This window comes from Cydia amplana, chromosome 1, assembly GCF_948474715.1.
Source record: "Cydia amplana chromosome 1, ilCydAmpl1.1, whole genome shotgun sequence".
NCBI classification, from domain to species: Eukaryota; Metazoa; Arthropoda; class Insecta; order Lepidoptera; family Tortricidae; genus Cydia; species Cydia amplana.
Window position 1 is genome coordinate 20,694,227 of NC_086069.1, and position 137,718 is coordinate 20,831,944.

Here is a 137,718-nt window from a genome sequence, read left to right on the forward strand (position 1 = left end):
TGTAGCATTATTTTACTTAATGAAGCATTTTATTAATATACCTACTTAAAATTAGGTTTGCAAAACGGTGGAATACAATGTTTTAATATTTTGTCCATAGGACCAAGTCCAGAGATGTGAAAAATACTTTATAAAAAGTATTTAAATACAAAATACAAATACTTCCTTGTTATACTATTTCAAATACAAAATACAAAATAGTTTTTGAATTTGTATTTAAAATACAAAATACTAAATAGGTATTTTCAAAATACTTTTTAAAAATACAAATACTTTGCGATAAAAGGTACTCTGAATAGTGAATACCTAGTCTGAATTAAAAAGTATTATTACTCAGAATATCCGAATTGAAAAGACTCTCTTTATTCTTTGAAAACAGTGTGTCAATCAGTCCTCTATCTAAAGTGCAAATTTCTAGTTGTTTGCTCATATTAACCGGAAGGATGGATGGATGATGGTTTATAACGGACAATTTTTAAAAGCATTAATTTAGATTTGTAATGTTTTACAGCTGGTATAATGCCTCTCGTTAGTGTGATAAAAACGTCTCGTTTGTGTTTCATCAGGGCAGAAAAGTTTGTTTTCCTCTCGTACCTTGAAACCCTCGTAACACTCAAGATTCCACTTTTTTAACCACTCGCTACGCTTGTGATCATGTGCGACGTTACTAAACAGATTCAACAGTTCCGTGTTAAAAGAATGAGTTGCCAGGATTGTAAGATCAGAAGAGATTGTAACTCCTAAGTACCTACATTACCTACTATAAAGTATTTTGTATTTTGAAAATAGAAAATAGGTCCCAAAAACTATTTCAAATAAAATACAAAATAGTTTTCTCCAAAAGGTATTTTGCATTTTGTATTTGCATTTTAAATACAAGTATTTCAAATAAGTCACATCTCTGACCAAGTCACGCTTGACCAGTTTTTATTATTTATAAGGACATAGGATATTTTATCCGGAAATTATCCCTTAAGCTAGAAGAGGAGAAAAATGTTTTATTAAAGTGGGTTATGGAAGTATTTCTAGGCCAGCGAAGTTTTTTTAAATTTTTTGTCAGATGTGGAGGTAACCTACGGATACTCCGGCCCGGTATCCGGTAGCATGCCCGACTTGGCTGTACTGGAGGTTTTCCTCCTGCGGTCAGAAGCTAAAAAAATAGTTTTGCTATAAATTTGATAATATAATAGCCAATCGTTTTCACAATTAAATAATCAATTTTATTTAAATATTAAAGTTGAAAACACTGCCATCTTCCGGGAACACATAAAACCTCCGTACCGGAAGCCATGGCCATGCCAAGCTAAGCTCCTTGTTACTCGTCCTCTCACTCTTTCTATCGCGGTAAAGAGGCGCCAGTTGCAGTGCTTCTCTTAAAAGATAGATGGCTCTAATCGGGTTTTTCTTTTTTTTGTTACAACTTCAGGAATTATTATACGTTATATATTATATTATATATTATATAATAATTATTACGATACGATACAGTAGGTAAATTCAGTACTATTGTTAAAATACAGCTTTACATGTTTACAATTTACAATGTAATATAATAATATATAAATGTGTATAATAGAGGGTCGGTCAATCGGTCATACATCAGAGTTGAATTTTAACCTCGTCAGACTCTCGGTGTCATTGTGTTGTACGTACGAGGGGTATTCAAAATATTCTCGGTATGAGAATGAAAACAAACAAGTACGAAAAGTTTGATATTTTTATTTTTCAATATACTCCCCCCCTATGTTCATACACTTAAAAGATCGATCAATTATTTTTTTTAATCCCTCGTAAAAATATTTTTTATCTTTCGTGTAAAAATGCTCCTCCACTGCCGCCTTCAATGCTTCATCGTCAGAAAATTTATTTCCACGCAGATCCTTTTTAAGATTGGGGAGCAAAAAGAAGTCGCTGGGGGCTAAGTCCGGACTATACGGTGGGTGAGTAACAGTTTTAAACCCACATTCAACAATAGCTGCCTTGGCAATATGAGCAGTATGGACGGGGGCGTTGTCATGCAGAAGCAGAATACCTTTGGTTAACTTTCCTCGCCTCTTTTCTTTAATTGCATCCTTTAATTGACGTAGAATGTTAGCGTAGTACTGTCCTGTGATATTTACACCTTTTTCTTTATAATCGATTAGTAATACTCCTTCACAATCCCAAAATATCGTGGCCATGACCTTGCCAGCTGAAGGGATGACCTTGAACTTCTTGGGATGAGCTGAACCCTTAATGTGCCACTGCATGGACTCTTGTTTACTCTCTGGGTCATAATGATGAACCGAGGTTTCATCTCCAGTAACTATTCTTTGCAGCACCTCATCAGGATTTTCACCGCACAGGTCAATAAAATCGGACCAAAAGCTACACGCATGTCTTTTTGAAGCCGAGTCAGCATTCGCGGAACCCATCTTGCACTTACTTTTGACATATTAAGATGGTCATGTATAATATCATGTACGGTACCAATAGAGAGATTGGTTACTTGTGCTATAGATTTTACCTTCACTCGACCATCTTCCAATATAAGTTTTTCCACTATATCAATATTTTCTTGTGAAGTAGCTACTACAGGCCGGCCAGGTCTAGGGTCATCTTCAATACTCTCCCTTCCGCGTTTAAACTCGCTTGACCACTTTTGAATGGTAGATAAAAAAGGAGCAGACTCACGGTAAACACAATCCATTTCCTCTTTTATGGTTTTTTGATTTTTACCCTGTTTTGTCAAGAATTTTATCACGCATCGATGTTCTAATTTAGTTAACATTGTCAATTCGCACAGGATGTTCATGTTTGTTCAGCAATTGCAGAAAAACAAAAGACTATCTCGGTTCGAATTATACTTTTTTTTAATGTCAATGAATAAACCTTAGCGGCCAGTAACGAAAGAAATTTTAGAAGAGGTCGTAAGATATCAATACCGAGAATATTTTGAACGCCCCTCGTACGTATACTTGGTCAACCAGATCTTGACAGAAGAAAAAGGCGGCAAATTTGAAAAATGTAGGCGCGAAGGGATATCGTCCCATAGAAAATTTGAATTGAGAGAGATGAAGGCGCGCTTTTTTTACTGACAAGATTTGGATGACCAGCTATATTTAAATTTGTTTTTTTTTTTTACTGGATAGTAGAAGGTTTTTAATTCAAAAACAGAATAATTCTGGAACTCAAGAGGTTAATGCGGGACAGCCTACGATAAATCTGGCAAAGGCGATTTCTGTCAAGTCAGGAAAAAATATTTAAACTGATGAGTGCTTAGACGATTGTCAGTTACCTATCTACCGTCTAAAGGTATGATTTTTTTAAATTCTCAAATACCATGAAACTGCCATTTAAGTTTACGATCCTCAAGTAATTGATTTTAACATTATAAATATTATAATACGACTACAGCTCGTTAGTGATAGATACAATATATAGTGATACAGAATAAAATAAAAATTAAAAAACTAGCTTGATGGCTCACCGAACCATCCTTTTCTTTCGGAATCTTAATTTTGCCCCCTTGGATCTCGATGTCACCATGTGTGAGTGTGAGATCTATCGTTAATTTGTTACAGATATTCTTTACTGATAGGTAAATCTTATACCTTTAAACGAGCAATTCTTGTTTATTTATTTATATATATATTTCGGGAATCTCAGAAACGGCTCTAACGATTTCGATGAAATTTGCTATATTGGGGTTTTTCGGGGCGAAAAATAGATCTAGCTAGCTCTTATCTCTGAGATAACGCTCATTTTTGAAATTTTATATATTTTCCGAGTAAAGCCTCGGTCTCCCAGATATTACTTATTATGAAACATCAGTAATAGAAAACAAATAAGTAATATAGTTACTACTCACCTCAAAACCTACGACACTATTTCCTTTTGTAATCTCACTCATAACCTGCCTTAAGGTCTCAGCTCTTGGGACATTAATATGAAAAGTTAACCGCTCAATGCCTAAACAATATCGCGTACTCTATCTTACTCAAGTCACCGTTGCATTTGCAAGAAAGGGATGTCAGGTCAATTTAAAATTCGGTGGTAATGTCTCAGGGGCAATGCACCCCATAACTGGTTGGGAGAGGACGAAAGTACGAATTTTTTGCAATAAGTGCATTACGTGATGATTGCAACTGCAGGCTTTTCGTAACTAATTCCTTAGATATACACTTTAAAATCTCTATCAATATATTTAATTAAACAAATGCAGTATAATTGTATAGGACATTTAGGTAAAATAAGCCAACTACAATCTCTACCTAAGATTGATTTACAAAGACAAACGAACGATAGGGACAGCTAGGTTTTTCCTCCTGAAAAATTCGTTCCTCTGAGCTTTCTCTTTTACTTAGGCATGGACAGGAGTTAGTAGAAATTGCAAATATGTAAATAATGTAAACAAATCCAATTTACCTTCCATTATTTCGTAATGTCGCACTTTTCATCATGAGATCGGGTTGATACAGTTTATATAATTCTTAAATATTTTATTTATAAAGGATATATAATTAAATCATAGTTGTCCTTTACTCTATTTAAAAGTTAATATTGTTAAATCTATCCTTTGTGAGGTGAAAATAAATATATTTTATTATTATGATTACTTATTATAGCTTTCTATTTAATTCAACTAGCCAAAAAGGGTGATTGCTAAGGTGGCCAGAGGGGCTACCGCGAAAACCGAATTTCGCAAATTGCGGGGATCTTTCTCTTTTACTCCAATGAAAGCGTAATTAGAGTGACAGAGAAAAATGCTCGCAATTGACGAACTTCGATTTTCGCGGTTATAGCCATGAACCGGGCATCTGCCCAAACTATTAATTTCTTCTGTTCGTTAATTTCTTACGTTTATGATAAAATATTTAAACGCCATCATATATTGTCTCAAAACAACTAGAAAATCTATATGAACAACCTCGGGTCATGTAATTATCTCATATCAAGTTAATCTTTTCATAATGTTTTTCTATTGACAAAGATCATTACCGGGCCTCAAGCGCGGGTCGCGTGGGCAACATTATCAAAACCAGGTTTAGATCATTGTAAGTAGCAGGGCTTTCTCCAGCAACTACAATTACAATAATACATATTACCGAATACTTTCAATGTTGACCGGAATCACATCTCCTGACTTTCTCCCGTTTTCATTATCAAGGTACTATGGGTGGTCAATTTCGTAACGCTGGGCTGAGCCCGTTGGCGTAACACTGTGTGGGCACAAACTGGATAAATGTATTCCACAGACCAAAGTGCTGTCAAACTAAACATCAATGAGACGATGGTCTCACTGGTTTATTTCGTAATACAAAGTGGAATGGCCGACCGAAGATGACTAATCATAAAGTTCTTTAACACTGGACACCGTTAGAAAACCTGCATGTTATTTTGATTTCCCAATCCAGTATAGATGCGAAACCACAAGTAAGGTTAGGTATTCAAACGTCACATAAGCGACGACGCAATGTGTACCTACATCGGTACCTAATTATACCGGCAGATTTTTTTTAAATTTAAAGAGAGCATCAACTTAATGAATACATTATTAGTAATTAAAACGTGTTTGTCCAAAAGCCTTCCTTAATTATGTAATATTTCCTAAGAGCTACGGAAGTTCGCCATTCAACATTCAATAAAATGAAATGAAAATCTTAATTAAAATTTAATAAATGTAGGTTCAATTACGCCACTAAATAGAGCGTACTGATTGGGTTAATTGCGGAAAAAATTGAAACTGTTCTTTCAATTTTCATCTGAAAATATACCCAACACATAATTATTATAATTTGAAATTAGCACGAAGTTTGGTTCCTCGACGCCGGCGCAGCGCAGGCGTCCCTGTCCCGCGCGGCGCTTGAACTCACCAGGCGGGGTGACATTGAGGACGTGACTACGTGCTCTCGTTTTAAATGACGTTTTGACACTTGCAAACTGTGATAAATTAATGCATTTTCAGTATGGTGCAATAAGACTAAAACTAGAAGCTTGATGAGGGATTTAGTATCTATCGACTCGCCCAAAAAACTGACAGTGATTTGAAAGATATGTCTCCTAATGAAAACTTTAGGTTGGAATTGGAAGTCTACATACGATAACGTAGGTAGATTAAGTGTTGGGAAAGATAATGGGATAATGAGCCTTAAGTGTCCTGTTATTATACGAATACCTACATTAAGATTAGTGCTCCCTATTTTTGTAGTTTCGAAGTCAACTAGGAACTCTGTCTATACATCCATCTGTCCGTCCGCGGCTTTGCGTCGTGATCGTTAGTGTAGATGTCGCAGGGAAATGATCAAATCAGAGATTTGAACAAATCTCTAAGGGATATGATCAAATCACGCAGGATGTTAAAATGGCGAATCCATATCATCATTTCCCTAGAAAAATTCAGTCATTTGACCAAATCACTGACTCTGTTTAGTGAAAAGACAAAATCGGCCAATAAACCCGAAACGCTTTTTCATTTCACTAGATTTGATTAGGAATTTGACAAAATCCCTAACCACGACAGTAAGTTGACGAAACGAACTTAAAAAGTCAACTAGTTTTATCATTTCGCTAAACAGGTTTAGTGAAATGATAAAGTCTCAACTGGAAGATGGTAGGTATGTATATGGTGATTTGATTAAATCTCTAAACGGTTTAGTGAAATGACGAAAGCAAGTACAGAATACAGTTTACTCTCTACAGTTAAGTTTGATCAAATCTCTGACTAGATTACTTAAGTGAAATGGTTAAATAAAATGTCAATAGTACTGTAGGTATCAAAGTTAATCGAATACGAGAATAGGTTGTAAACTGAAACATAATAATTAATTATTAAGAGGGATTGTCTTTTTAATTATTATAATTATACCATACTTTTTTACTACAATAGACCATGGTATGGTGGTGCTTTGGTGGTGGTGGTGGTATGGTAGTTACCTTCTGATGGTAAAGTTGCCAGTTTTGACGGTAATGAAAAACGAAGCTACAAGTGCGTAAACGTAATTTTAATTGAGTACTTTCCTCTACTCCAAATTAATTATTTCACACCGTGCACGAAATAAAGCACCAGATAATTATCAGAAAAGCATAGACAGCAGTTATTTTAAACATCATTTCTATTTAATAAATCGGATTGAAATGTAATAAAGTATGTGAGTTGACCGTGACGTCACTATACAGGTTTTCATATAAATTCCATATTAGGAAATCGTTTTGACTGTTCCAAAAAAGTAGCTGATTTGACTGGTAGGAAAGTAGCCAATTATTTGTTAAAACATGTGTAGAGTGGCATCTTGAGTTACACATGACATTATTTTTTTACAGGCACATCTATTGGTTTTGCATTGTACTTTGGACTTTTCACAGGAACACTTCTTGAACCCCTGACCTCCAAATACAGATAACTTAGCTGCAATTTCACGTAGACTGCACTTTGTAGAGGGAACTGCTGCAGTAAATGACGTTGTGGTTGGCTGAAGTGCGTTTCTAGGCAGCCAGTCTTTTATGATGCCGACAGATGTACCGATTTGGTACAGATTATTTTTAATATTTAAAACAATCCCCGGTACATTACTTCCATCTAATGGACCTCTGTCTACCTTAGGGACGTCCACCAACACGCTTGATTTGATTAGCAACTCTTTGAATTTGTGCAGAGAAGTCTCTTTCATTTTTTCAGCCGATATTTTCAAAAATCAGTCTAGTCAGAGATTTCATCAAATCGCTTAACTGTAGAGAGAGAGAAACTGTTTTTTTCTGTACTTGTTTTCGTCATTTCACTAAACCGTTCAGAGATTTAATCAAATCACCATATACCATCTTCCAGTTGAGACTTTATCATTTCACTAAACCTGTTTAGCGAAATGATAAAACTAGTTGACTTTTTAAGTTCGTTTCGTCAACTTACTGTCGTGGTTAGGGATTTCGTCAAATTCCTAAACAAATCTAGTGAAATGAAAAAGCGTTTCGCGTTTATTGGCCGATTTTGTCTTTTCACTAAACAGAGTCAGTGATTTGGTCAAATGACTGAATTTTTCTAGGCAAATGATGATATGGATTCGCCATTTTAACATCCTGCGTGATTTGATCATATCCCTTAGAGATATGTTCAAATCTCTGTTTTGATCATTTCCTTGCGACATAGATAAATCAATCATGCCGACAAAGTTGTAAAACAAAAAAATAGTTATTTTCGATACAAGTGCGAAAAAGAGGAAATTCGAAACGAGTGGCGATAAATTAAAACACGACCGAAGGGAGTGTTTTAAATCGACACGAGTCGCGAATTACCTATTCGCACGTGTATCGAACAACGTTTTACAGTACATATGGCACTTTAAAGTTTCGACATACGCACGAAAAGTGCTATTTTACGCACTAGTGCGGAAAAGTAGCCCCATATGTACTGTAAATGTTTTTTCGGGGAGATTGGGGACATTGGGGCACAGTTAATATTTTTATTTTGTAAGAGGTGTTTTCTTATCTTAGCCTAGAGTAGGTACCTATCTAACTAAATAAAAAAAAATGCTGTAAGGAAGCTTAGCGCCCTTCTCTCTCCTTCTTTGCACTCTCCCTACCTCCCCTACACGTAAAGTGGGGATAAATGTTTTTTTTAGCCCGAACCCTATAGTAAGGGTTGGATAGATCTTTCAAAACGTATAGGGGTCTTTAACAACTATTTCTTGATAAAGTGAATATTTTCAAAATTAACTGCTCTGAAAAAAAATGTTTCAACCATGGGTCCAAAAAATCGTAAGTGTGAAACTTAAGTTTTTTTTTATTTTATTCATAAGGTTTTGTTCGATTGTGTCTTTAAGGTTGTGGTAGTGTGTGATATTTTATTTATTATTCTGTAGCTGTATTAAGTTTTTTAGTTATGTTTTTTTTTGTTTTGAACATGTCTGCCTATGAAGCCAATGGTCCCGGGATCCAAATCCCGGTAATAGTATTTATTTGTTTGATGAACACGGATATGTATTTGTTTCTGAGTCGTAGGTACGTAATTATAAATATAAATAAAATGTATACTTTGGGGCTTAGTCCATTTTGTGTAGACCACTTGTATTATTGCTATTTAATTTGAAGTGAGCGTCTTTCAAACTTTATCTTAAAGATGCTGAAACTATTTCTAAAGTACCTAACTGAACTTAAATCAAACATTATTTAATACAAAATTAAAATCTATCAAACGAGTTTCCAAACAATTGTGTAGATACGTACCGGTAAACCTACCGCAAGGATCAAGTATGTTCATGTAGGTGCGTGCATTAAACGCGATGCACTTGCATACAGCATATGGATGCACCGACTTTAATTTTTTTTTCGCCGGTTTTCGGGTGTCCTTGAATTTCAAGATTAGATTACGTCGTGCATTGCCCAAACCTGTAGCAGGGCACTCAATGTTGGTACCTATAGGTATGAACAAGTGCATTGGAACTCGACTTGCATCTTTCGGTTTATGCACATACCTACTTATCTTTATATGTAGGTAGGTGTGTATATCAGATTACACGAGAAATCTTATTTTAGAACTAAACTCAGCGGTAATTTTAGCCTTGTTAACTTACGGAAACCAAGTTTTTCATTTTGATTTTATTATGGGGTTATTCCATTAACGCGACAATTTCGTAATTTTAAAAAAGCTCCTATTAATTTAAAGGTATTGATAATCTGAAAACTTGACTTGTCACCATATTTATCTGACCCCCCGTTGCGTTGCCGTTTACTCCGCCTGCTAGAGGTAGGTACCTACCTATATGTTTTTTATTCCATGTGTACCTTAAATAAATCATGTCATATAATATAATTTTTATTATTGCAATTTTACGGAATTACTTCATAGTATTTTCTAAAGCCGTGGTATTTATGAACAACACTTTCAAATAACGTTAATCAATATCTCCAATTAAAACTAGGTACTTTTGTAGAAATTTGTATTTGTTTGTATTTATTTTTATAAACGAAAAGCAGTTTCTTGTGAGTTTCAAATCCTTAACGAAAATTAATATGCGACTAATTATTCAATTGCATTCAATTGCAAATACGCGTTAATTCAATTTGAAGTTACTAACATGGAATTCTAAATCTGTTATTTTAATTTCTTGTAGCAACTAAAACATACTATTTTAAGTACATAACTGGGTAATTTACATGAAATATCAAAAATGTTGGTTTTTAGTGTCATCCATCATATACGAAGTATTATAATTTAAGCGTCTATTTTACCTCTCTTATCGAGTATATCGAACTACCTTTGTACTTGATTCCTGACCAACTGTGAAACCTTTTTACATTTACTAAGTACATCATTGGCATTAAACATTTATTTAAAAAGTAAACTTATTGTGCCACTTACTGTGACAACGTTCTAAATATGTTGGGTCACAAATCAGTTTGTTCGATACAATCGATATAATAAATTAGATATAAAACGAGTCTGCAATCACATAACCGTGCGTCACAGCCGACCGCCGACAATACAAATAACATTAGGCTAGGTCAAGACACCTAACTCGACCCAGTAGATACCGACAACGCAAAAACGATCACAATAAAGCCAAAAACTCCGCACGACTTAGGGCAATGCACTTTTTGGTGTCGGTCAAAGAAGATCGCCGAATGCGTCTGGTCCCAATCTCTGTGAGCTGCATTACAATTTTTAATATGCTCAAGCAGTCCGATTTGAAACTTACCGTGCCAGGAATACGACGTATTTTCGTTGCTGATTGCAATTAGAAAATACTTTTTGGATTTAATTGAACGTGTACCTGCATAAAACCCCGAAATGCGAGTTAAGTACTCGCATGACTGGATTAATTTTCCGATTTGCAAATTTTTGACGCAATGACACAGTGGATACTTAACAAGGTTTATTTACATCTTGGAAGATACATGCTGATTATGAAAAAACAATGAAGCAAACGAACATGTGACTCGGTTTAACACAACCTTAGTGACACAGGTCAAGATTGTGTTGGAATCGGCATCGCATACAATTGACTCGGACTCGCGGCGGATCGCGCACAATTGATTTGAAATTCAGCGTGAATTTTATTACCTAATCAGAAAGCAATTGGCCCAGGCAAATTAAGAAGAAAGGGGACAACCGCCTCGAAATCGGTTTTCCATACAAAATATTTTTACACAATTTGATGTATTTTAATCATAACTATGCTCGATCGTTTGATTTTTTTTTCGATTTTTTAATTACTATATAACTTATAAGAGTTAGGAGCGAACAAGTGGTTTCATACAAATTTTAAAAGCTAACTTTTATAATAAAGTAAACATCGAAAAAAAATCAAACGGTCGGGCATTGCTATGATTAAACTTAATCAAATTGTGTAAAAATATCTTCCATAATGTCAATATCCAGGGAGGAAAATGAGGACTACGTTTGTATGGAGAATCGATCGTCCCCGTAGTCCTCTTAAGCCGAAAAAGGGGCCAATCTCGGAACAAGAGATAATAAGCTGGAAACTCGTATGTTAACACCTATTATAGTCTTCAAAGGGTTGCCTTAAAAGTAGTTAAAAGTCACAGAGAATCTCGTGTGCGCGTCGGAAGTTATTCAAGGTCAAAGTTTACAGGAAACTGTTTATCGCGAATTTCAAGGTTTCTATAGCTCGAATGATATTTACTTCTAGGTAAAAAAAGTAGAGCATAGCAGCCTCCTACGTGTGATGGCCAGCAGGCTGGACTGTCCGTTCCAGCACCACTGGATGAAGTTACATGTCCGGTGACAGCGGGCAATCTAGACTGCGCAGATAACATTATTTTTATTGTTTTGTTTTGTTATTTTGTTACTAACCAATGTTATTTAATGTATTCAGTATAATGTCCTGAACATAAATATATGAGATGACGAGCGCGAAAGTGGTGGTAGTTGTTACTACTATTTTGTTACTGGAAACGTATTTTTACCCGACTAGCGACTGCATCAGAAGGAGGGTAAGGGTAATCTAATCGAGCGTGGGTATGGATATATATATGTCCATTTATTCGGCACGCCCTACAAACTGCTGGACGGATTTGACACATGAGGTGTGGTTGGATTTTTCAGAATAGGGATGATGACACATGTTGAATTTTATAACAAAATCTAGTAAAATAAATAGCAAACTAGCAATTTATCACAATAATGTGGATATTAAAATAAAATATGAAAATGTTACAAAAATACAGGACCTGAAAGTTTCAAAATTAAGTTTTTTTAACTTCCAAAAACGATAAAAGTAAGGGTACCATTCGATTCCTTACATTTTATCCAAAAAATATTGTATAGCAACTATATACATAAACGCAATATTTCACCGACAAAAACGCAATTTTCTTGTTTTGTCCATACGACAAGATGGGTTCTCAGAGACCTTGACGTCACGTTCATTTTCGCGAGTGAAGTGCGACTGTCGGCCTTTGACTACAATTTCTGACTTTTGTGTTACTTTAATGCAATGGGTCCCATATAGACATTTGATCCTAAAAACAAACCCGATCGATTGATACCATAAATGAAAATTAGTCATGTAGCCTATACATTTTGTAAATAGCAACCGCAAATGTTTGTTTTTTCCTACGATAGCAATATGAGAACCAAATGAAAGCTAGTGAAAAGATCATTGGAAAAATATATGTACCTACAGTTGCTACAAACGGTCATCATCATTGGCAACAGCATCTTTGCAGATGATTGTTGTAGCGTCTAAGGAGGTATTTTGAGGACCTCCAGCCAGCAGTCTACATCGACTGCGATGGCTGTATAAATAAACCAATGGCCGATCGGCATTTCTTACCGCATCGATCACATATACGTATGTCTTGACTCCTGGGGTGAACCAGCAGCTCTGCGAAGTCGTTTCTGCTTAAGTTGGTCCAACCATACCTCGTCGTGCTTTACCATGCCTTCCCGCAGATTACGACGCCACTCCGGTTTCATCTCCGCGCGTTTCTCCCACAGTTAGATGGAATATTGAAGTATTTCATGTTGCGGTTACAGGAATCCTTGAAACGGAGTTTAGGCCGACCAACCGGTCTCTTCGCTTCTGCAATCTGTCCGAGCATGGCTACTATGAACAAGAACATGCCCAATCTATGGAGTCGTCTCTGTTTCAGCATAGCCGTTATGCTGTTGCAATTGGTTTTTGAAAGAACAGGTTCGTTGGTTACAAACGGTACGTCTACCCTATGAAAGTGACTATAATTTTTGCTGTTTGTTTAGTGTAAGCTATAAACAGACAACATCATTTCGGCTGCTCGTAGCTGTCTTCTAATGTAGTAACTACTACTATATCAGATCATTGATTTTACATGATAAGCGTCCCGTTTTGTTTACGTAACGTGACCTGTAAAATAGCTTATTGTGCAACGTGCTATTGTACGAAGCTAAAAAAACGTATGAACGTTAAAAGTAATGTTCTTGAGACGTTTTGGCTTAGAAAGAAATATGGTTCGTTTTAGCTTCAGGAGACCACGTTGGCGCCATTGTGACGCGATGGAAACGAAGATGAAGGTCATTGATTTACTATTTCGCTAACAAAAGAACGAAGGCACAAACGAGCACGATGTAGATCGAAGACTGTGATAATTGTATGTCCTTTGACAATGAAGCTCGGCAAAATTTCCTAGCTACAAATCGTAATGGAGGAAAATTATTGTTACACCGGGAGTTTCATAGTCACAGCTATATAAATTAACATGGAATAGGTAGGTACAGTTTCTATCATATTCTAAGGTAACAATACTCGTATTTTTAGGGCCAAAAACACCACACACAGAGTACCCTTATAGGCTTATTGGTAGATCATGAAACTTATGTTTCGTGATATAATTTGCTGTAAGTACAGATGTAAGTAGTGCATAATTGTTTTCCATCGTATTTTCTCGTCATGCTACTTCAGTCAACCTTAGTACTTTTTGACAAGACACGTTCGTGCGTTTTCGTGAAAATACTATGGAAAATAATTATGCACTACTTATGTCTATGTCTGTAGAATGGTTGATTTGCTATTTTTATTTATTTATTTTTATTTATTTATTGAGGAGATAACACAGAAAATTTTGACATTTAATTTAACATTCTCATTCATCTTTTTCTTTTTTCGTTATTATTTGTTGCTTTTTGACGATCATGTAAATTGACATAGCTTAACAATTTATAATGTTTATATATTGCTTATATATTGAAATGAATAAATCTAAATCTGTTGGCACGTACGGAACAAGTATATAACCTGGAGAGAATAAGATATTATGATCCTTTTAATTACAATTAGTGGACACTAGCCTGCGTTTATTCATTCAAATAAAATAAAAAAATGAGATGATTAATGCAAACGGCTCCTGGGCTAACAAAATGTGTTGTACCTACCAATAGATGCAGATAACAACAAAAAAAATTTACATATTGTTACCGATGAGGAAATTGTTTAACAAAAGGTACGTTTTAGAACAGATCTACATAGATTCGTTCTAAAATGTGAAAATAGACCCCTGGGCTGGGCTGAACAGTCTCGAATCAGGTTCCCACAAATTTAATGTTTCAATAAAGATGTGTCTTTTTTTTCTATTCTTAATGTCTTTTGTGTGTCATGAATAACATTGACTAGCCAAGTAGTTACAATTTATAAATGTCGAAACAAGTGTATATTTTTACCGATACTAATTTTTTTTAAACTAAATTAAATGAAACCAAATGGCATTGTGTTGTAGAAATATGAAATTTATTTGATATTTAACTTTTATTATTGTTAGTGCATATCACTTGCACCCATACATACCTCGATATCAAAGCAATATGATATAAAAACCGGCCAAGTGCGAGTCGGACTCGCGCATGGAGGGTTCCGCACCATCAACAAAAAATAGAGCAAAACAAGCAAAAAAAGGTCACCCATCCAAGTACTGACTCCGCCCGACGTTGCTTAACTTCGATCAAAAATCACGTTTGTTGTATGGGAGCCCCACTGAAATCTTTATTTTATTCTGCTTTTAGTATTTGTTGTTATAGCGGCAACAGAAATACATCATCTGTGAAAATTTGAACTGTCTAGCTAACACGGTTCGTGAGATACAGCCTGGTGACAGACGGACGGACGGACGGACGGACGGACGGACAGCGGAGTCTTAGTAATAGGGTCCCGTTTTTACCCTTTGGGTACGGAACCCTAAAAACTAATCTATAGTCCGTCTCTGCCTAAACAGCTTCATGCATGAATTTTTTGGAAGATGTCAATCTTTTCTACTTCCCGTGAGATTCAATTGTTTCTATATGTCTAATATTACTGCTAGAGTCTGTGCGGAAAGAGAAGAGTCGTAGAATGTATGGGGCCCAATACATTCCACGACTCTTCTCTTTCCGCACAGAGTCTATTACGTAAGTATCGTATCTATATTTATTTATGTATAAAGAATCTGTTCAGTGTCTATATTTATTTATTTAAACTATTTTGCACAAAATACAAAAATAATGTACAAATACCTGACTTAATGCCTAATGGCATTCTCTACTAGTAAAAATGGTGTGTTTACTTTTCGGGATTTCGCACTTTCAGATAAATTTCGTGTTGTTGAACGTGTTTATTGAACAAACATTATTTTAAAAAATTCATGCATGTAGCTAATTCCCAAAATACATTGACTGATTTATTTTTTAATAAATAAATAAATAAATAAAAAACACTGAAAACACTGTTTCGGGCGCGACTTGAACTCGGGGCTCCGGGACACCAGTTCGCCGTTCTACAAGCTCTCGTAGCTTCCGAGTCCTATCCGTTGATAGCGAATATAGCTTTCAAATGCGTCTCTTACCACAACATAAGCCCTGTAGAGCTTACGCCGGAATGTTTAGGTCGATTTGTGTATGATTGTCCCATAATGTTTTTTTATTTAAATACTGACTTAATTGGTGTCGAGCCACCATACAATTGTCATAATGATAAAAACTGTCTCAAAAACTTAAAGATACGCTTGCAATTGTGAATGGCTCTTATACACCACACATAACAACCGTACGTTAAATAAGAAAATCCGTTATTACACGAATATTGAACTTAATTGGACGAAAATACGATTTACAATTGAATGAACTTTGTTATGCGTGGTGAGGCAGTATAGTCAACCACATGGGTACATATATTAAATTCGTCGTTAGACATAATTTTCAGTTTCTGCATATTGGTAGTGGTGGATTCAGCTGTATTATCTTTGTTTTCCACTTCTCTCTATATCAAAAATTGGCCTTACATGTTTTGCACTCAGCCATGCTCTTTTGCGCCACAATATAGTACTCTTAATTGCACACTTCAATAAAAGAAAACAATATAAATCACGATCCAAATTTAAAAGTACATGTAAACAATGGACGATCTTATCGCATTTCTCCGTTTAGTTATTGATAACCAAATACATTTTTTGATGTAAGTACATACTTTGAGTAACCTATTTGAACCTAAGCTTGGCAGTGTACATTATTATGCACGTTACCCTTTTTTTGAATCTACGCAACAAGTTAACAGCCGAATCTATCTAATACCTTTAAACGAGCAATTCTTGTTTATTTATATATATACATATTTCGAGGATCTCGGAAACGGCTGTAACGATTTCGATGAAATTTGCTATATGGGGGTTTTCGGGGGCGAAAAATCGATCTAGCTAGGTCTTATCTCTGGGAAAACGCGCATTTTCGAGTTTTTATATGTTTTCCGAGCGAAGCTCGGTCACCCAGATATTATTATTTTATGACACATATCTTTTGTCTCGTTACTTTACTCGATTGGTCGAAAATTGATTTTTATTACTGGCAACACTGATTTTGAATGTAGCACGCAAAATAGGGCCGCAAAGCTGCGTTTACGCATTGTAAGGGAAAATTGGTATCCTTTTAGATTTGGGTCTATCTATTTATTATTGTTAATTTGTTACATACTTACCAAGTGAATATAATTATATTCCATACAATAAAGTATTTTTATTACTTGTTACAAATGGTTGCTATAGATATCATTAACTCGTTTTATTTTATGTAGGTATCTACAATGCACACCGCCAGCTTCTGTAATAACAACATGCTTTTAAAATGTAGGTACCTTTAAAGAAACATTACAGTGAACCGTAAGGTGTGATATGTATCTTTAATAAAGATTAATTGTCAGGTTGAGGTTCCATCAGGATCACCGTGTTACAAAACGATTTTAGGACAAATTACGATGTTCTATTTATCAAAAGTAATTTACTATATAGCTTTTTTGTTAATAACATCCATAATTAATTTTCCTCTACAATTTAAATGTACTGTAAAAAAATCGGGTCGTCAAGTGCTTACAAAAACAAATCAGCTACAGGCTTCTTAATACTAACAAATGATATAATCGGCAACAGGATTTGTCACACTAAATTAACCTAGGACAAGTACCCACCCCGGGCCATGGTATAATAATATACTCCGCCTGGTACTCTGTTCCGAGATTCGCGAAAGACCTAACTGACACAGGCCTACGTCATCATGCTGTTTACAGGCTCTCAAACTTTAAAATGTGGGAGAATTTTAACCAACGGTGAAAATTAATTTAACGGCATTAATTTTAAGTTATTCATGCAGAAAGATAGTAAAATAAAACAAATCTAATGTATTAAATTAAACTTTATTTATCTATACAAGACAAACGTTTGAAAAATGAATTCACAGTTAATCAATAAAGGGTGACTTTAAGCAATTTTCGTTTTAATTTCTTCTAGAGTTGATTACTAACGATTTTTTTATTTAAGTTTTTAGTCTTATTATTATTACCAAGCTTACGACGTGAAAAGTTTGGAAAACACTGCGACTGCTGACACTGAGCGAGATGGAAATAACATTTAACACGCGTTCGACAAGAATGACGATCAGGGACAAAATGGCGGATTGTCAAATGTGACAGCGCTATTCTGTGTTGCCAGTAGTGTAAACAGAATTACCCGAACGTCTGAAATTTATTTCGTGAATCGGAAGATATTGCTAACGAATAATTAAAAATGACGTGTTATTGTAAAATTTAAGATAAAATACATATAAATGAAAATTATAAAATTATAAAGAAATATTTTAACTTATTAACCATAGATATAATGTACCCATGTAACATGTTATGTTGAAATAAAGTGGCAATGTTATTGTGACTTAGGCCTGTGTCACTCTGGGAAGAGAAGACCATGTTTTATTAGACCATGCCCCGGGCTGTAGCCGGCCCAAAATGTCCCCATGACACTGGAAGCGTTGCGTTGCCCCGTTGAATTGCCAAGAGAAAAAATAAGCCAGTCAAATCAAAACCACTCGCACTGTATTAGAAATGTAGCGATTTACCGGAATTGCGCTAGTCAAAAATGAGCAGGAGTTTTCGAAAGGCCAGAAGTCACACACAATATGTAAAAAAAAGCTTAATAAAAAGTACCTGTTGCAGGGGAAGGAGCACTGGAGCTGCAGAGTAGGATGATAAGGGTCAATTTCACCAAACGAGCATTTTTGTCTAATTCCCATGGAATTTTGAAATACCAACATTACACAAAAAAAAATATGCTGATAATTTGATAAAAAATATAATAAACATTAATTTTCTTATGGGGTAAAAATATTCATAAAACTATAAAAGTTATTTCAATTTAAAATTTTGGTCAGGGCACGGGAATTAGTGTGTCCATGGGAATTAGATTTTACTAGCACGGAAATTAGAACATGGCACAGGAATTGTTTTCTTAGCTTATTTTGGTAGTTAAAACTATTATTTATGTATATTTTAATCTACAATAATATACTTCAACCATACTGAAGCGGCATCGAACATATTTATCTACTTTAATTTTAGTTTCGGACGACAAATCTACGAAAGTATGATACACTAAAAACTACGTATTTGACTAATAGTTTCCTTGATTTTAATGGCAACTAATCTCTCTTTCTTAGTAAAATATATATATTTCAAAACAATACTTTGAGTAGTTGCGTAAACATGTCCGCCTTACATACAAAACTATTCATTAAAAAGTGTCATTATGTATCTGCATGTAGATAGGTACAAGGTGTATGATCTGCTTTATGGCCGTATAGGAAATGATACTAAGAAATAAATAGGGGCACAAAGAGAAGAAGTTATTGTGTAAGTTAATCTGAAGAAATCGAATATGCTGCCTTCATAAATTCATAACACAAACAATTGTTTAACCACATATGAGGTAAGGTGGGGTAAGACTATCACCGGGGTAAGACTATCACAGACAGACAGACATGACGAATCCATAAGGGTTCCGTTTTTTGCCATTTGGCTACGGAACCCTAATAAGGTATCTAATAGTATTACGGTTTTAATACCCCCCTGGCATTGTCTAAAATAACCGACTTGGTTTCACATTACATCTCAAAACTTTTTTTGTAGTAGTAGAACTGTGTTGCGAGACTTGCATCTTTTTACATGTAATGTTTTTGATAGGATCCCATCTCTTTTTGTAGGCTGTCCTTCTTTTCAGGTAATCATACCCATACCATACTGATACTATGTATACACATATCATAACTATATACATCTTTATTCATACTCACATCGTACATCGTAGTGTACCTTTACTTTCCCTACTAATTGTAAGAACTAAAAGGTAAATTTGTTATCGCATATATTTCTATAGGATTACAAACTTATTTATGCAGTTATTAGATCTTTAGAACGTGACTAATATTGCAGTATTATTAGATTTTTATTGGCTTAAAAAGCTTAAACCTAATTACGTTTCAAATTTGGAACTTGTGGGTATGCTAGAAGTACCTTAGAATAATGATGATTGTGAGTGATTGTGTCAGTGACAAAACTAAGGGATTTTAAAGTGCATTAATTCTTAGATTACATGTTCAAATTAAATGTTATTAGGGCGGCACTGCCGTGTCCCCAGATCCTTTGTCCTTCCCCGGGCCTCAAACTATCTCCATGTCAAATATCATCAACATGATATTGGTTCAGCGGTTTAAGCGTGACGAGATAACAGACAGACAGACAGAAATACTTTCGCATTTATAATATAGTAAGAATAGGATATATTTAATTTTTCTTGTATTAGAAAAGCTAATTTATAACAACTAATCTATTAAACGAGCAATTCTTGTATATATTTCGGGGATCTCGGAAACGGCTCTAACGATTTCGATGAAATTTTATCATATATGAGGGTTTTCTGGGGTGAAAAATCTATCTAGGTAGGTGTTATCTCTGGAAAAACGCGCATTTTTGAGTTTTTAGGTAGGTAGGTACCTATATGTTTTCCAAGCAAAGCTAGGTCTCCCAGATATTTAAACTTTATACGGCATACGCTGTCAGCTGTCAAATGTACAAAAACAAAACATTGCAAATGTGATTCATTTTGTTTCATGTAACCTTAGGTACAGGTATTATAATATGTAATAATTCCAGAAATAGTTTTATGTTTATATAATATTTTAATGTTATAATATGATCAATGAATAAGGTAAGGTGGGGCAAGACTAACAGTACAAGGATTCCATACAAGTGATAGTCTTACCCCGGTGTCGTCTTACCCCACCTTGCCTTACGTATTAAAATTGCCCGGGTTATTCGGGTCGATCCTGTATGTAAGTACAATGTACTTATACTAAAAAACTATTCACAGATTTTTGTGCATTCTTTAAGATTTCCTTAAATGTAAAATAGAAAGATATACGTCGTATTATTATTACATATAATATATATTCAATGCCAATATATATAAGTAATAATAATATGACGTAAACATTGCCAATTAACTTACAGTGCCCCCAATAAAAGTTTTGTTGACAATATATGTAATACTTTCTAATTCCCGTGCCACTTAATCAGCTGTTTTAGGTAAATTTGTTATGGGAATTAGGGCACGGAAATTAGAATTCGTAATAAAAAATTCGCCAAAAATTTAAATCGTGTTTGACCAAACTGTTATGTTATCGCTTACATAAAGATACATAAAGGGCTCCTAAATATGACAATTGCTATTGAAAAGCTATGTGGAAAATAAAATTTATAAGGGGCATCGAAATTAGAAAAAAATTGTCGCCCACCCGGATTCCGAAATACTTACGCGATTTGCTCGAACACGCCGCGGCTTGACTTACATCCGCTTGCTTTGAGAGACAGCCGAATACTGCCAGTACAGGTGAGGCGGGACACGAGGCGGTTCAAATACAAACGTCGGCTGTCAGAGCCCTTTGAGTTTTGCCGACGAAATTTTACTCGCGCGCTCGGACAAAATTTAAACATCGATCACGAGTTATTTACCACAATGAAGTTAATAGTATATGTGCTCAGTGATAGTAAATATCATCTAGTTTAAGTATTTGACACTAAATTAGTGATACTAATGTAGAATTTTTCGTAGGATTTTTCATTATGCTCAAAAGTAGATTCCGGACAGGGCACGGGAGTAGTAATTTGAGCCTTTAGGTGTTTTTATGTGTACTCTAAAAACCAACTAATCAGTGAATTCATATGGAACTCGGTGTGAAAGTGTGACTTCTTTATGTAAAAAAAAATTGGTAAGTATTGTCTGATGCTAACCCGCGATTTTCATCACGGACAGAAAAAAAATCGTGTTCAGAAATTGACCCATAAACCTGAAAATGGCAATGATATATGGTGGTGTTGGGGCATTTTTATTTGCTTGTTCAGACAGGCTTACTGTTTGTCTTGTAGTTGGGGACACACTGAAAATGAAGTGGCGATGGTGATGGTGACATGCTGGTCATAGATAGCAGTGGTCGCTGGGCTGGTTTTGGAACATCGTTATGTTCGAAACTATCTGTTGGTACATGATCGCTGTCTAATTGAGACAACTGCTGCTGTATATTTCTGATCTAGGCCCGGGTTGAGGTACCTACAAGAGCAACCAGACTGCGAGCTCTATTTTGTTGCTGTAGCCTTATCTGTAATATCTGTGACACTTGAATAATGAAAAAAAAAACGATATTAAAATACTTTTAATAAATAGAACATCGTAATTTATTCTAAATCGTTTTGATTTCTTAGTGAATATTCTAGCAATGTATCTTTATAGATACATAACTCACCTTTATAATACTTATAATACTAAGTAACTTAAAAACTTTATAACTTACTTTACAACTTAAAAACTTTACTTTAACTTTTTACTTTATAACTTAAAAATTACAATTCTCTGTGGAATAAATGAAAGCTCTAATAAATAAATAAAATAAAATAAATCACCTTACAGTGAACCTGGCAGTGTCTCTCCTAGGATACATACCTACCTACCTAATTTTATGTTAACTTGGGAATCCTTGGCAGAGCGCATTTAAAAATACTAAGATTTTTTGTTATTTTTGTATCCTGGTTAAGTTAACCCTTAATATCCACTTTTTGAAGAAAAAACACTAAAAACTAATAATTATATAAGTAACACTAAATTTGAAAAAAATATATATTTCTACTTATTTTAAGTATGTCTTATTAAATTGTACAACGGGACTTAATCGCGTATCTAAGTTTTAAGATTTACCTCCAACGTTTCGAGGACGGCGTTGTCCCCGTCTTAGAGAAGACGTGGTCTTCTTAGATTCGCGATTAAGTCCCGTTGTACAATTTAATAATGTGTAAAAATCGTGAAAGTTTAAATCAGTATTTTATGTCTGTATTTTACAAGCTTTTATTTAACTTGCCCTGTTAGTACGTATGTATGTTAGTTTGTTAGTGGTGGGTCAAATCTTGGAAGCTAAATTTGACCCGCTTCCCGATTTCCTGATTGAGCTGAAATTTTGCATGCCTATATATGTAAATCGGATGACAATGCAATATTATGATGATGGAGACCGGAGGTGGCCATGGGATCTCTGTGATAAAACGACGCAAACTAATTATGTTTGGGGTTGTTAGAATTGTCTCGGTGAGTTTTATTTGCTTGAGGAAAGAAAAGTACAGTCAGCGATAAAAGCTTGTACCATAATGTTTTTTTTCCCAAAAACATTTTTTTAGTAAGTACTTACCTATGTTTTAACTTGCAATTTTGGCATATAAGTAGGTTTGTATATTGTATTAATTTAACAGTGTAACGCATGTATTTAAACAAGCATTTAAGATGCTGTTATGTGAGTAGGTATTGTGACTTTGGGCCCGATTCGGATTTTGAAATAAACATCTGCTAGATATCTTTTAGACATCGCCAAGATACGATAACGATATGTTTAAGATCTAACCTATCAAATTTGACATTTGCGCGATTCTGGAGATACTCTTGAACGATTTCCACAAGATATGACTTAGAGATCCAATTCACATCTAATAGATATCTATCTCTGTCTAACGTAAAAGTGACATTGGTTGCCCGAATCGCGCTGCAAAAGAGAACTAGTTGAAATCTAAACTATAACGTATCTAGAATGGATCTAGTACGTGTCGTCTCTTGTGAATATCTTGAAGTTCGAATACGGCAGTACGATTGTTTGAAATCTTTTAAGTTAAATTAAAATCACTTATATCGGCTCAGATATGTTATATGTAACATATATGTACTTGTAAAAGACTGCTGAACTGAAAATTTACTTTGGGCTCGTTGCTAATATTCGAGTGTGCTCAGGCCATAAAAAGGTCAACTACGGGGTTCTTTGAATAAAAGATTTCCTTTGGCAGAATTAATCTTTGTGTTCCTAAAATGTATTTTTAAAAAAGTAGAGCCACAGTGATTTTTGATGCAGGCTTGGGGGTTTAAGCGTCGGCGACGTCTGATATTAATAATTGTTTAGGTTCTAATTGTATGTCAAAGTTTAGTATCATTTTCAAAATCAAAGATGTAGACGTAGATTTCATCTAAATCGGTTCAGCGATTATTGATTCCCCATACAATCCTACACCTTCCTTTTTCGGGAAAAAAACTATCCTATGTTCTTCCCCGGGATTCAAATTATTTCTATTATAAATTTTATCTAAATCGGTTTAAGCGTGAAGAGGATTTGACAAAAGTATTTTTTTCATATTTTATGTGTTTTTACTTCGGAATGGTGTCCTAGCCAGTGCTAGAGCTGGTGGCCTAGCGGTAAGAGCGTGCGACTTGCATTCCGGAGGTCGCGGGTTCAAACCCCGGCGCGCACCAATGAATTTTTCGGAAGTTATGTACGAAATATCATTCGATATCTACCAGTTGCTTTTCGGTGTAGGAAAACATCGTGAAGAAACCGGGCCGGACCGGGAAAGTTTAAATCAGTGTTAAACATATACGGGTGGATTTTTAAACGGAAGTTGGGGCAGCTACGAGATTCCATGCTGCTAAAAATGGTATTTATCAATTGAAAATTAATCTTTCAAACCTTTGAAATTGGAATTGTAGAGATTAAGGAGGTGAAAATGGGACTGAACGTTTTTAACAACCTCTACGCGGGCGGAGGCCAATACTTCATAATTAGGATACATTATATGTACCTATCTCATCATACCTTAAACTTTTAAAAAAATCTAAAAAACTGGCACGTGTCCTTAGAGCGTCTGTAGTTCATAATTGTAGAGTTTGCGCGGAAAGAGAAGAGTCGTGGTATGTATGGGGCCCAATACATTCCACGACTCTTCTCTTTCCAAACAGACTCTAATCATACAGCCTAAAGGTATGATACCACTGAAAAAAAATACTAATAACCACATATGGATATGATTCTGATAGCTTATGTGTATGAGTAGTTATGAGTTAGCTATCAATATCTTATTATCTACGTTCTATCGTAGCTTTCTTGGAACAAATTGTGGTACCACGTATTAAGTACAACGTAACGTGGTATATTAGCACCTTTGTTATGTTACAGAGAAAGAGAAGTAGGTACCTACACCTGATGGAAACAAGAAAGATCACGTTTCTATAGAATCAACCTACAAAACCTCACATGCGTACCTACTGATAAGAGCGAACGCACTCTTGCGGATTTCGTAGGAGTGGATGAGGGCATCGAGTAACATAGCACTATATAAATACATACGCCGCGCCTCCGCTGAGACTCTCGCCGAAACCGCACCAAGCACGGTCGGCCTGCGCTGCGCACGCGACTCCCAGCCCGACTACGCAAATAAATACACGAAAAAATGAATAACGCCGAACTGTACACGAAAAACAACGCGTTACAGAAGAAGGATACATTAGATTGCCTCGAAGAATATGCAGCGAAAATTAAATGGAAAAAATACGGTGCCAAAATCATTGACATAGGTTGCGGGGATGGAAGTACTACTACCGAAATACTGAAGCCTTTTCTTCCTGAAGACGTCGACGCGATAGTTGGTGGAGATTTGAGTGAGAAGATGGTGAACTATGCGAACGAACACTACGGGGGCGAGCGGACGGTGTTCATCCCGCTGGACATCGAGGGTCGGCTGCCGGCCGAGCTGGGCGGCCGCTTCGACCACGCCTTCTCCTTCTTCACGCTGCACTGGATTAAGAGGCAAAAGTAAGTCCTTAGAATATTGACTGTGCCAAACAATTTTTTTTTTAATGAATTACAATTAGTACCAATTCAATCTTTTGGAACTGACGACTTATTTTATTTGGTAACGGAACCAATTCAATACTTATTTTAGTTATTTTAGAGGATTTATGCGACTCATTATCGGCGGCACGTCCATTACAGGGGTGTTTATAAGAAATGGCGAATAAATAGTGACGTAATAAAACACTAGTCATTCATAGCTCAAATGATACCATTTCTAAATTATGTTTTTAAAATTATTAAATTTAAATTGTAATTTTATTAATTTCTTGACCCATGTAACCTATCTAGCATGTACCACATGATAACTCTTATTTATGTCGCTCTTGAAAATATTACACAAATCAATCAAGTGCATTATTAAATATGTAGTGAGTACTAAATGACGATTTATATCTCTACCTACATAAGTAGAGTACTTTTAAAATGTCTGCCTGTATTTAATCTTTTAAACCACGGAACTGATTTTGATTGCCGTGTCATCAATAAATAAATAAATATAAATATTAGGGGACATCTAACACAGATCAACCTAGCCCCAAACTAAGCAAAACCTGTAGGTTCTATAGGTGCTAGGCGGTGAAATAGGTACGTACTTATATAGATAAATACAAAACAATACAACACACATAAAAAAAACAAATGATCATAAGTCTAAACCTATATGAATACTTACCTACTTATATACACATAGAAAACAACCATAACTCAGGAACAAATAGGGTTCGCAGGCAGGGTCACTACCCACTAGGCCAGACAGGGTCGTCAAATAATCAATAAATAAGCATAAGCATAAATTCAGGAGCAATAAGGTACAAATGTACGTTTAGGTTTAATTAGTGTAAATTGGTTGAAATATGACGATGATTATTAGTATCTACATTGCACCCGTTCGAAGCCGGGGCGGGTCGCTAGTTGCAGATTTACAGAATACCTTCTAAATAGATAGACTATATTTTTTATTATTAACAAGCTTTTATTAGGTCGACCTGTATGTAACTATGTAATGGAATCTTGCAAGTTAAATTTGATCCATTTCCCGGTTTCCGATTGAGCTGAAATTTTGCATACACTTGTAAGTCGGGTGACAATGCAATATTATGGTACCATCGAGCTGATCTGATGATGGAGACAGGAGGTGGCCATAGGAACTCAGTATTCAGTATTCAGTATTCAGTATATTTATTGCATCTTCATGTTGTTTTTTACAAGGGGTTAAGGTATTTCATTTCTGGATCAAACATGAACCCTGTTAGGGCATAGCAATCTTATAACTATATCTTATATCTAATAATTTACATGATACTACTATTCTTGAATAAAATAAAATAAAAATTAACATATAACATTAAAATTTGGTGAAAATAATATTAACTTGATTAAAAGTTTAATAAGTAATTACAAAAATGTATAAATATAAAAGTCTAATTGTGAAATATGCGTCAAAATATTGACTCTGTGATGAAACAACGCAACCTAATTGTGTTAGGGGTTTTTAGAATTGTCTCGATGAGTATTAGTTGTCTGTCGTAAGAAAAGTACAGTCTGCGATAAAAGCTTGTAGCAAAAATATTTTTTTGCCAAAAACTTATATTTTATATAAATATTTAATTACTCTATCTATAATCTAATGAATCAGGTCTGTTCAGGGTGGCGTTCAGCAACATATACCGCCTGCTGGACGAGGGTGGCAGCTGCGTGCTGCTGTTCCTGGGCCACATGCCCATATACGACGTGTTCCGCTTGCTGGCGCGCCGCGAACAGTGGAGCGCCTACTTGAACAACGTCGACAGTTTCACCTCGCCCTATCACGATTCTCAGGTATTTTTAACGAGTTCGTATTACATTTTATACTGAAAATACGAAAAATGTAGAACTGTATCGTGAATTGTATAATTCGGAAAGTTCAAATAACTTAAACAACGAGATTTCCCGCTGCAGTAGGTTTGTGTGAACTGTCATCATATATTTTCAGATATAACTTTCATAAGACGTTAATTAATGTAAATCCAATTAAACAACAATAACATCAGATTTAAGAAAAATTATCTTTCAAGTCCAATCATGAAAATTATTCTCAACTCACGCAAAAACTATCCGAATAAAGGTCAGGCCATACCGCTTGCGTGTGCAGCGCGTGTGCCTCGAGGTAAAGGTAAGCGTCCACAGGCCTGCCTCGCACGCGTCGGACGCATCGCATTAAAGGGATTTTGGTATTCCTTGTATAAAAAAGTCACACAAGTGCGTCCACTGATCCGCGCCGTACCGTACGGATCGCTCATGGGCAATGCCGACACCGATGCTCCGAGAGGCAACTTTTGCGATGCGTGCCGATGACATCATACGGAATGCCGATTTTCAGGGTACAATTTATATACCTACTAAGTACCCCCTTTACCCTTTACGCTTCACGTCAGGCAAGATGGCGCTTTGTAACACTAGGTAGGTACTCTATTTAATTCAAGTAGCGATGAACTACCATTTTCAGTTCTCTCGCGATATTTGGTAAATCAAGAGTTAACTCACAGTTAGAGGCGAACTACTAGTGTAATTTCAAATTTGTATTATGATATAAATAGATCTAACTCTATTAACTGCAGAAATAACAAAACCGGGCGACTGAGCGCGGCGCAAGCGCACAGTATGCCTACGCAAAAGCGCGTTGCGTCCGCTGCATCAGCTGCGACCTACGATGTACGAGTACGATGTGGTTGAAAAGGGTCTGTGGACGCAGTTGTATATATGTTTCTATACAATCCAAGTGAGGTGTGACTTGGTGACCTTGGTGTTAGGTTTTACACGTGTACACGTGACCTGATTTAGATAAAATGCGATTTTGTAAGTTCAAGAGCTTAAAGTAGTCATAGAAAATATATTTTATTTTGATTGTTTTAATATTTCAGGATCCAGAAAACGAAGTCAAAACGCTTATGACGCGAATCGGCTTCAAAAACGTCGAAGTTAGACACCAGGACAAATTCTTCACGTTCAACAGCCTGGATAATTGTAAAAGTACGTATATAAATGGAGTTTTTCCAAGTCTTTTTTTTATGTTGTTAACGTAGTATTTTATCATTTGTAAATTTTTGAGGTTAGGTGAAAATATTCGTTATGATTGAATATTTTTGTGTACGTAAACTGGTAGTAAACTGTAGGGTGTAGTTAGGTTTTTGTGCAAAAGTAACAAAGATACCAACACCATTCGAAACTAATCACTCTTAAAGAAATAAATCTTCCAAATTTTCAGCCGTGGATTTAAAAATATGAAGAAACTCGCGAAAATGTGGCTTCTTATTTCCAAGGAAAACTGTTACATACAGGTATATACACTATTATGTAAACAATTGAGACGTTTTGAGTTCTTTTGAAAATACGTTAGTGCCCCGTTATAATCCATTTTCCTTCTTATGTAGCGGTCGGAAAATTATGGAACTCTGGTCCGACATGTACTTGGCTGGTTTTGAGTATGGCATTTTATACCAATCGGTTCATATCCTTCGCCATGTTTTTATACCCTTAAAACATTGTGGAATGATGTAACAAGCTTACATTTTAGTGCTGTTTGGTCTGGACTCTGAGTAGAAAATAGAGTAGGTACCAAAATGGTGGCTCTGCTCTTTTAGGCCCGAATTGAATAATAAACCAATACGTCGTTTAGTATATTATTGGTCCATAACGAGAGGTCACCAAACCCTTGAAATGAATTTCTCTTCCGTGAACACTTGTAGTAAAGATAAACAGGAAGGATTAGAATTGGATAGGCTCTAAGTGATTTAGCATGTAATGTTACTTTGTGAATGTCGCGAACCAATTTAATGTTTCTGATTTCTTATTTGAATGACTGGTTAAGGAGATCGAGATTCGCCCAGATTTCTTTAAGGAGCCTTGAAGACATGGTAAATAAGTTGAGTGCTACTGCACTGCTTTGGGGATAGAAGTGGGACTGCAGTGGGATGAAATTGGTATATTTGTCTATTGCAGAAGCCGTGAAGGCCGTGACGCCGTTCAACATCCCCGAGGAGCAGTGGCCGGAGTACCTGAGTGACTACCTGCAGGTCGTTCGCGACATGCGAATGATGGACGTCAACAACAACCAACACGAGTCCATCAAGTGCCACTACAAGGTCATCGTAGCCATGGGTACTAAATGATCGCTGCGAAACTACCTACTTCTGCGCATTGCCGTAGGCTAGTTGACTGACGACACAAATCGGCACATTAAAAATATCATGAGTACTTCACCAAGCATATTTTCAGAGGATGTAAATTTTTTAAATGTTTAAGTGATGATTGGTGCTCGTAAATGAAATGTTAGGCGTGTTTAACTAAGGTCAACTTACGTAATAGGACGTTCCTTGAAGTACAAATGTAACAGTATTAGGTACAGTATTAGGTACAATTAATATTCACGAGCTCATGAATAAATGTATGTAATTTAAACCAAGGTATAGGTAGTAACTAGGCGGGGTACCTAGGGTATGAAAGTATGTATGAGGAAGACAATATTAAGGACTTTAAACCAATGTCAGCTGGAAGTACACGTATACAGTGTGTTCTTCTAACTACCCCCTGTTGCATTACCGTAATACCAAGTAAAGGTACTTAGACGTCCATCACAATCCACAGGGCCGCATCGCACGCATCGGACGATTCACACGCCACGGATTTTAGTATTCTTTCAAAAGCACACATGTTCGTCCACTGATCCGCAGTGCTCGCTGCCCAGTGCGCAGTGCAGTGTTAAGTATTGATAGTCATCATTTCCTATGATTTTGCGATTAAAACATAAGAGCATGCGTGTTCGGTTTGTGACGTTATTTTTACCAACTCGGTATTAAAATGGACAATTATGCCTTTTACACTGTTAGGCCATTTTCATATTTTGGTGTACCGTAAAATGGTATACAAACAGCAACTCTTAACTGTCCATCAGTGGACCTTATGCCTTTTGTAATAAGGTTTACGAACTGTCAGTTAACAGTGTGGGCTACGTTAATGAATCATTTTTATTATTAATTATTATTTATTACACAAATACATGACTTATTTAACATTTAATTAACTATAAGATTAATTTATTTTAATTTTAAGAATTGATTGTTAATTGTTATATTTTTTTATCTAAAGATACCTACTATTATGCATTTGGATAAATTGGATTAAGAATTGATATATACCTACATTTAGATAATAAATACATGTAAAAAAAATCACAACATTGTTTTTAACATACCTAATACAGTCATAGATAGTAATAAACAAGGCAGGACAGTTCAAAAAGAGCGTAATCGGTAATTGTTATGCTGTGGCGAGATCCACGAGGTGGACCTAGGGTTTGCATGATGGATCCGAAATGTATGGGAATATCCGCGGATCCGGATCCAGATCCGGATAATTTCATACATTTCGGATCCGGATTGCAAACCCTAGGTGGACCGAACAAATAAATGCCACAATAAAATGTGTAAAGGCGCCAGGCTCTCGAATGCAAGAGAAAAATAAAACTACAACGTACGTTGTAAAAACTAAATTTTGTAGAATATGAGCACAGAAAGGGCTTAGGTATTTCCGTTGAGCAATAAATACACAGAGAAGAGGTTAAAAGCTAAAAGAATTAACTAAGTCTCAGAATGGAAAGTTCAACGATATGTTATAAACATAATCCTTCCGTTTTGGTACCTCAGTGTAGACCTCTCCAGCGCGTACAGTCCCAGTATTGTATTTTTTGGTACAGTCCCTATAAGCAAAGAGAACGAATTAAAGCAGGCGGTCTAGCATGAATTGCATTCTCGCGCGCGACTCCATACATCTGGCGCGACTTCAAGTATGGAGTCGCGCGCGAGAACGCAACTCATGCTAGACCGTCTGGTCAAGCAATTCTTGTCAGTAAAAAAGGCGCGAAATTCAAATTTTCTATGGGACGATATCCCTTCGCACCTACATTTTTCAAATTTGCCGCCTTTTTCTACTGACAAGATCTGCTTGACCATCTATATCCAGTTCTATATCATACTTACTTAAAGCGGCAATTACACTGCGTCGTTCACCTAATGCGGTCGCCGAATTCATTTTAAACTACTTAGGCCAACAAACGTCGTCTTCACATTAGTCTGTCCGCCTACTACGGCGACCGCATGACTCTTGAATGGATTCGTTCAACGAACGTCGTCTTTACACTAGTCTGTCCGCCTAATGCGGTGGCAGAATGCGGCGGCCACTGACCATCCAGCCTCTAGACATAGCATAGTCGCGCTACCCCCTCTGCCACACATACGGTAGCGTTACTCCATCTTCGAGTCACGCCTACACCGCTTACTTCAGTCGGCGGACCGGGCTCGGTCTAGAAACTTCGGTAGCTCGAAGAAGTTTTTGCTATCAAAAATGCATTATTGTTGTGTCAAATTGTGTGGCAAGAACACTAAAAACTCTGGTGTACAAAAAATGGCATTTCATTTCACAGGTAAGCCGATTTTTTAGAGAAATGGATAAAAAATATTTTAATTTAAGCGTCTCATCAAATTTGACAGCGCTTGAAACTCGATGACGTCTTTTAAGAAAGTCTCTTTCTATCGCGCTGCATCCGTATACATCCTTTCTTGTCTTTTATTACGTGACATTCCTAAGCCCAAACTAGTGATGTCCATATCCATAGAATGTGATTGTTTACTATTGACAAGGTAATTCAATTCAAATCGCATAGGTATTTGCGAAAAATTCACTATAAAACAAATAAATAATATGAGAATTACACTTACGGTCAGGTACCAATTTTCCCTTGAACATAAACGATATTGTCAATTCAGCACTACATAGGTACTCGTATTACTTTTAGCGATTATAAAAACATTGCAAATTTAAATTAATCACAAGACCAATTTTATACAAAAACACACGGTTGCTATTTAAAATGCATTATTTTGATGCCATTTTTGTTGAGAATAGTGCGCGTCGGTTTAACTTTTTAATTTTTGCTTTTTTTCTGTGTACGACTGCCAACATGGCAATGATACTTGAACATTCGGCCAAATAATTTAAACTTCATTTAGTTAGATTGTGTTAAATAACATTTCATTTACATAATAACAAATAAATATTTGATTTAAACCATGTAATAACTCTTAATAGAATTATACAGGGTGTTTTTAATGGGTGGGTATACCTACTATAGTAGGATAGGTGGATTTTCTTTTTGGCTCAGTGAGGGCAGCTACCAGATCCCGTACTGCTACGAGAAAACGGTCTTAAGAGACCTTCCCTCGATTTCAAATTAATGAAGATTGGCATTTACAGATTTTGGAAAGAACATACAGGATACGAGAAAAAGGTCATTTTTGACAAACTTTTTTTTTATGCCAATCGATCCCATTCCTATTGAGGATCAAAAGCTTGTATGGAAGCAAAAAAAAATTTCCGGCTAGAAAAGCCACAAATCGAGGAAAACTTTTCCCATAATATTTGGCCAATCAGTCCTGTCCTGTTACATTTAAGACCCATAATACTGTATGAAGACATTGCTGTACGAATGATGGGCGAGGTAGAAAATTGTGAATAAAATTTCACATTTTCTCCATAGTAAATGTATGGAAAAAGTTTTTATTAATTTGTGGCTTTTTAGTACATTACCGTAAGTCGACCCCTAGGAAACTATTGATACTGGATAGGAATGGAATCGATTGGCATACAAAAGTAGCATGTGAAAAATAAAAGTTTTCATTTTCATTCAAATATTATGGGAAAAGTTTTCCTCGATTTGTGGCTTTTCTAGCCGGAATTTTTTTTGCTTCCATACAAGCTTTTGATCCTCAATAGGAATGGGATCTAATTTGAAATCGAGGGAAGGTCTCCTAAGACCGTTTTCTCGTAGCAGTACGGGATCTGGTAGCTGCCCTCACTGAGCCAAAAAGAAAATCCACCCTGTATATAAAGCCGCAACCCGACTGATTAATTGACATAATTGCTCTCCCAGAAGGGGGTTCCTGGGGTATTTGACTTTGATACGGTCGTATAGAGGGGGTGGTTTGGTGACTTCCAGAAAAATCCGACTTTTGGTCTACCGGATTATCCGACTTTTGGTCACTAAACGGTGACAGATACGTGGGAGATGCTCGACCAAATGTCATAGAGAGACGCTGACAGTTTCTGAAGCCGCCATTATTTTTTCAAAATGGCGGATTCAAAATGGCGATCATTTTTCAAAATGCTCCCAGCGCGCTAAAATTTTGGTCACGAAAACTCGGGGTCACCTAGCTGTATTCCTATGGATTTTTTTTTAATAAAACCAATATGGCGGTAAAAATGGCCACTTATTTTTTATGAAAAGCTTCAAAGGTGAGAGATAGGTGGGGGGTGCTCGACCAAATGCCATAGAGGGCCCGAGACAACACAAATTGCATTTAAAAAGTTTCAAAATGTACTAACTAACATAAGAACACCTTGTAATACCATGGTTGCAATAAAGAATTATGATTATGATTATGATATGATTTTTTTTTTCAAGTTGGTCTGAGCGCGTTGAGATTTGGCATGCGGCGAGCTTGGGGGCCCAAGATTAGTATGTGAATTATTTTGTATTAACACTCAAAATGGCGGCGGACACGGGCAAAGGAAAATTTCCAAGTAGGTTAAGCGAACCCGAAGAGCGAATATCAGGCTGCGAGGCCGAAGGCTGACCCGCCGAAGGCCCGAAACCTTCACCCCGACTTCCAAGCGTGCAACCCTCAGTAATTTAAAGCGAGGCCGAAGGGCGAGCTGCGTGAATGAAGTGCTTCCAAGCAGGGATGTTGCGAATATCCGCATCCGCATCTCGTCTCGTCTCGCGCTTCTCTAAATCCCATAAGACGCCTTTTTACCAATAGCTTATTTTTAAATTAATTATATAAAGCAGATACACCTGCTAACGAAACCACAACGTTATGGGTTAATGTTTTCGAACGAACGAATCAACATAGCATTCAAAACATGCTTGCATATTATTACTGTTATTACATTATTGACCGTGATTGACAATGTTATTATTCAACGTGTCACATCACTAGCGCCCGGCAGATATTTCTGTCTGACGCCCACGTGTGTTTGAACGGACCAATCACGGCACGGGACTCGCTCACCTCGTCCCCCGCACCCCTGTATTTTTGGCAGCATCGGTTTCATGAAAGAATTGGCCTAAGTTGAGTCTAGAGGCTGGATGGTCAGTGGCGGCGGCTGAACTACAAAGTCATCCATCAGATCTCTGAGAGCTGTCGCGATGTCAAAGCTTGTGCTTAGGAAAGCTAGTTTATTAGTTTGCTTAATAATACAGGAAATATTAATAAAATCTTCACATAAAAATAATCATGAGAAACTGCTACCGACAGACACCCGAATTTTATTTATATAATAATATAAGCATGCACGTCTGACGTTTGTTATTTGTGACAACTTCAAATATAAGTGGCCAATGCCAACGATATAATGAGTACATTTGCATAGAGGTTTCACTTTATCAAATGATCTGCGGTCGCCGCTGTCGGTGACCTAATAAGGCGGACAGATGTCGTATTTACACTGCTTCGGTCACCTTATAAGCGTTGGCAGCTGTCGATCGCCGAATGCAACCGACTAACGTGTTCTTTACAATTTTGCGGTCGCCGCATGCTGCATGTAACGACGAAGTGTACTTAATTGCCGCTTTACTCTTTGAGACGGCAATCCTACCATCTATATGGGCATGAAATAGTTTTGAACCCGGTTCTGACATTTTAATTTCACAACCAATTGTCATTTTGACATAAATACTTAGTATAAATGACAGTTCTGAAATAAGTTACGGAAATTAGATATTTTAAAGTAAATTAAAATGAAAAAGGGAAAGGTAAGTATATGTACTAAATACTTATGTGAAATATACGCCACTATTTCTAAGTTTACAGCGAAATATATACTTTACCATATAACCATGTCAACTGTTACAGGGTTCACAAGTTACTCTCAAATCCAAGTCACATTCTTCCGAAATTCAAGGAAAAAAACAAGAAATCGTGCTGCCGCCGCTGGATGAACTAAAAGTTCGCATTAGAAACCTTCGACTTACGAGCCTCGACCGCGTACCTCACTGCGTCACAGTTACGTTTTTTGACCAGATTCTGATCAGCGAGTCGATTATGCCGATAGGAGCAAGAGATCCTGAAGTGGAGGATCTGTTCAATAGTCTAGATATTAGTGGTAACATGAGCTTTGACCCTTCAGACTACGCGAAAATGTGTCTATTTGCCGATAACCCATTAATTGGTACGTCCAGTGAGTTGTCACTATCTTGTGTTTATTTCGGGTTCCGTACCCAAAGGGTAAAAACGGGACCCTATTACTAAGACTCCGTTGTCCGTCCGTCCGTCCGTCCGTCCGTCTGTCACCAGGCTGTATCTCACGAACCGTGATAGCTAGACAGTTGAAATTTTCACAGATGATGTATTTCTGTTGCCGCTATAACAACAAATACTAAAAACAGAATAAAATTAAGATTTAAGTGGGGCTCCCATACAACAAACGTGATTTTTGACCAAAGTTAAGCAACGTCGGGCGGGGTCAGTACTTGGATTTTTGCTTGTTTTGCTCTATTTTTTTTTTGATGGTGCGGAACCCTCCGTGCGCGAGTCCGACTCGCACTTCGCCGGTTTTTTTAGGGGACATCTTACACAGAATAGATCAACCTAGCCCCGAACTAAGCAAAGCTTGTACTATGGGTGCCAGGCGACGATATACATACCTACTTATACATATAGATAATACACCCATGACTCGGGAGCAAATATTTGTGTTCATCACACAAATAAATGCCCTTACCGGGATTCGAACCCAGGACCATCGTTTTCACAGGCAGGGTCACAGCCACTAGGCCAGACCGGTCGTCTTATGTTATGTCTAATGAGACCGGTACATACGAGCAGCGGAGAAGACCCTGTCTTGCTTAGTTTGCCCTAGTGTAGTTTATTTCACACATCGTGGCTAGGTATGGCTGGGCTATGGGTCACCAATGACCAATATTATTTTAATATAAGTAGGTACAAGCTAATCTACGTGTTAGTTATATATTGTATCAAAATTACAGTTGTGCCATTCATTATACCCAAGCCGTGTGAACCGTTCATAAATTCTACTGATTTGTTTTATGTATATGTAACTTGTTAAGCTTATTCCCACCGGCTCCTGTCTATTATTCCAGTTAAAATTCAGATCGCTGATCAATCGAAACGTGTGCCATGTCCAAGTTGCTGCAACATAGATATCCTACCGCTGTTTCAAGGTAAGTTTCATCAGAATATGTTGCCAATAATCGATTGTAGACGACATTCGTAGCAAACTCCTGGCTACGAATGTCCGATACCTATTCGATGTAGGTAGTGATACTAAACCTCTCCCATTATCTTTTTTAAGCTACATTTTAAGCCAAGTTTTTAAAGCTTACTTCCCTATAAGCTCATCTTGCTTTTTTTAGGGTTCCGTACCTCAAAACGAAAAAACGGAGTCCTTATAGGATCACTTTGTTGTCCGTCCGTCCGTCGCCGTCTGTCTGTCTGTCAGGACCCTTTATCTCGGGAACTAGTGAAGGTATCGAGTTGAAATTAAAACCATATACACTCAGGTCTACAGTCCCTTGAAGCTGCGAAAAAATCAAACTACTAAGTTAAGGCAAAAAAGATACGTCGGTTTATGCCGCAAAAAACGTTTATTACTCTAGGTCCATGCAAAAAACGTATATTTCGACACTCTCAATGGAATCAAAATTTATAGGGTACTTCTCCTTGACCTAGAGCTATTAAATTTGGGAAGTAATATTCGTATTACATTACAAGTACCTACAGGGAAAAATCTGAAAACTATAAATTTGTAAAAAATATAAATTTGTACGGAACCCTCGATGAGCGAGTCCGACTCGCTCTTGTCCGGTTTTTCTAAAGAGAGAGACCGATCATCGTTTTGTATGAAATTATCAGGTGACACTTGCATGCGAATTTCAAAACGCATGGAGCCAATGATCGAGCCGACTGTTCTGCAGCTGAAGAGCTGGGATAACTTACCCTTGATCAGTATAGAGCTCGAAATGGTCCGAAACCCTGAAAACAAGCTCCACCACGAGATCCTGGACGCTGCCAACGTTTTGAAAATGACAGTCGTCGCTGCTTATAATCTTATTAATACACATCATACATCGTTCGAGTATGTTGCTGCCTCTAAAATACGATTAAGTAATGAATCCGTAAGTAACTAGTCAATGTCCTGTACACCTATCAATTCCTCCTCGAGACCTTTCTACAGTTATTTACCGAATTATTGTTCCTTTTCTCATCAAGAAGAGTTCCTATCGTACCCTTCCGACTGCATCATTAGATCAGCTCCACGTTGGCATATTATAAAAATGTAATCAAAATTACTGAAATATACTAGACTATATATCTATTCAATCAAACACCGGGAAGTGGATCAAATCAAAATACTCTAGATCCAGGATACAAATACATATATATATCAATTAAGATAAGTGAAAGCTAATAGCAACTAATGTATAGACTAGTGGCTCTGTGAGCAATGGCGGATTTTAAATAACTTCCAAAAACAGTCCGATAAAAACCAACTATATAATTATCGAACCTGCTCACAAAATATTACGAGAATCGATTAAGAAATGCTAGCTATAGATCATACGTAACATACGAAACACACGAAATACGAAAGCATTTTGACCCCCTAGTTGTAACGGAGACCTTCGCTTCGCTCGGTAAATAAGATATACATATTACAATAATATCAAAAAGACACTGGTATATTATTAGAATGTGGTTAATGAGTAGGTGATTGGACGTTTACAAAAACAATACCTACCCCGTTTTTACCTTTACGAAATCTATTTATGTTACCTAGGTCCTATATACTTCTTTCGCTTTGATCTCGGACTGTCTAGAACACAAAATGACTAGTGTAATATTTTGCCTATATCTCTTTTAGTCTACATCGCAAACGGTCTAGAACACAAAATGACCACATATAGGTAGGTTAGGTTCGTTAGGTATCTTCAAATGGCCGAAGGCCAAACCGCACAGAAATAGGAGCTCCGTCGACATCGCTAACGTAAAGATAAACCGACGAAATGTAGGTAAATAAAGGTCTAAATAATTGTAGTCATTTTGTGTTCTAGACCGTTTGCGATGTAGACTAAAAGGGATATAGGCAAAATATTACACTAGTCATTTTGTGTTCTAGACAGTCCGAGACCAACCCCTTCTTTCTAGTTCTTCGAAACTCTTTCGAATTTGTCGAGACATAAGGGTCCCCGGCAAGCTCGGTTCCCCTTATTACAAACTTAATTACGCTTTCATTGTAAAACGAGTAGCTAATTTGCTCTGAAACTTTTTACTTATAATAGGGTAGGTAGGTACCTCAAGAGGTTTCTCGAGACGAGTTAGAGCATTGTTCACCCGCCTTGCATTCACTTCAATTAGAAGGATTGCCGGTCACTTACAAAGACATTCGCGAAGCGACGTCAAAAGATTCCGTGCTTAAAACCGTAGTTAAATATGTGAATGATGGCTGGCCACGTAAAATTGTATGCAAGAATATCTTACCTTACTTCTTATGTAAAACAGATCTGGAGTTAATCGATGGTTGTTTACTTAGAGGGCATCGAGTAGTAATACCCGCTAAGTACAGAAATGATATTTTAAAAGAACTCCACCGGTCTCACCAAGGCATCGTTAAAACCAAGAGCGTTGCTCGTTCTCGGTTATGGTGGCCTGGCGTCGACCGCGACATCGAGCAGGCAGTAGGCGCTTGCCGCGTGTGCGTGGCGCTGCGACCTGCGCCGCCGCGCGCCGTACCTAAACCCTGGCCGCGACCCGCGGGACCGTGGACTAGGATACATATTGACTACATGACGGTCGCACAATCAACCTATTTAGTAGTCATTGACGCTTATAGCAAATGGCTAGAGTGTATTGATATGTCGAGTGGTACAACTACCAAACACTTGCTTATAAAATTAAACGAGTTGTGTTCTAGGTTCGGCCTCCCTGAAACGATTGTGTCCGATAATGACGTCAAAATAGCCTCTCAAGAATTTATTGATTGCTGTAAATTTAATGGTATCTCGTATCTTACTTCGCCAATTTATCATCCGTGCAGCAACGGACAAGCGGAGAATAGCGTTAAAACATGTAAAAAAATGATCAATGCTATCTTAGATACTCAAACGTGTAAACATAAAATTAATGAAAAGCTTCAAGAATATCTGTTTGAGTATCGAAATACCGTACATTGCTCGACCGGCGCGTCCCCTGCGCGGTTGATGATGGGCCGTGACTTACGTTGTAGGTTAGACTTGTTACATCCACCGTGTAAAAAACAATCTGATGACTTAGAGAAAATTATACAAACTAGTGATGGTTCTAGGATATTTGCTGTGGATGATTTTGTATGGTGTCGCTCATATGTTAATAGGAAACCCGTGTGGCATAAGGGTAAAATATTAGAGAAGATAGGTAACCGGATGTATTTAGTTAAATTAGATATAAATAATTTAGTTTGTAAACGACATGTTGACCAGTTGAGGCGTTACGTTAGTAGCCCAGATGTAAACCTCGAGCGCGAGGTAGCAAATTCGTCACCCGTCTCTTCTACGCCATTCCAATTGATAGACGATGACCCCGCGGACGAGTGGCAAGACGCGACGGATGGGGAAGCGCAGGTAGATGTAGGAGAGCTGCCGCAACAGCTCGTGGAGAGGGAAGTGCCGCTGGCAGAGGTCGGAGAGCCCACACCTACAGTGACGGTGGAAGCAACAGAATTGTCACCACCGGCAGTTGAGGTCGAAGGCTTAGGGGATCGTGTCCTGAGACCCCGGAAGGTTGTAAATTATAAGGTTTAATGTTTGTTTCTGTTTGTTGTTATTTATGTATAACTTAGGAGCAGTATATTGATTTTAGTTAATAATGTTTATTTATGTCTTCCGGTTCTTCAGCTAAGGGTGGAGGAGCTGGTATGTATCCTCCCGCCTTGGTTGTCTATGATGTTCGATCACGTTGACAATGTCTTGTGTTAGAAAATATCTTCTTTTGTCCTGACTAGAATCTAGAGTTTTATTCATGTTTATTTTGAGGATTATTTCCATACTTTTCAATAAGGTATATCTATATGTCAGTAATTTATGTAGCTTCAGATACCATACTTAAAAAAATACAAAACTTGTTTTTGCTCTATTTCGTTTGTTTTATAAACTGGAGCTATATAAACTAATTAAGACCTAGATATACCTCATGTCATTGTACGTGCAAAGTTTCATTACAATCCAACACGTAGTTTTAAAATTAGGTCGAAACTCCGTTTGTATGAGAAGGTGAAATTCCGCCGAGCTTGCCGGGGACTAATAAGTGTCCTTAATGCTATAAACGTAATATGTAACATCGTATGACAGGTACACCACGATAGTATTTAATAGTGTTTTATTCATTATTAATGTTGTCCCTATCACACAATGTTAACAGCCATAAATGGTTACTCGTTACCTTAATGGGATACACTATTCATTATAAGAGAAGTACAAGATTTTTTATACTACCTATAAAACAATTCCAGGCTTCGGGTATCGGAACGTTCAAGAGCACTCCATATCCGAAAAGATTTTCAATTAACAGTTTTTACCCCAAATGGGAAAGCATTTCGTACGAAGATTCTTTTAGGAAATGTGATGAAAAAATATGTTCCAGCCTGGATGATGTGCAGAACAATGAAAACATTAATTTAAATTATTACTTGAATCAGGAGAACCAAAGTAGTAAGTAATACATTGAGATCACTGTCTCCACTCGTTTTCCTCAGTACTGATATGTAGGTATGTAGGTAACACCTTAAATTGTTATAACTTCCTTCCAGATGCCGTGGTTTGGGCTTCATTCCACCGTAGCCTGGTGTTGGCAGGTGAGGTGCGTCTCCTCAATGACCACCTGCGCCAGTACCAGTGGCCGGTGGAATTTCACATGACCAACGAGGAGGGCGGTTTCCGCTTCATGGGCTTTCTGGATTTATCCAAACTCCTATACCCTGGAGGTATTTCAAACTACAAACGTATTTTTAAACTGCATCATTTTAATGCGTATTTTAAGCTGATAAGTACCTACACAACGTGCTCATGAGGAACGCGAAAGATGTTAACAGTATATTCATGATCATATTTAAAAACTAAACGGAGCGGTATGGAATGTCAGAGAGGAAAATGGGGACTGCGTTTGAATAGAGAAGCGGTTGTCCCCTGTTGTCCTCTTTTTTTTAACTTTTACCTTTATACTTAGTAGCGGAGCGGAGCGGCTATCAAAATAGACCTGGTTCCAAATTTAATTTTTTGTGATTTTGACTGTGACTTACGGACAGACGAAAATGACGACACTGTGCCTAAGGGTTCCCTTTTTGTCATTTTGGCTAAGTAACTGGCTTGGCTAAGTAAATGGGCTAAATTTTAATCACAACTTGGCACTTTTCATGAATACAGATTTCATAATATTTTAATATGTTGTTAATGTCTTACATTATTATGATTGTTTTTTCTGGTTATTGCAAGAGACCACCGTACGCCTGGCGGTTCCTCTACTATGGTTAAACAGCTTTGTGATGTTGGCAAAATGCGGTTGCGAACCGTTCTTGAACTCCAACGAAAGGACACCACGCTCTACGGCGGGCTCCGCGAATCAAGCAATCAAGTTAGTATGAACTATTTACAATTAAAATACTTAATAGAATATTTCGCTTGCTTGGGACTCGAACTGCTAACAAAAAAATTACTTGCTCTCTTGTTCACTTATATGACACTGCTTTTACAGAGGCACGCAAAGGTTTTTTTTTTACGTAGCGAGACAATTCTTAAACAAATATTCCTAAAATTCATCGAAGACATTATCATAATTTAGATGTTACCTAAATTACAACATCTAAAATTGTTCTATGAATCACAGTAGTTCATACTTACATTTAGTTTTAATTGATAAGAATCGAATACTTTCTAGCATAGTAATATAAATATTTTATGTGAAGATATTAAACCAAGTGTTTTCCCTAAATCACATTTACTAGAACACTGCAGATTCACCTCTTTGATAAATTATGTATTTTAATTATACCAGAGAAACAGCGGCGACTTCTGGAAGTGCGGTTACGGATGATACAATACCGCAGCTGCTGCCGACGGGAGCCGATGATTGCCCCGCGTTCATGATCGTCGAGGTGACGCTGGCCAGGCCCTTGTTCAAGGCGATTATACCGCCCTTCATTCCTGAGTGAGCACAATCTTTCTGCACATAATCCCTGTTATTATATTGATAAATGTTATTTGCTACAAGCACCTATTTTACAAGATTGAGAAAGTAACCTGGGTAAATATACCTACAGCTTTTTAACGCAGGTTTATTTATCATCATTCATCATCATTAACATGATCCTCAATATCAAATATTGTGTACGCTTAGATCTAATTAACCTTTTATGTACTCGTAAATGTTCCACTTTTATGAAAGTTGAGGAGTAATTAAAGACCCTAAGGGCTATTTTCACCAAGCACTATTAGCGGACTGATCAACGTCACCTAACAGTGAACTGCAAAATATCCCTTACAATAAAATTTTGAGAACGCTTTAACGGTGACAAACAGTTTGGTACAACCAACCCTAAAACTTGCTTTTCTAACCTCGAATATGTGCTACCACAAAGATATTATTATAACTTTTTTAGGGATATCATTTAAGAAACAGAAGGGAACAATGTTCTTGTATCCTACAAGCTGATAATGATAATACAAAAACTTTCACTTAAGGTCAAAAATCGACAAGATGCTCGGTGAGAAGGCAGACACGATGCCTACATGTATCGGCCGCGGGCAGCAGAACAAGCAGTGGCGCGACACTGTAACCAGCGGTGCTGAAGTTCTGCGCGGGCTACCTCACTTCGGTATGCTAGGAACATTAGTCGATTCACCCAAGCTATGTACTTTAAAATATTTAAATGACGATCACACATGTAAGATTATGTTCCATAGTTCTCTCACAAATAATATACTAATGATATAGCCAATTTGTAATTTATTTCTAGGAATAACAGAATTCTGCTCTTTCAACCGCCAGCTAAGTAAAACGCGCACGCGTATCGAGTTGTCCACCTCATTCTGGCAGGAAGCGGCCATCTACGTCAACAACAACTTCGTCGTGCAGGATTTCGTGTACTCTGACAACACTTTTGAAGTACGTGTTCTGAAAGTTCAACCTGTGCTGAACGCAACGTTTCCGATATTATTCATTTCTTCGTCTGGCTATTTTGTAACGAGCTTTAAATGTGGATTTCCATAAATAGAAGGGTCCTTATGTTTCAAGTGCAATAAAGAAGTTTCCAAATTCCAATAGAAATTCTGATAAAAAAAGTCCTTATTGCAGATGAAGCATGAGGACCCTTATCTAATGGAAAGGCACAAATATCTGAATCAGACTACTATATATCTACTGTTTAATTGAGCCGTCGTCAAGAAGATATTATGGTCAGCTACGGACTTGTTAAAGGCTTGACTGCATGAAGCTGATTTGTATTATGTTAAGCAAGTAAAAAAGTACCTATTAGGTATATAAACTAGGTTTAAGTTATACTCCCAAAATTTATAATTGTACTAAATATAAAGTCACCGCGCAACTTCTTTATACCAGCCGCCTGAGATAAGTGGTAATTAGACCTATAGAACTGTATACCGAAGATCCCTGCTTCAATGATGCGATTTGTGTACTATTACTGTCTATTACTGTTATTGGGCAGGAGATGGTAATGATGGCGCACTCATGCCTAGTACGCGAGGCCTCCAAGGCTCTGGTTGCCAGCGAGTCAGAGCAGGACCACACTCTGCGGGCCGCGAGGCACGCCCGCCAGCTGCAAGACATCCCACATGCCATAGAGCTGTATTTGCAAGTATGAATTATGTACATTTAATAGGTACAATCCTATAAATCATTGGGAAATCAGTTTTCAAGGAAACAAGAGAATTTTAAGAATTAGGAATACCGGTGATTCCAATCCTTGGAATGAAATGGAATCCCCAGGAGTGATCGTAGATTTTTTTTCAATGATGACTCATCAAATTCGACGACGTCTTACTTATTACCTTCATTGTTTATGTAATCATTATGACAATGTCTTCCTTAATGATAGTTGGTGACCGAGAATCAAAACAATGCGAACAGCTGGCGGGAACTGGCCACTTGCATGATGGATGAGGACATTGACCTCGCCAGAGTGTGCATCAATGAGGCGTTGCTACTGAACCCTCGGCACCCGCTAACGTAAGACATTAGAAATATCTGCTTTTATCCGTCTTCTCGGGTAGATGTATATAAAATATAAATTGGCTATATTTGCAGGCTACTCTCGAAAGGTTCCATGTTGCACCAAGAGGATCCGGAATCAGCAGAGTTGTTTTTCACGGCAATTTTAGCATTATATCCATTCTGGACTTCCGGTTGGGTCATAGCGCAGGCTTTCTATGTCGAGCGCCAGGAGTTCCTCATGGCCGATAAAATCCAGTATTTTGTGAAAGAGTAAGCATTATGTATTTTTCACCATACCAGCTGGTATAAGGTTCTCATGACTGTTCAAAAACTGATGAGAAAGTTGCATTGTATCCACATGTTGGGCAAAGTAATCAATGAAAATTTTGAATGATAAATATTTAATAACATTCATTTCAATTTGCTTTGATTTTGTTTGATATTTTACAGTTAGCATTTTCCTTGCGCTGGTGTGGTGATTTTTTTTTGTTTCACTCGGTGGCAAAATTTGTTTAACCCTCGCAAAGCTAAAGATTAAAATTTTCGAACAAAGAATAAATAGAGAGAATATAATAGAATCTTTCACTTGCTCTGGAGTCTGGTATCAATCTGGTAGCTCGAGAGGTTAAACAACAACTTTGCCCCCTTGTAAAACAATAGTTATTTAACCGTTTGTAATTTTCCTACATCATGAACGTGACTAAGCTTCTACTTTTCTTTTTAAGAAAGTTTATTATTTTAATTTTTAGTTTATTAGACCATTGGTATTTTATGCACTGAACATTTACTTTATCTTATTTGTTCAATTGAAGGACTCGAACTGAAAACCTGGCAGTGGACCTAGCACCTGAGCGAGGCTGGGAGAAGGAACTTGGCGACTGGTGGTATTCCACACCTCTTCTGCCTGCCACGAATCAATTCCTAGAGGCCGCTGATCTCTTATTGAGATTACGTACAATGCCGGTATTTATATGTGTCAATTTCATATGGAAATATGTATGGACTGAATCTTTCTCCGAGAGACAATTTTTAGTTAAATTATTCTTTCTTTGAACAGTCAGCAGCAATAGTTGCTAAGCGGGCGGGGTGTACAAAATGATCTTGACGCGACTTTATTGTTAAGAGAACATAACCGCGTCATGGTAATTTTGAACACCTCGCCCGCTTAACAACTTCCTCTGCTGACTGTATTTATCTGCAACAGCTGGCAGAAGTATGCTTGGCACGAGCGCTGTCAAGTCAGGGCGTGACGCCGGCGTACTCGCACCTCGTGACGCTGGCCTGCCGACTGCGCGGTGACATCGACAACGCGCTCTGTCTTCTCAAAGAAGGATTTGATTCTTTTGGAGAGGTTAATCTTCAGTTCACTCTGTTGTTGTAGATTCTGGAGCCACAGGGAGTGTAAGTTATTGTTTGTCCAACCGTTTGGCATAGTTATATTTTTGTATATATATTATAGTAGGTACGTTAAGGCGTACAAAAACCTAAATCAGTTCCTTCTAGAAAAAAATAGTGGAAGAAGATTACGCGGCGCCGACCAAAACACTGAATAAATTATATATGATACTTATTTATGATATTTATTTACAGGTTAACTATTTGCACAGTTTACAAGCGGAATGCTTGAAAAAAAAGAAAAATCACAACGCAGCTTTTACATCTTTCGAGAAAGCTGGCAACTGTGTAAACTCATACAGGTTGGTACACAAATTCATTAACAATTATCCCCAAAAAAAACAGTTTTGGACCTACAATTTTAATGATATTGCATACCTATGCAAAGGTATGTACAGATAAGTATCTGTAATCTGTTTTAGATTTATGCCTGTAATCTCTCTAATACCTAATCATCCGTCAATAAGTATCTACTATGCTTGCAGTATACTGAGCGCACTACCGGGCCGAGAGCCGCAGCGAGCACGCAGCGTGCTCGTGGACCTGCTGCGCCGGCAACCCAGCGCCTACGCCTGGATGGCCCTCGCCGACGACTGGCTCATGGTATAAAAACAAGCATTAGGTATAACCTGTCCTCCGTTTCTTGAGTGTGCGACCGGGCCACGAGTTGCAGGGTTTTCGGCGATCCGAAGGACGAGTTATAACTCGTTCTGAAATACAGTTTAAACAGTCGGCTGCAGATCTAATTAAATGTTGGATCCCGGAGTTATTTCCCAACTTTATGTCAAATCACGTCGATAGGTACGTCACAGACTTTAATTGTTGATCCATTTACGGTTCAAGCTAAATTGGTTATCAATACTAAAGGTATGAAATGTCCAATGATCCTTAATGGCTCAAGAATGAAAGTCCGTGACTGTACTAACTAAGGGCACGATATGTTACAGCGCCAAGTTGCGGCTGGGAAACTCGGCGGCGCCGGCGACGCGGACGCCGAGGTAGCTATGTCGGCGTGCGCGGCGGCCTGCGCCGAGCAGGCGCTGCGGTGGGACCGCCGCTGTGCCCGCGCCTGGGCGCTGCTCGCACAGCTCGCCAAGCCCAAGGCTCGTCGAGCCCACTGCAAGGCTATGGCTACTTCTGTGAGTGCCAATGATAACACACTTACACCAACAACGCGACCACGTTGTTTCTAGCGCAGATTCCCAGCTGTCCAAACCCAGCTGCAGTGTCATGGACACTTCTTTGATTGCGAGTAAAGTACCCCTCTCTTAGGTAGTAGCAATTCTCGTGGATAGACTATTTTGTGCTGACTTTTAGTACATTTTTGTCTATTTGCTCTCTACCTGACTGTCTGGGACGCCGCACTAGCGGGCATGGGGTATAATATGTATGTAGTTGGTAATCTGGCTGTTGACATCTGTTAAATAATATGAAGGTGCATTGTCGAAGCGGGTACTTGGGAAAATCAGCACGCGCTTCACATGTTCGTTTCATGACTTTCATGAGTTATACGGATTAAAATTAACAAAACAAAACATTGTTGTTTCTTACCACAGTTTGGCTACAAATGGAGTGACGAGAACTGTGAGTTGTCCGGAGCCCAGCAGTCCCTGTGCCACCTGCTCGGCTCGGCGCTCCAGGAGTGTCGCTGCAACCTCTGCGAGACCACCGACAAACCTGACTGCGCTCATTTAGAATGTGAATGTGTTAAATCTGTACTTCTTTAACACTGTTAATTTAGATTGTACTTAATGTTTCTGAACATTTATAATAAAGTATTCCGTGCATGCTTTATGTTTTAACAATTTTGTTACATCTTGTTTCCCGAGTAGCGCTATGGAATATAATTTACTCCTTGAAATAAAATTTGACAGTTGAATATTAACCACGACACACGTTGATACAATGGCGTGTTATATACCTTGCACCAACCCACTAACCCGGGGTTAACCGATTAAACCGTTAACCCAATGTCAAATTGTACTGGTAGCCATGATAACTCCAGGTTTAACCGGTTAACCCCGGGTTAGTAAATGGTGCAAGTGTAGGCGCAGGCGTAGCGTTCAAAGAGTTAAGAACCGCTGTTCTACCTATAATAACTTTTATAATTTACAGACATACAAATATGTTTAATGTCGCAATTCACAACATTCAATGTTGGTATTTTAGTGCAGCAACGCAAAACTGCGGAACACCTCGATAGCCAGCAGCAAGGCGGTATTTGTTTTTATTTATACTTTCCACCTAATATGTAATATGTTATGGTATTGTATTGAGCAGTACACATTGTCATAGACCTGGGATGACTGCATACCTATTGTCAGCTAGCGTATTTAAAGAGACTGTGTAACGTACGTTCATCATTCGATAAACGATTGCTTGCCTACACTGCTAATAAATTATATAGAACCACGGCGTGGGCTCCAACACAGTAACATTTGGTTACCACAGAAAAAAGACACAGTTGTCAAAGGAAAATGTACGAGTAAGTTGAAGATCACTTTCAGCCACCGTAAAATTCTTCAACGGGCACTATATATAATATTTTCCTTGTTGTAGCTACGTAATCGCCGCTGCGATCATGCGCTGGATGATGCGCTTGCAGCTAATTATTGAAAAATACATGAAGGACGTTCCACCCCGGCAACAAATCGAGTTTGCGCCTTCGCCCTACTAAACCACTACGTGCATTCATTGTCATTAGGTACATTGTAAATTTACCACTTCTAATATGCATATACATAGGTATACCTACATATAATTAATGCATCGGTTCCTAGTCTAACGAGTAAGAGTAAACAGTTTTTAGAGGTAATAAATAGAGTTGGTAAGTTCAGTCAAGTGTGAAAATTAGAGACCGGACAATCCTTACCTCGATAAAGCCTTCAATGCCCTTTAAGATGGCTAATCCAGAAAAAAACTTACCATTTCGAAGTACTAGCCCATTCACTTGACTATCCCTGACCAAAAACTTACCAAACAATAAAGCTAGCCCTTTATAAGGGCTACCCTAATAATTTAGCGCTTTTTATAAAACTTTCCCTTATTATTTAGCCAACTTTTGTAAGTGGCCAGTATGGAAATCTTTTACAATCAACAAAAGTAGGCGATCGTTCGCTATCGGATGCAAAGTAATGGGTGCTTTGCTTTATGAACAAGGTAAATTAGCACGCTTATATGCTAAAAGCGTATCCTTTTATAACTTGCTTGTATTGGTGAGCGGAAGATAGCTCTTATCAAAACCCATACTAAACCCTTTATAAGCGATAACGGACCGGTCCCTGGTAAAAGTATGGGTGCACTATAACTTAAAAATATGTCCCGCACCTCTTATGTCGGATATACCTAAGTACTATTATTTTTGAATAAGTTTTTGAACCAATATTTTTACACTTGACTTGCATTTTTTAATATGACGTATGGCACTAAAAGCGTTATTCAAATGATAATTATTTTGAAAGTCATGATGATACCGTGAATGATAGAGTCGAAATAAAATAATATGAGTAAGAAACATTGTTTTTTTATGAACCCCCTTACCAATGACAATGACTTCCTCGGAACTTACATATCTACCTACGAACTAAAAATACTTATATAAGCGTATATATAAGTAGATAAGTTAATTAATGCAGGTTGTCTGGAAGAGATAGCTATTAAGCGATAAGCCAGTTGTTACCTATCTTCTATTTAATTGTCTTTATTTGATTCTGTACATCCATTGTTAACTGTGTGAGGTACTGTATTGTATTGTATTATATTATTACAGTGGAACCTCGGCCTCGCTAACTCGAACCTCTATAAGACGAAATCCTCGTTAACATCCAATAAAATGCCATTCCCTTCCCTTCAAAGCCCAAACAAAACCTTCATAACTCGAAATATTTAAAAACCTCATTAAGAAGTAACCAACAAATTTATGGCGTTTCCCTTGAGAAGTTGAGATTCGTGTTATCGATGTTCCACGGTATATGCTTGTGATAACCAGGCTTAGGACTTTTTGTAGCATACCGTCGTTTTAAAATCCTTGGAGCCGCCATATGTGAAATTTTCGAAGTCAAAGTCAAAAAGTATGATGTCATATTAAATATAATGATTTATACATACTGTCACATCGTTACTGAGTTAATTTTAATCGAACGTAATTAATTTTATCATAAACCTATATAATAATACTAATTACTGATCACGTGTGATGCTACAATATTATTTATCTAGTTATACATCCTCTTTAATTAATATATAACATTATACTATTTATATTTTAAAAGTCATGCATTTAAGGGTTAAGAGTTGTAACTTCAATATTTTATTAAATGTAAACAGTAAAATTGTACACAGCGTATACTATAGAGAACTTATTCATTATTTAGGAGTTGTTGCAACTAAGACGATATTTTCTTGGTTCGGAACTTCCTTTAGGTTTTCATTTACATGCTTAGTGATCCATAGCATGACGTATACCATCCCAGCCGCAATCACGTATCTGCAATAGAATAGGCATGTATAAGTAATAATAATCATTTATTAATTTCGCCCAGTACATTTAGCGCGTCCCAAGAAACTGGCAAGGCGCCATTCATTTTATTACGTAAGGCGATTGGAGGGCGACCATGTCTTATTAGGGTTCCGTACCTCAAAAGGAAAAAACGGAACCCTAATAGGATCACTCGTGTGTCTGTCTGTCTGTCTGTCCGTCCGTCTGTCACATCCTATTTTCTCCGAAACTACTGGACCAATTAAGTTGAAATTTGGCACACATATGTAAGTTTGTGACCCAAAGATGGATTTGTAACGTAAATAAATGAATTTTAAATATGGAGGCCATTTTTGGGGGGTAAATGAGAAAATTAAAAATTTAGTTTTTCAAACTATATCGTGTTACATATCAAATGAAAGAGCTCATTATAAGAATCTCAAATATATTTTTTTTTATAATTTTAGGATAAATAATTTAGCAGTTATTCAAGAAAATAGGCAAAAAATTGCCATCCCCCCCCCCTTATCTCCGAAACTACTGGTTCTAAAATTTAAAAAAAAATACACAAAATAGTTCTTTACCTATAGATGACAGGAAAACCTATTACAAATGTGCAGTCAAGCGTGAGTCGGACTTAATGGACGGAACCCTTGGAACGCGAGTCCGACTCGCACTTGGCCGGTTTTTTTTCTTACAGGGGGGTGGGAGCCCGTCTTGATAGTTCTAACGCAAGATCACAAAAATGCCCAAGTTGCGAGTAAGATTGTACTTTGAAAAAGCGCGTGCATCCGCGCGAGTGCCGATAAAGAAAAACTTTAAAATGAAATCAAAGTTGATTATTAGGTAGATACCAAAAAAAAATGTTCAATACCTCTGCGGGTACAAATTCTTATTAACGTTCCTAAAATTGTTTCTTTGACAATCAAAATGAAACCAAACCCAATATGTATTAATTTTTTCTTTACATTCTTACGTAATCAACAATCAACACAACAATCAACAATCAATCAACCTGACACCTGACGATCAATCTCACACCTGAGGATGCCGAAGACCGGGCAGGTCATGTTTTACGAAGGCCAAACAACCACATATATCCAAGCAAGGGCTGACTTGGAAAGTTCCCGGAAAAAGGGGGCCAGGTCGCCCACGTACCACCTGGAGGCGCACAGTGGAAAAGGAGGCTGCACCAGTCGGCCTCGGCTGGGCGGAGCTGGAGGAGGCCGCGCTGGACCGCGAAAATGGAAATCCCTTCTGAGAGCCCTATGTCCCTGATGAGGGAAACAGGATACCATCATCAATAAATATTAAATATAATTAATTTGGTTTTGATTTTGTTTGATATTTTACAGTTAATATTTTCTTCGGGTGGGTGTAGTGAAAAATGTTGTGTTTCACTTGGGGGCAAATTGTATTTAACCCTCGTGCTTTGAAACCCTGGCAACGCTCAAGATTCCATTTTTCGAACCACTCGCTACGCTCGTGGTTCAATTTTGGAATCTTTCGCTTGCTCGGGTATCAAGGAGGTCACCCACCATCCTGACACTCAAGGTTATCTCGTGAGCCAAGTTGCTGGATGTTTCCTTCTCGGCTTTCACGAGATTCTCATCATGAGGGATGATAACGACAACGAGCATAGCTGAACATTAATTAATTACACAGGAATTTACACAAATGAGCAAATGGTCTTGATTCTAATTGTAAGTAGATAAAACATAAAATTCACAGAAAAAACAATAAATAAAAGTGGAATTGCTTTTTTAGAAATGATCATCATGAAGTAATTTATTTAATTGTATGGCAATCAGATTACAACTTTGAGGTTGTAATTATTATTAAATAATTATTTAATGTACATGCACTTACTGGTACATTGCTATTCCTTTAACTATAGGCCCGTCGAACGTTATTGTCAATAATTCGGTGTAAAATGTGTGTAGGTAACTGTTTGTGATTGCTTTTGTAGGCTTTCTAACAATAAAGATGAAATCACAACGTAATGAAAACAAATACAACTCTAGTAAACGCTGTAAAGGGTTCTGTTACGGAGTAGAATAACTCGTCGTAATTAATGACATATTATTCTTAAATAGTTATTTGTGCTGTAAGTGGGCAAGGAAAGCATTTTTAAGCTTTTAAGGAGAGCTTTTCCAACTGCCCGTGTTGGGAATTGCCTTTTCGCGTATGTACCTATATAATTACACAAACCGCTAGTTATACCGTTTCACAGCGTATCATGCAAGGAAATAAAAAAGATGTACCTACTTACCATGATTACCAGTTCAAAAATAATAATCACTACGCTGCGTCTGTCTGTATGTTCCATTAAACTCAAAAACTACTGAACGGATTTTCACCTATGAATAGAGTGATTTTTGAGGAAGGTTTGGGTGTATAATTTATTGTTAAGGTTCTACACGTGCGAAGCCATCCGGGGCGGGTCGCTCGTACCTATTATCTATAACTAATCTGTACCGTAAAAGTACATACAGATAGAAAGTGTATTTGTAACTACTTTTAAGTTATTTCACTTAGTTATGTTAAAGGGCAAAGTTTTATACTTTTACGATATGTTATGTGTATGTACAGTCAGTTGCACAGAAAAGGAGTACCTTTTCCCTGCATATAAATATGTGTATGCAAAGCTAAAATACTACCTATTGCTGACTGTGTATTAGCTACTAACGTCTGCATGGCTTTAAAGTCTGAATTCCCTATCGCTGGTAGTCTGAATGTTTCTTTTGGTATAATCCATAGATGATGATGCAGAACCGTGTATGTTTACGATTTCGGTTTTCCTGATTTTTAAGTAACCCTAAAATGCGTTAATGGCACTGAGAACAATTAACAATCAATTACGCGCGGTTAAGTAACAAAGCTATCCTTATTATGGGTAAATAGGTAGTAACGTCGTCGTGTAAACAATGAATGTGTTTCAATGATTAAACATAATATCTAAAAAATTCGTTCATACCTACCTAAAATTGTAGGTTCAGTTTATTTTTTCTTTTGTCTTTTAATAATTAAAAAAAATGCCTACGACTAACCAGTTTTATAATTGCTGGTGCCTGCTTTCCTTTTGTGACAGATTAGTGTTATTACTACTTAAGTTATTACATATTATATCTAGGTAAGGTACATGTACAGTCGCGTCTAAAATGATCGATACGGACAATAAGTGCCAAAAGTATGCACTACCTTAAATTATTATTACGCTGCACAAACTTCTTCAATGATAATTTTAACTTGTAGTACGCGCTTTATCATGTAGCCTGTTCCATGAATGTTACAGAGAGGCAAAGCCAAAATTAAAAATATGTATCTGATTTATGAACTTAACTCCTACGTTGAACGGTTCCCGCGCTGTCAGCTGTCAAATGTCATTGTGTTTATTCATGTTAGCCTAGACCATTAGGGCCTAATAAAATATAACTTTTTTACAGAAAATAATAGTAAATATATATTAAATATGTGAAAAAATTAAATATTAGTGTACGACAGTCCGACCAATTACAAAATTGGAAGAAAATACAAGAAGATTGAAGAAGAAAATGCTACTTTCGCGACCAAGGTCAAAGGCGGCGTCGTTTCGTGGATAGCATGACTATCCACCCGGACTTGTTGCATACCAAAATAAGAATCTAGCAGGCCATGGACGTAGGTACCTACTTTTTATTTTAGGTATGCATCATCATCTCCATCTCCGCCAGCGGCGTAGAGAAAAAAGCGATTTTCGCGTGGCGTTTAAAAGCAATCTGTGCCGTCCTCGCTCGCCAGCGACCGAATGTTAATTCATATCTAAAATTCCGAAAGTGAAATAAACGCAAAGTAAGAAATACAGTGGACCAATATCAAGTGCTTATTTGTTCATGATTTTCGACGTTTGTGCTACCTCTATTCTAGCTAGGTGTATATCTGTCCGCTAACTGCACATGGTGACTGAGCTGTGCACTGCATTCTGGAGCACTATTCTAGGTGCATCTGTCTGCTAACTGCACACGGTGGTTGTGCTGTGCACTGTGCAATCTGGAGCACTATTCTAGGTGCATCTGTCTGCTAACTGCACACGGTGGTTGTGCTGTGCACTGTGCAATCTGGAGCACTATTCTAGGTGCATCTGTCTGCTAACTGCACACGGTGGTTGTGCTGTGCACTGTGCATCCTGGGCCACTATTATAGGTGTGTTTGTCTGCTAACTGCACATGGTGACTGAGCTGTGCACTGCATTCTGGAGCACTATTCTAGGTGCATCTGTCTGCTAACTGCACACGGTGGTTGTGCTGTGCACTGTGCAATCTGGAGCACTATTCTAGGTGCATCTGTCTGCTAACCGCACACGGTGGTTGTGCTGTGCACTGTGCATTCTGGAGCACTATTCTAGGTGCATCTGTCTGCTAACTGCACACGGTGGTTGTGCTGTGCACTGTGCATTCTGGGCCACTATTATAGGTGTGTCTGTCTGCTAACTGCACATGGTGACTGAGCTGTGCACTGCATTCTGGAGCACTATTCTAGGTGCATCTGTTTGCAAAATGGCTATACTAAGCTTTTTGGAGTACTAACCTAGGTATCTCTGATGATATTTGGACTTGGCAATCTTTCACATACTAATACTAGGTGCATTCAATGCCAGTATCTTTGGGACATTGTGGTGTTGTCACTTATTCCTTACTAACAGCACTGAGATATGGCTCATATCCTACCTGCCAATGGCAAGTCTTGCTAGAACTGGGTTTTGTGGCCCCATGAGTTAATCAATGTGGTATGCAAAATTAGGCCGTCTCTTGATATGTACTCATCTTCAAGTAGGTGAGTTGTTTGTTTTCAGATGTATAATTAAGAACATTACAAAACCAGTATGACCCAAACAAGATTATGCAAAAATAATCTGCGCTGTAAAATTTTATTGGTGCTTTGAAGATGAGCCCAGCGACTTGAACTGCGGCTGGTGAGATGCTTGTCGGTGAGGAACAAGGCTAAGTATTTGTTTGCTAACTGTGATGATTTAGCTCGCAATCAATTTTGTGCTGCAACCGGCTGTCGCTTTTAAGTGACTTGACTTTCTTTTGTGTGATTATTATCACTGAGAATCTTCGCTAAAGCAGCGGTCCTGTAAATACTAAAGCACAATAAATGGCATTAGAGATTACTTTACAACATGCTGTCGACAAGTGATATTATAAGAAAATCTAGCAGATAAACTAATGGCTTACGGCCTGGTACTTCTACTTCAAGGGCTCAATTATCAATCATATTTTCCAATGTATGTTTTGCTGTTACTTGTATTTGTTTTATATAATAAAGTATTCATTTAACATCACAACATACAAAACCCCTGGTCAAAAGCAGCGATAAGGAGGCGGAGCAACATTTTCCTCTCTGCAGTCACAATGTGGTCGCACTCAAGTGACATTACAACAGCCTGTGTTCATTTAGAACAAATTCTCAAAAGCTGTGGTTTATTTAAATACACTTCTTTAATTGCAGTGACATCATATTTACAAGGATTTTGTCATACAAAATTAAAATTTTTGTCTGTGCCAACAGATATTCCGAAATATGATCAACTCTGTGAAATTGATAGTCAAATACTAGAAAACTATATACTGTGTGTACATGCCTATGATGTTCTTATAAAATAATGTACCTACACCTTATACAGTTTAATATTGACTTTAATATTTTCTCTACCAAATCCTAAGAGAAATAAATACAGATACCTATATATTTAAGAAGTAAATTTATTGCAACTAAGCAGTTTAAGTCAACAGGGAATTGGAACTGTTATGAAACTAATTAAGTAATGACATAAGTCCTTTTATTAGACAATTAGACTAGGTGTCGATATGTGTTAGACCTTTCACGAAGTGTCTAAGATCTAGAGGTCACATAATGAGCAATTGTTTAGATTATATATCTATTGTTGAAGCTCATTATTATAAATGTTTTTTTTTATACTATGTAGGTGCATACATATACAAGATACACTTAATTAGTCTTGATACCATTACCTATATGGAGCTATAATCAAATGAAACTAGATCCTTAGTACTTACCTCAGAAAGCTGGGTAATACTAGAATTATTTCTTTAGCCGATAAGGACAAATACAAACTTAAACAACAGATAAAGTCCTTATTAGTTTTAATGAACTTTGCTCATATAAATGGGTTGTTGTACCTATAGCTACAAGTTTGGCTAATAAATATGGTTATATGTGTATTTAAAGAGCTGAATAGATAAAAGTACCTATACTGAATTTCGTATATTTTAAAGAAATACAATGCCAATATATCACCTAGTGTGACATAATTTGGTGGCTAATTAAAATAAAGGGTTATAAATATATATTTTTTGCAGATATTTAAGTACTTACAGTAATACATACACCCGTGTGGAAATTATTAAATGAGCCTAATAGAATGCATTAGGTACATTAATTTTGTTCAGGTTATGGTGGTCTTGTTTATATTTAAAGACCCTCTTTTCCGGTTTACCACACTGAGATACATCTGAGAGAAGACAACACAGCTATCGCAATTATTAATAAACCGGTAAAATGAAATACAGTATTTTTATGTCTAGGAACGTTAGCAGTGGTGTGAAAAGAGACATTACAATATTCTACTTAAATGCTATATGTGCTTTAAGTGTCATAAGCTGATTGAGAGAAAATAATGTAAGATTTCAGATTAAACGAAAATTAAATTTGAAATTTCTTACAACATTTTGGAAATCCATATACCTACCGAGTTATTGGTTATTATACAAACATCCTGGTGAAGTAACCCAGATGTTTTTTCTACATAAGTAGATGCTTTTGCAAAAAATATTTTATCTATGTTCTCCTTCCAACTGAAACGAAATATAAGGTATTAAAAATTAGGGAAAGTAGAAGGCATCAAGGCTCAGTCATTGTAACTACTCAGTTTACAAAATATTTATATGCATATGTACATATAATTGTATGGATTTGCGCCCCAGCTCTCATTTATAAAACATATTTTATTAACTGGTTTCAAGTTTCAACAGCGTATTATCCTGGTTACCCCAGTGTTATCCAGGAAGTGCCACCAGCCATCACTGAAGGAGAAGAGGAGAAAGGAGTACAGTACGGTGTAATCCCTTGCGCCCAACACCGTCAAGCACACACACATACACACACTTGAAATTCTGGTGTATGTTATGTAAAAATTAATTACATTAATTATTTTATGGCATCTGTTTCAGAAGTGCTTGCCGTTTTAATAGAATTACTTATGTAATGAGGGAGCTAGGTATAGATGTGTAAATAATTGTAAATCTGCTCTTGTGATTTTATTGGGGAATAGGCTCTCCTCAAATGATAGCATTGAACACTTTATGAAGAACGTTTTTTCGATTACACTAAACTCAGCCATAAAGTGTGTCCTAGTACCCTTAATCGGTCTTAAATTATTTATTAACCATGTCACCAACTAATGAAAATCATTCATTACAGGATTAAGAAAAAGTAAAAAATTACTTTCAACTCTTAAAGATTTGTATTGATATATTTTTATTTTCACCACCTATTTAACCTGTTATGTGTTGTGTCAACCGTAAATCGTTTAGGAGTTAATATTGGTGGAAGAAAAACATCAAGGGGGAGTGATTCTTGTAATGGTTTTTCTCAATTTCATAATCATGGTTCCATCCAATAATTTTGGTAAATCCTTACTATGATAAATGAGAAAATAAGTGTTACTTAAAGGTGTAACCAGCAACACACTGCCAAGAGTTGCTTATAGTTGTTGTATTCGCCAATAATTGCATCTCATGCTATCCTTTGATTTCTTTGATATTCCTATAATAATTAGGTTTTATGTGGTATTTGGTGGTATAAATGAAAATACTTAAGTACCTATTAATAAATAATAATATAAAAAAAAAAAAAAAAAAAAAAAATCAGCCTTTATACGTCCCACTGCTGGGCACAGGCCTCCTCTCATTCGCGAGAGGGCTCGGGCTATAGTCCCCACGCTAGCCCAATGCGGATTGGGGACTTCACATACACCTTTGAATTTCTTCGCAGATGTGTGCTATTAATAAATAAGGATCAAATTATTTTGGTTTCAACTATCTATAGGTACTATACGATAGACAGTTTGATGAAATGATATCACTAGATCTCTAAATAATGTTATAAACTAAATATACCTACATATATTCTGAAAACAGTTAATGATAACTAAAAAGGTACCTAATTTAAAATGAAATAATAAATCATTGTTAATCATTAATCAATGATTTCATTGTTCCCATACAAAGCCAAATCAAACTTTGAATACTTATCTCTAAACATCTACAAGTTAAAATTATCATTGAAGAAGTTTGTGCAGCGTAATAATAATTGGAAATTAAACGAACTTACCTGTAAGTGAAGTTCATTTCAATTATATTAGCTGCACAAACTTCGAAATGATAACCCATCCCACCCAGTACCCACGTTGTCCTGAGACAACCAGGGATTCGTGTACCTACCTATAATCCCTGTCAAAGTTATGGTAATATTGGCTTTGCTGAATTGGGGGCCAAGTTATTCCATCAATTGGCATATTCACTGCCAGCGTGAGCTACAAGCATAGCGGATACCATATGTTTTTTCCGCTTTGTAGCGATAAGTACCTAAGAATAGAGAACCCTAGCGGGCTACTGGCAGTGAAAGTGTTATGTCTTGGCTTGTTACTCTAAACTAAATGACATTTGACAGCTGACAGCGCGGGAACCGTTCAACGTAGGAGTTAAGTTCATAAATCAGATACATATTTTTAATTTTGGCTTTGCCTCTCTGTAACATTCATGGAACAGGCTACATGATAAAGCGCGTACTACAAGTTAAAATTATCATTTCGAAGTTTGTGCAGCTAATATAATTGAAATGAACTTCACTTACAGGTAAGTTCGTTTAATTTCCAAATATATGCGTCGTGTATACATGTTTTTGGCACTTTGTCCGTATCGATATTTTAGACGTGACTCTATTAAAATCCACTTATTTATTTATTTACACAACTTATTCACATTATCATACAGAGCTGGTTCCCACACTAGGACTTGCCTGTTGCTGGACTTACATTAATACTGATCATAAAATTATATTTTCAAATAATACACTCAAGACTCAAGGTGATGATGGGTGACTTGCGTTTTAAATTTCCATTCTCAGATTCCAAAAACAGTTTTCTCTTCTGTGGATAATAATAGTTTAGTAGTCGTTTTTTTACATAAATTTCAGAGACGAAAATCAAAGGTCAATAGTAAAGTAGCACTTTTTACATCTAATCGTATCTTCTTCAACTTCTCTCTCTCTCTTCTCCTGGCCTATTTCGGCCACAGCGACTGCATTATATATGCCTATGAGCGAGAACTGGCCGCGTAGCCAAGACGCCAATCGCTTACGCTTCGTAGCGATCGAAACGCAACTGTCACTGTCACACTAATATGGAAGAGTGATAGAGAGACACAAAGCGTTTCGTTGTCGAAGCGATAGCGATTGTAACCTTGGCTAGGCCGGCTGAGCTGTCTTCAACCTAGTGTTTTTCCGGCCTAACGCCAGGATCCGCTTTCCTACTCAATCTTCTTCTCCGCTTTGCCCGGTGTTCGGCATCCTCAGGAATGAGATTGTTCTCTTCCATGCCCCCTATCACGACGTCCAGCCGGCACTTCTTAGGCCTACCGCGGCCACATACATCTAATCATATATGGTAAGTAATTCGAGTAGTACCTAATACTTGCTAATACGTACTTACCTAGTGCAAAATTCAATGCAAAACCATTTCAGTTTTAAGAATGACTAACGCTAGACCAGGCCGGCCCGGAGCTTCTGGCGCTTCGTTTTCCATGGAAAGCACCATGTGATCACCGATCAGCCGTCATAGGGGGTCCCGTTGTTTCCCATAAAATTTAAGTCATAATACTCATAATGTATTGTTTGTCATATTATCACTAGTAATGAATGATTCATTACTCATAAAACTGAAACCGATAACATTTCAGGATTTTCGTTAGGTTAAATTAAAAATGTTTTATGGCAATCCTGAAAAGTGACGCGTTTCTGAACCAAATGAATTATGACTAACGAAAATGCGGGCAAACAATAAGTACATTATGGCTTAAAACGATTTGGGAAACAATAGAGACCCGCCGTCATAGAAAATGACATGTCAGACGCCTCGGTCCGGGTCCGGCCCGGTCTAGCGTGAGTCGTCCTTTAGTGGTTAATACTCATATGACAACTCTGCGAACTTCTCTGTTGCATTGCATTGTTTCGATCATTCCAATGATCATTTATGTACCTACTCGTACGTACCTACTTCATGATAATCACAAACCTAGAATCAATCGTTTTTTTCCATGACAGGCATCCATGAGCCGATGATTTTTACCCTTCGGCCGTGTACGTAACCGACCTTTCGTAACTGGTAACGAAGGAAGAAAAAATGATCTTTGTACGATACTGGTTTCGAATAAAGATTATTTTTTCTTCGTACGTAACCATAGTTACGAGAGAAGAAATTTTCTATTTGAAATTACGAAAAAAGACTATCTATTCCTCATACGTAACTGAGTCAAAATGTTTTAATCATCAATAGCTACAAAATTCCTATGTGACTTAATAGAACTAAATTTACTTGTGACGGGTTGAAACAAATATTATTGCTTTCTGCAGTATGACCGGTTAGAACAAAATTTTGGTGTGACGAGTTGATCCTAAATCGGGAATACGATACTAAATTATGCCCTTAAACGGATCATTACATTATGCGCCAAGCAATTATTTTAATTCATTATACAGTTGCTAGTGTACTAGGTGCACCAAATTATAATTAAATGATAATATAGATCTATTAAGCCTTTCTTTGTAATTAACTAGTTTTTTCCCGCGGCTTCGCCGGCGTACTAAGACTACTAAAAAATGAGGTTTTCCCCAAACAAACTTTGAACCCCCATTTCACCCCCTTAGGGGGTGAATTTTGAAACATCCTTTCTTAGTGCACCCCTAGACCTTATAAGGAACCTACGTGCCAAATTTGGAATCTCTAGAACTAGCAGTTTGGGCTGTGCGTTCATATGTCAGTCAGTCAGTCAGTTTCGTTATGTAATCTAGTCCTTACTTAGTCTAGGCGAAGGATCGTATGAAGAAAATTAATTCTTACTATGTAACTGGTTACGAACCACCTTCGAAAGATGGTGACTGATTACGTACGAGAAAAAAATGATCTTTATTCGAAACCAGTATCGTACAAAGATCATTTTTTCTTCCTTCGTTACCAGTTACGAAAGGTCGGTTACGTACACGGCCGAAGGGGATTTTTAGAGTTCCGAGGGCAACTAGCAACCCTGCCCATCCGTGGCTTACCTCAGTGATCATCAGGACCTTACTAAAAGCTGTTATTTGGTACGTTAACGTTACATACTCGTGTTAACGTTGGTTAACTACGAGTAAGTTATATCAATAACGCCAGCAAGGTGGTGAAAAAAAAATATTTATATACACTCAGTTACTTGCGTAAACTTAGGATAACTTTATCACGAAGACAATAGGGCTGCCCAAAAGAATAGGGGTCTTAAAAACCATTTCTCGAAGAAGTGAATATTTGTATACGTATTTATTTTACGTTAGCGGGTTATTAACCTTAACATGTATAAGAACCACAACTAGGAAACAAGCTTTCAAATTTTAAAAAAAACTGAATCCAAATCGGTTCTCCCGTTTAAGAGCTAAAGTACCACAGACAGACACACATAGGTACACACAGCGGTCAAATTTATAACACCCCTTTTTTCCTCGGGGGTTAGGTAATAACTAGGTAAATATTAACATTAAGGCCTATTTTAACCACTACGCAAAAATATCGCAATACATATTTGCAATAAATAACACTTAGCTGTAGATTATTAAATTATACAACGGGACTTAATCGCGTATCTAAGTTTTAAGATTTACCTCCGACGTTTCGAGGACGGCGTTGTCCCCGTGATCTCGGACTTAGCTGTAGGTTACAATGTAACTGCCTAGATACAACAATGGAATCGATTATTGGCACGAACAGAATCCTATAAGAAAGAATGTCGCGTGTCGTTAAAGTTAGTCAATGTGATCACAACAGCAGAAGCACAAGAGTCGAAAAGTTTAATCTCGCCTAGCCATGACCCGACTCCTAGTGATATGTGTAGTGGAAGTGTTCGTGCTCCAAATAGTCCAAATACATGGAGCTGCGGAAAATACGCCAGTGCTACAAATATCTCAAGGGAAACTGATTGGTTTGGAGATGAAAAAGGGCTATTGGCAATATTTGGGAATACCGTATGGTACGGTGGATGACAGATTCCAGGTAATGGAGTGAAAGGAAAACGCTTTCTTTCATAGTTGAAACCAGTGCGTAAAAGTCAATTTTACCCTCTAGGATGCCAACTTGACGCTGATTTTAAATAATACATATTAGGTAGGTCGCCTTTGCTTGGATGCGCTTACGTTGACGTTACGTTACGTTGCGTTTTATACTGAAATCAAAAATAACCATTTTAACCACTAGTAAATGAAGGCAACACAAGTTAAGTGCAATATTAATAGAAAATCTCAAATGAAACAGTTTACAAAATGTCATGGCATTACTTTTGACCCACCCACCATGACCTACGGTGCCGAGACATGGACGCTCACTAAGGCGGCTGTGCATAAAATCCGCGTAGCACAGAGAGCCATGGAGCGCGCCATTGCTCGGTATCGAGCTTCAAGATCGAGTAAGGAATGTCGAGATCCGTCGCCGCACCAAGGTGCAAGACGTGGATTGCGTCATTACCAAACTAAAATGGAGTTGGACAGGACATGTTGCTAGGCAGAGTGATGGCCGGTGGACTAAAATGTTAACAGAATGGTGGCAGTTTTCAGATGACAGATTAAGCGCCTGGCGTCCGTTGGCTCGTTGGGTGGACGACATCCGTAAGATTGCGGGTCACTTCTGGATGAGATTAGCTTAGGACCGGGACAAGTGGCGTACTAGAAGAGAGGCCTATGCTCAGCAGTGGGCGATAAAGGGCTGATATGATGATGATGATGATTACTTTTGGTTTTTGGGTCAATTATTTTTATTTGTTTGGGAAGGCCCAAACAAATAAAAATAATCATTGTGACTTAAAGTGGGTAAAATAAATGTACCTACTTATGTGAATAGCTATTATATTTATGATTTGTTTTTATTTATCTATTCTTTCTATGGTTTTATTATAGGAGGCAGGCCCTCCACCGCGCTGGCTGGGCGTATTCAACGCGTCCGAGACCAGCGTCGTTTGCGCCCAATACCACGACCGTCTACAGCTGCCCGTGGGTGTTGAAGACTGCCTGATCCTGAACGTGTACACCCCCGGCCAGGTCAGCTATAAGCGACTTTATCCCGTCATGGTGTTCATTCACGGCGGCGGCTACAAGACTGGCAGCAGTAGCGCCTATCTCTACAACCCTCAACCGCTCGCGAAAAAAGGAGTTATCGTCGTCACTGTCAACTACCGGCTAGGCCCCTTCGGTTTTCTGTGCCTCAGAATAAAGGGTGCGCCGGGAAACGCAGGATTGAAAGATCAAGTGGCTGCACTTAAGTGGGTCAGGGATAATATTAGGTATTTTGGCGGCAACCCAGACTTAGTAACTATTTTCGGTGAGAGTGCAGGGTCATCATCAGTCAGCTATTTGATATTATCACCCGCAGCTAAAGGCCTGTTCCGAAGAGCTATCATGCAAAGCGCCTCAGCTCTATCGCCTTTCGCTCTGCCAAATGATCCAATAGAGCGAGCATCATTAGTTGCTGTCAATATGGGCTACAACACGAAAAACCCGTTTGATCTATTGAGGATTTTCAAAAATTCCACGAAAAACGATATTTTAATTGCAAGCGCATCAGTCACCTCCTCAAATCTTCTATCAAAATATGTCTTTAGACCGTGCATTGAAAAGCAGGGGGTCAACAACAAGCCATTCCTGTTCATGAATCCTCAAGACATACTTGAATCGGGGAAGTACAATAAAGTATCTATGATCATTGGTTATAACAATAAGGAAGGCATTCTATACGTGACACAATTAAACAAGAAAGTGTATCAAAGTTTAAATGATAACTTTGCTGCTCTTTTGCCTGATAACATGTATTTTTCAAGTATTAAAGAGAGAAAAGATACTGCAAACAAAATCAAGACATTTTACTTCGGAAATGATACTATTAATAATAGTTCAGTGAATAATTTAATAGATCTAATATCTGATGTGATGTTCCATTACCCATCAGTGGCTATAACCGAGTACTTCCTGAATCACAATCATTTGCCTATCTACAATTATTACTTCAAGTACGATTCTTACAGAAACTTGGCGAAGATCTTGTTGGGCCTGAAGGATCTGAAGGGGGCGGCCCATGGCGACGAACTGTTCTATTTGTTCAATCCGGCCATTTATTGGCCTTTGCCTTTGAAAGCAAATGACGCAAAGATAGTTGAGAGAATGACTAGTATGTGGACAAATTTTGCCAAGTTCGGGTAAGTAACTTACGGTTGCGGAACTTCTATATGTAGAACTCGATTCGCTCCAGCTTGCCTAAACTTTTACTACGTTTAAAGAGAAGAACCGGAAAACCTAATCCTAGGTACGGTTCTTCAGGTTCTTGAGTTGTAGTCCGCTGACACTGTACTTATACTATAGCCCTATAGGTACCTAACAATATTCGTGCAGTACCAGCGGCGCCTTCATTTGTTCGTTTTCGTCTGCTGTTTATTAAAAACACCTACTGACCATAAACATTGTTTTTCAGAAACCCTACTTCGTTAAAATCCTCGGCACTGGACATAGATTGGCAAGCTAGCGACGACACAAATCTGAGATATATTATAATAGATAAGAATCTTACTGTGGACTCTTTGCCGAATCCAGACCGCATTGATTTCTGGAGGAAAATCTACAATGAGACAGATTTAAGTACATAATTAGTAATTAGGCTACGTTGTAATTATAATAAAAAATGTAATACAATAAATAACGTTACCTGATTTCGGTTTCCTTAATAATTTCAACAATTAAACCTAAATAACGGAACACAGGGGTTCAGGTTAAAAGTCGTAACACACTATCGCACCGCACCGCGACCTTGGTGCGCCGCACCCATTTTAGCCCTTAAATGCATGGTGTACGATGCAGCGTACATTACAAAGAATTAAAGATTTATTAAAAATTGGGACTATTTATAATGATATTAAGAGTGATATCATAAGAAAAACTAATCCGCTTTCCGATTTTTTATATAAATTTACGCAATATTTTAAATTATAAAAATTACATTCGTTTTAATACGAAATGTCAGAAAATTTGAAAAAATCCAGAATTTGATGATTTTTAGTATGTGATATTGGATGTTTTTTTGGGTTTTGTAATTATTTTATATTTAAAAACATAGTGTGTAGGATTTATCATATATCTCTTACTGAAAATTATATATTTACATAAATATGATTTAACCTATGCAACTTCAAACACTGATTTCCCAGTGAAAATCGATGTTATAATTTTTTTACCATTTTTCCCATAATCAGCAAACAATTTCGTAACACATATTAATTTCGGGCAAAAAGAAAAAATCATGCATTTAAGGGTTAAATACAGAACTAGAACATTATATCAAAGGTTTTCATAATCGTTGATAGTGACCATATACTTACTTTACTCTTTGTAGTGACCACAGCGGTTGAATTTATTTTGCACTAATGCCTAAAATAATGTCGTGGTTTACAAAAAAATATCTAGGTGACCGAGCTTCGCTCGGAAAACATATAAAAACTCGAAAATGCGCGTTTTCCCAGAGATAAGACCTAGCTAGATCGATTTCTCGCCCCCGAAAACCCCCCTATAGTAAATTTCATCGAAATCGTTAGAGCCGTTTCTGAGATCCCCGAAATATACATATATACAGGGTGGCGATCGGTCAGTATGGGAAAATCTGAAACTATAAGACATACGACGATCTCTTCTTAGGAACCATGTCATCGATTTTAGTAACAAGAAAAACTGCATTCATACATTTAAATTTTTTTTATGTAAAATGTATTGAAAAAAATGGTGGCCATTTCGAAAACATACTAAAATAAATTAAAGGATATGAAAACAATGCATTTCAGACATCATGTTTCATAGTAACATTTACTGCTTAAGACCTACACAATCGATATCTAAATAGAAATAATTTTAGATTTTTTTTTTCAAAACGTCCGGGTTCGATTCCCGAGCTGAGTACACATTTTTTTTAAATGTATGAATGCAGTTTTTCTTGTTACTAAAATCGATGACATGGTTCCTAAGAAGAGATCGTCGTATGTCTTATAGTTTCAGATTTTCCCATACTGACCGATCTGAATGCGCCACCTGTATATATATAAACAAGAATTGCTCGTTTAAAGGTATTAGATAGATAGATCGTTCTACAGCCGGCATTGTCAGCACATCTCATGTTCAAACATAGCCTACAATAATTTATAAATTAATATCTGGGTGACCGAGCTTCGCTCGGAAAACATATAAAAACTCGAAAATGAGCGTTTTCCCAGAGATAAGACCTAGCTAGATCGATTTTTCGCCCCCGAAAACCCCCATATAGCAAATTTCATCGAAATCGTTAGAGCCGTTTCCGAGATCCCCGAAATATATATATATATAAACAAGAACTGCTCGTTTAAAGGTATTAGATAGATAGATAGATCGATTAGATACGGGAGAGGAATGGCCGAAAAAGGTAAAAAAACAACTTATACTGTCGGTTATGTTGCTTTTTACTATCAATTTTGGATGTATGTGTACAAGTATGAATTCGAGGAAAATAAAGGAAATATTATGTTTTATTATATTATATTCTACATCGCAGTACTCGTTATGAACAAACATTACTTATGTTACTTCCGATATAGTACTTCTACTCAATTTTTGTTCGATCGCTCATGAGTTACAATGAGAGCACGTTACTCGATACATGTCACAAAACAAAAAGAGATATTTCTCTATTGATATCCAATCAATTTAAATAAAATATGCTAGCCTAAAGAAACATCATCCGTTTCTGCAAAAAGATTAGCAAATAGTGCGTAACATCTAACTGTACAGACACAAAATAAAACGTATCAAGGAAACATCGTCGGTATCCACATTATTCCACATGTTATATTTATTACAAGGTCTCGCTTACAGATGCATAAGAAACGAACAATATTCTCACTGCGTATCATAAAATCGGTGAAAAAGTCGCAATAAAAACCTAAAATCCACATAGTCATACTGAAAGTCTAAAAATATATTATAATAGATTTCAAATGTCTATACATAGATGAGTGTTCACTACGCGCTTATAACGAGCGTCGAGCGCGTCCATTACGTTACAATTTAAATACGCTAGAGCGGTCCGGCGGAACCGGACGGGCCGAGCTCCGCTCCACTACGGCGGCGCGGGCCGCTACTGACACACGCCGGCGGCCGAGCCGCGCGAGCGGGCTAGGTCGCATCCAAACCGAATACATGTAATATATATATAATATATAGTCGACGTCTGCCGCTCAGACGAACACCTTCGCGAGGCCGTCGGCGCCGGCGCTCGCGATGTAGGGCCGCAGCGGGTGGAAGGCGACGTCGAGGATGCTCTCGTCGAACTTCTTGCGGTGCGCGGTGATCTCCTGCACGCAGGTCTTGGTGTCGAGGTTCCACAGCCGCACGGAGCAGTCGTGCGAGCCGGACAGCAGGAACAGCCCGTTGGGGTCGAGCGCGAGCCCGGTGACGGCGTCCAGGTGCGCCACCATGGCGTGCGCGCAGCGGCCCGACACCACGTCCCAGAAGCGGATGTGCCGGTCCTCGTGCGCCGACACCAGCAGCGGCAGCGTCGGGTGCGCGCGCACGCGCGTCGCCGGACTCTCCATCGCCACGCGCAGCACCGTCTGCGGCAAACACACGCACTGTCAGTCGACCCGTGCATAACACGGGGGAAACAAGAGACTGTTTACACTCTGGGAGGCCCCGGACTGGACGCATTCGACCGGCGGAACGGGCAACATTCAAAACAGATTCATTCAATTCATTTTGATCGAACGCGCGAACTACCGAGCGACACAATCAAAATTAATAGATTTGAAAGCGGCGCCCGCCGCTCGCGCCCCCGGTCCAATCCGCGACCTTAGGAATATGTAAATGCACAAACGGCCTTTGATTTAAAAAGAAGCAATGTTACATGTACTTTAGATGTAGGGCATAGGAGTGCCTAATTTCTCACGTTAGGATTATTATTAGGTCAGCCGGATCGAATACTACATTACTTATTACAATGCATTACGAGTGTCGCGGTAACCGCTTAAAGACATGGTCGCCGATAAAGGCTTCGTCACACAGGCGCGTTTTCCGGGCGGGGCGCGCCGCTTTTACATACAAAACGCTCACGCCCCGCGCGGAAAACGCGCCTGTGTGCCGAAGCCTTAAGGCGGTTCGGGTACCTGTCCGGTCTCCAGGTCGTAGAGCAGCATGGTGGCGTCGCGGTAGACGACGGCGGCGCGCGCGCCGGCCTCGGCGAAGTCGGCGGCGGCGGCGGCGGCGGCGGCGGGCAGCGCGTCGTCGCGCAGCGTGGCCAGCAGCGGGCGCGGCGCGCGCGGCGCCCACAGCCGCGCCGTGCCGTCCGCCGACGCCGACAGCAGGCGCCCGTGCGCCGCCGCCAGCGACCACACCGCGTCCGTGTGCTCGCGCAGCACGGGGCCCTGCGAGTGCGAGGGCACGTTACACATTGGGAACAAAAAATGTCACGTTGTCTATCGACGGGTAGTCGAGGGCGCTTCCGTCGGCGTCGCGTACGAACGATCCGAACCGCGCCATGTTGCCTTTCATAATGTCATCTTGTTAAAAGAAAAGTCAACAAATTAAAGTAGCATTTCATCGTTTTCAACAGAATTTCCATTTCCATAGGCCACCCCAAACTAGCGTCTCCCGGGCGTCGGCGTCTAGTCAACTTTATAGCTGCTGCTCGACGCGACGTTGACGCGATTGCGCAGCGACGTCATTTTTCATACCGCTGACTAGACGCCGACGCTCAAAAGACGAGGTATGGGGTGGCCGGGCTGTATTTTATTTAAAGTTCTGGTACAGTCTAACAAGCGAGTGCGAGTCATGCGATTCATACACTAGAAAGCGACAACATCGTTCGCTGTCAAACATCGATTTAGTTAGCAATTATGAGAGTGAGACGTACATGTAGGTACATATTATATATTATCTATTCCGTCCTGCTGATTAGATTTTGTGTCAAATTTGCGGCTGAAGAGTCGCAGTTGGCTATTCTACGATGTCTTCAGACAGCAACACACAGCTTATAGGGGTTTTGTTTAAACGTAAGGTGTAAGTAGTGTAGTGTTGTCGGGCAGGGTGTAGGGTAGTGTGTAAGGTAGAGTGCATATACCGACCTGGACCTGGGGGTCGTACGGGTCGTAGGGGTCGGCGGTGGGCGGCGGCAGGTTCCAGACGCGGATGGTGCCGTCGAGGCCGCCGGAGAAGCACTCCTCGGTGCGCGGCGCGCCCATGGCCAGGCACAGCACGGGCGCCGAGTGCGCGCGGAACGTGTAGAGCGGCTCCACGTCCAGCCCGGCCGACTTCTTGGCCGGCACCGTGCGCTGCAGGTTCCACAGCTTCAGCGTGTGGTCCTCCGACGCGGTCACCAGCGCCGCCTCCGTCGGGTGGAAGGCCAGCGCTCGCACCTGTTCACAAACAATTACACTGTACTTGTCGAATACATAAAAACATGTCCACTCTGGAGGAGCTCCTCCGAATAGTGAGGCCGACTGTTGTAGGACCACGTTTTGGCCGGCCTTCATGACCGTTGGCTATTGAACACATTAGTATTAAAAACCGGCCAAGTGCGAGTCGGACTCGCGCACGGAGGGTTCCGCACCATCAACAAAAAACAAGCAAAAAAACGGTCACCCATCCAAGTACTGACCCCGCCCGACGTTGCTTAACTTCGGTCAAAATTCACGTTTGTTGTATGGGAGCTCCACTTAAATCTTTATTTTATTCTGTTTTTAGTATTTGTTGTTATAGCGGCAACAGAAATACATCATCTGTGAAAATTTAAACTGTCTAGCTATCACGGTTCGTGAGATACAGCCTGGTGACAGACAGACGGACGGACGGACGGACGGACGGACGGACGGACGGATGGACGGACGGACGGACGGACGGACGGACGGACGGTCTTAGTAATAGGGTCCCGTTTTTACCCTTTGGGCACGGAACCCTAAAAATGATATCCACCCGCCGCGTTTGTGTTTAAGAAATTGATACACACAAACAAAATGCCTTCCCGGAATTCGAACCCGGGACCTTCAGCTTCGTAAGCAGGGTCACTGCCGATTAGTCTACGGAGAACGTAATTATAACACGCAAAGCACTGACCCCGTCGAAGTGTGAGCGCAGCGTGTACTTGGCGTTCCATGTCTTGCGGAAGGACTCCTTGTTGGCGCCCTGCACGTCGTAGGCCTCCGGCTCGTTGCTGACGGTGAGCTGCGCCAGCTCGCCCAGCGCCAGCGGCTCCTCGTCCGCCTCGCCGCCGCCGCCGCCGCCGCCCGGGAACTTTACTGCAACACCACCACCATTACGACATTGCAATCCATATTAGTACATTACTGCAGACGCCGGGAAAGAAGGGCTTGCCGGGTGAGTAGGTATAGCCGGCCGACCGTAGGGAGGCCGGATAGTGATACGAAGCCGGCAAGACCTTTTCACGGCTAGGCATGTATAGTGCTTTTCTCAAACATGCAATGAAATAAAAAAATACACCACTCAAAAAAACAAATTTATAATCTTTATAATAAAAATCCAACTTCACAACAAAAGTTTTTTAATTTTTCTTCCAATCACGCCATAATTGTTTTTTTTTTACGGGTCGTCCGTATTTCGCGTGTGTAGTGTTCGAATAGACCTTATTAGGGCCATTATACACAATCTGATAATAAGAATCTCAATTTCTATAAATAAAATAAATGCAGAGGATTTTAAATATTGTCTATGGTCTCTGGTGACTTACGTATAGACAAAATTTTAAATTTATTCATCTACACATTGAATCATACAGATTCGTATTCTTAATATCAGTACGTTCGTGTATAACAGGCGTTAACACGGATATTTTGGTCCGATAACCATTCATTCACCAAAAATATAAAAAAAAAAAAAATTTAATTCGGCTGTTTAGTCTGTTCATGGACACAGACCCCATGTTTACATTAGAATTTAAAAAAAAATTACTTCCCGGCCTAGGCCTTCAATTTCGTATGAAATTCCTTTACAGTTCTCTGGAGTTGCTCCGCCCTAAACGTGATACTTCGAAGCCTGATATAACGCCCGGAGCGACGACATTTCATTGCATGTTTGAGAAATAGTACATTACTGCAGACGCCGGGAAAGAAGGGCTTGCCGGGTGAGTAGGTATAGCCGGCCGACCGTAGGGAGGCCGGATAGTGATACGAAGCCGGCAAGACCTTTTCACGGCTAGGCATGTATAGTGCTTTTCTCAAACATGCAATGAAATAAAAAAATACACCACTCAAAAAAAACAAATTTCAAACAAACAAACAAATCTTTATAAAAAAAATCCAACTTCACAACAAAAGTTTTTTTAATTTTCCTTCCAATCCCGCCATAATTGTTTTTTTTTTACGGAAGTCGTCCGTATTTCGCGTGTGTAGTGTTCGAATAGACCCTTATTAGGGCCATTATACACAATCTGATAATAAGAATCTCAATTTCTATAGATAAAATAAATGCAGAGGATTTTAAATATTGTCTATGGTCTCGTCTCTGGTGACTTACGTATAGACAAAATTTTAAATTTTTTCATCAACACATTGAATCATACAAATTCGTATTCTTAATATCAGTACGTTCGTGTATAACAGGCGTTAACACGGATATTTTGGTCCGATAACCATTCATTCACCAAAAATATAAAAAAAATATTTAATTCGGCTGTTTAGTCTGTTTATGGACACAGACCCCATGTTTACATTAGAATTTAAAAAAAAATTACTTCCCGGCCTAGGCCTTCAATTTCGTATGAAATTCCTTTACAGTTCTCTGGGGTTGCTCCGCCCTAAACGTGATACTTCGAAGCCTGATATAACGCCCGGAGCGACGACATTTCATTGCATGTTTGAGAAAAGTACATTATTGTCGATGTTCGGAAGTAGCTACTTGCAGGCTGAGGATTCATTTTAAACGGACGACCTTGGGAGTCCGTTTAATTGAATCCGAAGCCAGCAAGTAGCCTTCCAGCCGAGTCATATATAGTGCTTTTCTCAAAAATGGTGCAAGAAATACAAATATTTTACGGAACTTACAGAAGCAACGTTCTAATTTTCACAGAAAAAAATACAACCATTAAAAAAATTTGCTTGCCGCCTTTAAAAAAAAGAAGTGGATTTTTCTGCTGAAAATACGCCAACCTATTTGAGACACCTAAATAGTCGCGGTACCAACATTAAGCCTGTAACAGACTATCGCACCGCACCGCGACCTTGGAGCGTCGCACCCATAAGTGAGAGCGAGAAAGAGATATCTGTTTCTCGCTCTCACTTATGGGTGCGACGCTCCAAGGTCGCGGTGCGGTGCGATAGTCTGTTATAGGTTTTATAATAATAAGTGCTGATCATCTGTTTGGCTGTTTAAGGGACCTATGATTTGATATGGCCATTTAAAGTTTTAAAAAGTTTGGAACTCGTTAAATAATGGAATTTGTATGCGACATTGCAGTCCCGAAATCGAGACTGCAATGTTTTTAACTTTTTAATTTTTTGAATGACCATAAACTTTCGCGACCTATTTTTTAACCGGCAACGTCGACTTTGCCGTCCATTTTTGAGAAAAATAAGTTTTTGGTATAAGTTTTTATCGCTGACTACTTTTCATTCCACAGGCAACTAAGGGCTCATTTGGACGGTGCGAGAACTCGTATGCGAGTTACATTACATTGCGTCATTTGATCGGTCGGCTGAATTGACGTAACCTCAATGGGCCGGAATGTAACTAAAATCGTATACAAGTTCGCGCGCCGTCTAAATGAGCCCTTATGCTTATTGAGACAAATCTAACAACCCCAAATACAATTAGTTTGGGTTGTTTTATCACAGAGTTCCCATGGCCGCCTCCTGTCTCCATCATCAGATCAGCTCCATGTCATCATAATATTGCATTGTCATCCGATTAACATATGTATGCAGAATTTCAGCTCAATCGGAAATCGGAAAGCGGGTCAAATTTAGGTAGATTCCAAGATTTGACCCACACCAACTAACGACATAATATTAGTTAGTAATTAGTATTATATATAGGGCTCCTTGCCAACAATCAAACGTTTGGAATTGAACTGTGCGGAAATGGCTGTGTTTTTGTTGGACCCAAGACTAGGCCCCTGGCGTTTTGCCAATTTTATCGCAGTAAACCCATTCAGCTAAAATCATTCAAATAATTTTAAATGGCGTAACTTAAATTGAGCATTTCGTTTTAAAATAGTGTATGGTGTGAAGACGTAAATAAATACTTATTATTTCAAGAAAATACAGAAGCAATTAAAGATTATTTCCAATTAGAATAGTTGACATATATTTATGGCAAAAATTTCATTTTTGGTACAAGCTTTTATCGCTGACTACTTTTCTTTCCACAGGCAACTAATACTCATAGATACAATTCTAAAAACTCCAAACACAATCGCTTAACCTACTTGGAAATTTGACTTTGCCCGTGTCCACCACCATTTTGAAGTTCCCAAAAAAAATTGACATACTAATCTTGGGCCCCAAGGCTCGCCGCATGGTTACGTTGTTTTATCACAGAGTTCCATTGCTACCTCGTGTCTCCATCATCAGATCAGCTCGATGGTACCATAATATTGCATTGTCAGGACTTACATATATGTATGCAAAATTTTCAGCTTCATTGGAAGTTGGGAAGTGTGTTAAATTTAACTTACAAGATTTGACCCGTACATACATAGTTAGGTACATTGCAAGTTAATAAAAAGCTTGTGAAAATACCATCAAGCGCGGCAGGAATCAATACTTAAATAACGCTTTATTGAAATACCGCGCTCAAATACGACGTAGGATTATGGCCGTATGATTGCACAATCGCTACCAAACAAAGTACGTGTTCTCTTTGTTATGCCTTTTTTGTGAAATATGCAAATAGGTTATGAGTTGTTCTTGACGTTAGTAAGAACGTAGTGCATCTACCACAACTGTAATAAACATGATAGTTCTTCTGGTAAAATCTACTGTAGAGCACCGCTTGCCCCCACGCCCCGCGATGGGTCACAGCCTCCCACTTGCTCAGCTCGAAATATAATAATATCTATCTGCACAAACTGAAGGCTGTAAACACTGACAATCCAACCTCTAGACTGAGCTTAGGCCGATTCTATCATGAAACCGATGCTGCCAAAAATACGGGGGTGCGGGGGGACGAGGTGAGCGAATCCCGTGCCGTGATTGGTCCATTCAAAGACACGGACCAATCACGGCACGGGATTGTCTCGAAGATGGAGTAACGCTACCGTATGTGTGGCAGAGGGGGTAGCGTGACTATGCTATGTCTAGAGGTTGGATTGTCTGTGGCTGTAAATGATCTGTGGCCGACTGGCTACTAGGTACTCACCGACTGGATACTCGTCGCCCTGCCCGCCGCCGTCGGCCTCGCTCTCTGTCAGAGAGTTGAGCTCGTTGAGCACCTCCTCAGCTTCGTGATCCACCTCCTCGCCTGTTACAAACACAATTCAATCACTACACAGTAAACAAGCATGTTAGGATAATTCCATTATAGCTAGTAAAGACTAGCTATAATGGAACATCACGTATTTGACAAATGATAACGTAGAATGTGCATGATCCATTGAAATTATAAACAATGATATTATATAACCATAGATAGGTTATACTCATACTTGAGGAGCACAAAAAATACTTCCATATTTATTTTTGTACCTACGAAGAAATCTGTTATTTTTGATTAATTTTCTCATTCCATCCATCTCTGTCACACTCGTTGTTAAACATAAAGTCGTCTCTTTCTCTTTCGGTGTGCGGGAGCTCGTTAGCACGTGCACATTTCTCGCTTGTCCAGCCGCGACTAAAGGCAACTTGTCCAATTTGTCACAAGGTAAGCGCTTCAATTTTGGAATGCCTATAACCTATCTTGATTATATCATTGATTATAAATTGATAAATTTATAACCTAAAGAAAATACAATGAAATAAAAAATACTATTAAAAAACAGTTACTTAAAACTGTAAAATAAACCAATAACGCATCTAAACCTTACAATTAGCCGTAAGTAAAAAAAATCCGAAGGTAAAATCTAGGAAAATGTTAAGAGAAGAAGGATAAAAATATGGTGTAAACTTCCAAGAGTTCCAAGCCAAAACATTGTTTCTTTTGTTAAGGGCTCAAAAACCGCGACGCGGCGAGCCGGAAATCAAGGCCGTTCATACTTTTGGCCGAGCGCAATGTATGAATGGCTTCTAATTTGGAAATGGTAACAAATATGGTCTACCAGTGGATCCCTTAACAGCATGGAGTCGTTGGAGATGTCTGACGATCTGTCCTGCAGTTGACGCCTTTCAAATGATGCGATGATATTCAGACTGTGCGAGAACTCGCATGCGAGTTTCATTACATTGCGTCATTTGATCAGTCGGCTGAATTGACGTAACCTCAATGGTCCGCAATGTAACCAAAATCGTATACTAGTTCGCGCGCCGTCTAAATGAGCCCTAAATGTAGGAAAGTGAATGTAACAAGCGACCTTGTTTAGGCGCCGAGTGGTGCCCCTGCTTGGCGTCCAGGTCGTCGATCTCGTCCATGTCCATCTCCTGGTTGGCCAGGAACTCGAAGTGCGTGAACACCACCGCCGTGTCTTGCACCGAGAGGCCTTCCTCATTGTAGCCGCCGGCCGACGAGCCTTTGCGTTGTGGTTCTTTACCTGCCAATAAACCAGAATCTTTAGTGAGAAGTTGGTATGATAAAATGAGAAGGTTCACAAGTCAATTGAATGTTATATAGATGATATAGTAGTAGTAGAATCATTGGCCTTAGCGTCTATTGCAGACGATTTATGGTATAAACCGGAGAAATATCCTATTACACTGCCTGGGACGAAATTAAGGAAACGCAGGGATGCCCAGCACCTGCATTACCCTCTCGGCTTCACTGTCTTATCCCACAGGAAAGGCGAGGCAATACGTGTGGAGACAGGTCAGCTGCAGGAATCTGCCGCTTATTTCAGGTTGGACCCTACTCGCGCCTTACGGAAACTCCATTCCGGGTTTTATTTTGGAGTATCCTAGTAGTAGTAGAATAGTTTGATAGTATTAGAGACTGCCAAAATCTGGACATATTTGAGCAACCCTTGCATGATGAAATTGTTTCCATGAATAATTTAATTATCAAGGTGACTTGATATAACAAGACAAAAATGAGATATCCCTGTCTCAATATTTATTTATTTACTTTGAAGCTGAACTTACGTTTACGTAAGAAATATAATTTGAGACCCAGCTGCAAAAGTGCACACCTACTTTTACAGCTCGCTGTATATCAGCGAAACCTGCATACATACACGAAGATGTTTAAAGGTGTATGTGAGGTCCCAGCCAGGCCAACGTCGGGACTATAGCCCAATCCCTCTTTGCCCAGAATTATATGGGCAGAATTATAATTATACATACACAAGTAACTTAAGAGGCTCCTCCACGCCAATTACCTTCGATCTGAATCCCTTAGTTTTCTAATGTTTTTTGTAGCTTATCATATTAACAGCAATATCCCATATTTACTTCAAAGTTCATAGTCTTCGAGATATTTGGCATCAAAGTTGAAAAATGTTAGGCCAAAAAACTGGTTTTCTGGCCATAACTTGTGTTAATTAGTTTAAAATTAAAATCCTCGACGCGTTTTTCGAGATGTCAAAGACGAACCCAAATATGTATCATATATCTAAGATCCTTCACAAAAACTTGAAAACCACAGGTAGCCCCTTATTAAACAACTCACCGATATCATATTTGCGGACCATAGAGTTCATAGAGTAGTCGCATCTGTCACGTTGCTGCTTGTCATAGCTCCGGCAGTTGGGGTCCTCCTGCTGCTCCTCGTTGTTGAGGCCCAGCAGCGTGCGCACGCGGTTCGAGCGCACGTCCAGGATCGTGTCTGTATAGCCTATTTCCTGTTGAGGACAAATCCGTTTTTAATGCAACTGTTAATGCCAGAGCACACCAATATTTATTCATTTTACTTATATCAATGGCAATAAGATGTTTTAAACTTTTACTCCTAAGAAAGATAGGCCTCCATAAAAAAACACATACTTATTCGGAACTGCACATATGACAACAGAATTGCAGGTCTGCATCTGTAAACTCCAGTGACATCATTCATACAATAGATAGACTTGTAGTAAAATCCAAAAAAGTAGTTCACAGAGTCGTCGTCCCGTCATTTAGCAGCTATCTGATGCGCAGTTTGTCAGACAACATTTTTACATAATTGATTAAGAGCTATCATTCTAAGAATTTCAAAAATTACTTATAAGATGTATGCCGCCCAAAGGGTTATCAAATAGGGTTTATAGGTATTTATTGTAAATTATCTGTAATGTGACTAAATTGAGATGTATTTTGGTATGAATAAATATACTGTTATCAAATTCAAAGGGGGGGGGGCTATGACAGGTGGTTACCTGCAGGTACTGTTTGATGAGCTGGCGGCCCTGTTTCCACTGCGCGCGCTCGGCGGGCTCGGGCTCCGCGGGCGGCTCCTCCGGCGGCGGGCGCACGTCGCCTTGCTGCAGCTCCACTCCATACTTCAGTTTGTGGAACTTGGCGCGCTCCTGCTTCAGCGCGTACTCTAGCATCTTGATCCGCCTCACGAGGTCATTCTTTAGATTCTCCTGACCCTTCCTCTCGCCTTGGAGGAAGGCGATCCGTGCCTGGAATTATAAGATATGTATGAATATTGGATACCGTCAAACAATATTCGTAGACCTTGTCTTATTTGTATCTGTATTAAGACACAGACTGTGTACAACATTATTTATAAAATTTTCTCTAGCTCATATATTATGCACAACCCCTTTTGCATCCTAAAGGATGCCTGAGGTATCCTAGACCCTAGCAGGCGTGGCTCACTCCGCGATTTCGTCGCTTTGCTACAGGTAGCTAAAAGTACATCCGTTCCACCCCAATTTTGGGGAAAGCCATAAGCCGCGCGTGGCGCTGTCGCCACCTAGCGGCCATATCTGTGCTGATCGTAACAGACGCGTTTTGTTAGAGAGTGAGTCTTCTGTACTTAGTACTATTATTTATTCTGTAACGCTAGTTAGTTGTTTATGTAATTAGCCGCCATAGAGCTTGAAGTATCCATAGAGCTTGATTCCCACCAGCTGTCTAAATTCACACAATTATTGTGCACCTAATCTTTTTAGTTTGACTCTGCCACTTCAGTCATCTGACCTCAGCAGTTTAAAACCAGAGCAAAAAAATACAAAACTAGAAAGAAGTATAAAATTTGAGTACATATTTCATACATTTGTAATATGGCAATTAGCCACTTTTAAGTGTTTAGCAGTCACACAATGGTTTACTGAGACATAAACGCATATTGCTAGTTATACATGTCTAAAAGACATAGCTCAAAGCTATTTCTAGATTTTCTAGTATTGAGCATGGTCTAAATTAATTGGAGTATAAACTTCTTTCAGAGGATTACAATTAGCTACAACTATTTCCTATAGGAGATTATTATACTGAATAAGGTAGGCTTGATGTTGCAATATTCATTGTGACAGCACAATGTGTTCAGTCCATATTATTAATCTTAGCCACATATGTTAATAATATTATTAATATCTAGCAGATGGCAGATACAGTTGTGTGCAATATAAGTAATAGCAGTCAACAGGAAAATGAAAATTAGGGGAAAACTATAACTATAGATCAATTATATTGGATATTTTCTTATAATACTTCTGCATTACTTGACATTGTTTCAAAATTAGCTGTAGCCTTTACTTAAATAATATTGGAAGTAAAACAAAAATATCATGAAAATCGGCTTTTTTACTACCTCGCGGAAATTCTTATAAAAACTTAACAACCTACGAAAAAAATACAATTGTGTAATATTATTGTAACTTAGTATTTTGCCTATTATTTCCAATCAAAGCTTTACATCTAACTAAACCTATGTCATCTATAAAAAAATAAACTTTATAAGACAATTTTTTTTTTACTTCCAATATTATTTAAGTCAAAGTTACAGTTCATTTTGAAACAATGTCAAGTAATTCATAAGAATTATAAAAAAGATCCCATATAATTGATCTAAAGTTATAGTTTTCCCCTAATTTTCGTTTTACTATTGACTGCATGTTTAAGTAGATTCAAAAAGTCTATGACAATCTTCATCACTGCTATTATATTGCACACAACTGTACATGTAGTACAACAAATCAATCTACCAGAACACAGTGTATCAGAAAAAAGTTACTAATATATATTCATAATAAAATGTGTACTCAAAAAGGAATACCAAGACAATATTCATGGAATGTTTTTCCGTATTGGTTTTCAAAAACAATGTGAAACTGTTCATGCTATAAGTACAAGTCAGTCAAAATTATGAATTTTCAAGAACTTTGGTGAGAAAATTTTACAAATGAAGCTACAAGCGGGAATGTCAGTTACACATGTTTTAAATTGAGCACACTAGCTACACTGAAACTACCATTCACAGTCAATAATAATATTAGCCTGCACGCTATAAATATTACTTCATAATCATAGTGTTTGTACTAATTTGAATACAACTACTTACTCTAATGATAATTACATATATGTAACTAGACAAAATTTGATTTGCTAGAGTGTGTGTCAACGCTCTACAAAGGTAAGAAAGAGTAGCCGTCTCTTTCAGTTTTAAACGAGTAACATTTATGTACTATGCACTAAGTATAGGGTCTGTGCGGAAAGAGAAGAATCGTGGAATGTATGGGGCCCAATACATTCCACGACTCTTCTCTTTCCGAACATACTCTATGTTAAAAGCTTATTTCATATTAATAACTTTTGCCTATATAAATTTAAGACAAAACACACCAGCTTTATCTGTCTTAGCAATTTTAGATCTATAATATTTTACACACAATATTTTACTACATATGGTTCATCATTTGATATTTACCAGTTGCTATTTGGTGAAGGAAAACATAGTGAGGAAACCGGACTAATCCCAATAAGGCCTAGTTTACTCTCTGGATTGGAAGGTCAGATGGCAGTCACTTTAGAAAAACTAGTGCCCATGCCAATTCCTGGGATTAGTTGCCAAGCGGACCCCAGGCTCCCATGAGCTGTGGCAAAATGCCGGGACATCGCCACGAAGATGATGATGATGATTTTACAAGATAGCCTTTAATATTTTACACTCAATATTATTAATACCTGACTTTAATAATAACTATTTTTTCGTTTTCCCAGAGATAACACCTAAAGTCTATTTTTTTATTCAGTAGACTAAAATGACATTTCATAATATGAGATGATGATGATGATGATGATGATGTTCATACAATGAAATATCATTTTAGTCTACCGAATAAAAAAATAGACTTTAGCTAGATCGATTTTTCGCCCCCGAAAACCCCCATATATAGCAAATTTCATCGAAATCGTTAGAGCCGTTTCCGAGATCCCCGAAATATATATATAAATAAATAAATAAATAAGCAAGAATTGCTCGTTTAAAGGTATTGCAAACTATTATTCGTAAGACAATAAAGAAAACATGTTTTTAACTAATTGTAAGTTAAAAATATATTGTTAAATCCTTGAAAAGAATATAATACCTGCAACACCATCCAAAGATATTACTATCAAAACAAATAAGAACGTTTTAACTTGTAATTGCCATAAAAAGAAAAAGAAATGTTTTGATTTTTTTTTCTGCTCATTAAATGAAAGAATAAAACCTAGTTTAAGACATATTTTACAATATTAAACCATGTTTGTACAAAATTAGTTTATGTCCCGAACTTCTCGAGGCACCGAAGCTCATCTTAGTGAATAATAGCCATTATTTTCTAGTGGGCCATAAATAATGTAATGGCTATAATAATATTATATAGGTAAAATAAATAGGCAAAAAAATCATTCTAATCAGAAATATGTTTTGACAATATGACTAGCCTGGGTGACATTAAACTTCAAGCAATAAATAGATTTTTTTAAATTCAAAGCCAATTTGTTTAAGGGTCATTCCAGGTGATTTCAACAAATCGAGTGTGCCGTATGATTTTTGATTGGAATAAAAAAAATTGAGGATATACTTCATGGTAGCAGAAGTGCTGAACCACCACCATTTTTTTTTTTATCTTTTAATTTCCAAGTTTTGCCCATTCGAAGTTAACAGTGGGGTTAAATTCCTGCTTGTACAAAATCAGACCTAACTTTTTTTCTATAAAAGGTAACGAAATAATTGTTACTTGTTTTGATTAGGTAAGAAATGTGGATATTATACTGTATGACAAAATTTATCTGAATTAACTACAAAAAAAATGGTGACCACCCGAAGTGTATACCTAATTGGTCAATTATTGCAATTTTAAATTGGTTCTTGTGCCAACCCTGGTGCATATCAAATATTACTTTTTTCTGAAATATAAAGTACTTGCCGTGTTCATCTTGTAAAATAAATATAATTGTGTTAGATCAATTACTTCTAATAGAAAAATATAAGTGAAAATTGAGAAATTCGAAAAATGCTCATGTTTGACTTTAAAAAAATCCATGTGGAAGATAAAATAAAAATTTGATTTTAGTCAGCAAATATAGCTGATATCTTCGTAAATTAGATTTAGAAAAAAAAGTTTTGTTATTTTGCCTATTTATTGAAATATGATTTTTTTAACATGCTACTTTTTACAACTATCGATACAAAATGTTTTATGTTATAAATTAATAAAAATGGAACGGTAATTGGTCATACGGATATTATTTACGTTTTTTATGTTCAAATATTTTTTTTGACATGGCAATAATTTCATTTGTAAATTTAATGAGGGTAGAAATTCGACAATGCACTGTTACCTGACAAGGATTGTTAATCACTTGCGAATGTTTCTTAATTTAGCCGTGTAGTGAATAACCGACGCCTCAACCACGCCGTGGTACTGACAAATGGTGTTTATAATTGTAATACCTGTACGTTTAATAAGAAGACTTCTGTCGGTTTCACTTATTTCATTTATTGTTTTGAGCCATGATGACCTCGAAAAAGTCGTTTGATGACAATCTTCCCCTCCAAATATTCCAATTGAACAAGGCTCCATTGTCGAAGTAATTGAATTGTCAAATAAATACTTCTTCTTGTCAGTGATATATAACGAACAGTCAACTATTAATAACACAAGCACTTACTACAAAGAGTTTGCACCACTTCATTATCTCCTAGATAAATACGATTTCCTATAGAACTTCGATAAGGATTATTGGGCCGTTTACTTATGTTCGTAATTTAGCCATGTAACATGCAAATAAAGCTTGTTAACAAGTCAGGAGGCGTCGGTTATTCACTACACGGCTAAATTAAGAAACATTCGCAAGTGATTCACAATCCTTGTCAGGTAACAGTGCATTGTCCAATTTCTACCCTCATTAAATTTACAAATGAAATTATTGCCATGTCAAAAAAATTATTTGAACATAAAAAACGTAAATAATATCCGTATGACCAATTACCGTCCCATTTTTATTAATTTATAACATAAAACATTTTGTATCGATAGTTGTAAAAAGTAGCATGTTAAAAAAATCATATTTCAAAAAATAGGCAAAATAACAAAACTTTTTTTTCTAAATCTAATTAACGAAAATATCAGCTATATTTGCTGACTAAAATCAAATTTTTATTTTATCTTCCACATGGATTTTTTTAGAGTCAATCATGAGCATTTTTCGAATTTCTCAATTTTCACTTATATTTTTCTATTAGAAGTAATTGATCTAACACAATTATATTTATTTTACAAGATGAACACGGCAAGTACTTTATATTTCAGAAAAAAGTAATATTTGATATGCACCAGGGTTGGCACAAGAACCAATTTAAAATTGCAATAATTGACCAATTAGGTATACACTTCGGGTGGTCACCATTTTTTTTGTAGTTAATTCAGATAAATTTTGTCATACAGTATAATATCCACATTTCTTACCTAATCAAAAAAAGTAATAATTATTTCGTTACCTTTTATAGAAAAAAAGTTAGGTCTGATTTTGTACAAGCAAGAATTTGACCCCACTGCTAACTTCGAATGGGCAAAACTTGAAAATTAAAAGATAAAAAAAAAACTGGTGGTGGTTCAGCACTTCTGCCACCATGAAATATATCCTCAATTTTTTTTATGCAAATCAAAAATCATGCAGCACACTTTTTAATTCAAATTTGTTGAAATCACATGGAATGACCCTTAACAAACCAGTTGACTATAAACATTCTAACATACACTCTAATAAAGTAGATTAAGTTGGCATTATAAGAATGTAACATTAAACACAGACTGTTACAGTAACCATATAGTATGAACAAAAAGCAAGAATTGAAGAATTTCTCTAACCTAAGAAGCGGAGGGTAATTGAATTAAAAAATCATAAATCATAGCAAATTATCAAAAACTTACTGAAGCTTTGTTAGTAGTTAATTAAAAACAAGTGAGCATTATAATATTAGTCATTTTAAATTGTCTAGAAAAGGATTGATGAACTAATCAATAATTCCATATGGTTGGCCTGCAATAATTGCGTGCAGGTCAGGCATTTACGAATTGCACACCAAAAGTTAACAATAAAAAAAAATACAAATTAGAATACACTAATGCTATGCCTATTAGTAGTATTCATCTTATAATAACATAAAAAATGTTAAAAAGTATTGAAATCTTCTTTGGTAGGTATAATATAAATGCTAAACATAAGAAATGTATCTCAATATCAAAACAAAGAAAATAGTACTAAAAAACAAGTTTGATCACCTCAAATTCTGCTCTGTCCACCTCCCATTGTGATCTCTCGAGCTCGAATCTCGCCCATTCGTGTTGAATAAAATGCAAAATCCCAGGTATCGAATACTGGACGCTTTGGCTAGGTTCGTCATTCTGTTTGTTGTTTATACTGACTCCGATTTGAGATCCCACTTGGCCTCCGTTGTGATGAGATACGGAGCTATCATCCATGGCTGTGGGGATTTTCATGACATGGCCACCATTACTGAACTTGTCACAGACCTATCATATAGAACTATAAAGACAAACTACGCGAAATAAAATACTAACACATTATTTTACTATATTTCAACTAAAGTTCACGTAGGTGACACCATCTAAAATATTTTTTATCGACGAATTCATGAATGACAAAAATTATTGCATGACGGAATAGAAAAGTCGAAACGACGTCCGTCCGCTACATTGCTTTTTTTTCGTTTATGTGTTGCCACTGTTGCCCACTGACTGAAATGTAATGTTTCCCACATACAAAAAAGTATTTTTAATGAAAAAAAGTTTGATCAGTTTAAAGCCATAACACACTACCGCACCACACCGCGACCTTTAAATGGAGTCTAGACGGGACAATTTTTCGCTAATCTAATAAAACTGTCCGATCGAATCAGGCCGTGCGGACGCAAACGCCAATTTGATTCCCCGATCAAATCTGCAGGTGCGGACACAAAATAGCCAATTTTCGTAGTTAGTATCTATGGAATGCAAATTGGTGAGTAAAGGGTATAGCCGGGTAAGCATGGCCAAACTGCCCTTAGCGAAAAAAACAATTTCCTTTTACTGGATTATTAACCTATGTATATGTAGTGCTTTCACCAAATATTAAGCCTCAAATGCTTCAGATTTAAAAAAAAAAATGCAAAAAAAGAAAAATCATTTTTATTTTATTACAGCCAAAGTACTAATCCGATTTCTTTGTAATTTGGGTATGTTGTATATACCATTAAGGTCGCTTTCTGAAAAAATTAATATTGAATTATCTCTTAAAATAATAGCAAAAAATTTAGATGAAAATTTTCAGAAAAATAAAAAAAATATATGCGAGATAGCGACAGTTATCAAATTTACATATTTCATGTAGAATTTAATAATGTTTAACATATATTTTTTTCAAAAATTAAAATCGGGATTAACAGTGTTAAAAACTCGAATTTGTAACATCCCATAATACCTTCTCTTCATACAAAATAACTTGTACGTTATACTAGAAAGTTATATTCCCAACGCAATTTGAATTTAGAACGCGACTTATTTCGCTGAGCGCGGACCTTAAACTCCGTGGCTGTATGCGGCTAGGGCGAACGGCATTCAGAGATTTAAAAAGCGGCCAAGTGCGAGTCGGACTCGCCCATGAAGGGTTCCGTATTTAGGCGATTTATGACGTATAAAAAAAAACTACTTACTAGATCTCGTTCAAACCAATTTTCGGTGGAAGTTTACATGGTATTCTCTTATTTTAGAAGTTACAGGGGGGGGGACACACATTTTACCACTTTGGAAGTGTCTCTCGCGCAAACTATTCAGTTTAGAAAAAAATTATATTAGAAACCTCAATATCATTTTTGAAGACCTATCCATAGATACCCCACACGTATGGCTTTGATGAAAAAAAAAATTTTTTGAGTTTCAGTTCGAAGTATGGGGAACCCCAAAAATTTATTGTTTTTTTTTTATTTTTGTGTGAAAATCTTAATGCGGTTCACAGAATACATCTACTTACCAAGTTTCAACAGTATAGTTCTTATAGTTTCGGAGAAAAGTGGCTGTGACATACGGACGGACAGACAGACGGACAGACAGACAGACATGAGGAATCTATAAGGGTTCCGTTTTTTGCCATTGCGCTACGGAGCCCTAAAAAAACGGCGCGGGAACAGGAAAATAGGCACGAATTTTATACAGAGCGTTAACGATTGAAAAATGTCTGTTCCTTTGATGAATAAAATACGTCACATTCTAAATTCAAATTCGTAAATACTGCGTTCACAATATACTTCATTCGTTTATGACTACTTAGCTTTGCTTGTATGAAGAGAGAGTATTATGGGATGTTACAAATTCGAGTTTTTCACACTGTTAATCCCGATTTTAATTTTTGAAAAAAATATATGTTAAACATTATTAAATTCTACATAAAATATGTAAATTTGGTAACTATCGCTATCTCGCACGTATTTTTTTTATTTTTCTGAAAATTTTCATCTCAATTTTTTACTATTATTTTAAGAGATAATTCAATATTATTTTTTTCAGAAAGCGACCTTAATTGTACAATTTGTACATATATACAACATACCCAAATTACAAAGAAATCGGATTATTACTTTGGCTGTAATAAAATAAAAATGATTTTTCTTTTTTTGCATTTTTTTTTTAAATCTGAAGCTGGATTGGAATATTTAGTCGTACAACTGTTTCGTATTTCACGGCCGATATGGCGGCGCCCGTGTCTGCTAATAGTTGGAATGTGGCATCTCTAATTACTACTTCTAGCGAGCTGTCATATTTGTATGCATATATCGAGTTAGGGACGAAAAAAATCGTAACTCGGGTTTTCAGATGTATTTTGAGTTTCCCGATTTTCATTAGATGTCGAAGGTTGGGGTTCCTGCTCTTCTGCTACATATATATTTGGTTGACTGTTAGATCCACGGATAAATGAGTTACCGGATCTGCCTCTATGGAATCCTCGGCTCGGATTATTCAACCCGCGACCAATATTACTCTGAGCGTACCTACCTCGCGAGGCCCGGTTCGTGTCGTACGAATACCGCATGTCCATATTGCTGGTCATTCCTCGCCGCGGGCTGTAAAAACCGCGGCCTGCGCGCCGGTGGTACGACTGACCTGGAAAACCTCTTTGATTGACGAAGATTGAAGCTTCGTCGCTACCTCTTGTGGACGATATCTCCTCGTCCTTTGCGGCCTGAATTGCGTCCTTTAATGTTGGTAGATTCCTAGCTGAGAGTATGAGCCCTAAATTTGGGTTCCGCAACCCATCGGTGAACCTTTTTACTGCCAACTTTTCGTTGATGGGTTTCAGTACCTTATACGCATTTTGATCACCGTCAGCTTGAGAAATCGTTAAATCAACAAATAATTGCTCAATTTTTGTACCAAATTCATCAATAGAAAGTGAATGTTGCTTTGCTCTCATCAAATTACTGTGTATAGCTGTACTTGACTTTTTGGTCAGGAAATTAATTTTAAGGTCTGAAATAAGCGATTCGCAATCTGTGTATGATTGTGCCATTCGCAATTTAGCACTCTCGGACAAACGTGTTTTAAGTACGAATGTAACTAACTTAGGAATACTGTCCTGATCTAACATTGATTTGTATAATTCGATAGAATCAATTAGCTTTTTTGTAATATCCTCCTCTCCAGTCATTACAGGTAAGAGGTGGACCGCAGTTTTGAGGTCGAATTTCTCCATGGTGTTTGACTTTGCAATATGACTGCTCGTACAAAAATGTTGAATTTTATTATATGTACTTTCAATTTTACTACGTAATTCGTTGATAGCTTCTACTGTGTCCGGGTTAACATCTCCTTTCAAAATATTAATGTCTATGACTTTGGAACACGTTAAAAACGTATCATATAACTTATTAGCTGTAGTTAGCTTTTCCTTTAACTTTTCTTTTGTTCTTCTTTCCAGGCTTAACTTAAAAAGATTTTGCTTAAATTGGTTTAACTCATCATATAAATCTGTAAGCTGTTGAAGCATCGCAAATTTACTCAAAGAATATGATACGTTTTATATTCGTTATATGTATAATAGTTAATCTAAGACATAAAATTAACTCTATTAACTTACATTTTAAACACTGAACTTCACTTCACTTTCTTTGCACTTAGTATCAGCGTGCCACCTGCGCCGTAGAGAGCACTGGGTCCTCGTTGAAATAAAAAAAAATGCTCCGTTACACTTCCTCCGTCGGCCCGGTCTTCCTTCCCCGTCCAAATGATCGCCTGAAGGCCACTTGACCGTTAATTTCCCTCCGGATCATCTTCTTATGGCATCTCAAGTATATTTTATACAGTCCGTATATAAAAATCAAGCAAATGATGACAAGTATGGTCAGCAGGATTATATTTGTATTGCTGACATGGAATGCCAAATCCTTCACTGTGGCATTTGCTTCGTTGCTGCCTCCCGACGCTGTCTGGGCGATAATTACTTCCTGTGGTTTAGATGTACCTGACCCCATCTTAATAACACTAGCGTCGCGTCATTATTAACGAGTTTACACCATCTACGCCTTAAAACTTCATGAGCAAGTCCACTGTAATTGTTCGATTTATAACAAAACACTGTTTTTGATTTTAAAGATAGTTCACATAGTGTTAGTTTATTTAGTCCTCACATCTTAATTCAACCTCGCACTCGCGGAACGACACCGCTGCCTTAAAAGGCAGGGTCGCCATGTACGGACGGCGTTAATCAAACAACAGCTTCGATGAAGATCATGTTTTATTCTGCTCTAATTGGGCAAGATACATGTTTTATATGCAATGCTTACGTACTAAGTATATACTACACCACAATTTGAGGCTTAATATTTGGTGAAAGCACTACATATACATAGGTTAATAATCCAGTAAAAGGAAATTGTTTTTTTCGCTAAGGGCAGTTTGGCCATGCTTACCCGGCTATACCCTTTGTGTACGTGTGGACGCTAGATGAGATTGGCGCCAATTATTTTCCTGATCAAATCGGTCGATTTGCCCAGCTCGTCTGGACTCCAAGTTAAAAAGCCCGACCATGGCTTGACCAGAAATATAGTATGATCATTGTCAAGAGGGCGCTGTTATTCTCTTGTATCTAAGGGCGACACATGGGTGACAGTTCAGTATAGTATGAAAAAATCAGGAAAAAATTCGTTCTAGTGAAATTCCGCAACATGGCGTGTGATATATTCCTGGTCAGGCAGGAAAGAGCAGCAAGTTTCTTTATCTACCTCTCTATCCTTCGAATAAGCAAGAGTGATAGAGGTAGATAACGAAATTTCGATTTTCGTGTTTCGCGGTAGACCCTGGGATTACGATTGCATGATCACTAGATGTCACTATTCAGTACTATTCACCATTCTTTACTAAGTATTTAGCAGATAGCGTCAGCATAGCTTGCCCTGTCATTCCCTAGATGGGGTTGGCAACTGTCAAAGGTTAGCATAGATGGCGCCATCATAGCTTGCCCCTTTTCCTATGAGATTTGGCTTAAAGCGCTGGCATCCAGGGCATTAAACAAAAATATAGATGGTCAAACCAATTTGTCAGTATAGCTGGTCAACCAAATCTTGTCAGTAAAAAAAGGCGCGAAATTCAAATTTTCTATGGGACGATATCGCTTCGCGCCTACATTTTTCAAATTTGCCGCCTTTTTCTACTGTCAAGATCTGGTTGACCAAGTATAAATAGGAACCGAAAAAACTATACTCATCCTTTTCTTTTGGGTGCTAGTACCAGTGGCGTAACTAGGGGGGGGGCTGGGGGGGGGCACGTGCCCCGGGCGCCGTCCAAAAGGGGGGCGCCAAAATGGGCAAAAGACCTCCCATAGAAAATGGACCAGCCAAAATGTAGGAAACAGTCAAATTTTTTTTTCGCGACTTAGGGGTTGGTCTCATAGTAAAAATTGCTCAGATAATCCCAAAACCTCCCTGGTAACGGAAATGCAGTTATTTTTTAGCGACCCTGTATACAGGGTGGTCCAAACCTTGACGTCCAAAAAATTTTTTTAGAATCCTCGTCGTTGGTTATCAGAATATACCCCATGTATGTTAGCCGATTTTTCGTAGTTTTCGAGTTTAACTTTTAACTTTTGTTAAAAATTCCGGGGTGAAGCTTTGCGTTTCTTTTATGCCTTCTAATAATTGTTCGTGGTATTTGCACTGATAACATGAAGTAGCGATGGGGAAGTGACCCCATAAAATAATAGTAGAAATAACAAAAGAGGATTTTTGTAATGAATTACTAATTTGGAAGCTTTGCATCTCAGTTCCTTTGACGGCGACTCTGTCAAATTATGACTATTAAGTATCACTTTTTTGACCTTTTAAAAAAACGTAGGGTCTAGCAGTTTCTAAAATGACCAAAAGTCCTTGAAATCGCTTGTATTTTTTATTGACCGAAGCGTAAGCGAAGGTCTACGTTTTGACTCGGGCATTTTGCTTTTGTATGTCCGGATGTTCTCCTCCACAGGTCACAATTCTCAACCGATTCTTGTGAAATTTTGTGACCAGATTCTATGAGTAAATTTTTTTTTTTTTCGATCCCGTTTTTGGAAATTTTTAAAAATGGAGGAGTTGTGATACCTCGCGCTTAAACAAATAGTTGTATCGATATCACAAGAGTATTTTCTTTTTGAGACATATTTACATAGTAAATGGAAAAAATGCAGAAAAATTGTATTGCTGGTTTAGGCGGTATTTAGATATTTAGTTTGTACTCGAGAATGAGTAGCCGAATTTCGTCAACTTAGCTAAGAACTATCATGGCGCATTTTGTAAACAGTCGCTTTTTTTGTTTGCACACAGAAAGTCTGGGTTCGATCCCCAGTAAGACATAACTTTTTGTATTTTTTTTTCCTTAACATTCGTAATTATTTTTTTTAATAAATTAAAATCTTTGTATTGTTAATTGATCAAACCACTGTGTGGAGCTGTCATCGTGCACGGTTCCAATAAGCTATGCTCGCGAGGTCTACAGCTCACAGAGCCACTAGTTTATTTAGGTAAGGGCAACATCTAAGCTTGACATGCTTGAACGTAAGAGTTTGTCTTTTTTCCCAACTCAGCCACGTGAGGATGCTGATTTTTTTTAGCAACTGCGCCGGTTGTGAAGGATTATGTTACAAAAAAATATTCAAAAAAGTTCAATATTTTTTTTTTAATAAATAATTGCTTCACCCCGGAATTTCTCAACAAAAGTTAAAAGTAATAAAAATAAAAATCATAATTCGAAAACTACGAAAAGTCGGCTAACATACATATTCTTATAGCCCACAGCGTGAGAAATCTAAAAAAAATTTTTGGACGGCAAGGTTTGGACCAACCTGTATAACACATGCCGTGCCAACATCGTTCGTTCTGTGATACTAGAATGCCGTGAAAAACCTGTGTCAGGTACTTATTGAGAGTTTCGGTGTAGGATCGGGAGAATTTAGTCCAATTCAATCCCACCAAGGCTCAATTTTGCGCGTTTACCGCTAAGAAAACCTCATTTTTCAAGGCACAACCTTTCCCATGACAGGGAGTATTGGGAGCCTCGGTGTTGACATCTCCATCAGTGACGTCCAATCATTTCGTAGCCACCTTGCTGGGTAGGCTGCGCTCGTATCCAAAAAACTCGGTGTGCTCAATAAAGTGAGGCGATACTTTACTCTGGGGCAGACAGATCCATAGGCGTACCCACGGTGGGACAAGGTGGGGCAGTTGTCCCAACCTGATCTCTGACCATAAGCTAAGAATCTCTGTTTCAACCGTACCCTGTTACAACGTCCCCAGCCTCCCCTACTTCTGCCCCACCCCTTAAAAAATGTTGCGTACGACCATGGACAGATCCCATATAATGAGTACTGCTGTCACCTTTGGGCAAGAGCACCTAGATGCCACCTTGGTCCCTTCAAATCAGTCCAAAGGCGCGCTATGAATAGTCTACGATCCCAAACTTACAAGCGATATTGAATCTTCAAGTCTAAGGAGATCTCCAAAAAAGAAGTGTATAAGTTTTAAAATGGTCGGCAACGCGCATGTAACGCCCCTGGAGTGTAGACGTCCATAGGATGCGGTGACCGCTTACCATCAGGTGAGTCGTAAGCTTGTTAGCCACCGATGGACTAAAAAAACACTTCTTTGTCTAAATCAAAAGTAAACTTTAATAAGTAATAAAAAGTAACCCTTTCGTTAAGGTGAGTTCGACTAAGATCGGACACCGGGTAAGATCGTATGATTCAAATTTCTGCCTGTTGCGGGGCTTTTTTTTAATGCTGGCAAGGTGATGCAATGCCCGGGACAAAACAGCGCATTGCATCACCTTGCCAGCATTAAAAAAAAGCCCCGCAACAAGCAGAAATTTGAATCATACGATCTTACCCGGTGTCCGATCTTAGTCGAACTCACCTTAGTTCATTTCGTTTGGGGGGGGGGGGCGCAAATTTGGTACCTGCCCCGGGCGCCATATCCTCTAGCTACGCCACTGGCTAGTACTAGTGTAAGACAAAGATAGTATGATTCTCTCTGTCTATGTTTGAAATGGGACAGTCCTTTGACACACTATAAAGTTTAGTTTCGATTAAGAGTATAGTGGTATTTGTTCACTTGACGTATATGTTAGTAATACGTCACGATTCAAGAAAAATCGTTGGTTGACGGAAATGCCCCAAACCCTAGGCAAAATCCGTCAACTGACATGTCTTTAAAAAAATCATATTTAAATAACCAGCAGTATTAGCAATTTAATATGCTATTATAATATGCTTTATATAGCTAAATAAATGCTTAATCTATTACAGTCATCAGGTTTATTAAAAATTAAATATCATCGTAGTTATGACCAGCCAAAGTGAACTTATAAAAAAGTATGACGGAAATGCCCTCATTGACCTTAATTATTTTATGCCGTAGGCTACAATGAGTTGATACTCCATTTTTATAGCGTTTGGAGCCACCTCGAAGTAGTCTTTCATAAATTCGTCCCATCGTTCGTTGAGAGCACTAAAGGGGTTGATAGCCTTGACCAAGCCTGAAAATCAAATGCCTTTAAAAAATCAGGATATTTTGCGTGAGTTCAAGTCAAAATATGTTGGAACGATAGGAATTCACGTTGTCAAAGTGGCTTTTAGTTAACTAAGTGGTAATTCCCTAAGGAACTACGAGTAGGTAACTTACGTTCGAAAGTATAAGAATCGTCATATGTATGCGTGTTATCAAATACATCCACTTCTATTTTTTTGAAGCCAATTGAATCCATTACATTGATCACGTCATTCTTGGGGTCCTGTAAACAAATAGGTATATTAATTAACATTGGTTTGGTTATTCACGTTTTTACTAGATAAAATATTTATGTATATAGGCAGGCACCTCAAAATTTTATTAGTAATATATTCAATCGTACCATGCTAGTAATATACCTACCGCGTGCTATGGACAAAGGTAGGGAATAGGGATACGATACGGTAGAAAGGGAACGGGACTGTAGATAGTGTGCCGGAGGCTGTATTCAGGGGGGCTATTCATTCATAAATTATATTTTTTCCTTCTTATAATGTTCTTATCTTACTGCTTAAAAGGTGAAAAGTTTTATACACTCGAAACCAGCGATTTTCTGTACTTTATGCCTCAAGAGTCCCTTCCTACGCTCAAGCTTCCAAATTAGAATCACTGGCTACACTCGTGGTAAAAAAACTTTGCTCTCTTGTTGTACAAATAACTACATACCTACTATAAATTGGTACCTAATAAGTTTGTGTTTTAGATGACCACTATAGTCTTTTTTGTTTCCTTCTTGTTTACTTAAAAACTGGGAGGAATTATGTTTTCAAAATGTAGGTAATTACTTTAGTACAGAATAAAATTACCTGAGAATCGTGATATGGTGAAGTGAAGGTTTCAACATCTTTCAGGTCTTCAGCCCACTTCGCCTTGCGAGCGAGTGTGCGATACACATCGTAAACGGGGTATCGCCCGAGAAAAATAAGGAGGCAGCTGCCTCCGTCTTTTAAGGAATGATAGATGAACGAGAAAGCGGCCCTAGAAACGAACACCGAACACGTTTGTTATTAATGTACAGTCAGCGGCAATAGTTGCTAAGCGAGCGAGGTGTTCAAAATTACCTTGACGCGCTATTATTTTCTCTTAACAATAAAGTCGTGTCAACATCATTTTCCTTCCTACCTCCTTCCAGCTTATAGTAAGATATGAAAAAGAGATGAAACTTACTCCTGCTTCTTGATCCTTTGAATCACATAAAAAGAGAACGCATGATCAAAGGCGTCTTTCAGGAACAGTGGCAATTGCTTTGTAATATCCAATTGTATAAACTCGATGCGTTCGCTCCTGAAATGTTCATTTGCGTATTTAACCATCTTCGGACTTATATCACAGCCCACTATCTTACTATAACTGAGTGGCGCATGCTTTTCCAAAATAGTTTTAGTCGTGCTCCCGTCTCCACTTCCAATGTCAATGATAGATGCATTTTCCTTCCACATGTTGTTAAAGGTGAACTCTTCTAAGGCTTTATTTGCGTCCCTTTTGGAAAGGAATGCAACTTTTCTATACAAATCGGGGAATTCCATAACTTTGAGAAATTAATGCAATGGCTTTCAAAATTAAATTAGATAAAATCGAACGCAATAAACACTCCTGCCGATGCCGCTTTGACTGAGTGCAAATGATAATATGAGAAATCAAGTCAGCCAAATTCACGTTGTAGATAGGTACCTAACATATCTGTTTACATAGGTAATTTAAAGGTTACATAACCTGTAGCGCATGTAATATTGCTACAAATAGTCCAAGAGCTCGCTACGTTAGTTGATAAAGTTTTAAAGGCCGTTGGCCGTCTTCAATAAAGTACCTAAATTTAATGTTTTCAGAAACAATTCGCGTCATAACCAATGTGTCCGCCCCCTCTAACTTTTAATAGTAGTTTGTGTTACAAGGGATCAAAATGATATCTTTCCGTCAAGCGCGTAAAGTGTCATTCAATAGAACTTGCTAACTATGTAAACAAAAGTTACTAGTAAATTGACATTCAGTGTCAATTTTAGTATGGCGGTTTGTTTACATAGTTAGCAAGTTCTATTGAATGACACTTTACATTGAATCCTGAATGAAGCGATGGATTCTACAATAGAACGTAGTGAGGGATGCCAAAGTAAACTGAAAATCGTAATTAGATTCCAAAAAAAGTAAGACAATGTTGCCACTTTTTACAAGCGCGTCTTGTATTTATGTAAAAATAAGTATATAAAACTACTTTTTTTAAATCGTAGGAGTAAAATTACCAATAAATAAATTATCTTAGCGTGTTTATTTATAAAAAGGAATTTACTATTTTACAAACAAATTATTGCAGTGGCAACATTGTCTTACTTTTTTTGGAATCTAATTAGGTACGATTTTCAGTTTAAAATCCTGAGCGTAATGAGGGATTCCAGTGTTAACGCCCAAGACGAAATAATTTTGATACCGTGTGACACATACTGCTTTTCATATCAACTATGAGAAAAATAAAAAAATCTTAAGTGTTGACACAATCTGATGCTTAAACAGATTATTTAAGCTAAAAAAATAATGTACAAAGAAATGTAAAAATTGTGTGAGAAAAAGTGCCACTTTGATCCCTCCTAGCAGTCCTAGCAGGGAAGAAAAAGCTCTTTTCCGAATAGGTGGTGTGAAAACAAAATTTACGAAAATGTAACATTGGTATACCTAATACCGAAGTCCGAAGGCTTAATAAAGACCCAATGAAATCTTTTTTTCACCGCAGCAGCTAGAAGATCTCACCCCGACATCAAACCCCACTCCCAACCTCTATCCGATCCGAGCAAAACCGATTTTTCCTTTTTAAGCGTCAAAATACTATAGGGAATAGTTATTTACGATACAAGTGCGAAAAAGAGGAAATTCGCACGTGTATCGTACAATGTTTTACAGTACATATGGCACTTTAAACTTTCGACATACGCGGAAAGTGCTATTTCCCGCACTAGTTCGGGAAAGTAGGATTATATGGTACACCTAAATAAATTGACATGTAATATTTAAAATATTATAAATAAATGATTATGACTAATGTACTGTAAATATAATCATAATCATAATCATAATAATTTATTGATAATATAAAATTACATGTCAAATAAATACATAGGTTACAGTGTGTAACTACAGTATTATGTTTAAGTACCTTAAATAATTAATTAATTAAATAGCTCCTTGTGGTCGTAGAACGTCTGCTCGAGAAGCCATTTTTTAAGTTTTGATTTAAAAAGTGACGCACTTTGTGCTGTTATAATTTCCCGCGGTAGATGATTTATAAATAGTTGCAAACTATACAAATGTACCTACTCTCGCACAGCCACTATTTCAGTAGAAAAAGGCGGCAAGTTTAAAAAATATAAAAAAAGGCGTGAAGACCTGTTCTCCCATAGAAAATTTGAATTACGCGCTTTTTCCTAAAAGTTTACCGACTCCTGTGATAACTTCACATCATGTCTAGACTAAAGGTGATGTTTTTATAGCTGCATTTGCATATTCATAATATTATGTAAGTAGGTGTGTGCAATGATGTTGGGTGAAGGCGGCGGCAATTGACCTAGAATTTATTAGTACCTACCTAAAACTAGGTACCTACACACCTTTTAAATAAAATATAATCTTTAATAGAAAAAAACCGACTTTTGTAACTACTAGCCTAACCCACTTAACGGCGCTTATACTTTATTTGGTAATATGTATACATTTTATGGTAATCATAGTAGTTTTTAGGGTTCCGTAGCCAAATGGCAAAAAACGGATCCCTTATAGATTCGTCATGTCTGTCTGTCTGTCCGTCCGTATGTCACAGCCACTTTTCTCCGAAACTGTAAGAACTATACTGTTGAAACTTGGTAACAAAAATAGAAAAAAAAACAATCAATTTTGGGGGTTCCCCATACTTAGAACTGAAAACCAAATTTTTTTTTTTCATCAAACCCATACGTGTGGGGTATCTATGGATAGGTCTTCAAAAATGATATTGAGGTTTCTAATATCATTTTTTTCTAAACTGAATAGTTTGCGCGAGAGACACTTCCAAAGTGGTAAAATGTGTCCCCCCCCTGTAACTTCTAAAATAAGAGAATGATAAAACTAAAAAAAATATATGATGTACCATCATCATCATCATCATCCTGGCGTCAATCCCAGCTGTGCCCCCGCGCGGGGCGCGAGGACCCGGGGTCCGCCTTCCGACTCCTTCGTGTCCACTTTGCCCGATCTTCGGCGTCCCTGGTGGCGAGTCCGTTGGCACGCATGTCCTCCTTAACGACATCAAGCCATCGCTTTCTGGGCCGGCCTTTTCTTCCCGTACCGGGAGGAGGCGGCATGGCCAGGCATTTGTTACCCACGTAACTTGCCGGTCTGCGCGAGACGTGGCCATACCAACGAAGGCGGCACTCTTGCAGTTTGTCAGCGATGTCACGGACGCCCAGACTACCCCGAATGTGGGCGTTTCGGACGCGATCCTTGCGTGAAACTCCGCACATCCACCGCAGCATCTTCATTTCCGTGACACGCAGTTCCTGCTTGTGCCGCTCTAGTAAAGGCCAAGTCTCGCTGCCGTACAGAAGGGTGGTCTTATAGACCTGTCCCTTCAATTTAATCGGCATTTTGGGGTCACAAATAGCCCCAGTCATCTCCCGCCATTTGGCCCAGGCAGCGGATATTCGGGCGTCGCTGTCGATGTCCCCGGTAGTGCTAAGTACAGATCCGAGGTACTTAACTTGATCCGTGCGCTTGACCATGTCCCCGCCTATGCGGACGGGTAGAGGATCTGTACCAGGGATGTTGCGAACATCCGCATCCGCATCCGCAACCGCGGAACTTCCGCATTATTTTCAACATCCGCATCTGCATCCGCATAAAATCGATGCGGAGCATATGCGGATGCGGATGTCGAACAAGTCGGTACAGGAACGTCTTAGTGGCGGCGTAAGTGCTAGGTAATTTCGTCATTACCTATAACGAAATCGTCTAGATCCAGAAAAGTCGGTCAAGTTACTGTTTATTAAATATAACGCACCTATATTCTTGCTCAAATACTAAACGTTTCGTTTTTTTTTAATAACAAAATACTAAAAATGTAATATTTGACGTTTTCTAAGTAGCTAATCTTGACATCCGCATCCGCATCCGCGGATGTGAACCTTTAAATATCCGCATCCGCATCCGCGGATGTCAAAAAATCTGCATCCGCAACATCCCTGATCTGTACTATTGCAGGCTATGTACTCTGTCTTCGCCACATTTAGTTTAAGACCGCCGTTCTCTAGCGACCCCCTCCATCTGTTCACTCGCTGGACAAGTCGGCCCTTATCAGAGTCTGTCAGCGCGATATCATCAGCATACATGAATAGCCACGGTGGCTGCTCATGGTAGTCTCGGATGCTGGCTGACAGGACGTCTAATATCACGCTAAACAGAAACGGGCTGAGCACAGAGCCCTGATGTACTCCAACGGTGACAGAGAAGGGGTTGGTGCCACCAACAGCGGTCCTGACTATTGAATCGGAATCGCGGTACATATCCCGGATAGTGTAAATATAGGCCTCCGGTACAGCCTTGGACCGCAGCGCCCACCAGATCATCTCACGAGGGACACAGTCAAAGGCCTTTTCCAAATCCAGAAACAGGAAATGTAGAGGCGTGTTCCTTGCTCTGTATCCGTCCATGAGGATCATCAGAGCAAATACAGGGTCCATCGTTCCGCACCCTGGCCGAAACCCATATTGACTTATTGACACCCCGAGACTGTACACTCCTGTCGGAGCCGGGCATCGATTATGCGCTCAAAAAGCTTCATGGTGTGAGACATAACCTTTATACCGCGATACTTGCTACACTCCCGCACCGAGCCCTTACCTTTGAATACTGGAGTAATGATACTCAGCCTCCACTGGTTGGGTATCTTCCCGGTGGAGTAATGATACTCAGCCTCCACTGGTTGGGTATCTTCCCGGTGAGGAGTATGCGGTTATAAATATCCGTGAGTATGCTCACACCCCGAGAGCCCATCGACTTCCACGCCTCTATAGCGATTCCGTCGGCTCCGACAGCTTTCCGATTCTTCATGCGGCGAAGGGCCACCTCGACTTCCTCTGGCGTTATCGGTGGCACTAGTCCTTGATTCGGACGGAGATCCGGAGGTTGCACCTCTTTGTGCTGGTTATTCAGCAGGTTGTGGAAGTAAGAGCGCCATCTCTCCTTTACCGCGCGATCCTCGCATAGCAGGTTACCGTGAGGGTCATTTACGCAGCGGCACATAGAGATGTCCTGCGCCGCTTTGACCCTCGATCGTGCCAACTTATAATTGAACTTCTGCCCCTCAGACGACTCCAACTTATCGTACAGAGTAGTGTTGAGTCGCTCACTCGTGAGGCACCTCATTTGTACCACTCATTTTGTTAATTTGTCGCAGTACTTCGTACCGCAAAAATGTCTTACTTCACTCCTCTATTCATTTTACTCATTTACTCGCGCGCATCACAAACACCTCTTTCCACACAAATCATTCACACACTTCAAATTTCAAAAAACTCTTATCCGTTCAAATTCACTCGCGAGTCTCGCGACCTTCAAAACTCATAAACTCCTCACAACTCGCAAGAGAGTCACTGGATCGCGCGAGGCGCTAGGTGTTGGCCTGCTCACCGACACTCAAAAGTCTCAAATGAAGAAACGAGTAATGGTCCAAACTGGCAACTGCCGAACTACAAAGCTTATTGCAACGACAAAAGGTCCACCGAGAAATGCGTTGAGTTTGTACCACTCACCGCCTCTCTGTGACATGAACCCCTCAAAAATGAAACAATGAATTAGAAATACCCAAAGAAGGAGTGAGACAGACACGCGACGTACTTCAATATCGCTTCGCGTCCTCACCGAAAATACGTTAACAATTAAACACGAAAGACAACAAGCGTAAGCGCTGCAAGCTTTCATACATCTTACGCCTTTTTGATCCTGACTTACTTGTCAAAATGGCGCGAGAAACAGTCACTAAAGGAAGTTCGATGTGTTGCTTCTCTGTCGCACTTGTAAATTCGTAGGTAAGTGTGACAGGGACGCCACATGACGAACTTGGTTCGCGGTACGCGTTCTGTATACCAGACAGGCATTTACGAAGCTTGCTTAGAAACAGTAATCCTTTAGTGACTAAAATATTATTGGAATATAGAGTCTGTGCGGAAAGAAAAGAGTCGTGGAATGTATGGGGCCCAATACATTCCATGACTTCTTTTTCCGAACAGACTCTAATACTGTAGCGTATAACAATATATGATCATTTCAATAAGTTTCAAGTTATTAAATAAAAATTAAGTATAATTTGCATAGGTAAAATTAATATGTAGATGTAAATTATAACGATTTGAATTTGCAATACTTTTTATTAACATTCTTTGTAAACGACTTCGAACTGACAAGTGACAAGTTATGATTTTGACATATTTATTTTGTTCAACTAGTTTCGTTCACCTAGCTAATTTTAGTTCTCTTACCAATACTTAGTGATAATTCTTATAATTATACCAAAATAACAAAATATGGGACATAGTTTTCACAATTAAATATACCCACGGATGTTCCTTGGTGACTTTTGCATGAAAAAATTAAGTGTAAATGTAGCCGGTGGCGGCCGGCGCGAATTTGTGCTTTGTTTATTGATGAATGATGATATTACTGTTAAATTATCTGAGGTGGTAAGTTAGTCACTTCTATATAATAACTAGTGACCCGCCCCGGCTCCGCACGGGTTAACAAATTATACTTCCTCTTGAATCACTCTATCTATTTAAAAAATCCGCATCAAAATCCGTTGCGGGTCGCTAGTGATTATCATACTTAAAATTATATCAAGTAGCAAGGACAAACAATCTAAGTCAATAAAAAAGTGCTAAATTAGGACAAGTTTCATAAAAGCAGCAAATTAAGTTGCTATGTGGTATGTAGGTACTTTGTTCTTAGTTTGATTCTAAAATTATCTTTCTCCTAAAAGTTCTATTCTTAACCTCCAGAATTGCACTCCTATTAAATATTACTATTTATTTATTTATAAAGGAAGTGATGAATACATAAATATGTATATACATTAAAAAAAGTTGTCGCTGTTGGAATTAATGGAATAGTCGACGCTGAAAATATGCTAGTACCTCACCTCATTTGAAGTAAGACATTGTAACACCTCATTTTAAAAAATGAGGTACTCATACAAACTCATTTTAAATTGATGTCCTACCCATCACTAGTACAGAGGGCGCAAGTGGTTTCGTCTGGCTCTGGCTACAGCTCGTTTTAGTGGCACGTTTGGCATCCCTGTATGCCGCGTGGTCTTCTGGAGATCTGGACGCTTGTCACTTTTTAAAGAGGGCTTTTTAGGGTTCTGTACCCAAAGGGTAAAAACGGGACCCTATTACTAAGACTCCGCTGTCCGTCCGTCTGTCACCAGGCTGTATCTCACGAACCGTGATAGCTAGACAGTTGAAATTTTCACAGATGATGTATGTATTTCTGTTGCCGCTATAACAACAAATACTAAAAACAGAATAAAATAAAGATTTAAGTGGGGCTCCCATACAACAAACGTGATTTTTGACCGAAGTTAAGCAACGTCGGGCGGGGTCAGTACTTGGATGGATGACCGTTTTTTTGCTTGTTTTTTTTTTTGCTTGTTTTGCTCTATTTTTTGTTGATGGTTCGGAACCCTCCGTGCGCGAGTCCGACTCGCACTTGGCCGGTTTTTTCTCCCTAGTCTCCCTCTGGACTGTGGCGTCCCACCACCAAGTCTCCTTGTCAAGCCTGCGACCCCCTTTAGACACCCCCAGCACCGCCTTCGCCGCCCGTGTGATGGCTGCCTGAGTTCTATCCCAGATTTGCTGTACGGAATGGCCATCCGTCACAACACTGAGGTCGTTGACAGCGGCAGCAAACTGGGACTTGGTTCCTTCGAGCAGCCACCACCGGGTTTGGGGACGGCACTGCTCCCGGTATGTGCCTCGGGGCTTGACGAGCAGGTCCATCACGGTCGGTGTCAGTGAGATTCTCTCCCGGTATGACTTTACAGGTGGCTACTTTGCCGATATAGTCTCTCCGAGTGAGAAAGTAATCGATCTGAGTGGCGCTCCTCTCACTCCTGTAGGTGATCAGATGCTCGGATTTCTTTTTGAAAAACGTGTTCACGACGGCTAGATCAGCAGCCGCACACGTCCGGAGAATTTCTTCCCCTTCGGGGTTACGGCTCCCGAAACCAAAACCACGCCCAAACTCCTCACACTTCTCACCCACATGACCGTTTAGATCGCCACCCACAACAACACTCTGCGACAACGGGATGCTACGCAGCAGTTCCCCGAGTTGCTCCCAGAACATCGCCTTGTCCGCATCGCTACAAACGGCCTGTGGGGCGTAGGCACTTATCAAATTGGTCACGACCCTTTCGATAAGCACCTCCACAACCATAAGGCGGTCGCTTATACGCTTTACGTCCAAAACGCTATCCCTGAACTCCTCAGAGAGCACCATCCCCACGCCGTTGTCCCCCCCTCGGAGAGCCCGTGTACATCAGCTTGTATCCATTCCCGATGTTCCGGGACCTGTTGCCTTTCCATCGAGTCTCCTGCAGGAATGCCACAGCCACCCTCCGCCTGGCGAGTACGTCGGCTAGCTCGCGGGAACGTCCGGACAGCGTGCCAAGGTTCCACGTGGCAAAGCGGACCTTTCGGGCTAACGTCTTTGGCCGGGCCCGCCCTTGACCCGGTAGCCCTCGCCCACTTATCGCAGGGGTAGAGCGATCCCCCTGCGCGCCGTTATGCGGCGGCGCCCTATCCGTGGTGCGTTTTCTTCTTCGACCTTCTATTTTTGTTTGGTGTTTTGGCTTTTTACACGCGGCGATTAACATCTGACCCGCGCAACCCGGGCAGAGCCGGGGAAAGCCGTTTCGCCATAGCCTCGTCCGTCTGTCAGCAGGGGGACCGCGAGCAGGTGAGGTTGACTTGGGCCCAGAGGATGGTGGTAGGGCCCCGAAACCCCCAAAAAAAAAAAAAGATGTACATTACCATGCAAACTTCCACCGAAAATTGGTTTGAACGAGATCTAGTAAGTAGTTTTTTTTAATACGTCATAAATCGCCTAAATACGGAACCCTTCATGAGCGACTCCGACTCGCACTTGGCCGCTTTTTTAGTTTAGGTATCATACTTAGTGGTTTTCCGGGTCAAGGTCCGGGTCCGGATCCGAGTCCGGGTCCGAGTTTGAGTACGGGTCCGAGTCCGGAGTCCGGGGCCCAGTCCATGTCAAAATCGAAATTCAAAATCACGAAACGTGTACTATGCCTCGTTGAAGAATTCTGTTCTGATCATCATCAGCAGTTCCACTTCATCAAATGCCACAGTTTTTAATGTAAATGCTTGATTTTCTGATGAAAATATATAAACTTCTATACGTATGCCTTTAAAATTTGAGGAGTTCCCTCGATTACTCATGGATCCCATCATCAGAACTCGAGCTTGACAAAAATGTGGATTAAAAACTTAACTTGCTTAACAAATATAACGAAGAGGACAAATCGTCAAACGTGTACTATGCATCGTTGAAGAGTTCCGTTCTGATCATCATCAGCAGTTCCACTTCATCAAATGTCACTTTTTTGAATGTATATGCTTGATTTGTACAACAATACAAAACACAATAATCACTATATGTATGCCTTTAAGATTTGAGGAGTTCCCTCGATTCCTCATGGATCCTAACATCAGAAATGGGTTTTGACAAAAACGGGACCAATCTGTATACATACAATAAAAAAAAACATTTTCTAAATCGGTCCAGTAATGACGGAGATATGGAGTAACAAACATGAAAAAAAAACCGAATTGATAACCTCCTTTTAGATTTGGAAGTCGGTTAAAAAATGATTGAAATCGGTTCACATGATAAAACCAACATGCATACTACTGGTCGCGCAAATTAGTTATCCGATAGGTGGCGCTGTACATATAGTGCGTCAAGCAAATCTTGTCAGTAGCAATGTACTGCAAATTAAAATAGGGTAACACCATGTAACACTCAAAGAGCAGAATTGCGCTAAGGAAAGCAGCAATGTACATCGAACCAAACAATAAGATGATGGCTGTCATTCACGATCCACATTCCACAGATAACACACAGATGACACGCAATTTTGGAATTATTCGAACAGTGTTGCTAACCCGCGATTTTTCAAATTTGCCGCCTTTTACTACTGACAAGATTTGGTTGATCCAGTATAATTATGCTATGATTATGCAGCATAATTCGCATACTTCTGGCAGAGAATTACACTGTAGCATAGACTAGGAATCCTCTAGACTGAGCGTAGTAACGCTACCCCCTCTGCCACTTATACGGTAGTTTTACTCCATCTTCGAGTAAATCCCGTGCCGTGATTGGTCCGTGTCTTTGAACGGACCAATCACGGCACGGGATTCGCTCACCTCGTCCCCCCGCCCGCACCCCCGTATTTTTGGCAGCATCGGTTTCATGAAATAATTGCTCTAAACTCAGTCTAGAGGATTCCTAGTCTATGCACTGTAGTGTATTATCTTTTCTTCTAGTCAATAGTCCCGAGCAGGGATGTTGCGAACATCCGCATCCGCAACCGCGGAACATCCGCATTATTTTCAACATCCGCATCCGCATCCGCATCCGCATAAAATCGATGCGGAGCTTATGCGGATGCGGATGTCGAACAAGTCGGTACAGGAACGTCTTAGCGGCGGCGTAAGTGCTAGGTAATTTCGTCATTACCTATAACGAAATCGTCTAGATCCAGAAAAGTCGGCGAAGTTACTGTTTATTAAATATAACGCACCTATATTCTTGCTCAAATACTAAACGTTTGGTTTTTTTAAATAAAAAAATACTAAAAATTTAATATTTGACGTTTTCTAAGTACCTAATCTTGACATCCGCATCCGCATCCGCATCCGCGGATGTGAGCCTTTAAAAATCCGCATCCGCATCCGCATCCGCGGATGTCAAAAAATCTGCATCCGCAACATCCCTGGTCCCGAGGCTGAAATGATGCCTTTCACCAGAGTTAAACACTCTACTTTTCATTTCGAATACGAGGAAAGTAAAATGCATGAGAAAGTAGGAATTTTTATAGTAAATCTTGAGGGTTCTTTCAAGTTAACAATTTAGCCAAAAATAGCGTTATTTATTGAATGGGGAGTCAAATATCAGAATGAAAATTGTATAACAAATCCATTTAAACCCAAATTTCAATTGCTTATCGTAAAAATAAAATCGTACTTGGAACGTAAAATGCTCTTTTAAGCTTTGGATTCCTCCGAAAACGGTGCCGTCATATAGCGGCCGCAAAAGACGGCAGTCTTTACGGTGACGACATGTGGAAAGTACCACGGCGTCATAACACACCGTCAAGCCACCAAGGTCAAAGCGGCAAATTTGAAAAATGTAGGCGTGAAGGGATATCGTCCCATAGAAAATTTGAATTTCGCGCCTTTTTCTACTGACAAGATTTGCTTGACCATCTATAATTTACTTGGACGATGAAATATCATCAGAAGAGGATAATAATCGTAGTACGGAATCATTTATTCAAATCTCGTGTCATTTATTCAAAATGGCGTCACCGCTATCTAATAAAACGTTCACGAAACTATCGACACCGTCTTGACGGCCGTCATCCAAATGACGGCACCGCTTTTTTACGTTACGTTGACAATCAACGCCGTCTAGGAAACCGCGCCATCTTGTTTACATAGACAACGTTCTAGTGACGTCATTCACCGCTATATAGCGGCCGTCATATTACGGCACCGTTTTCGGAGGAATCCAAAGCTTTAGTTTAGAATCATTTTCTGCAGACCTTTTAGAATACTGACCCTTTTTCGTAGCATGAGAAATGAAAACAAATATAATTCGCAAGTCTCTTTATTGATCGCAAAATTAATACCTTACATAAATAAGGAATGTCTTCCTCAGCAAAGAATCCAAAAACTGTATCACTTAACACACAAAAGAAATCGTAGTGGTAATAGTAAAGCTAGTTGTTCAGGTGGTCAAAAGGTTTTTAGTTGGACTTCTTGGATTCTTTGGATGGTGACCTAGACCTCGAGCGCGACATGGAGCGCCCCTTGGAGCGCGAGCGCGAGCGGGAACGGGAGCGGCTGCGCGAGCCCGAGCGCGGCGAGCGGGACCGGCTGCGGCGGCGGGACCGAGAGCGGCTGCAAACACATACAAAATAACGTTCATTCTTACTTAGATCACAATCACTAATGCTTATTATCACCACTCTGTAAAAACCTCATATCTGAATAAATTAAGCGTATCGGGAGCCCGAAAACAATACAAAAGGTAATCATGGTTCATATCCCGGTCGATATAAGTCTAATGAAGCTAACCGTGAATCATTCAAAACTGTTAAATTAAGGGTAATTTATGAGATTATAAATTTACATAGCGGCAGAAGAATTTAAGAGGTATTTACAAAATAATGATATGAAATATTTTGCCATTTTTGCCAATTTCACAAGAATGTAATGTCTACAAACTAGCTGAGAATAAGTTGAGAAAGCAGGCAGCTTATTATTTACAATTATCTCATAAGGCCAGCCTCATAAGTCATAACGCTAGTTTCTTGTGAAGACATAATAACATATTTCTACATGTAGAGCTTGTTTCTGGATAGTTCTTGATAACTTCTTGTACCATCTTCAGCAGCAAATCCACCAAATCTGTGTCCTGATGCGATACCACTGTCCCTACTATACCTGCCTTGTACTAGAAATAAATAATTATTACTTATAGAATAAGAAGTCTGCTTTGAACTCAAATACTGTGAATAATATGTAACTCACTGAGTGCGCGCAGTGATTACATTAGACGTGCGTCGCGACGCGTAGAAAACGTTACACTCAATGTAGTAGTCGACAATTGACGTGCGCACGTAGCCTGTAGCTACGTAGTTTGCAGAGGGGTTACCGATGCGGGCGACTCATCGGAGTACACGCCGCGAAGTGAAATCTACGTAGCGCAGATAATAAGAAGTGCAGACTCTGAAGAGTTCGGTCTCGGCGCACAGGCCAATGATAACCTATAACATAGTTATCATTGGTTTATGTGAGTCTTGAAACATTGGGAAATCTATACATTGTTTTGAATTTTAAATGCATGGACATCCCCCCAGCCTACAGTGCACATTTATATCTCTTTCAACCAAATTTTCCACAGAAGGTAACAAACAATAAATTGCAAATTAACTTCACACATTTACCACAGCACTTTATTAAAACATGTAGAGCATCTTGTTAGGAAGAAATATTGGACTCACCAGATGTAAATTATTTACTTGTAATGATACCCCAGATTTTTTATGGTTACCAATTGTTCACTTTATCCAGCTTATTCAAAAATTCACAAAAATAAAAATGGATACAAATATTCATAATAATGTATTGGTCACTGCATCCATGTGTTTGTTAAACCTGTATGGATTTGTTTGCTTATACAGAAACTTGGTTTAAAAAATACTTAATTACTTTATTTTATGAGTTTCCTATTCATTATCTACAAATGCCGTAACTAAATTTATGTATATCAGAGCTCTTTATTAAAATTTGTCTTTTTTTGCTAGGTAGGTAGTGTAAATTATTTTATTTACTTTAAGTGCACCATTCATACAGCATACCCGTCACTATGAAAGATCTTGTTCAACTAAACTCTGCTGATTTTATAATCTGTTTGTTATCAGCCGCTGACAATATCTTATTCAAAGCTGCATTTGTTGTCCCACATACCATAAAGTCAACACATAAAATGATTAAAATAATAGTCACCTGCGGCGACGGCGGCGTGTGCAGTCGCGAGCGTAGTGTCCGCGGTCTCCGCAGTCGTAGCAGCGGTCGTCGTAGGGCCGAGGCGGCAGGCGGGATCTGGGCGGAGGCCCCCGGCCTCCAAATCCACGGCTGCCGTTGGACATCTCGACTCGAGCTCGACGACCACATATCGTACGGCCATCTAAACCACGGATCTGAAAACATTTAATTAGCCTGAATAAGTACACACAAACAATAAAGTTTTGAGTACCTTTTTAAGTATTGTGCCAAGTTTTGTAATTTAATAAAGAGTTAAAAGGTTATTACCGCATCTTCAGCGTCTCGGGGATCCTCAAATTCAACAAAGGCAAAGCCTGGCGGATTTCTCGCCACCCAAACATTTCTTAACGGGCCATAGTACGAAAATGCATCTTCAAGTTCAGGCTTACTGGCGTTGTTACCCAAATCACCCACGTACACTTTACAGTCACCGTAACGTGACATGATCTGTAATAAAACAATGCATGTTAATATACGCAGCAAAGTAACCTACAACACAAATTACCTACGCAGTACATGCATAAAATAAAAATACGTACCAAGCTTTTAAAATATGCGTGTTGAACTAATCACATTTATTACCTCTGGTGCAACAGTCACGTTAAATTAAACCACAACTAAGGTAAATCCATCAAATAACCTTTAACGGGTTTGTTCACCGGCGTCACTAATGGCGGCCGGGCAGGATCAACACGACAAGCAAGCCCAACTATCCCAAGCGTTGAAATCAAAATGGCGGATTTTTGTCATTTTGTCTCTAGCTATATAGACCTCGGGTTGGCAACTGTCAAAGGTTTGCATAGATGGCGCCATCACAGATTGCCCCTTTTTCTTGATAGCCGGTTTAAACTCTCGCGCGAACCACGAGACGAGCCGCGAGCCGCGCCACGAGACGAGAGTGTAAGCGGTGGGCTCGCGGCTCGTCTCGTGGCTCGCAAGCTCGTCGAGCTAATATAATTTAAACACTAACGGCACGGCATAAGGTTTATAACCGAATGACAAGCCGAACGCGAGTGTAAACGGTGGACTCGCGTATCGTGGCGCGGCTCGTCTCGTGGCTCGCGCGAGAGTCTAATTCGCCTACGAGAGTTTAAACCGGCTATGAGATTGTGTTGAGATTTGGCTTAAAGAGCTGGCATCCAGGGCAAGGATTAGGGCTTGCAAATATTCGAAACTTTCAGATATTCGAATATTCGACTTTTTCTGACGACGTCTTGGAGGATACAACTAAACGGAGTAGCCATTAACAGGCTTTCCCCTCTGTCGAAAATAGGCGGCCAACGGTCATACACAATGTATGGACTGACGTTTATCTGACATGGCTATTTTTACGTTACGCATACATTTGACGTTCCCCTCCCCCGCAAAAATCGGCAGACTGTTTTGTACAGAAAATTACAGACATGGCGTCTCCGTTTGATTATATCCTCCAAGGACGACGTATTCGAATAATTATTCGAATATTATAAAAAATAAGAAAAGGAACGAGAAATCGGTTTATTATCGTTTTATTCAAAAGCTTTTTTCACATATTGCTAAAACTAAGGATATTTGGCAGAAATCCACAGTTTAATTGACTAGATTTTTATCATTTATTTATTTATTTTATTTATTGATCAAATAAGTAACACAGCATTACAGTATAAAACCAAGGCACTGTGAAACTACAAAATATAAAAGAACTGATACAAAGAAAAACAATATACCTACATAAAAATGAAATTAACTAAATGTTAGATTTGGGCGACGACATCATCCTACTATTTATAAGATGCCCACATTTATAAAAACAAGTATAACGCCAAAATTAGACGTATTTAATATTTCTGATAAAACTTATTATAAGTGCGTCGTTGCGTGAAATAATATAACTTTAACCATCCAAACACCTAGGTATGTAAGATATTTTTTTTAGTAGGTAATTATTTTCCGATTTAAATTAACTTGTAATCACTCAGAGGCCTGTAAAAAGGCCTTTAATTTCATTGTATTTTGAATCTTTATTGACATTATTTGTTTTGGCAAGTTATTATTTCTAATGGTCGGCTAATTATATAATATTGGAATATTTAAGGGAAAAAGTTAGTTGAGTACTGGGTGGATTATTCGTCAGCTAAAAGTGCATGGTTAGATTACCAAGTTGGGCAGGTTTGGTATGATTAAATTTGAGAATTGCGATAAGTGGCAAGGTTTAGACTTCAAAAATTCGCTTAACGTACGCTTGTACTGAATAAACAGAATGATCCTTTAACTTAAAACTTACGCACCGTAAAAATAACATACTTTTTGTTTCGTTTTCTTTTAAATTGAGTTAGGATTCACTGTATTCACGAAGTCTATCGAGAGGAATACAGTAAAAATATTATTTCCTTCGTATTTGGGTACCTACCGTTCCTCATTCACTGTAAATACCCGTAAAACACACAGAAACTGTAACTACAGCGGATGATATAGATTTTTTTATATTAATAAAAAATATTCGAATATTCGAAACCTGAGCGGCCGAATATTCGAATATCAAAACAGGTCGAATATTCGACAAATTCGAATATTCGAATTGTAAGCCCTAGCAAGGATGCAAGTCAGTAGAAAGGCAACAACAATACACTCTTTTTGTTTGGGCAGTCGTGTAAAAATGTAGGCGCGAAGGGATATCGTCCAATAGAAAATTTGAATTTCGCGCCTTTTTTTACTGACAAGATATGCTTGAACAGCATTATAAGTAGTGTTGATAACCCGCGATTTTTCAAATTTGCCGCCTTTTTCTACTGACAAGATTTGCTTGACCAAGTATAATATCACAACCAAAGTCCAAATCACAACGAACCTCACGAACTCACAGGAGTCATAAGCCCCCCATTCACACTCCTACATTGTAGTCCGCCTCATTATGTAGGATTGTGTATGGGGACTATGGGGGTCGCGGACTACGTGCCGTCGTACAAAACCCAAGTAGGATGCCTCTTTGGGTCCTACAAATCCTGCAAGCCTCGCCCACCGCTGCAGTCCGCCGCACAGGATTGTTTGTGGGTTGACGTCCTACGTTGAGGACTGCCGTGTTTGACGTATGACACAGTGCGCGCCATTTTTTTGAAATTTATGAAGAAAATCGCTGTTTGTGGGACCAAAAATCACCCAATCACTCCAACAAACAATGGAGAAATAGGCATTGCAACAATTATTACCAATACTTAAGAAATATGACGCTCTCTGGCGAATTTTTAGCAGTTTCTTTTCCCACACTCTTTTTTATTTTCAAGACTAGGTAGACCGACACTAGTGAGAAACGAAGCTGATGATGGACGGCAAAACGGAACCGTGTGTGAGCTATTTCTTGCTCTGTAGTCCTGCAAGGCGAACTACAAAGTAGAAGGTGCGTGAGCTATATCCTACTCCGCAGTCCTGTGAGACGGACTACAGTGTAGGAGTGTGAATGGGGGGCTTAAGTGCATAGACGCTTTATTTCCGCTATTTTGAACATTTTCCAAAAAATATATCTTAACTACCGAACGATTCGAACTTACCAAATTTCACGGGAATCTGTTGAACGGAGACTTTCGCTAACGCTCGGTCAATAAATGCGACAGTAGCTCCGTCTGTAAATTTTTGATGCTTAAACAACAGCTGAACCGATTTTGATGAAATTCGTTATGGAGATCATGGACCTATAATATTACGGACAGAATTTCGCTTACAACACAACTGTGATTCCAACATCCACCAGTTTCATAGTATTTACGCGTGACACATACACATTGACAGCCCACATCCACCAGTTTGCCGTCAGACGAATCGAAACGTCATTGAAGTAAACATGTCGAAGAAAAATATAAAATATGCCGGCATGCGTAGCTAAATCCTGCTAGAATTGTACCGATCGAAAGAAAAAAAGTCACGAAATAACTTTTCATACTTAAGTTTATCAATTAGTACGTAAAATCACGATAATTTGTTGTTTATAAATTATCAAACTGCAAAACAGGAGTGTGACCAGTAACATGAATAGGGTAATTTCCCGAAAGTAGGGTCATTGATACCCTTCTTATTAAATCATTATGTATTAAGAGATCATTTAGGTAAATGGTTAAATCAGCGGTTCTCAATCTTTTTTTTTGACGGAACCCTTTTGGAAAGCGAAATACTTGATGCAACCCTACAATAAAACAATAGTTTTTAGAAGTGTATTTTTTTATTAAATAAGCATAATTCTAAATTCTTGCGGAACCCCTGCAGGGGTGTCGCGGAACCCTAGGGTTCCGCGGAACACACTTTGAGAATGGCTGGGTTAAATTATTGATTGTGCATTTCAAACTAGGTCGGTATGGTAAGTTCCCGATACTAAGGAGATTAGACGCTTACATGCATGTTTGATAGTTAACGTTTGTTTGTTATGTATTATAATTTTTTTGTTGAAAACCAGATATGTTTCCAGTTAAATGTATAAATTAAAAAAAACATGACGAACTGATCTCATTACGATGCTAAGTATCGTTAGGTAATTGAAAATTATGTTTGCACAAAGTAATTGTGCAATATTGCGAATTTCAAGACCTATAAAATCAGATACGTACACACCTTTTTTATTGTCTTACGTAAAACTGTCCCAATTTTTTTATTTGAAAACAAGGACGATATTAAAAATAATTGTTTCACCATTAGGGGAGAATTTGTGTTACATGGTAACACTCGTCTAGACGCACACATTCAAACCGTCCGCCATTGCAGTGTCACAGTTTGTCTTAGGTGACAGTCCGTCCGTAATATTCTAGGTCCATGATGGAGATAGTTAATAGTAGAGGTAGTAGGGGTAGGTAACTAAGTATAAATTTGGTATGGAGATGGTTAGTTGATGGTTTAAGGTCTGGGGAAAAACATAATCGCGGGTAGAAGCTAGTTTCGAAATAAATACGTCAATATTGTTAGGGTATGCGCGCACGGGCAACTTTTGTCGCCGCGACTATTTTGTCTCTCACGTCAAGTCTATGGGTTAGGGTATGCGCGCACGGGCAACTTTTGTCGCCGCGACTATTTTGTCTCTCACGTCAAAATGCTAGTGCGCGCACGGGCGACAAATAAGTCGCCCGCCGGCCAGAGGGCCTACCGCGAACCACGTTCGACGTGTTGCCTCCCTTACGTACGAATTTACAAGTGCGACAGAGAGGCAACACATCGAACGTGGTTCGCGGTAGGCCCACAGATGCCACTCAATCGCCGCGGCGAGAGCTTGTATGTTTACGTGTACGGATACGCGCCCGCATTCAATACGAAGTAAAATGCCAGTCGTAGAAGATGATAATTGACAATAGTAGGCTAATTGAAGAAGTGGAACGGAGACCTCTATATATTTTGTAATAATTATTTATTAAGTAAAATCCTTTATTTAACTTCAACAATATAGTCATAATGGATATTGATTGATTGATTTGATTATTGATTTTTTCGACGTTTTCATCGGTTTTTTTAATACGAGTGCAACGACCACAGTCGTCTCTTCGAAATCCATGTTGCGTAGAAAAAAGTCGTGTTGCTGTCGCTCTCGTGCGCGCATCATGGCGAGGAGGCGATTAATTTGTCGTAAGAGACAAATAAGTCGCCTGGCGACTAAGTTGCCCGTGTGCGCATACCCTTACCTAATTTTGAATGAAACTACCACGGTTGATTTGTTTGTTTATTAACACTTATTAAAACATACTACAATTATAATTTTACATAAAATGGCGACTGAAAGGAATAGTTTAGTTTGAATGCATCCGATTTGGGTGCCCCTAACTTTAATGGTACCTTATCTTAAAATTTAAAATTCGCCTTTGAGATCAAATACATCTACTTCACAGATTTACATCCATCCTGAAACTACTTTTGGACTCTTTATGCATAATTATAAGATATGAATACAAAAATAACTCGAATAAATCTCATTATATTAACTTTATAACTTACAATGATAAATAAATTTAAATTACACAACTCAATGTGCAACAACGTATTAACGCGTCTTTCCCTGAATCAGTTTAGAACCAGTCGTCGTTACTAGCATGTACAGTCAAGTGTAAAAATATGTCCCACCCATATGTTCATAATTCGCTGACATAAGAGCTATGGGACATTTTTTTTTGAGTATGATTATTGATTAGTACACCCATGTTTTTACACTTGACTGTACAAGTATAATGTACAAGTCAGAAGCAGATACAGTATGAATTATCTGAGATGATTTTTTGGCCTCACCGCGGTGGCTACCTAAATTTTCATTAGCGATAAGGATCAAGTCCGTTTTAGCGTAGCTAAAGACAATTTTAGCGTTCTACTTATATGGTTCGAATTCATGTAACATCAATCAGAGACAACACGTTTGGGGTAATGTAGTACGACAGGTAAGAGTCGTGAAATGTATGAGATCCAATAGATTCTACGACTCTTCTCTTTCCACACACTCTTAAAAAAACTGTTACATAAATTAGAGCCATACGTGTAGAACGCTAAAACTGCCTTTTAAACCGGCTTGATCCTTCTCACTAATGACACATTAGGTAACCACCGCGGTGCACAAAATAATCAATGCATTTTGTTTAACAGCTTAGGGTTTGAGGCTAAAAACTCAATTCAGATAATTCATACTATACAAGTGACGTCCACCTATTTGAATCCTGGATAGCTTTGTACCTTGACACAGGCACAGTGACTATAACATGCAGCTACACAGTTTATGCACTAGGTAACTGATTATTATTATTGGTGTTAAATGAATGAAATTGCGATGAGGTACATAAGTGCCTAGAATTTAAATAAGTTGACTAGGTAGGTTGATAAAGCACTCAAAATTATTTGAACAAACTCTCGTTTTACCAATACTTCTGCTGCCGATTGTACCTACATTTGAACATGATTAACACATTCACTGTTGGGTAGTAGGCGGGTTTTCCGTTCGTTAGCGCTTTACGCTACAAAGCGGATAAACCACGTAATCGGCTACGCTCGTAGCGCGCACTGGCAGTGAACGCGTTTATTATGGTCAGTACACATTTTACACACTAGTCCACCGCGGGAGCGTTTAATAGTAGTTTATGCAACAGTGATATAATAAGGGTTGTTAAAATTCAAGGGTCGAAGTTACAAAACGAGACGTAGTCGAGTTTTGTAAAAAAAGACCCGAGAATTTTAAGAACCAATTATGAGCTGTTGCATACATTACTTTTTCTATGACAGCTGCAGCAAAAAAAAAGTTATTATTAAAAAAAAAGAGTTATTATTAAAAAAAAAATTGAGTTATTATTTAAAAAAAAAAGAGTTATTATTGTAAATGAAAACATACCTCTTTCAATCAAGATGATCGGAACTTGTATCTTTAAAAAAAATAAAGCAGTTGTATTATACTCATAAGATGACTGCTAGCAGTCATCTTATGAGCCTATAGACAAATCATTCAAATGACATTGCTTTAGATATCACTGTCAGTCATTTAATTGACACATTTAAGTGCTGGAGTAGAAAAAGTAACTAGGAGACGGACTGCCCCTTCACGACATTGTCAAGTAGAAGAAAAAAATAACAGGTTATGGCCGGCATAGCATACATAGGTCAATATTGACAATTTTTCATTAGTGAATTGTAAACACAGTTTTACACATCTTCACTAGGCCAATTAACTCGAAATAGGCCTTTATAAGTAATTTCACAGAAAAACTATAAATAATAAAGTAATCCCGATATACATATATACAAAGTTGATAAATTGCACAAAGTATGATAAAAAAATATTGCACCTAATACTGTGAACATACATGGTAGATAGGCATTTGTGTTTTATGCAAGTGGAGACAAAATATCTAAGTAGGTATCCGTAAAAAACTACACAGGTTATTATCAGAATAAATATTGGATAAATACTGTAAATATATAGCATTAAGAACTTTACTTAATGGCCTTAGTATGTTTCCATTTATTCATAATTTTCAAGAATTATCATGTATATCTTGTGCAATGACAGAAATAATAAAAAAAGCGGCAAATTCATATACATATATGCAACCGCATATATAGAACAATCTAAACACATTTCGAATTATAATCGACCAATCGACAGATGACCATCGCAAGTACATATTTACTGGCTTAAATAAAGTAGGTAGAATAAACAACAGAACTGCAATACAAAATTTCCTCTTCATTTTTACAATACTCCTCATATAAAGTTTGATGACTCATGGAAACTCCAAATAACTAATATAACTACAATGAATACTTCAATTCGTAACTTTCATCAATTAATTTGTTAAACCTACCTACACTAAAACTACTTTATGATTACCTTAGAATTACCATAATGGTGAATTCGGTGTAAGTTTCCAAATAACCAATGTATGTTTAATTGACAAGAATAGTTTACATATCAGAAACAATTATGTGCCTAAGCAAGGCGGCTACAGAACCTCCAGAGTTCACCCCATTCTCATAGCTTTTACTATTCAATGCTTAGGATTTGTGGCGAGCTCTGTAAGCCAGTTGCTTGTTACACAAGAGGACATTAATTCAGCGAAATTATTAACCATTAGTCGATTTGACCAGTATATAAAAAGTAATAAAATCCTTATATCTTTGAAAGACCTGTTGCACACATTGATAAATGTCATAATGCTGAGCATTAATGAGCCAACATTATCACCAAATTCGTCTCACTAAGAGTATGATTCATTTCATCATGTTCCTTAAAACAAACTTTTGTTAATGCACGTACAGTTGAAAAATTACAAAATTCTATAAATATAAATACTTATAGAAACAAGCTTAAACCAATTATATGAAGAAAAAAAAACAATATTCTTCCTTTGTTCAAATTACAAAATGTTGATCACAATCCAGATATAAAATGATAATTCTCTTTTATAAACTGTCATTCAATAGAACTTGCGAACTATGTAAACAAAAGTTACTAGTAATTTGACATTTAGTGTCAATTTTAGTATGGCGGTTTGTTTACATAGTTAGCAATTTCTATTGAATGACATTTTATATACAAATACCCTCTAAAAATTGGTTTTAAATATGTGCATTATATGACGAAATGTTATTAATTACTATCACATGAGTCATAAATGGGAGGTTATCAATACGAGCACTGTGGCTGCAGACTCAAAGTCGACTATTGGACACGATTTCAAAACATAATCCTACCTCAAATGCAAAAAAAACATTGCAGTTAAGCAAGAAAACTTAATGAACAGTTATTTATTTTGACAAATCCATGTATGTATAAATATTTTTTTGCTTTGAAATTCTAAAGCATACATTTGCTTGTCCATTTTCATTAAGAAAAAAAAAACATTTCAAGTATGTATGTCGTTGCGACATGCGTCTAATTTGCACCACCAAATCAGACCGCAAACAAGTTTTTATAATAGGTAGTTGAAATACATACATGAATAATTATTAATTTAGTTTTACTGATATTCATAAAATTTAAGGTTCTATTTAAATAAAATTTAAATTACTTCCTGTTAGCAGGATGAGTGTCCCGGTAAAATGTACTATGTAGTATTGTATATATTTCTGAGGGATTCATTCAAAAGGTACAAGTTTATAAATAGTACCTGCAGATGTATGTGCTTTATAAATCCCAACCCTAAAAATGACTTTTAACAAATTAATATCACATTAGCAAACACAAATAACAAATCAAGTATTAAATAACATTCAACTTCCAGAGTTCACTGATTTGCACGCATCAACATTTACATGACACATTTTTGGTACTCGCGTTTGTACATTTGGCCGACAGACATTCTCCCTAAAGCTACTTACAGAAAGCATGCAACTTAAATATTATACTTCATACAATACTTTGTCTGTTCCCTCAAGCGCCCTTACACTTCCCAATCAAATTCATCAAAAACTGGACGCAATACAAATTTATACTTTCGTTGTTGATTGGGCCATTCAAATTTTTACATACCTCTTCTAATAGAAGTATCAAGCAATGGAAAATATCACATGATAATATGCATAGTTATAATTACCAACACATACTTATCATCGCATTTTAGACATTATTCAGATCCGCGAGAAGAGTATAGCCGGGTTGTTGATCATTTCAAAGACAAAACAACCAGGCTAATAATACAAAATCTTTCCAGGAACATGAGATCAGTACATCTGTTTATACATACAGGAATGACTTGAACCTCATGATACCTTTATCACATATGTGAAAGATCACACCAGTCATCTATCTATAAATAGAAGACTAGATTTAGCAAGACTCACATAAAGTATCATTTGGTACTACTGCCTGGGTCTCTGCTGGTGTGAAGTCTGGCACTCCATTTGATGGTTTGATTGATTTTGATGGCCTTCCAGGTGTTCACTTTCATGTGACTGTTTCTTCTCCGGCTTGCTAACTAGATGAGCATTGATGGGATATTTGAGTGTGGTACGGAGTTGGTCGTTGTGTTCATCTAGCGAGTTAATGGCGTAATGTAGAACAAGCTCATTTAATGTCCTGAAATAAAATAAAAAACGATAATTAATATATGTATAATAACTATTGGGTGTATACATTATATGTATCCGAGTATTACAAGAGCAGCAAGTATTGTTAATAAAATTAAAAGATGATTAAATATATTATAAACCAACATTATTTTTTGAATTGGATGGCCACATAGCATTTCATTCCACAAATTCACTGCCTAATATCATCAGCTGGGAATTAGACCGCAGCGCAGACCCTCATACAAGGATAATGACATTAATGACTAATTAAAATATGTATAAGGAAAATACGTAACTAAGGCTAGCATTTTTGCATCTAGTTAATTTTATCTAGCATCTCAATAATTTTCATATTAATGTATTTTTTTAATTAAAATGTAAAGAGTAGGAAAAAGGAAATTTGGACTAACATCATAAGTTTTCACTATTCCATTTCACAACTGATCTAATTAATCTATTATTGCATCATTTTTTATTATTTGAATGATGATAAAGACAAAATTTAAACTACTAGTGCTATAATAAACTTACTTGTAAACATTATATGGTTCTGCAAAACCGTAACCTCTTTCAGTCTCGAATATAATGCAATGGTAGACAATGTTGTTGCAACATATGGATAGTGCAAGTTTCCCTCCAGAGTTTGGGCGTATTAGAAATGTGCCTGTAGGTTTTCCATCTAGAATTTTCTCTGCATGGGCGCGAGTGCAATTTTCCACCATCCAACTTTTCATTTCACGATGTGCATATAACTCTTCTAACTTATGTATGTTATCCTCCTCTAAATTTGTTAAATACTCATCAGTCTTACCACGCCTTTGGAGCCATCTGAAATCACCAATGTTTTAATGAGAAACTTGTATATTTACAAATAGAATAACACTAGTATTTAGAGTCTCTGGGGCGGCACCTGCACACATAGATGTTTTAGCAGAGGCCTTCAATTTCTATTTAGGACATATGTCCTATATAGAAATTGGTGATTAGTGGTTTTCATTGGTGATATTATATGACCAATTGATCAGAATTTGTATTTGTTGGGCGTAACTCAGCTGAATCTATTACAAAAATAAAAGAGGAAAAGAGAAGAAAGAGAAAAGGAAAATAAGTCAACTTACATTTTGTGCAGATCTTTTTTCTTGAAGAGGTCTACTATTTGTGGCTTCAATTGAGTTATCTCTCTCTCAAGCTTCAAGTTTTCTTTGACAGTAACCCGAAGTAAATTGTGCAGATCATAACTTGCTTGCTTCAAGCTATTCACTCTTGATATTAACTGCTTGTTATTTTGTATAAGATCTGTTTTTTCATGTGGTTGTGCTTTAGACTGCATTTCATCTTGATATCGGAGATGTTCCTCACAAACTTTAACAGTCTCATTGAATGCATCTAGAGCTTGTTTCTTAGCTTTAACTTCTTCCCTCAATCTCATGTATTTGTCAGAACAGTCATCAAAGTTCCTTGTTTTAAGGACATATTGTTTATGTATGTTTTTATATTCTGCTTCGAGTGTTTCTTCACTGTCATTTTCACCTCCATCATTTTCTTGGGATCGTAACAAAGGGTACATAAGAGTGATGTCCAGGTTGCGGTTGCAGTGTGCGAGGGAGCACTGCGTGTAGAACCTGACCAGTTCCACAACAGAAGCAAACTGGAATGGCTCACAGAATCCATAGCGTCCATCTTGATAGTATATCTTTATCAATTTGTTGGTTCCTCCTTTGCGGACAGTCAATGTATATCCGCTGCCTTTATTTGATGCATTTCGAACTAAGAAAGTGCCATCAGGGGTATCTCTAAGTTTTTCATTTGCCTCATCTCTGTAATTAATAATTTAAGTTCATTAATGAATAATGTATGATACAAAAGTAAAACTCGGAGAAGAAATATAATGCAATAAAAGGCAAACTATAGCTGGTCAAACAAGTTAGTCAGTAGAAAAAGGCGCGAAATTCAAATTTTATATGGGATGGTAACCATTAGAGCCTAAATTTATTAAATTATCACTCTTTTTTACTGACGGAAATTGCTTTTTCTATAAAATTTCATTTCATAGTTGGTTCAAATGTAGCCTAAGTCACCAGCTTCAAAAAAAATTGGCTCATGAGTATTGACACTATGGAAAAAGACAGAAAGTCATACCCACAAACATAAAAAAGGTAGATAGACTTCTAAATTTGCAACCCTTACCACAATTGGGTAATAATAAAATGATGCAATAAAGAATCTATTGATAATACATTGCCATTATAGTCTATTAAACATCCAATAACATAAATAAATCATAATTTAAACTTAGTTAAATACACATCAAATATATTCTAATTCATTCATAACAAATAATCACCTTCTCTTAGAAATTATTTGGTATAGAAATCTTATGCAATTCCAAATTTTAGCTAATCAGCAGGTCACAACTGGCTGTTGCCATGCAATAGTTGAGATAAGAGTCTAGTTTCCTATATAACAAATTAATATTAAATTTATTTAAAAAGCTAGAAAAATAATATTTGTCAATTATCTGCACTGACACAAAAATGTTATATCAAGTGGGTAATAAAAATCAAACAGATAAGCATCTAGAACATGTGTCCAATCTCAAGTACCTATTAACCTATAAAAAATAAGACTATAAGATACCTAGCGTCAGACCAAGCTAAGTTGGCAGCAATTTTGATAGCACAGACTGTGAAAGTGTTAAATAAAAAAATAATAAAATAAAATTTCTTTATTTCAGACTTTCGTCCATAAGTACCTATTACATACTACACAAAACTTACAGCTATGTTAGTAACACAAAAACACTTAATAAAATAATATAAATACTTACGTAAGTAAATGTAAGTTTGATGTATAAAATAACACTTCCACAGTCTGTGCTATGAAAATTGCTGGCAACTTAGCTTGCTCTGAATCTGTGTTCCAGTTAGACACCATGAAAATTAATTTATCTTTAAAGGTAAAAATAATTATCAATTACTAACATTTTGAGAAACAAAATGAACTTATTGATAATGGCATTGGAATATAGGTAACATAGTGCATTTATGTTAGAGTTTATATAATTTGCCTTTTTGTACTGTTGCCACCAAATATCTTGCATATTTAAGAATAGAATAGAAATGATATTCAAAGGGAAATAATACTTCGCAGTAGTTTAAGATTTTTGTGATTTTGTAATTTTAAGTTTGTTATAAATTTAGTTTAGTATTTGTATTCATAATAAATATCTTCACAGTAGGTTCTAAATAATAATCATATCAAAGAATAACAGACAGGATGGGATGTTTAATAAGATTATTAATTTGTATACTAAATAATAGCCATCAAGTTTATAACAGTAAAAAACATACTAATATGATTTTTATTCAGCTTACCTTGTGATGTCACCCCAGTACCATTCACAGTTTTCAAGACATTCTTCAGGTGGCTGCGGAGGAGCGCCTATTTCAACCATTATTTCATTATAAGCACCGAATTACTCAAAACTACTAAACCGCACTCAATAAGCTCGATGTCTAACCAGATTCCGGCTACTACTACTAGCACTACTTCCGGCTGAACCTAACCAAACGGATATCAAATGCACTTTACAAACATTGTTAGAACACTTAGAACTAGTAAAGATCACTTATATTACATTAACACTTTAGTTGTAAGTCATGGTTCAGAAGAACTTCGCGGACACAGAAAACGGAGCAATTTGGTTCACAAAGGAAATGGGCGAGAGCAATGACAGTTACTAGGGCACATTGTCCATCGTTTCCTGGAGATAACTACTACTCGCGGTGACACAAAACTTGGATTAAAGGTTAATGCAGTTGTTACAAAAGTGAAGAGATGGAATTCTAATTAAATATCATAATTATAAAACTTGCAAGTACTAAAACTCAGTCCGCTGTATCTCTGTCGGCCATATTTCAATGCTTCTATACCACATTCTATACCTATCTATAGTATTTTTTTATTCTCCACCGTAAAAGCCGTCACACACTACCGTACCGCACCGTCACATTATTCGGTAGTATGGTATAGTATAGTTTAAAATAAATAATCCTACCAAACCAATCATTTTGTCTCGTGTTGCGTATGCTGTCTCTCATAGGGCCCACGCGAATAGCTCATCTATATAATACTAGGTCTATGTTCTATTTCTATATGATTTCTATAGGTTCTACAATTGTCTATGGTAATTTTTCATTATCTGTCAGTCAAATGTCAACCAAACCGAGATGAAGTACATACCACACCAGCAAGATTTTTGCCACCCATGGGAGGAGCGAATTAAACATTTGTGTTTTATTATTTAGGAGAAAAAATGATTGAAACGTGGCATTCGTGTAATCTAATATGCCACATGTAGTTTAAAGAAATCTACATGGAGTATATGAAACATAGACAGTGATCTGGTTATTATAAGAATGGTGTAAAGTGGAATCGTAAGAGAAAAGTGTTCAATATGTACATGAAATATGTATTTGTTTTGTCCCTCTACCTCATGCTCGACAATGCGTCGTCTATGCACATAAAGGGTGAATTTTCTACAGATGAGTTCTTCAAATTCGTAGTCAAATTTGGCTTTCAGAAAACTGACATCCATTATCAAAAAGAAACATATGGATTCATATTTGGCAATATCACATCAAAAGAGCGTTTTATGTATCCTATCACATTTGCTGTATTGAACAGGCATCATTTTATTCATTATTATAAAAATCGGGATATAGAGAACAAGGAGCTGGCATGTCAAGTCATGTTCCAGAACTTGAATACATCTGCCTACCACCCTAAGTGTAATGCCGGAGGACAGGATTTTTTTCGGCGCATCCCTTGCGCAAAAAACGAAGTTTGTGTTGATGAAGACTCCCTTTGGAATGTTGTAAAGAAAAGTCAATTTACTTACGACATTGAGAACCCAGGCCAACCAAGGTATGTATTTAAATTTATAATTTTAACTGAAAACCCTTAAATTCCTATTACTGTTTATTTGTCATTCATAAGCCAACCATTGGTGGGTAATGCTGAAAGTATGCAAGTGTGCAATAACGTGTTTTGTCTGAAATTGTAATAAAGTCTTATGGCAAGAGAAACAGTATGAGGATTTTTTTCGGCGCATCCCTTGCGCAAAAAACGAAGTTTGTGTTGATGAAGACTCCCTTTGGAATGTTGTAAAGAAAAGTCAATTTACTTACGACATTGAGAACCCAGGCCAACCAAGGTATGTATTTAAATTTATAATTTTAACTGAAAACCCTTAAATTCCTATTACTATTTATTTGTCATTCATAAGCCAACCATTGGTGGGTAATGCTGAAAGTATGCAAGTGTGCAATAAAGTGTTTTGTCTGAAATTGTAATAAAGTCTTATGGCAAGAGAAACAGTATGAGGATTATTTACAAGTGTTTCTATTACCCCATCTAATTTTTATATTACACTAGTTTCTGCCCACCTATGTCTGCATAGAATAATGATGATGGCTTACATAAACTAACTATCCTATGTCTTTCCCAGAGCCTCAATCAAACTATCTCCTATATATATGTACCTAATTTCAACAAAGTTGTTTCTGCAGTTTAAGTGTGAAGAGACAGAGAGAGTTACTTTTGCATTTATAATAGGGATTTGTTTTTATTGTACAGTACCTGGAATAATTTATTGCACAATCTCTTTCTTATTTTAAGTAGTTATATTATTTATGGGATAGAACTGTAATCTGTATAGGCAAGTCTGATAGCATTGTTGAAAATTATATCTGCTAAACTGGGGCTAACTGCTTTGTTAATCAAGCTATGTGTACCTAATACTTAACTGAACATACTTTTTCATATGTTAGACCTTATGTTTGTATTTATTCATATTATAATAAAACTGTTTAATTTATTTACCCACAGATTCTGGTATGTGTCCATGGTATCCTGCTATCTCAACGAGACAACATGCACATGGCATCATTACAAAGGAGCGCCATCAAAAGATAATAAAACCATGACAAATGTCCCACAAAAAGTCCAATATGACTTTTGGCTGGTTAATGGGAATCCTAATCAAAGTCTGTACAATAGCCTGATGTACCAATTTTCGTTTGATCATCAAAACACCCTGGAGTTGTACTTGGTGTTTCTGCTTTGCTATATTGTCCTTGTGCCAGTGCAGATTTATGCTGTCAGGTAAATTATGAATCCTTAATTCCTTATTTATTTTATTGTATGAATAATCATTATATGGACTAGAAAATTACAATTACATGTAAATATGAAGTACAGTAGGTATACAACTGTACTCTGTTTTCCTTAAACAGAATGAAACATACATTTTAAGAAAGACAAATTAAAACATTGTATTGTATTCATTACAAAACATATTAAACATTGATGTTTTTTTGGTAAAAGGTAAAACTGTCATCAATTTTGTGAACTACTATTTGTGAAATACTTCCATTTTATCAGACTATTTTATGAATGACTGACTATCAAATTAATGTTATCTTATACATATTGTTAATAAGGTTTTTTCTTTCAAATAAATATTATTCTATTATTCTTATTCTATATACATATCTTTTTCAGGACACAGAAACATCCAGTTACAAAGTTATTTACCTGCAGTCTCATACTGGAGTTTGGTGCTGTTTGCTTCAATTTCCTGCACACAGTGAAGTTTGCCGCAGATGGCGTAGGATTTACTGGACTCGATGTTGCTGGGGATATACTGGATATTATGAGCCGGGTAAGTTCAACATTTGTAAGTTTAATAAAAACTCCAAAAACTTTCGTTTTGTTTTTGAATTTGGTACCTTGTCTTTGTTATTAAAAGTTAAAAATACGTTTTGGAAAAAGACCTTTATAAGTTACTCTAGCACTCAGGAGGCTAAACATAAATTAAAAAAAAAAGACATTTGTGTGTTGTGCTTACACTTGCATAAGTACATTAAGTACCTATGGATCTATAGATAATTCAAAGAATACACTTTATATGTTCAGATGTTGTGGGTAACAGAACTACATACTAACTTTGTTGTGACCATGCCAATAATAGGGACCTTAAATATATTGATGCTTAACAAGAATGTGCTGATCATCATCTTGTTCTAGCTGGTTTATTATTACCACTAGTAGTTGTAATAAAACCTGTAACACTGTTGCTCATGCTCTTAGTAACATATCTATCTATCTCTGTGCGACCATATTTGTGTGTTGACAATTGTTTGATATTAAATCATGTACACAATGTTGAAGCATAGTTTAATGTTAAATTTCAGACCCTCTTTATGCTGCTACTACTGTTATTGGCAAAAGGCTGGGCAGTGACCAGATTGGAGCTTACATACAAGCCGTTGGTTTTTGGCGTGTGGCTAGCATATGGCATCGTACATATACTGCTGTATGTGTGGAATACAGTAAGTTCGCAATATTTTACATGATACCTTAATTAGCACCATTATTAAGTCTCTGTTTGGCCCTATGGTTGACAATGCCATTTGACATTAAGTCAACCATTTGTACATTGTTGTATATTGTGCGATAAAGTTCGAGCAAATAAATATCTATTTATCATATAAATATCGTCATCTAGTCCCACAACACAAGCCCTTTGAGCCTTCTGTGGGACTAGATCGATTTGTGTAAGACTAGCGACCCGCCCCGGCTTCGCACGGGTTAACAAATTATACATAAACCTTCCTCTTGAATCACTCACTCTATTAAAAAAAAACCGCATCAAAATCCGTTGCGTAGTTTTAAAGATCTTAAGCATACATCAATCATATATTTATTTGTAAATCATACATAGGGACAGGCAGCGGGAAGCGACTTTGTTTTATACTATGTAGTGATTATTAAATATTTATTTTAACAGCACCCAAATGCGAATGAATATAATTTTAATTTCAGACGGAAGTAGACATAATAGAGGAAATAGACGAATACCAAACGTGGCCGGGCTGGCTGATCCTCACCCTGCGCGTGGCCATCATGTCGTGGTTCGTGCTGGAGCTGCGCAACACGATGATGTACGAGCACAACATGGCCAAGCTCAACTTCCTCCTGCACTTCGGCGCCTCGAGCCTAGTGTGGTTCGTGTATCTGCCCGTCATCGCTTTGATAGCACTGCAGATTAGCCCCTTGTGGAGGTTTAAGTTTTTACTCGGTAAGAGATTTTTATGTTTTATTTTTTATCTCGACGCAAATGTAGGTGGGTGGGTGGATCAACTATCTTGTTGTATTACTGTCCCATCAGCCAGGGGACAATAGAATCAGTTTGTTTGAAGAAATGTTATGTTACTTTTTTCTAACATGCTTAGTAAATGGTAACACCAAAAATGGTTTTAAGATCACTTTAAGCTTTTACCTGGGTCACCCCAGGAGAAGGTAGCCGTGGCAACGCGTGACAAGAAAAAGTTGCTTCACCTAGGTATTGAGAGCCCGTTAACGATTTTAGAGCCAAAATGTGAAATTGATAGATTTAGTCGTTGAAATTGTACACCTTTTGTTACTTAATATCTAAAATATCTGGGAGACCGAGCTTTGCTCGGTAAACATATAAAATCTCAAAAATTTACGTTTTCCCAGAGATAAGACCTAGCTAGATCGATTTTTCGCCACCGAAAACCCCCATATACCAAATTTCATCGAAATCGTTAGAGCCGTTTCCGAGATCCCCGAAATATATATATATATATAAATAAATAAATATGCAAGAATTGCTCGTTTAAAGGTATAAGATAACAAGTATTGGTTTCCATGAGCACGTTTTCTCATCTTGCCTTTTAATAATGAGGTCCCGAGTGTGCGTCAACGGCAATATATGACGAGAAGGGGCAGTTTTTAAAAATTCATCAAAAAAATTATAGTGGTAAATTATACAATATGATGTATAAGAACATTAAGAACAGTTTCAGGAAATAAGGTAGATAGTTTAAGTATCAAAATTGCGTTGAAATTAAGTCGATTTTCATCACGAAAAAAAGTCACTTGTTTTGAAGTAATTTCTAGTGAAAATTGATTTCGTTTACTTTCATTTACTCTTGTTCAATATCATATAACAAAAATGTAGTCTATCAAAGTTGGAGTACAGGATATGTGTAATACAAAATTACCATTTTTGGCAGTCCAAACTTTACGAAATTTACAAAATAAATAAGATCGACTAAATCAGTGCTTTACGTGCATTTACCTAAACGTCCATCAGAAAAAAATCATTACTAATTTAGTCTGTTTTCAAAAAAAAAAATCTGTAAAGGTAAAAGTGCAAAATAGAAGACGTGCTAATAGATACCAGTACTTATTATTTAATGTTTAAGTTATCTGCTTGACCTTTAGGTTTAACAGATAATGCTTTGGATAATTAATTATGTAATATGTATTCATTTCATTTATTCATTCATTAACAATATACTTACATTGTGTTTCAATAACAGATATTTGCATAGTTATAAATGACATGCAATAAAATAAAATTCGATTCGTTGTAATAAATACGTTCGAGTTTTTTTTTTAAAAGAAGTTGCTATAATTTCAGGTATAACATATTCGGCGGACTGCCTGGCGTTCTGCGTGATGACACATTTGCTGTGGCCCACTCGATCGGAACAGTACTTGCTGCTGGCTCCCTCTGATTACACAGGTAAGTTAGGAGTTTCCTATCCGAAAGGTGACTAAGGGAATCCCGTTACTAAGCCTCTCAAGATCACATTTAGCTTAGTGAGAGAGTGAGACGCAAGGCACATTGGACCGAGAAGTTGGACTGGTGGAATACCAACCTAATGTCATGTCTGCTCCTAATTATTATAATTTTTATGCGTATTGTTCGAAATACTATGTTATACTTGGTCAAGCAGATCTTGTCAGTAGAAAAAGGATATCGTCCGATAGAAAATTTGAATTTCGCGGCTTTTTTAACTGACAAGATTTGCCTGACCAGCTATAATTATATTATATCTTTATCTTATGTTTGTGTGCAATTTAGTTATAGATTAATTATGGTTTTAAAATATTGCCACGCCCTAGTAGGTTCGGTATCAGCGTAATTCGTCCCATTCGTTTTTCGTTCATTTCTTATGTCCGTCTCATTCTGTGTTCGTCACTCATTCTTTATTCGTCTCGATCGCTATATGTCCCTATCGTCTTAAGTACAATTATGTAACCTGTCTCTTTCTTAACAAGTCTTTTTCGTTTTTCGACTTTTTCAGACTACTACGAAATTACATGAAATTATGACGATCACTCGGTCAATAAGATATAATTTAAAAAAAATAAGATTGACGGAAAAAGATAGTTACAAATAGTGACCGAGACGCAAAACGAATGTAACGAACTTAGAATTAGACTGAAAATGAATGAGACTAATCACGAATGTGACTAATAACGAATGCATGAAAAAAAATGAGACGAATAAGTGAATGAGACAAAAATCGAAAGGGAATAAGAAAGAATGAGTCCTAGGAAGACCGTGACGAAAAACGAAAAAGACTTGTTAAGAAAGAGACAGGTTACATAATTGTACTTAAGACGATAGGGACATATAGCGATCGAGACGAATAAAGAATGAGTGACGAACACAGAATGAGACGGACATAAGAAATGAACGAAAAACGAATGGGACGAATTACGCTGATACCGTAGGTTCCATGTATGTACTGACTAAAGTAAAAGAACATATTGTATTTGAATTCTCCCCTCATCTACTCGAAGGTTAGCTGGAAGAGATCCCGTACAGGGATAAGTTCGCCTTTGTACCTTTATCTCTGTAAATATTATGTAAACCTGTGTTGTGTACAATAAAGTGATTACTACTACTACTACATATTGTAATAACATGGTTGCAATAAACTATTATGATTATCATTTTAATTTTCAGCTGGCATCGAGGAACTAGATGAGTTCAACGAGTCGCCGCACGTGGTGCACGGCGACACGGTGGCGCTCACGGCCGACAGCGTCAACCTCGACGACGAGGACGTGATATTCACACGCTCGCACAAGAACACCGTCTACTCATAGCGGGACTAGACAACTGGATAAACTTCGAGAAACATTTCTCCACGAGGCAGTTGGTTAGAACGAGTATGTGATCTTTGAGATTGTCGACCGGCTCTGCGTGTCAGACATTTTTAGACGAGCGCTAATGATAGCCATTAGCGGACAATGGGATGTATATAAGGTTTATTAATTCCCAAAGGTCCGGTACTGCACTTGTGGGATGTCGCACCGCTGTCAAGTTTTCAATACCTATGAGTATATGTCGACCTGAGTGTATATTAGTCATAAGCGTTATCTGTGAATAGACACGAGTATACAACGCGTATTATGATAAAGTACATCTGTTGTAATACCTACAGCGTATACAAACTACTGCACCGTACCAATACAGAAAAATATGGGATAAAATTATGGTTCCTCGAGCATTGTTTTGAAGTTATTAGGTATAGTGTATTTTAATGTGCAGTGTCAAATAGAAATCTTAGTCATGTAGTTGTAAGTAAATGAGATGATATGTGTTTTCTCGCTGAGCAACATTTTTAACAAAGGTGGTCAGACAATTTGTTAAGCGACCTTTCATACCTATCAAAGGAACACTGTCTCTAAAAGAGCCCTCTGTAGTGAATATTTACAGTTTTACTACATTGAAACAAAATACCATCTCAGGGTTCATGTCGTGTTATTTGATGTTGCATGTTTAATTTATACTAGTGGCAGGTTAGATGTATTAGATGACTAGTACCTATTTACGTAATAATGAATGTTCTAATGAGTGTCATTGAAATGTGCCAACCTTTTGAGTCAAAAGTTGCATAACACTGTTTAATCACTTTTGAGACTTTTTATGAAGTGTAGTAGGTATAAAATTAACGAAGGCGGTATAAACAGTTAATAAACATGTGAGTCGAAATTATCTTATTGCACAAAGCCTTAATAGTTCATAACTTTAAAATTTAATAAAAACATCCTTATATTGAAGTTGTTATATCGAATAGCGACTTAAAAGTATTTTAAAAATCTGTCTGTAAAATAACTGCTTTGCGTACACGTTCATTCTTAGCTGAAAAAAAAACAGGTTTTTAAATACACTCCAAAGTATAAGATGTTAATTTTACTTAGGCTTGTATAATAGGAAACGAGACATTCCACAAAAAGTGTAAACATTTTAAGTGATTAAACGATAGAAGTCAATTACTAACAGAAAAAGTAATACACCTATATCAGCTCCTCAGACTTATCAAAATTTTTACAACCGATAAATACGGAATTATAGTTGAAATAAGACATGGGGGCCGATTTTTTAATTTCTATTGCTCGATTTCATGTATTTCGTTAAATAATATCTCCACTGCTAGGCATCTAAATTCTACTAATAGAATTGAAATCGAGTGGTCAATACCACTAGATTCCCAATTTCTATGGCTCGTATTTCAAAAATTATCATTTCGCCGTTTTCCTCCGAATTTCGAGTGGCGAAATCGAGCGATCGAAATTCAAAAATCGGCCCCCTGAATTAATACATTAATAGGGTATTTGACTACTAGTCAAATCAGTTTCTTTTTTCGAACTGTCATAACAATTTTGCTTCTATGGAATTTATATGAAACACTAGCATGTGACGTCACAATCAAATAACCTACTCTTTATAGTTTTATACTGGTTTTAAAATAGAAATTGTGTCTAAAAAAAAACTGCTGTCTATGTTTCTCTTAATTAATCTTCTGCTGCTTTATTTCATGAATGGTGAAAAATAATGTATTTTAAATACAGTCAAATACCCTATTATTCTGCTCGTCGTTCAGAGAGCTGCGTGGCTATCGCTCATGATCGTGATAAGGCAATGTTATGTCTATGTCTGTAGACCGCATTGCAAATCAGTAATAATCACTCAACATGGCATAATTATTTGTAATTATATAAATTGAATTTACTAAAATTTAAGATGTTACCTATAATAAATTATTCAATGTTTTATAAAAAGGTTTTAACGTTGTATTCACTGTTGACTGAGAAGAAGGAAATGAATGAAATAACTCGCATGTATACAAGCGTAGTAGGCATACAAAAATAGATAATTGTATTACATTATTGAAAAAAAAAACTACTCGCGTTTGGCTAGTACCTATGAAGTGCCGTTGGAAACTTTACAAATTGCGAAATTTCCACAAGGTAAAATTCTCATATTTTTGTATGGGAATCAAAATTTACCATTTCCAAAATGAAAGTTTCCCTTGTTTTCTGAGACATGTTGCTAAAATTTCCGCGAACTTTTCCAACTTTTCGGAAACTACACAAGTTACACATCTGTAGGTACTCATACGACATGCTATTAACAACACAGTGCTGTTTCTTCTGACTTTTTCCCAACAACTGAAAACACATTATACATTATTGTTTTACTTTTACCGACAGTTTACCAAGAGAAATTTCTAGATTATGAAATGTTTCACTATGGATACGATACATATATTAGGTCGTTTGTACTGTTAAGTAACGTCTGTCATTCTTATGAAGTAAATTAGTAATACCTAGGTACATACTATAAATGTATAAGGTAGGTGTATAATCTTTAATATTGTAAGAATATTATTTTTAAGAAAAATCATTACGAAATGCTTAAAGTACAATTAGATCTCATTATAGAAAGTTACTATATTGTGTTAGGTACATATGATTTCCTTAATACAATGTATTATTGATTTATTTTTATAAATACATGCAGATGCAATGAATATTGGTGCATGTTGCTTTCTATTTACTTGTTGTGATTGCTCATAAGGTGCGTCCAGATTAGCAAATACCTACATGTTAGCAACCTCACATAGGCAGACATTGCTCGCGGCGCATTGGTTTTATCTGGACTCACCTTTACTATACGTAGATGGTATAGTAAGAGGGGAATACAAATATTTGTAGAGCGAGTAGGTGCACGATTTTTAGCGTTTGCTTAAAAGTGGATATATTGTTTACGTGCCAAATTCATGATTTTTTACAAGCATTTATTTAACTTGCAATGTATGTATGTTCGTATCAAATAATGCAAGCTATAAATAAGACCCATTTCCCATTAACTATTTATTATACGATGTACCTAATACCCACTTGTTTACGGCAGAAACACAGGAAAAGGAACAACAGTAATACTGAATTTTGTAAACGAATTTGGCAATTTAGGTAATACTTCAAGAAATACATTCATCACATACACATATATCTTTCTTTACTAAGGATGCACCAACAATTTTATTGTGCATGCCATCTTAACGATCACTGAAATCAACTGAAATGAAGATAATAGGTACCAAAGCGTGAAACGATAAAGAAAGTGGGTTAATATATGGTAAAATGTTATTGTAATATTTCTAATGCAGCTAACCAAAACCGGTCCTTATTAGGGTTCCGTACCCAAAGGGTAAAAACGGGACCCTATTACTAAGACTCCGCTGTCCGTCCGTCCGTCTGTCACCAGGCTGTATCTCACGAACCGTGATAGCTAGACAGTTGAAATTTTCACAGATGATGTATTTCTGTTGTCGCTATAACAACAAATACTAAAAACAGAATAAAATAAAGATTTAAGTGGGGCTCCCATACAACAGACGTGATTTTTGACCGAAGTTAAGCAACGTCGAGCGGGGTCAGTACTTGAATGGGTGACCGTTTTTTTGCTTGTTTTGCTGTATTTTTTGTTGATGGTGCGGAACCCTCCGTGCGCGAGTCCGACTCGCACTTGGCCGGTTTTTTTTTAACATTGTCCTATTATTTGTGAAAACGTTATTTTTGATTCGACAGCCACACTATTAATACTATTTCTATATTATTCTTAAGTACTATTCCTCAGATAAATTCAACATATTGATTTCTGTTGTACTTAGACGTTAATTTTTTTTCAGTATTGGATGAATCTAATTTAAACCTGTACATATAGGAGCATGGCACGTCGCTGCGAAGTTTGAGCGAGACAACGCTATGCGCGTATTATAGCGACATCCCGCTCGTGTGAATCGGACGTATTGTGCCATGCCCCATACCTATTTATGCGAATTTATTTTACTTATTTGAACAATATTTATGAACCTACCTTAAGTACCTAATTAGTCATGTAAATTATATTAAGCTTTCGATTTAAATATGATTGTTTACCTATGTATATAATGTATAAGTTTTTTTATCAAAATGATAATTGGGTTAGGTTTTTGTGTACCTATTATGTACGTAACTTTTTTTGTCAAAGTTTCGTAACCCTCCCCTTAAGGCAAAATCATCTACTCTCTCTTTCAACCTAGCTCTGGTTAACCAGTTTAGTAGCGAAATAAGCCATTATTACTATTAAACTAATTTTGCTTGCAGAGGCTCGCAGCTCGGCGTGTTTTATACGTTTGCAAATTAATAGATTTTAAAAACATCTCACTAGAAATCAAACTTATTACAGCTAATGATTATAAGAACCGAAGTGGATAATAGACCATTACTACCATTATTACTATTATTAAATTATTGGGTACCTAATAAAAAAAATAGTTTACAGTGTTTTAGTACCTCTTGGAAATGTTTTATCCTATCTTGGTTTACATCAAAATCGTTTAAGGTGACGCCTGGCCGGGGAACTGCGCATTACGAGTAGGTACTACTCAACATTTATTACATTATAAATATAATACAGATAGAACGGAACGAGAATCTGGCTCTCTGCCCAATTCCCTAAACAGGCGCCGAGTCTCAATTTGATCGATGTGTAAGTGAATGTACTTTTTACCCGTATGTTTATATGTAACATTTTGAAACTGTAAATAAAGATTTCATATTATTTTGGAAGTATGTTTTAATTTAATCCTGGATAGTAATTCAGGTAATACTTCTGCTGCTCTGAGTGACTGATATTGGATCCCGCAGTAGGTATTTGTCAATTTTCTTTTGTTGTATTTAAATAAAACAAGAGTTGCCAACAACAATAATTTATTTACCCACACATTTATGCACACAAAGATTTAAAAGCTAGCACAGCACTTATTTGAATTAATAAATTAACACCGATCACCGAATTACTAACATTTGCGAAACTACGTAGGTACATAGGTATTAGACTAGTAAAAATATGACCATAGATGAAAGATGACCTACACCGGAAAAACAAACTTAAATACAATAATTAACACATGATTCACACCTGACGAAAGAGATCAGCGGGCGTATGATGGACGGAGTTATCCACGTGATGAATCAAACATTCACCTTTTTATACTGCGCGATTGAAAGAGGCAAACACTGTAATTATAACACTGTCACGTAGACAAGTGCGACCATCATATCCGTACTGCGCCCTGTCCCGGCCAACATTCTACGTAACTTGGTAACCAGTAAGTAAGTAACTAAATAGACGAATGCTTTTCGTCTGATCTAGTACCTATACCTAAGGGAACTAATTAATACATTCAGAGTCATACTCTTCTCTTTCCGCACAGACTAATAGAATAATTTCGGTACATGATCGCATTTAGTTTACAAGAACTTGTTCCTTTCGGACTTACACTTACTACGACTATACAATACACTTGTCAGTAATCGACATAAAGTTACTGATGAGCCGGTGGAAAACTTCCAAAATTGGGACCTTTTTTGACATGCAGGATAGATATTAGAATCTTCTCACAATGTTCTATATGGAAACGGTAATCCTCTTTCCAAAATGGAAACTTCCTTTATTTCTTGTAAAATTATCTAGAAATCCTGATAACTTTCCAATATTTTTTAAACTTCCACAACTTGCTCATCTATAGGTAGCTTGGAGGATATAATCAAACGGAGACGCCATGTCTGTAATTTTCTGTACAAAACAGTCTGCCAATTTTTGCGGGGGAGGGGAACGTCAAATGTATGCGTAACGTAAATAGCCATGTCAGATATACGTCAGTCCATACATTGTGTATGACCGTTGGCCGCCTATTTTCGACAGAGGGGAAAGCCTGTTAATGGCTACTCCGTTTAGTTGTATCCTCCAAGATAGGTAGGTAGGTACATAATACCGATTAAGTACTAAGCCTCTTTGTTCAGAAGCCATTAGGTATAAAAGAATCACATGCTTTCAATGGAATCGTCAAGTGTGAAAATAACTAAAGAAACAATTACAAAACGGCAAACCCAATCCAAATGTTACGTCACAAAACGGGAAATGAAGAATCCCGGATAAGTAGTTTATTAGAGCGACGATCAGACATTTTGAACGGAGATCGAGAGGCGTGCAACCTGCAACATATCGTCGTCCACAGTCCACACGGTTAATTGACAATAACCTTTATTACAAAGACATAAAGCCTACCAATAATTACCTAGTTAAAGATGTAACACTGTTGGTTAGGTGTAAATACATATGATACGGTGAATGACTTAGGTAGGTACCTACTCTAATAATGAGACAAGTGAATGTCTTAGAAATCATAGAATAGATAGATCAAGGTTGGGCGAATTTGGTAGGTAGTAAGTAGGTACCCTACATTTTACTACAACGCAAACGCTTTAATCGTGGGTATCAGCGATAATTCCATGAATAAAATGGAGGACGGCTTTTAGACTGATTACATTGTTTGTTTACACATTATTCGGTAGGATTTACGTTTATTGTGGATTCCTCGTGGGGAAATAGGTATAGTTAGCTGTGCAGACATTGCTACGGTATTGATAAAAAATACACGCTCTTACTCTAAAACGAGTAGTTAACAATATGTACCCTACCCGTGTACCCGTTTTTAGGGTTCCGTACCCAAAGGGTAAAAGCGGCCAAGTGCGAGTCGGACTCGCCCATGAAGGGTTCCGTATTTAGGCGATTTATGACGTATAAAAAAAAACTACTTACTAGATCTCGTTCAAACCAATTTTCGGTGGAAGTTTACATGGTAATGTACATCATATATTTTTTATAGTTTTATCATTCTCTTATTTTAGAAGTTACAGGGGGGGGGACACACATTTTACCACTTTGGAAGTGTCTCTCGCGCAAACTATTCAGTAGTGTCCGACCGATACATGTTTTTTTGCCGAAACCGAATGTTCGGCTTTGGCTCTAGTTTCGGCCGAAACCGAAACCGAAACTTTTGTAGACTTGTTAAAATCGTTGAAAAAATGTCATAAAACCGCTTTTACACACATATTATGGGCCTGTCAAGACCCAATGTCCTTGAAATTGATGTTACTTCAGCAGTTTTTTATGAAAATTACTAGAGTTAGACCAAGATAATTCTGCAACGATTTTGATAACACACGCAGTGCAAGTGTTATTTTAAGCGTCAAAACTTCTATGAAATTATGACGTATAAATAACATTTGCACTAGTTGCACTGCGTATGCTACAAAAATCATTGCAGAATTTTCTTGTTCTAACTCTATTCATTCACTAAATATAGGGTCAACCAAAAACGCAAGCGCAGCGAGCGCGAAATTTTTCGTTAACAATATCGCAAGGCCGGGTACCGATCTTCACCTGGGCCTAAAAGTCCGAAATGCCCCATTGAGGCGCACTTTTATTGTATTAAAAAGCGAGACCGCAGGCCGAGCATGGCGCAGCGAGGCCAAAGGCTAAGCGCTGAAGTAGAGGACATGTGGAACACAAACCAATGGTAAATTGAGGTAAAAAGTGAGGCTAAGGTCAAGTATTCGTATGAAAAACTGTACTGGGGACACTTTCAAGGGTTTTTTCTTCGTTTTAATCAATAGTCAGCTGTTCAGCCTCGCAAAATATTAACTATTGAGAAAATCAAATTTGCGGCACTAGTTGAGCGTAGCCTTTAGCCTCGT

The 137,718-nt window shown here is 37.7% G+C and overlaps 8 protein-coding genes across 10 annotated transcripts; 4 read left to right on the top strand and 4 right to left on the bottom strand.

Moving 5' to 3' along the window:
* The first annotated feature begins 24,830 nt into the window (after positions 1-24,830).
* Positions 24,831-29,683, top strand: LOC134650060 (juvenile hormone acid O-methyltransferase-like). Its single transcript, XM_063504886.1, has 4 exons — positions 24,831-25,423; positions 27,112-27,283; positions 28,366-28,474; positions 29,444-29,683. The coding sequence occupies exons 1-4, from the start codon at positions 25,062-25,064 to the stop codon at positions 29,611-29,613; spliced, it is 813 nt and encodes a 270-aa protein (XP_063360956.1). The 5' UTR covers positions 24,831-25,061; the 3' UTR covers positions 29,614-29,683.
* A 5,614-nt stretch (positions 29,684-35,297) lies between these two features.
* LOC134648534 (uncharacterized) lies at positions 35,298-47,957 on the top strand. Its single transcript, XM_063503072.1, has 20 exons — positions 35,298-35,312; positions 35,413-35,728; positions 36,660-36,740; positions 37,432-37,694; positions 40,035-40,334; positions 41,063-41,261; positions 41,360-41,533; positions 42,042-42,180; positions 42,601-42,753; positions 43,287-43,420; positions 43,562-43,710; positions 44,270-44,419; positions 44,660-44,790; positions 44,869-45,045; positions 45,588-45,738; positions 45,980-46,126; positions 46,366-46,472; positions 46,656-46,773; positions 47,118-47,309; positions 47,727-47,957. The coding sequence occupies exons 1-20, from the start codon at positions 35,298-35,300 to the stop codon at positions 47,895-47,897; spliced, it is 3,267 nt and encodes a 1,088-aa protein (XP_063359142.1). The 3' UTR covers positions 47,898-47,957.
* A 14,847-nt stretch (positions 47,958-62,804) lies between these two features.
* LOC134650167 (juvenile hormone esterase-like) lies at positions 62,805-65,637 on the top strand. The gene is made up of 3 exons (XM_063505023.1): positions 62,805-63,005; positions 63,902-65,193; positions 65,466-65,637. Exons 1-3 carry the CDS (start codon positions 62,820-62,822, stop codon positions 65,635-65,637), a joined length of 1,650 nt encoding a protein of 549 aa, XP_063361093.1. The 5' UTR covers positions 62,805-62,819.
* A 1,815-nt stretch (positions 65,638-67,452) lies between these two features.
* LOC134650172 (striatin-3) lies at positions 67,453-85,235 on the bottom strand. 2 transcript variants are annotated; one of them, XM_063505049.1, is made up of 9 exons: positions 84,795-85,235; positions 78,450-78,698; positions 77,765-77,936; positions 76,518-76,694; positions 75,375-75,472; positions 71,114-71,290; positions 70,126-70,416; positions 69,169-69,426; positions 67,453-68,619 (listed from the first exon to the last, which is right to left on the bottom strand). In XM_063505049.1, the coding sequence occupies exons 1-9, from the start codon at positions 85,011-85,013 to the stop codon at positions 68,245-68,247; spliced, it is 2,016 nt and encodes a 671-aa protein (XP_063361119.1). In that variant the 5' UTR covers positions 85,014-85,235; the 3' UTR covers positions 67,453-68,244. The 2 variants fall into 2 exon arrangements, with proteins under 2 accessions (XP_063361119.1, XP_063361108.1); XM_063505038.1 differs by having other exon boundaries at positions 71,114-71,295; positions 75,371-75,472.
* Positions 85,236-93,432: 8,197 nt separating this feature from the next.
* Positions 93,433-95,135, bottom strand: LOC134653754 (juvenile hormone acid O-methyltransferase-like). The gene is made up of 4 exons (XM_063509143.1): positions 94,766-95,135; positions 94,405-94,576; positions 93,713-93,821; positions 93,433-93,566 (listed from the first exon to the last, which is right to left on the bottom strand). The coding sequence occupies exons 1-4, from the start codon at positions 95,122-95,124 to the stop codon at positions 93,433-93,435; spliced, it is 774 nt and encodes a 257-aa protein (XP_063365213.1). The 5' UTR covers positions 95,125-95,135.
* An 11,374-nt stretch (positions 95,136-106,509) lies between these two features.
* Positions 106,510-109,160, bottom strand: LOC134650176 (serine/arginine-rich splicing factor 7-like). 2 transcript variants are annotated; one of them, XR_010097029.1, is made up of 5 exons: positions 109,008-109,160; positions 108,736-108,915; positions 108,430-108,623; positions 107,452-107,687; positions 106,676-106,818 (listed from the first exon to the last, which is right to left on the bottom strand). XR_010097029.1 is itself a non-coding variant. In XM_063505067.1 (4 exons), exons 2-4 carry the CDS (start codon positions 108,910-108,912, stop codon positions 106,665-106,667), a joined length of 525 nt encoding a protein of 174 aa, XP_063361137.1. In that variant the 5' UTR covers positions 108,913-108,915; positions 109,008-109,156; the 3' UTR covers positions 106,510-106,664. The 2 variants fall into 2 exon arrangements, 1 of the variants encoding a protein (XP_063361137.1); XM_063505067.1 differs by lacking the exon at positions 107,452-107,687 and having other exon boundaries at positions 106,510-106,818; positions 109,008-109,156.
* Positions 109,161-118,597: 9,437 nt separating this feature from the next.
* LOC134650181 (phosphatidylinositol 3-kinase regulatory subunit gamma) lies at positions 118,598-122,883 on the bottom strand. Its single transcript, XM_063505086.1, has 4 exons — positions 122,331-122,883; positions 120,075-120,773; positions 119,488-119,784; positions 118,598-118,963 (listed from the first exon to the last, which is right to left on the bottom strand). The coding sequence occupies exons 1-4, from the start codon at positions 122,408-122,410 to the stop codon at positions 118,747-118,749; spliced, it is 1,293 nt and encodes a 430-aa protein (XP_063361156.1). The 5' UTR covers positions 122,411-122,883; the 3' UTR covers positions 118,598-118,746.
* A 315-nt stretch (positions 122,884-123,198) lies between these two features.
* On the top strand, positions 123,199-129,984 carry LOC134650186 (transmembrane protein 145). The gene is made up of 7 exons (XM_063505100.1): positions 123,199-123,882; positions 124,846-125,121; positions 125,521-125,680; positions 126,213-126,350; positions 126,844-127,099; positions 128,471-128,575; positions 129,809-129,984. The coding sequence occupies exons 1-7, from the start codon at positions 123,413-123,415 to the stop codon at positions 129,949-129,951; spliced, it is 1,548 nt and encodes a 515-aa protein (XP_063361170.1). The 5' UTR covers positions 123,199-123,412; the 3' UTR covers positions 129,952-129,984.
* The last annotated feature ends 7,734 nt before the right edge of the window (positions 129,985-137,718 follow it).

Excerpts from the sequence above, each read along its gene's own strand:
- LOC134650186 (XM_063505100.1), top strand. The coding sequence starts at position 123,413 with ATGTACATGAAATATGTATTTGTTTTGTCCCTCTACCTCATGCTCGAC. Across the intron at positions 126,351-126,843 it reads TGCTGTATGTGTGGAATACA|ACGGAAGTAGACATAATAGA; the intron begins GTAAGTTCGCAA and ends TTTTAATTTCAG. Across the intron at positions 127,100-128,470 it reads GAGGTTTAAGTTTTTACTCG|GTATAACATATTCGGCGGAC; the intron begins GTAAGAGATTTT and ends CTATAATTTCAG.
- LOC134648534 (XM_063503072.1), top strand. Across the intron at positions 36,741-37,431 it reads TATCCTACCGCTGTTTCAAG|GTGACACTTGCATGCGAATT; the intron begins GTAAGTTTCATC and ends TGAAATTATCAG. Across the intron at positions 47,310-47,726 it reads GCAAGGCTATGGCTACTTCT|TTTGGCTACAAATGGAGTGA; the intron begins GTGAGTGCCAAT and ends TTCTTACCACAG.
- LOC134650181 (XM_063505086.1), bottom strand. The coding sequence starts at position 122,410 with ATGGTTGAAATAGGCGCTCCTCCGCAGCCACCTGAAGAATGTCTTGAA. Across the intron at positions 120,774-122,330 it reads TACTGGGGTGACATCACAAG|AGATGAGGCAAATGAAAAAC; the intron begins GTAAGCTGAATA and ends TATTAATTACAG. Across the intron at positions 118,964-119,487 it reads GAACCATATAATGTTTACAA|GACATTAAATGAGCTTGTTC; the intron begins GTAAGTTTATTA and ends ATTTTATTTCAG.
- LOC134650060 (XM_063504886.1), top strand. The coding sequence starts at position 25,062 with ATGAATAACGCCGAACTGTACACGAAAAACAACGCGTTACAGAAGAAG. Across the intron at positions 27,284-28,365 it reads CGCCCTATCACGATTCTCAG|GATCCAGAAAACGAAGTCAA; the intron begins GTATTTTTAACG and ends TTAATATTTCAG. Across the intron at positions 28,475-29,443 it reads CAGCCTGGATAATTGTAAAA|AAGCCGTGAAGGCCGTGACG; the intron begins GTACGTATATAA and ends TGTCTATTGCAG.
- LOC134650172 (XM_063505038.1), bottom strand. The coding sequence starts at position 85,013 with ATGAAAATCCCCACAGCCATGGATGATAGCTCCGTATCTCATCACAAC. Across the intron at positions 77,937-78,449 it reads TCATCAAACAGTACCTGCAG|GAAATAGGCTATACAGACAC; the intron begins GTAACCACCTGT and ends TGTCCTCAACAG. Across the intron at positions 68,620-69,168 it reads ACGACCTGGAGACCGGACAG|ACGGTGCTGCGCGTGGCGAT; the intron begins GTACCCGAACCG and ends TGTTTGCCGCAG.
- LOC134653754 (XM_063509143.1), bottom strand. The coding sequence starts at position 95,124 with ATGGAATTCCCCGATTTGTATAGAAAAGTTGCATTCCTTTCCAAAAGG. Across the intron at positions 93,822-94,404 it reads CACCATATCACGATTCTCAG|GACCCCAAGAATGACGTGAT; the intron begins GTAATTTTATTC and ends ATTTGTTTACAG. Across the intron at positions 93,567-93,712 it reads CGATTCTTATACTTTCGAAC|GCTTGGTCAAGGCTATCAAC; the intron begins GTAAGTTACCTA and ends TTTGATTTTCAG.
- LOC134650167 (XM_063505023.1), top strand. The coding sequence starts at position 62,820 with ATGACCCGACTCCTAGTGATATGTGTAGTGGAAGTGTTCGTGCTCCAA. Across the intron at positions 63,006-63,901 it reads CGGTGGATGACAGATTCCAG|GAGGCAGGCCCTCCACCGCG; the intron begins GTAATGGAGTGA and ends GTTTTATTATAG. Across the intron at positions 65,194-65,465 it reads ACAAATTTTGCCAAGTTCGG|AAACCCTACTTCGTTAAAAT; the intron begins GTAAGTAACTTA and ends ATTGTTTTTCAG.
- LOC134650176 (XM_063505067.1), bottom strand. The coding sequence starts at position 108,912 with ATGTCACGTTACGGTGACTGTAAAGTGTACGTGGGTGATTTGGGTAAC. Across the intron at positions 108,624-108,735 it reads CCCGAGACGCTGAAGATGCG|ATCCGTGGTTTAGATGGCCG; the intron begins GTAATAACCTTT and ends AAATGTTTTCAG. Across the intron at positions 106,819-108,429 it reads ACACGCCGCCGTCGCCGCAG|CCGCTCTCGGTCCCGCCGCC; the intron begins GTGACTATTATT and ends ATGTGTTTGCAG.